Source organism: Cyprinus carpio, chromosome B2 (genome assembly GCF_018340385.1).
Source record: "Cyprinus carpio isolate SPL01 chromosome B2, ASM1834038v1, whole genome shotgun sequence".
Taxonomy (NCBI): Eukaryota; Metazoa; Chordata; class Actinopteri; order Cypriniformes; family Cyprinidae; genus Cyprinus; species Cyprinus carpio.
In genome coordinates, this window is record NC_056598.1 from 14,016,340 (window position 1) to 14,129,928 (window position 113,589).

General features: G+C 37.0%; 8 protein-coding genes across 13 annotated transcripts; 6 read left to right on the forward strand and 2 right to left on the reverse strand.

Moving 5' to 3' along the window:
- Positions 1 to 595: 595 nt before the first annotated feature.
- On the forward strand, positions 596 to 5,993 carry rpp40 (ribonuclease P/MRP 40 subunit). Its single transcript, XM_042718189.1, has 9 exons — positions 596 to 880; positions 1,553 to 1,754; positions 1,836 to 1,980; positions 2,073 to 2,141; positions 3,350 to 3,445; positions 3,571 to 3,696; positions 3,788 to 3,986; positions 4,212 to 4,346; positions 5,710 to 5,993. Exons 2-9 carry the CDS (start codon positions 1,638 to 1,640, stop codon positions 5,906 to 5,908), a joined length of 1,086 nt encoding a protein of 361 aa, XP_042574123.1. The 5' UTR covers positions 596 to 880; positions 1,553 to 1,637; the 3' UTR covers positions 5,909 to 5,993.
- Positions 5,994 to 7,000: 1,007 nt separating this feature from the next.
- On the reverse strand, positions 7,001 to 33,331 carry cdyl (chromodomain protein, Y-like). The gene is made up of 7 exons (XM_042718188.1): positions 32,898 to 33,331; positions 20,884 to 21,670; positions 19,864 to 20,126; positions 19,301 to 19,473; positions 18,963 to 19,173; positions 9,193 to 9,336; positions 7,001 to 8,385 (listed from the first exon to the last, which is right to left on the reverse strand). Exons 1-7 carry the CDS (start codon positions 32,922 to 32,924, stop codon positions 8,227 to 8,229), a joined length of 1,764 nt encoding a protein of 587 aa, XP_042574122.1. The 5' UTR covers positions 32,925 to 33,331; the 3' UTR covers positions 7,001 to 8,226.
- A 13,150-nt stretch (positions 33,332 to 46,481) lies between these two features.
- On the forward strand, positions 46,482 to 56,313 carry LOC109100921 (serine/threonine-protein kinase OSR1-like). The gene is made up of 18 exons (XM_042718190.1): positions 46,482 to 46,767; positions 48,148 to 48,260; positions 49,150 to 49,258; positions 49,370 to 49,511; positions 49,620 to 49,675; positions 49,997 to 50,106; positions 50,187 to 50,288; positions 51,439 to 51,572; positions 51,655 to 51,703; positions 52,277 to 52,342; positions 52,424 to 52,546; positions 52,640 to 52,678; positions 52,761 to 52,862; positions 52,984 to 53,051; positions 53,681 to 53,733; positions 53,866 to 53,934; positions 54,017 to 54,081; positions 54,173 to 56,313. The coding sequence occupies exons 1-18, from the start codon at positions 46,698 to 46,700 to the stop codon at positions 54,245 to 54,247; spliced, it is 1,545 nt and encodes a 514-aa protein (XP_042574124.1). The 5' UTR covers positions 46,482 to 46,697; the 3' UTR covers positions 54,248 to 56,313.
- A 4,481-nt stretch (positions 56,314 to 60,794) lies between these two features.
- slc22a13a (solute carrier family 22 member 13a) lies at positions 60,795 to 64,179 on the forward strand. Its single transcript, XM_042718194.1, is given in 11 exon segments — positions 60,795 to 61,326; positions 61,535 to 61,638; positions 61,996 to 62,150; positions 62,397 to 62,565; positions 62,653 to 62,718; positions 62,720 to 62,771; positions 62,853 to 62,947; positions 63,056 to 63,270; positions 63,346 to 63,454; positions 63,543 to 63,750; positions 63,963 to 64,179. Coding segments are annotated over 11 exon segments (1,608 nt in total). The 5' UTR covers positions 60,795 to 60,951; the 3' UTR covers positions 64,023 to 64,179.
- A 4,251-nt stretch (positions 64,180 to 68,430) lies between these two features.
- xirp1 (xin actin binding repeat containing 1) lies at positions 68,431 to 85,505 on the reverse strand. 4 transcript variants are annotated; one of them, XM_042718193.1, is made up of 9 exons: positions 85,426 to 85,505; positions 84,207 to 84,310; positions 84,067 to 84,121; positions 83,647 to 83,979; positions 81,976 to 82,063; positions 76,674 to 76,831; positions 76,366 to 76,422; positions 71,115 to 75,575; positions 70,530 to 70,669 (listed from the first exon to the last, which is right to left on the reverse strand). In XM_042718193.1, the coding sequence occupies exons 2-9, from the start codon at positions 84,308 to 84,310 to the stop codon at positions 70,667 to 70,669; spliced, it is 5,259 nt and encodes a 1,752-aa protein (XP_042574127.1). In that variant the 5' UTR covers positions 85,426 to 85,505; the 3' UTR covers positions 70,530 to 70,666. The 4 variants fall into 4 exon arrangements, with proteins under 4 accessions (XP_018926264.2, XP_042574125.1, XP_042574126.1 ...); XM_019070719.2 differs by having other exon boundaries at positions 68,431 to 75,575; XM_042718191.1 differs by lacking the exons at positions 81,976 to 82,063; positions 83,647 to 83,979; positions 84,067 to 84,121; positions 84,207 to 84,310; positions 85,426 to 85,505 and adding an exon at positions 79,687 to 80,167 and having other exon boundaries at positions 68,431 to 75,575.
- A 6,184-nt stretch (positions 85,506 to 91,689) lies between these two features.
- Positions 91,690 to 100,424, forward strand: csrnp1a (cysteine-serine-rich nuclear protein 1a). 2 transcript variants are annotated; one of them, XM_042718196.1, is made up of 6 exons: positions 91,690 to 91,771; positions 91,818 to 91,860; positions 94,911 to 95,097; positions 97,512 to 97,774; positions 97,839 to 98,135; positions 98,855 to 100,424. In XM_042718196.1, coding segments are annotated over exons 1-6 (1,608 nt in total). In that variant the 5' UTR covers positions 91,690 to 91,769; the 3' UTR covers positions 99,671 to 100,424. The 2 variants fall into 2 exon arrangements, with proteins under 2 accessions (XP_042574130.1, XP_018953500.1); XM_019097955.2 differs by lacking the exon at positions 91,690 to 91,771 and having other exon boundaries at positions 91,816 to 91,860.
- Positions 100,425 to 102,231: 1,807 nt separating this feature from the next.
- LOC109083149 (Golgi reassembly-stacking protein 1-like) lies at positions 102,232 to 107,194 on the forward strand. 2 transcript variants are annotated; one of them, XM_019097976.2, is made up of 9 exons: positions 102,232 to 102,385; positions 103,403 to 103,483; positions 103,954 to 104,157; positions 104,251 to 104,337; positions 104,442 to 104,572; positions 104,704 to 104,845; positions 105,104 to 105,191; positions 105,274 to 105,414; positions 105,506 to 107,194. In XM_019097976.2, exons 1-9 carry the CDS (start codon positions 102,323 to 102,325, stop codon positions 105,973 to 105,975), a joined length of 1,407 nt encoding a protein of 468 aa, XP_018953521.1. In that variant the 5' UTR covers positions 102,232 to 102,322; the 3' UTR covers positions 105,976 to 107,194. The 2 variants fall into 2 exon arrangements, with proteins under 2 accessions (XP_018953521.1, XP_018953522.1); XM_019097977.2 differs by having other exon boundaries at positions 102,265 to 102,404.
- Positions 107,195 to 108,584: 1,390 nt separating this feature from the next.
- On the forward strand, positions 108,585 to 112,422 carry LOC109083109 (vesicular, overexpressed in cancer, prosurvival protein 1-like). The gene is made up of 5 exons (XM_019097929.2): positions 108,585 to 109,030; positions 110,176 to 110,234; positions 111,216 to 111,293; positions 111,538 to 111,671; positions 111,748 to 112,422. Exons 1-5 carry the CDS (start codon positions 108,986 to 108,988, stop codon positions 111,924 to 111,926), a joined length of 495 nt encoding a protein of 164 aa, XP_018953474.1. The 5' UTR covers positions 108,585 to 108,985; the 3' UTR covers positions 111,927 to 112,422.
- Positions 112,423 to 113,589: the final 1,167 nt, after the last annotated feature.

The window sequence follows — 113,589 nt, forward strand, 5'->3', positions numbered from 1 at the left end:
TGGATCTGTTTACACCCTTTATGACAACAGAGTGCAGTCAGTTTAATAATTAATTATATTACATTATTATTATGTTGAAGTTGTTCCCCCCTCCAGAATTTCAGTTAGTAGAATCTTGTTTTAAAGGAATAGTTCACCCAAAAATGAAATTTCTGTCATTATTTACTCACCATGTTGTTCCAAGCCTGTATGAGTTTATTTGTTCTGTTAAAGATATTTGCTGGAAACTTTTCAGTTGGGAAAAATACTATGGAAGTCAATATCTACCATCAACTGTTTGGTTACCAACTTTCTTCACAATATCTTCTTTTTTTTTTCAACAGAAAAAAAAAGAAAAGAAAAAAAAACAGCTTTAGAACAACAAATTATTAAAATTTTTGGTTGAACTGTCACTTTAATCTTAGAGGATTCTTTTGGACTGGTTCCAAATTATGATTAAATTCCCTAACAATTACTTAAAATTAGGTAAATTAGGTTATTAGAGACATTTGACACTGGGGTTTTACGTATAGTCTATAAATAACAAAAGTCTTACAAATTGCTATCTTTGCTATCAGTGATTTTTAAAAAACGTTAACACTTTAGGGTATTTTAGCTAACCATTATGTATTATGGAGCAGGATCATTTAGGGTATATAGAAGTCATTCTAGTTATTTATTTATTTACTTATTTTTAGGTCTGATATCGTTTGTAGATTTGATAGTAGCTCAGTTATACTAATTTCCCCTCATGGAATGTTATTTATAATAAATCAGAATAACCCGAACCTCTTTTTAAAAAATAGAACAAATCCGATCCAAACGAGTCTGCCGTGAGCAGGAACTGACGTCAAATGTTTGCGACAGATGTTGGTAGCAGTTTTTTTTTACATTAAGCCACATAACCATAGACAGTAAAAGAAATGGACACAGCGACCCCATTGGAACTCAATTGAGACATGTGAAGCCCGTTTTTAGCGATTTTTAGAACTTCCGTTTCTGACGCGCAGACTCAAACTAAGCTTGATGACGTCAGCAACCTGTCTGACAGATGTAAACCTTCTAGTAGCTGTGCGTGCAAACTGCCATCGTTAATCTTGCAGAGACGGAGAGTTTGAGCGGGGAGTTCTTTGGCGTGAGTGAGCAGGAGTAAGTATTCTGATTAATTATTTTGTATAGTATTTTAAAATGTAACGCCAGTACGCCATATCTCTTGACGTCTCCCCGATTGCCTGCGAGCTTCTCCTCCTGTCTGTACGGTAATTTCTCTACTGTGCGACAGAGAGTCGAGTGGTTATGACGCAATCGTTAGCCTATTTTTACAAAAAATGTTTCTACGGGGCCATAATGTAACATAGAAGGTAATGGAGCCCTTTATACATTGTCGTGTATCTTTAGAAATAAATAATGGACAAATGGAGTCTTTAAACGCCTCAGATGTAAAGTTATTCGCTGTCAAAGTGACGCAAAAATGAATGGGAGTCAATGGGATGCTAACGCAAGTGAAGTTCTGCTACAAGATGGCGGCACGCAGCCGACTTCAACTTCCGGTCGACTTCCTTGCCCCCTGCACATAACCAGGGATTTCAATCTGGCAGCTTGTTTCTTTTTGCTCGGTTGATGTCATAAAAATGTAGACATTGCGCATAGATATCAAAATGTCACCAGAGCTGGAAAAGTGCCCGAGAAGCCTGTTGGTGTGCGAGAAATCAAACTTCTTGAATGAGAAGTCTCGGCATGACATCCACGTGTCGAAGCACAACTTTAATTACAAAGTGAGTTTAATCAAACATTTGCTCAACATATAAAATGTTCAAGTGTGTTTAGATTGTATTAGGATGCCTCTGTCTCTTCAGATCTCCGTGCTGATACCTGACTGTGAGGCTCTGCCTGCGAATATCAGCAGTGCCTTCCACAGCTTCAGCTCTTATTATCTAGTGCGGGAGCTGCCGGTTTATCAACTACTGGAAGAAACTTTCCTCGAGTCACATGTAAAGAAGGGTAGGAGGAGAAATATGCTATTGTACATCTATATCGTATTTTCTATTTTTTTGTTATTGAATCAGATATTTAGATTTTCTCTTTTTACACAGGAAACTTCTATGCGCTTTCTTACAACACCAAAATTGATGAAGAGAATACCATTGCACTTCTTTCCAGCGGTAAGCAAAATACTTCCATGGATAAACATCATTGTCTGGATGGCCGGTTGCATAAATAGCTTAGACTAGTCTTAAACGTTCGTCATTTCATTATTACTGCAGGATGTCATAATTAAAAATAAAAAATAAAAATACATAATGTAGATTAGTCTAATTTCAGTCTGAAAATTAAGGCTCATTACCATTTGGTTAACTGCTGGCTAATCAAACTAGTTCTTAAAGGGTTACTACACCGCAAAATGAAAATTTGGTCATTAATCACTTACCCCCATGTTGTTCCAAACCCGTAAAAGATTTGTTCGTTTTCGGAACACAATTTAAGATATTTTGGATGAAAACTGGAAGGCTTGAGACTGTCCCATAGACAAATAACAGTGTCAAGGTCCAGGAAAGTATGAAAAGCATCGTCAGAATAGTCCATCTGCCAACAGTGATTCAACCATAACATTATGAAGCAACGAGAATACTTTTTGTACACGAAGAAAACAAAAATAACAACTTTATTCAACAATTCCTCTCTGTGTCTCTCCAAATCAGCGTAGCACCATTTTGGCAATTCTGAGCAGTACGCAGGCGGTGTATACTCTTCTGTATCAGCCGCGCCACAAGGATACGTTTTTTACGTGTATTTACATCGGTGCAGCGCGGCTGACAAAGAAGAGCGTATGCCATCTGTGCACAGCTCAGAATTGCCAAAATGGCACTACGCTGATTGTGTTCCGAAGACGAACAAAGTTTTTACGGGTTTGGAACGACATGGGGGTAAGTGAATAATGACAAAATTTTCATTTTGGGATGGAGTATCCCTTTAAGACACAGTTATAACCTATAGTGACTGTTTACCCAACTGGTCCTTAGTGTATTTTAAAAATCCCATGGTTCTGAAACTTTTTTTCTGCTATAATTGACAGAATTGCTTGTTTTCAAACACTACTATTTTTGATATATTGAATTAATGTGGTTGGTTAATTTATTATTTTAAATTAACCATGATATTTTGTCTGGATATTTTGTCCAGAAACAAATTTCTGTACAGTTTACCTTGATTTTTTTTATTACTTAAAAATATTTATATTAACATACTTACTAGTTGATTTAATTTAAAATGCCAAGATCTGCTAAGAGTTAATTGTGACAAGCACATTAGCATATAGACATGGACTAATAGACATGAAATATTCATTTTAAACATGTTTATTTTTTTTTAGGTCAGTTAATTTTGTCTCTAGATAAAGACACATATGAACAACTTGGCTTGGAGGGACGTCCATCTCTGTACAATCACAAAAAAGCCATGCGATTTGGTAAATCTCTTTATTCTCAGTAGCTTTTTATGCATGAAATGAAGGTGTTTTATGTGAACAAACATAAAAATTTGTGAACATAAATACTAGTATTATAATAATAACGAAATGTCTTTGTTTTGCAGTCGTGACTCTGGATCTCACTGACAAAAGCTTGACCCCAGGAACCAAACGATACCAGCGGGTTCTCTCAAGTCTGAAGGACCGGCTACCACTCAGATATGACTTTCTTTTAACTAAACACAACACAGGTTTGTTTTGAGTAAACCATCACCCCCATCCCTGACCTTAACAAACACATTTTTAAATTGCCTTAGTCTTTTGTATTTCTGAATTTTCCAGGTTCAGATGAAGATCAGACTCTTATCAAGCTGTTGTCCCAGTACTCATACGAGGAGCACAAGCCTGCTTTTAGCCATCACACCCTGAAAAATATACCATGTCCCACACTTTACCCATCAGATATACAAGGAAAGACACTGTCATGTGACCCACATCACTTCTTGGAGTGGCTTGGAGCGGTTAACCTGGACATCAGCTGGTGAGTGAGCTGAGGTTATAAAGTGTTAAATTCACAAAAGCCAGTTACTGTATCATGCAGTGCTCTTGAATGATTGTCATCTGCTAAACAGGTGAATTGGCTCTGTGTATTGTACAATTAGTACTTGAAGACTTTGGCTCAAAGAGACCATATGAATTGTCTATGACTGTAAAGGTGTTCTGGGTATGTTTGACTGTATTTCTCAATTTAACTCTATGTTTTCAGTGAAAATGCTGCTGACAGTTTCCTGTCGACATATGTGTGTCCAGAGCCCCAGAGCTCTGTCAGCCAGGCCTTGCTGTGCACTGTTACTGGCTTTATCTCACCTGAGAATGTGTTTGTGCTGCTGCAAGAACTCAGGTGAGAGAACAGCATTACTGTCACCTACTGTATATGCAGAGACAACTAGAAGTACGCCATTTGTTGGATAATTTCCCCATAGACACGGTGGCATGATTACTTAAACTGTCTCGACTGTGCACTGGCAGTGTACTTCAAATACTTTAAAACTACATTTAAAATACATTTATATTAGTTAAATAAAAGGCATCTTAAGTTTACTTATTAATAAGTAAAAAAATGCACATTAAAAATGCACTTTATCATACTCCTTTTAATGTGTTGACGAACATACCAAAACAATTGTAAAGTAATTGATTCTATTTCTAAGATTATATTTAAAATCAATATATTTTAAATGCATTAAATTGCAACTTTATCATTACTAATGTGTAACTAAATTACAGGATGAACTTGAAAAACGTTCTCTTTTTATCACAAGTACATTTAAATAATCTTTTATAGAAATGCACAATCTTGTCTTTTTGAATTGAATTTTATTGTATTCATGATGTTGTTGAATGTTTAATTTGTGCCTGCCATGTAATAGCCGATGAAGCTGATATGGCAATACATTTACATTTGACATGTTTCAATAGATGTCATTACAGTATATTTTAGTTTTTTAAATTCTTGTCAGTGCATTCAGTACACTATAACCATATTTCTTAAGACAACCGAAGTAATAATGAGATTACAAAGATGTACATTTCTGTCATGACAACTCTCGGAGTGATTGGCATGGTAATGTACATGATAATGTTAATGTATTTGGTCTTGGCGGAATAGAGCTGCTGCCGCTGCGGCTGAGCAACTACAGAGACTTGGTGCTGCTAATACATCCACAACATGCTGCTGTGAGCATGAAAGAAATACTGCTGCTGCACAAATAACATATATGGAATAACCCCCATAGCATACATGATCACCCTGTAGCAGATCTATACAGGTGGAGCTGGGGAAGGTGGAGGGTTTCTGAAGTGCGCTGCAAATTGCTACCACAAGCATTAGCCAAGTATTTGAATGTTGAGTAACAAGCTCATTGGCTACAGATACAGGAGAGAACCAATCAGCTGTGACATGTGATGTCCTCATGGTCATACAGAGTTCAGTCATACAGACTGCGCCATCTAATGTTTCATGCCAGAACTTTCTATATAAAGTCCTCCTTGAGTGGGTAAAAAAAACCCTACAAAGTTCATTTAATGTTAAATTATACATTTACATTTAATTGCAACTAAGTGTCTGCAAACTGTGTATAAGTATAATATGTAAGTATATTAAGTAATCTTTCTATAAGGCATACTCTTTATTTTTTAGAAGTATGGGATAGTGTACTTTTGGAACTTACAAGCTGTTTATTTCTCTGCCCTGAATCCTTCAGGCAGTATATCGATGAACCGAAGTTTACACCCTGGATTTCCCTCACTGTGCATGGATTTATGGATAGTCCTGTGTCGTGGGGAGCCACAGAACATGGATTCCTCAAAGGTGGTGAAAACCTCTACAATTTTGTTTGCTTCAAGAATCAGGACTACTGGTTACACATGGCTACCGGTGCTCAAGACGGCTGCCCACCCTAAAACAATGGACATTTGACACTGAGGGACCTCACTTTTTTAATACATGTGACTTTATAATGTAAAATACAAACATAAATATGAAATGTACACTGTTGTTTCAAGTGTTTTTTTTTTTTTTTTTTTAAATTAAATTATAAGAGGACAACAGTAAGTTTAAAAAAAAAAAGTATAGAATATCAATTTATTTGGACCAGTCATTTTCACAGCTGTTACATGTTCAGAAACCTAAAAATAATCTTTACAGATTGTACAATTTATAACTTTTATTATATCAACTATAAGAAATACGCCTTGCCATTTTTTTTTATATATAATATATAATAAAATCTAATTTTGACCAACATTTGAAACTAAAGGCAAATCACATATGCTGAAAGTCAGAAAATGCTGATAATTGATATACTTTTGTCAGTGAAGTGACTGGAACAAAGTTATTTTCCTCAGGTGTAGAGTCAGCAATGTTTTACATCAAACTACAACACCCTGTATGCAGAATTCAAAAGAGGGTTGCGTTCAAATAATGTATCAAATTTACAAAAGAAAAAAAGTCACAAACAAATTTCAGATATTGCAAAGCTGCACTGAGAAAATTAGGATGTGTTTCTGGTTTTGTCTTTCAGGGTTATTAACAGATATTGAATGTTAATTATCACAGATCAATGAAGCAGAGTTTACATATCAAGTTAAAATGTATAAGACATTATTAATGTCACAATGCACTTCATAATCAAATATAACCTGCCACATTGTTTTGGAAAAATCTACTATTAAAATAATAACTGATCAAAAGCATTCAATAAGTATAATAGAAATAATCCAAACAATTCTATTTGCACAATCATAAATATAATTTCGTAAACAAGAATTCATTTTACAAAACCATTTGGGAAGGGGAAAAAAAAACACAATAAGGAATAGTGCATAGATATCTGTACCAGAAACATGCTATAGCATGAGATTTTGAACAGGACGCTTCGTTGCTAAAAATCAAAATACGGATTTTGAAAGGTAGGACTTTAGCACTAGGAAAAATATGTTTGCAAAGTCACATTATAGACAATTTTATGCGGTAAGTCTCGCAAACCCATTTTCTGACTCCATCCCCACCAATGTTATAAAAACTTGTAATGAAAGAAATCCATTCAATTTAATAACAGTGCATACTAGCTCGTCACTACAGATGTTTGGGGTGGATTTCAGTAGGATCTTCCCTTAGAGATGGTAGTTTAACCTCCAGGGCTCTTCTGATGATACAGCAGAAAAAAGGATGCCGATTTAAAAACGCCAGCATCCTTTATTGACTCATGAGGAAAATACCTCAATCGATTTCATAATGTCATAAGTTATTAAATTAGAAATATTGTGTCAACAACATTTACATCAAAATTATTTGGTGGTATGTTACTCCAAAGCAAACAGTTTGTACGTCAAGAACAAACATATAAATGAAACACTAAGCAGAAAACTTTTAAAATTTAGCCAGCAAAACGTACAAAAGTTAACTTTGATACAAATAACTGTTAATTCCAACTAAGCCAGAGCCTTGCAAATTCACGTACTTAAGTATCCATTTTGTTCACTTGATCATTATGTAAATCAAAAATTCAATTAGTAGCTTTCAAGTCTGTATAACAGCACTGATGCTAAATCTCTAAGCACTGGTGTCATTTTTGTTGCCGTCAGTGTCTGTTTTTCTTGATATAACTGTATCCGTTCATAAAAAGGACTTGCCGATGTAAATGCCAGCAGGAGTTGCATGAATATTCAAGATGAACAAGGCTTGAGATGACTTCTATTTGCTGAATAAAAAGTACCTACTAAAGAAAAGCCTGCTGAAGACTTGATTCTAATTACAATCTGTTAGTGTAGCGATATCCAAAACGAGCAAAATTCAACTCATTCAAGTCTCATGCATCCCTTTCTTAAATACACTGATATTATCTTTTCTCAATCAGTCTGCATAGGTGGTGCTTCGAGAAGTAGCCCAAATCCGTATTACCTCTATGACAAAGCAATTCATTACTTGATACAACAGAAAAAGAGCAGAAGGATGACAGGGATTGACATATATCAAGGCATTTTGTCCTTCTGCGCAGTGCAAGATTTATCACAAACTTTGCATTAAAGTCAGTATCAAGTGCAGTCTGAAGAAAATGAAATACGTCCTGGACGAAGATGAAGTGCGGGTTTGACCACGCCAGTCTTCCACTGTTCCATGAAAATCCTACTAAAAAAAAGTAACTACTGACAAACCTTGTTTAAATAACATCAGGCACTTGAGGATGGAGGTTTTGACACCTGTAGGACATTTAACTGCCTTAGAATTCATCGATTTTCTTCTGGAGATAATTGAGTATGGAGTCCATGCCCTGAGGAGAGCCCCAGACCCTCTTAAGTGCCTCACATTCCCTCTCGTTGGCCTGCTCCAGGGCGGCTCGGTTAATGTTCCTCACCAGTGCTTTGGACTCGCGCAGAACTTCAGTGTTTCCGGCAGCATCGGCATGACAAATACAATGAGGGGAACAAAATAAGGAAGAAAAGGGAAAGAAGGCACATGACTTATGGATGTGGATGCATTGTGAATTTGTACAGAAGTGTTGACGCAATGGCATTTGAACAAAAAAATACATGATGTACCAATGATTGAAAATCCTCAAAGGTCTAAGCAGGGTTTAAAGCAGGGGTCGGCAAGTAAGTTTGGCATCGGGTCAAAATTTTTTTTTCCACAACATAGTCAAAGGATAATTAAAGAAATTAATTGATGAAAAATGCAACTAGAATTGCCTGTGACAGACTGTTACAGTGTCTTTTGTAACTGGTAGTGAGCTGTTACTCTGTGTTAAATCCTGTAGTAGGACAGTCGTTAACAAAAAGCCATATTTGTGTGGCGGTGTCCGGGTTTTACACTTGATAAATTAATAAAGCAGAGTAGTGACACGTAATCTGGCAAGTATCTTCATTCACCAACTTGGAACACAGACCGCCGTGCTAAAACACACATATGTGGGAGATGCGGAATGGATAAAAAATAACTCAGAAAATAAAAGACGACCAGTTTTGGCCTGCGGGCCGCCTGTTGCCTACCACTGGTTTAAAGCATCATGTTTAAGGATAAAGCTTATTACCAATTTATTCTTAAAAGGCTACGAGAATCAAATGCACATGAGTTACAATGAAAGGCCATTAAAGGAAAAAAAAAAACACAATATGAAAAGTTGAGGGGATTGTGTGAATGTATGCATTTAGAAAATGTAACAAAAAAAAAAAATGAAAAGATGACTTACAACTGAATTACAAGATACTAGCTCCTTGATGCGAGCCATTACTTCCTGTGTGAAGGTCTCTGGCCACAGAACCTGGGACACGAGTCCTTTGGCACAAGCCTCCTGAGCTGTCAACTTCCTCCCACTCAGTAGCATTTCATTAGCCTACATTGACAGAAGAGAAACAAGAAATAAGAATTCTAGGGATGCACAATATTGGATTTTGCCGATAACCGATATGCCGATATTTTTCAACTCATTTTGGCTGATAGCTGATGCTGATACCAATAGATTTCCTTTTTTTTTTGGAAAACAAGTCTCATAACGGAGATTATAAACAAATTATTTTTGTGTTGCGTTTTATTTGTAGTTTTAACATTTGTAGATGTTTTAATGCAAAAGAGTTGTAAAAATTAAAAAAATCTATTAGAATTTAAGTTTTCATAATCCATTTTTAAAAATCTATATAATAACACATTAATAAATATGTGTGTGTATAAATGTAAAATATATATATATATTTAATTTACAAGTGTCACAAACAACAATAATCATTATTACAGCCTGGACAGACCTAATACAAGCAATAACAAAAAAGCCTGCCTAAAAAGATGGGTCTTAACGTGAGATTTAAAAAAAATTGAGGAGCTGCATGACTAAAGGTTTGAGACCACATAAAAGTTTTGTGAATTCGATGGTAAACAAGAGTGAGTACAGAAGATGATCTTAGAGTGCGAGTAGGAGTGTAGATATGAAGTCAGATAAGTATTATTGAGTGCCTTGTGAGTAAGAAGGATTTTAAAGTCAATACGGTATTGAACTGGGAGCCAATGCAGCTGTTGTAATATGGGAGTAATGTGTTCAGTTATAGGAGTTCTGCAAATAATATGTGCAGCTGAATTCTGTACTAACTGGAGTTTGAGAAGCTTTGAAGGCAGACCATACATAAAGAGCATTACAATGCTCAATACAGGAAGTAATATTACGTATGTGGAAATATGCAGAGCGTATGACATGGTTTATATATGCTTCACATGATAAAGCACTGTCAAAGATGACACCCAAACTTTTTCCCTCATTTTATATTTAAATAACAATCAAAAACATACATTCACATATCAACACTACATGCATACAGACATTGTGCTTTTACATTGTGTACATACAGTACTGCTTGAAAGTTTGTGAACCCTTTAGAATTGTCTATATTTCTGCATAAATATAAAGATTTTCATGCAAGTCCTGAAAGTTGTCAAAGAGAACCCAATCAAACAAATTGAAAGTTGAAGTTGAAAATATATACTTCGTCATTTATTTATTCAAGAAAATTATCCAATATTACATACCTGTGAGTGGCAGAAGTATGTGAATTTCTAGGATTAGCTGTTAATTTGAAGGCGAAATTAGAGTCCATTTGTTCAGAGGTGTTTTTAACCAGTGAGCTGACTATCAGGTGTCAGTGTGTGCCCTGTTTTATTTAAAGAACAGGGATCTATCAAAGTTTGGTCATGTTTGTGGAAGTGTATCATGGTACAAACAAATGAGATCTCCAAGGACCTCAGAAAAAGAGTTGATGTTGTTCATCAGGATAGAAAAGGTTACAAAGCCATCCCTGAAGAGTTTGGACTCCACCAATCCACAGTCAGACAGATTGTGTAAAAATGGAGAAAATTCAAGGCCACTGTTACCCTCCCCAGGAGTGCTCCACCAACAAAGATCACTCTAAAAGCAAGACGTGTAAAAGTCCACTAGGTTTCAAAGGATTGCAGGCTAACTTCTAAGCAACTAAAGCCTTTTCTCACATTGGCTAATGTTAATTTTTATGAGCCAATCATCAGGAGAACACTGAACAACCATGGTGTCCATGGCAGAGTCGCAAGAAGAAAGCCACTGCTCTCCAAAAAAAAACATTGCTGCCCATCTGCAGTTTGCTAAAGATCACGTGGACAAGCCAGAAGAATACTGGAGAAATGTTTTGTGGATGGATGAGACCAAAATAAAACATTTTGGTTTAAATGAGCAGCATTATGTTTAGAGAAAGAAAACACTGCATTCCAGCATAAGAACTTTATCGTTTTTTTTTAGACATGCTGGTGGTAGTATCATGGTTTGGGCCTGGTTTACTGCATCTGGTCCAGGATGACTTGCCATCATTGATAGAACAATGAATTCTGAATTATTCCAGCACATTCTGAAGGAAAATGTCAGAACATCTGTCCGAGAACGGAATCTCGAGACAAAGTTTGGTCATGCAGCAAAACAATGACCCCAAGCACACAAGTCATTTAAAAAGAGTGGTTAGATGAGGACAACGCTAATGTTTTGGAATGACCGAGTCAAATTCTGAACCTTAATCCAATAGAAATTTTGTGGAAGGACCTGAAGCAAGCAGTTCATAGGAGGAACCCCACCAAAATCACAGTTGAAGTGGTTCTGTAAGGTGGAATGGGCTAAAATTCCAACAAACCGTTGTGCAGGACTGATCAGCAGTTACAACAAATGTTACTCGCAGTTATTGCTGCGAAGAGGGTCACACCAGATACTGAAAGCAAAGACTACCATACTTTTGCCACTCACAAATATTTAACACCGGATCATTTTTCTCAATAAATAAATGAAAGTATACATTTTTGTCTCCTTTGTATGACTGGATTGTCTTTGTATACTTTCAGGATTTGTGTGAAAATCTAATTATGTTTTGGGTCGTATTTATGCAGAAATATAGAAAATTTTAAAGGGTTCGCAAACTTTCTAGCAGCACTGTATAAACAAAGACAAGAAAGAGAGAATAACATCAGTAAATCATAAGCGAAACCTGACAGCATCAGTTTGTCCACTTAGTTATACTTGGTTTTGGAAATAATTTATGAAAGGACGCCATATGGCAGTGAACTTAGACCTGGAACCCTTTAAATTAATTAATTATTTTTTTCCAAACTCAGGAATTATAACACATCTCTGGCCCACTGTTTAAAAGAAGAGGGAAATGACTGTTTCCAATTAATTAAAACAAGCACCTTGCCAAAAGAGAAGTAAAGGTGATGCAGTCCAATTCACTTTTTGACTGTTATTTTCACATACAATACCAAAGATGGCAGTTAAAGGATTTGCACAAACATCTTTACAAAATATTTTAGAATAAGATAAAAAAAGGTGACCAAAAAACAGACAGACTAGGACATAGCTAAAACATGTGGGCTAATGTAGCAGGGGACTGCTTACATCTTGTACAGGTGGGGTCAACAGAGGGATACATCTTTGCCAGCATGGCCTTGGAAAGATGAAGTCTATGTATCACTTTAAATTGGTGTTGTACATGTTTGGGGGGGGGGGGGGGGGGGGGGGGGGGGGGGGGGGGGGGGGGGGGGAAGGGGTTGGAAAGATGAAGTCTATGTATCACTTTAAATTATGAATTCTATATATAGCCTCATTCCATTCCACGTCTGTCAGGCGGATATTAAGGTCCAGTTGCCAGGAGTCTCTTTCTGCAGTTATAGAAGTGGATAATAATGATGCAAGTTTTGTATGTAAGTCAGAGATGGTTCCTCTTTGTACTGGGTTGTTAAGAAAAAAGTTGATCAATAGGGTTTTGTTCAGGAAGTGAAGGAAAAGAGGAAAAAATATTGCATGTGAAATCGCGCACCTGTAGATATCTGAAAAAGTGGGCTTTAGGTATTTTAAATTGAGATTCTAACTGGCCAAAAGACAAGCAGCAACCATCAGCAAAAAGATCTCTAAATGTTACGATACCTTTTTCTTGCCATAGCAAGAATGCCTGGTCTTTCAGAGGCTGGGAAAATCTATGATTTCTGACAACTGGGGCACAAATTGAACCTCTTTGGCATCCGAAATATTTGCGAATTTGGGCCCAAATCTGAATGGAGTTCCATACCATTGGGTGCCACGATTGAGAGTCTAGACCCATTGGCAAGGGTGCTGAAAGCGAGGAAGGAAGGCAGGCTGAGAATTCTATCTAGACCCAATCCGGTAAGTGATTTATGTAATGTGAACCTTGCCAATAAGTCAGAGCTCTTAAGTTACAATCCCAATAATATATTTGAGAATTAGGGAGGGCCATCCCCCCCTGTTCTTTAGGGTTTTGCAGAAATTGTAGACGTATTCTGAGGGGTTTCTTATTCTAAATATAACACAAGATCTTATTTAAATGAGCAAAAAAAGATTTCTTAATGTAAATAGGTATAGTTTGGAACAATTATAAAAATTTAGGGAGCGTATTCATTTTAATTACATTGATCCTACCAATCAAAGAAGTGGGGAGCTTAGACCATTTTTCAAGGGATATCCTAGTTTGTTCCAAGAGGGGAGTAAAGTTGAGCTTCAGAGATATTTCTCGAAACAACTACACCTAAATATATAAATTTATCAGGGGCTACTTCAAATGGGTAGAGAGAAAAATAAGTATTTTTTGCTACGCAATTTATAGGAAATAATTCACTCTTAGAAAGGTTGAGTTTGTATCCTGAGATGCGACGAGATTTCTGTCTGTTCAGATGTTATTAGATCAATCTCTGTCTGTATCTTTGGTCTTTCTTTAAAAATTTCAGGTTAGGCCTTAATTTCACATTTTAAGTCTAGTAGTTTAATTTGGTTAATAAGATCATTTAGTGTCATTGATAGATAAGACAAAATCGATTCTACTATTAATAAGGTCTACAAAGGATGAATCAGAAAGAATGAAATTATTAAAGTGCCATGTCTTCCATACTGGTGATCTGGGAAAAGCTAATTTTAGTACAACTGGGATATGATCCGAAATTACAACAGATTCATATTTACAATCAGTAACAGAAGTTAACAGTTTATCATCTATTAAGAAGTAATTAATTTGTGAATATGAATGATGTACAGGGGAGAAAAAAAGAGAACTGCTTAAGGTTTAGATATAAGAAATGCCAGGGATCTGAAAAAATTATTAATAAACATGGCGGATTTAGTTGTATTGTAAGGTGCTTTTGAAGACCAATCCAAAGTAGGGTGGAGCACACTGTTAAAGTCTCGTAGGATTTTTTTTTTATAAATGATACATCGTCCCAATTAGGGGCATAGATGTTGGCTAATACCAAGGGAACATTATATAATGAACCAGTTACTATTACAAATCTTCCCTCTCTATCCCTTTGGACATAACTCACAGAACAGGGTGTTTTTACTAATAAGAACTGCGGTCCCTCTGGATCTTGACTGAAAATCTGAGTGGTACATTTGCCCCACCCAAGATTTTTGTAGTTTATATTGATCAGCTGATATTAAGTGAGTTTCTTGGAGAAATGATATATTTTCCTCCAGTCTCTTTAAATGGGTAAGGATCTTATTGCACTTAATGACATGGTTAACCCCTTTCACGTTCCAACTCAAAGTTCATTGCTATGTCCCAGGCTTACAGCATTGTTTAATGGGTGAAAAACTGATGCCAGCCTCCTTCTGAGATGTTTCTAACAACTGTACACAATAGCACAAGTAAACATAAACAAGTTTGAATGGCAAACGAACATCTTGACCCCTACCCACCCACCAACCAACCAACCAACCAAACAGCTCCCCAAATGAGAAGCAAAAAAACATCCCACATGTAACTAACCTTCAACGTTCCCAAATGCATAGGACTTCTTCCAAACGCTAAACATGTTACATCTTAAACTTGAAATGTCTTTTAACACATAATTGTTTTTTTGTCTTATTGAAAAGAGAGATTCATAAAGCCATATTAGTCTTTAACCAGTAAAAGTCTCCACTGTCCAGAAAGAGAAAACAAAAATTAAATAAAAATTCATTGACAGAATGAATATAATGTCCAGTTTAACAAAAAAACTAACAAAATAAAGTCCAAAAAGTGAACAAGCACTGTTAACATTTATGCCCTGCATAGTACCAAACACACTGTATCAGACGTCAAGGGAGTGCATACATTTTTGGTTTGATGTGTTGCTCAAAGTAAGCATCCGCCTCCAATGGTGACTTAAAAGAAAGTCTAGTGTTATCAAAAGTGAACTGTAAATCTGCCGGATGGTGGATGCCGTAAGAAATCCCAGCCTGCTTAAGGTTGAATTTCACAGAATTAAAGGCTGCTCTTCTGCGGCTCAGTTTGGCACTCATATCAAGGAAAATATGGACCCATGCACCACGAAATGTAAGCTCACTGCACTTCCTGGGGGCTTGGAGAATCTTGGCCTTATCTGAGAAGTAGTCCAGAAGAACGATCATTGCTCTGGGCCTGTCGCCGGCACAAGGATTTGGACAAAGGCGCGATGAGCACAATCTAACACCACTGATTGAAGGTCAGGTAAATCTTCACCTAGCACCTCTGAAAAGAATCCAGACATGAATTCAGTGGGCTGGCCCTTCTTCGCGTCTTCAGTATGCCAATTATCTGCAGATTTTGGCGACGACTCGTATTCTCGAGGTCTTGTTGTTGCTCTTGCAACTTCTGTATTTGTTCTTTTAAAGTTAAAACTTTAGTTTCCATTGTCTCGAGCAAGTCGTGGTGAGTTAAGCATGGTTTCCATTTTCTCCATAGTGTCAGACATATAGGTTTGCTTAGTTTAAATGGAATGAATCTGCCCCACTATCTCCAGTTGTAGAGCATCCATTTTGATTTTGACCTCCAATCGGAAGTTTTCGACAATCAATCCAATCTCAGAACGAAAGCTCGCCATATCTTTTTTTAATGGTATCTGCCATCTGACTGCAGGAGGATATCAGTTCAGTTTTAACCAGCTGAAGAAGCATATTGGCCTCTGATTGCTCGGCGCAGCTGTTAAATGGGTTTAGTAGTGGCCTCATCACAAGCGGAAGTTGTCACTCCACAAATCTTGCCAGTGGTTTTCTCTTATCTTGGTTTTGTCATAAGCTCTGCTGCCATATTACTCCATTAATTGATACTATAAATACATTTTCTGGCTAAATAAAATCTGTACAGGCGCCCTTAAAGTTTTCATTTCCTGTTTGATCAGCCATTAATTCTAATGGCCTCTCTATGTAGCAGTTTATACAGATGCCTGACATTTTACAAGTTTCCTTCCTTTACCAGCAAGAGCTACTTTTCTCAATGAGTGGTTCTAGTAGTCAATATTGAAGGATATGGAACATTAACATTGTTGCTGTTTATTTACAATGGCAAATCCATCATGGCAGAAAAAATTTATTGAAAACACACCTCAATTTAAAATAAAAACCTAGATCAACAATTCCTTGATTAGTTCTAAAACTTGATTATTTTAATCCTTATTGGTCCAAACCACCCCTTATTTTAGTTAAAAAAGGTTTTATATTTTACAATGTAATTTATTCCTGTGAATGCAAATCTGAATTTTCCACAGTCATTACTGCAGTCTTCAGTGTCACATGATCGTTATTAATTATTATTGGTGCTCAATTATTCTTTATTCTTATAATAAATAATAAAATCTTTTGTAAGATTATAAATGTATTTACTGTCACATAGGGTTGCACTGATATTATTATACCGATATACCAATTTTTAACAAACAACCAATGGCCGATTCCGATATTGGTCAACTGCATAAAGTAGGGCTTAAAAACAAAGGGAAAAAAATTAAAAAAGTTAAATTAAATACGTAAAGTATAAATTGTTTGAACGTTTCTGGTCCTGTGTTCCTCTGTGAAACCGGTTTGAGTAGAAAACATACCGGTTAATAACGTTATTTTTTTTAACTTTTTCTTTGCCAATAATAATAATAATACTAATGATAAAGTACAGCTTTTAATTTACTCAAAAAAAAAAAAAAAAAAATCATTAAGAGAGTCTTGATTGAGCTCTCTTAGTCATAGTCAATACAGTAGGGCTGCACAATTAATCGCATGCATTTGTCATGCGTGTCTCATCAGTAAAGCCGGTTCCGTACGCAATATCGCAATATCGTGTTCATAATCGAATGCGATTAATCTCAATTATGAACAGAATATTGCGTAGCTTGTCAGTGAACTACGGCTCTGTGTATTAACTGCTGCTCCCGTTTGAAAACAGGTGACAGACATTTACCGCTAATCACGGAACCGGCTTTACTGATGAGACACGCATGACAAATGCATGCGATTAATCATGCAGCCCTACAATACAGCATCATCTTTTCTAGATTTACCAAAGACCAAATGTATTAAACAAAAGAAAATACTGCCAATGCAATAAAAACATTAAATAATTATTTTTCAAGATATTTAAAAATGTTTCAGCATGGATAAAAAAACACTACTCGTATAAGCGTTAATTTGGAGAGGAAAAAACAGCCTAAATTAGTAGGCTGTACGTTGCATTTTATTATTGCATTCAGAAATAATGTAGTCTAAAATAATGGAAAATAAAAGCAAAATTACAAACACAATTAGGCTATTTTAGTTCCCTTCTCTCCACAACAAATCCTCTAAAGTTGTATTTAGGCTAAATATAAGCGTGAAATAAAACTGAATCCCACCTCTCTCATTCTGCACGAATCCAAATGTTTCCATATTCGCAAAGTATGGATGCTAACCTATTATTTATTATGTAAACTTTAGGTTTTGTTCTTTACTCACATTATCGATGTAAAACATCATCCTTCACATATGGGCTATATCAGCAGTAAGGCGCTGAATGGCACAGACTGTACTTATGGACTATTTAAATTGAGCAGTGTAACTTTTTATGTTTCTTTAACTGTATTTTATTTTGATAATGAACAGGCTGCGATGTCAAATTAGCAAAAATTTGTTGTATGTGCGTGTGAGACACTGACACGATCACTGCATTGTTTTAACAACTGTTACTCCGTAATTTATGGACGTATTAAAGCTGGTTTGTTATACAGATAGAAGTTAAACATCATTCAAAACTGTAGAGCTTTTGTAAAATAAAGAAAACTGCTTTCTGCCATCTTGTTTTCTTCCTGTGAACTTTGGAGCGCGTTACAATTGTCCGAAACTCAGCACAATTTTTTTTTTGTTTTGTTAATCTGTTAGTGAATAAAGTGAAATATATTTTGTGTATAGGCCTATATATATATTCCTTTTTATGTAGCCTATATAGTTTTATTTAGTTTTCTCCGTTCACAGAAACGCTGCAGGTGCGTGATGTGTCCTTGTGTAAATCCGTGTTCTACACTGGTTTCAAACAAAAAGCTTTTCACTTGTTGTATGCGTCAGCATCATGTTTGCATATTGCCGTACTATGCCGTCTGACAACTATATTTTGTACAGATTTCTTTTTGTTTTAGCAAGTATTTAATTATTTTGCACAGAGAAAAACATTGGATTATGCAACAGACATGCAACTCGTTGTCTCCGTGCAGTTAATTAATAAACCATCATATCAGCCCTTTTCATGCTATTTCCGATATGCTGATGGCTTTAAATTAATCAAAAATCTGCCGATAAATTTCGCGACTGACACATCCCTACTGTCACACTTGAAATATAAATTTCTTTTTTTATATATATATATATATATATATATATATATATATATATATAAGTCTTGGCCTATTGGTTAGAAATACCATGACTGAGGTGCCCTTGAGCAAGGCACCGAACCCCCAACTGCTCCCCGGGCACCGCAGCAAAAAAATGGCTGCCCACTGCTGCGGGTGTGTGTTCACGGTGTGTGTGTGTTCACTGCTGTGTGTGTGCACTTGTGATGGGATAAATGCACAGCACTAATTCCGAGTATGGGTCACCATTCTTGGCCACATGTCACTGTCACTTGCACTTTTACACACACACACACACAAAAAAACAAAAAAGACAAGTTATTCATGCATATGCACACTTGATGTACTCACCGAGGCGACTCCCATGATGAGAGGGAATGTTACAGAGGAGCAGGCGTCTGGGGTTTGGCCAAAGATTGTGTAAGGAGTCTGGAACCAAGCCTTCTCATTGGCCCAGATGACATCACACAGGGGCAAGATAGATGCTCCAAGCCCAATAGCAGGCCCGTTCACAGCGGCAATGATGGGCTTCTTGAACTGAATAAATGTGTTGACGAAAGTTCTGAAGACAACAGAAAACACATTGGTTTATATATAGCTACTATTACAAAACAGTTCCCTGAAATATGGTGGTAAAATAGCTGTCATAATATTTATTAATTAATTATAATATTCTCATCATTTTGTACCTGATTGTCTCCGCCATTTTGATACTTTCTTTTTTCCTATCATCCGTGAGCCGCCTAATAAAATAGATGAAGTCAAGGCCAAAGCAGAAGACGTTTCCCACGGCACTCAGTAGAACAAGTTTACTGTCATCAGCTGCAGCTGTGGCCATAGCACTCTGAACCTCTTTCATGACCTGAAAACCATTTGAGTGACGTTATATCACTTCAGAGTGGGGAGAATGACCAATATCACAGTACGAGTAATATCATATATAATAGAAACCTAATTACACTGTGTGTATGTCAGAATGTGCCAAGACATGTAAAAAAAAAATGGCTTCCATTACATGTGCCTTTCTGTGACACAGTCTGGAAAGAACACTATACATGTACTGTATGGCATCAGATTTTTTTCTACCGTCATACCATCCAGCCTTAATTCAGAGATTGAGGTTTTTACTTTTTAAACAATAAAAACCAATGAGTAAAATGTCAAGATACTTAAAAATAGTCCAAACAATTTTTGTGCATTTTAAATCGAAAGTCAAATCAACATTTCTAACATGAAATATATTTGTACTCACATCAGGATTCAGTGAGTTGTTCTCAGAGGTCTTTGTAGAAAACAGAATGTGTGTAAAGCCATCTTGTTTCTTAACTACAATGTCCCTGTAGCGGTAAGCACTCTCAGTTTGACGAACACTAAAGCGCAGACGCTTGTCGAAAGTTGCACGGTCTCCAAAACGCCTTTTGACTGTCAGCCCTGAGCTGCTCATCACTCCTGTCACACCACTCTGAGTAATGGCTGTCCCATTTGCAGACGAGGCCTCCATGAGGGTAGTCACGCCTATGAAACAACATCAAACGCAAAAATGAATGAATAAAATATGATATAAATAAAATATAAAAAATATGGCTTTGCCATCAGGAATAAATTACATTTTAAAACATATTAAAATAAAAAAAATCTTATTTTAAATTTTAATAATATTTCAAAATACTACTGTTTTTAATGCATTTCCAATCAAATAAATGCAGTCTTGGTGAGCATAAGAGACTTCATTCATAAACACTGAAAAATCTTACTGAACTGAACTTTTGAAGGGTTGTGTATATTTATGGATGCAACACCATGGCCTGAAATTAATACATTTTAGTCAAAGTCATCTGCATATTATAGTATGTGTAAGAATTGTTTGTTGTTAGTTAGATTAATTTTTTTTTTAGGTGGTAATTATTATGATGTTGTTATTTTTTTCTTTTGTTATAATCAAGTTACAATCAACCAACCATTGTAACAATGTTAATTTTGATGGAAAACTAGCATTGTCATATTCAGGATAACATACGCCTTTCTGAATCTCACACAAAAAAAACTCACTTGATGTTCTGCAGCAACACATTTGCTTTCATTCATCAAGTGCTTGTTTATTAGCATTTATTGTGTTGTTCCATGACTGGAAACACACAATCCATTAAATTATATGAGTAGGGCTGAAACAAACTAATTCAGTGGTGCTTCCAGGCCTGGAACTAAAACCCTCTCTGCTAAACCTCAGAAGAATGTACTGTAATGTTCTCAGTTTAAGTCGAGAGGACTCTACCTTTCCCGTTTAATGTGCGGACAGCAGCGGGGGTAATGGGAATCTGTGGTGGCGGAAGGGCTGTTTGTGTTCTGGGCCTCGTGCCCATACGAGCCCGTTCTTCTCCTTGTACACGCACAGCTCTGGCGGGTTTCTCCAGCAAGGCCACTTCAGGCGGTACAGCATCTGGCTCTTGGCCTCCCTGCTCCAGACTGTGCGCTGCCTCACTGGGAGACTCCTCTGTGTCAGTGCGGCTGTTCATTGGGCTCTTCGGCACTAGGATTTTGATGCCAGATTTAGCCAGGTCCATACTTCGCCGCAGCACACTCACAGTGGGAGCAGCTGTCAGCGCTGCCGTTGGAGCCGTGTCAGTGACTGTGCTCGTAACAGCAGTGCCACTGCTACTCACACCAGCAGATCGCTTACTCTTCTGCTGCTGCGCATCGCTGTTGTGCAGTGAATGCTGTGCTGGCTGAAGCCGTTTTGTGGAGGATGTGTTTGGGGTAGGTGGAGAGCTCTTCGCTGTGTTAGGACTCGCTGAGGACTGCTGAGGCCTGCTGATTTGTTTGCGGGCGTTGATGCTAGTGTTGCCTCCGGCTGTGCTGGGAGAGCTGCGTGTGGAACGGAGTAAAGCTCCGTCTTTCTGCTTCTCGCTGTGTTGCCGGTTAAATTCATGGATGAACTCGACGCAGCTGGACAGGTGATTCTCCGGCTCCCAGGTGTCTCCCTCAAAGCCGTAGCCTCTCCAGCGAACCAGGTACTCAGTCTTGCCCTTTTTGTTCTTACGTTTGCCTACTATTCTCTCCACCTAAAGAGGGGCATGCAGATAAAGTGAAATTTATGTAAAATAATAACATGCTGGAGACTGAAAGACTAAAGAACAGCATTTACTCAAAAGTTATGAAGGAAACGTCAATTTATATCAATACACTTTTACTTTTATGTTTTTAAAGCAGATGTAAAAGTTCCATATTTATAGCAATTATTACATATCCTAGATAAAGGAAAACAAGGAAGTTGTAAAAACATCAAATGTGACCCTGGACCACAAAACCGTAAGGGTCAATTTTTTTGAAATTGAGATTTAGGCTATACATCTGAAGCTGAAAACAGAATAAATAAGCTTCCCATTGATGAGGAGAGTGCAAAAAATATATAAATATTGAGAAAATCGACTATAAAGTCCAAATAAAGTTCTTAGCAATGCATACTGCTAATCAAAAATTAAGTTTTTATATATTTATGGTAGGAAATTTACAAAATATCTTCATGGAACATGATCATTACACCTCCCAATACAAATACGCCCCATAGTATAGTCCTGCCCCTCACATTGTTTGACAGCTTTCTGTGTAGACATCGGAAATTCAAATGCAAAAGGAACGGCGATTCCATTTGAGTTTTGGCAGGTTACATGCACAACGAAGAGAGAGTGAAAAAGCAAATGTGGTAGCCTAATTAATATTGTTATTTAAATATGACAGGCTCATAACTCATAATACATGGGAAATACAGTTGCAAATGGACTATGCAATGTGGCAGTCACTGTGCGTTCGCAAAAGCAAAAATGCAAACGTTAATGCAAGATTTGCAATTGCATTTGGATTATGTCACAATTTATGCGCCCACATGTGGAAAACGCAACTGAAAATAAAATTTGCAATTCCTTTTGAAAAAATCCTGAATCTTCTTCCATACAGACTGCCGTTTTTGTTTCATGTAGAAATGTTTTATGTAACAATCTCACAAAGCTAAAGTCAGACACTTCTGTTTTTGCTTCAGATTTCAAAATTACACAATCTAAATTAAATCAGAAACTATATGCAGCATCTTTGTTTGAATTGTTTAAAATGCAGCAGTTGCCTCAAATTTTAAACCGCTGGTTTGGCCTGTAATAGAGAAAATGAACATCTTGTGCAAGTACTCATATTTTCATTATTTCTTGTCTCTTGCTTAAAGCATAAAATAAATACTTTTTAAAGGGGTGTCTAATGTTATTTCATGCATTCTGAGTTTACACTGTTAAAGAGTTGGATTCTCATGCCAAACATGGCCAAAATGATTGTGCCAAATACACTCCTTCTGGGTTTGTACAAGTTTTGGAAAGTTTTTTTCTATCATGGCTCTTTATGACATCATGAAGGGCAGAATTCCTTATATGGGCAGTTCTCCCAGAAGCGCATGTGCACGTCAACCAGAGCGAGAGCAAGAGCATGCCCATCCACATTCGTCATTCAGCAGCCAGCGCTGCACACGACTTCCACAAAAAAAAATATCTCTAAAGAAGTGTGTTTTTGGTTGCAAGGGAAAAATAAACTTGTTCAGCTTCAGCATTAAGTGAACAGTGGATGCAGTTTGTTTTTCCGGGGAAGCAATGTTTTGTGTTTTGGAAGTGTTTTGAAAGTGCATTTGATTGTTCCCTTCGTTTCGGTGACGAATGTTTTATTAACAAGTCCCAGTTTGACGCTGGACGCTGGATTTGCACATCGTTTGATACTGAAAGATAGAGCGTTCCCAGTAATAAAGGATCCCGGTCATGATTCGGAACTGCAGACAGTAAGTAAAACTCCATCAAATTTCTGTGTTTTTTTGCCAATCGGCACACAAGTGCTTGCAACGCTTTAGCTCCACCCATGGCGTGCCTCCAAGAGATCAGCTGTTTTCGGAGAGAATCATGAATATGGTTGGGAACCAGTTCTGTTTTTTGAAAAGAACCGGAACTGTGAGCAATTTCTAAGTTTCGGTTCCGAAAATGGTTCTGGTGCGACACGTGACCAAGCGCTGTGAACAGCCTTGCGCCGTGTTCTGATGATTCAGCGTTTCCCGTAAAGGATGTCACAAACCAAATAACAGAAACGCCGCCCTGCCTCTTTAATTACTGAGCACATTTTATAATAATGCGCACTCCACATACGTGCGTGCCGCGTCGTGTCTTTAACTGCCGAACATGTTTCCCACGACTATACGTGCACTTGCGCCTTTGATAACTGTGCACGTCGTTTTGTCTGACTGTACATGTACCGGCAGGGCGCGGCACCTGCTGCCACTAAATTACATTATATTTGTCCCATATTGTCATTAATATACATACTGAAATAGACTGCTATTGTTATGTAAGTATAAGGGTTAGATTATTTAGTGAACAGGTCATTTCAAGAGTGATAAACAAAGTGATAGAAAATATTTATTTTCATGCATTTTAAATGTTTAAAAATGTGGAAACCACACATTGCATCACACCATCTCCTGACTGCATTATTATTTGTAAAATAGGGGCTTTATGGAGTATATGTATACATGGTTATAAGTATAACAAGTGTATATTTCATTAATTTAGGGAAATGAACAAGTGTCTTAGCCCTCTTAGGCCAACCAGCTTATTCCTGCTTGAAAAGCAAAATGTTATTGATAGTGTAAAAAACATCAACTTTGAAGCACATGCTGATTGACGTACTAGCATTACTTAACATTACTACCTTCCAGAAACACTACATTCAATGAAGGTAAAATAGTCAAAAACATAATAATAGTTCATTTAAATGGAATCGGAAAATTTGTATACTGTAATATACATGTTGAATTCTGACATTGTCAACCTTTAAATTAAGTTGACAGTAAGTAATAAACAGTACTGAACATTAAGTAGTTGAGTATTGTGCATTTTTTCTTACCACTATTTTTTTTAATAGTTGTTTAATGATTTTAATGGAACCAGAATCGGAACCGGAACTGGAACCGGAAAATTTCGATTTCCAACCCTAATCATGAAGCTGTATCTTTTTTTTTTATAAATACGATAAAACTTAATAAATGTGATAAAAGATTTTTTGGAGATATGAAGGACGCAGTACTACTCCATAGGTACTCAAGATAAACATGAGAATGGGTGAAACTGTGTGTTATGCCCCCTTTAAAAAAAAAAAAAAACGTAATTCGGAATCAGCCCATTTGCTTGTAAAATATTCGGCTATGAAAAATCAATACTGGTGCATCAAAGAAATGCTTGGACAAGTGTGTGGCAAAGATCTTAGGATCAGGTTTGACTGGTGAAGCTTTTAATCATCAGGATGTTGCTGGTCGTTCCGCTCAATTGGCACTTGTGGTGCTATTTATTATTCAGTGGATACTCCTAATTTTTTGAAGTTGGGAGCACCAATGCTACCAAGTAAAAAAGTTAATTTTGAGCCCTCAAACATGTAACCTACATTCTTTTGGAAAGGAGAATTTCTATGAAATTTTCTGTACCATGTGGTTACAATGAAATGAAACTGGAGGTTTCAAATGTAACAAAATGGATGCAAAGGCTAAATTAAAGCATCATAAACGTGGTGAAAGAACTTAATAAAAATAATAAACAATGTCTTCAGAAGCCATATGATTTATTTTCGTGACAAACAGACCGAACTTTTGGCTGCTTTTACTGGTTAACTAAAAAACAGTTGCAATGAGAATGATCAGAGAGTTGAGCTTCATGAATAAATGAACCAAATTATGGAATCATGAACAAATCATCATCAGACTGGTTTTGTGAACCTGATCAACCAATTCACTGAAAGAACTAAAGCAGATTTTCAGTTAAGAATTTGAGAAAGGTAAGTAAATTATGACAGAAGTGTAATTTTACCAAGCGGATGTCTCAGTCCAAGGCTATAATTCTTCATGATGATACTATAGTGATTGGGATTATCTGCGGTAATAACAAGAAGACTATATGTGGGAATGAATAGGAGCTTCTAACTAGATGGTTTCATGACAATAATTGGACTGTGAATGTCACCATGACAAAAAGACTCTTTGTGAACTTCAGGACACCCAGAGAGTGTAACTTCTCAATCAACATCAATGGCACTACCTTGGCATGCAAATCTCTGCTGGCCTGGTTTAGTCTCACAATACTGTAGTCAATCTGAATGAGGCACAAAAACACTTGTGCTTTCTGAAGTGTGTGAAGAAATCATTATCTTCTCACTTCTCATTAACTTCTATCACAGCATCAGAGAAATTATTTGTGTAGTACTGTCAAACACAACTAAGAAGGACTTTGTAAATGTACACACAATTCAAACCAGAAATAAACCCAAACAATCATCAAAGGCCCTTTTGACTCCATTCATAAGATATTTTGCCTCTTACCTTGAAGCAGTAGCTACTGGACTATTAGCTATCCCTAAATAAAAACTGAATCATTTGATCACCTTCATGTTGTTGCAAACCTGTTTGACTTTCCTTCTTCTGTTGAATATAAAAGAAGATAATATGAAAAATCTCTCAGTGATTTGTCCATACAAAGAAAGTTACCCATTGTTGTTTTGGACCCCTTTGACTTTCATTTTATGAACAAAAACAGTTCAAACATTCTTTTATTTTTGAGTGAACTATCCCATCAAGGCTTTCCACTGCAGTACAACTACACTGCTAACCAGTACACTATACTACTGTCCATACTGCATATTTAAACACCTTATATAATCATTCAAAGGAAGGGTTGGAAACCAAGAACAAGTTTTTATTCTAAATAGGTTCCATTGAAAAAAAAAATTAAAAACACAAGTCAAATGATTTTCACAATGTTTAATGGATTTAGAAAGGGGAACCGTTACTGTGTGTACATACAACAACTAGGGATGTATGCTACATAACAGTCAAAGAATTTCACCTTATTATCTGAACTGTTCTTATTTTTCCATCAAATGCTTAAAATTTCGTTTTTGGACAGCAGAAAAAAACCCATAGATGTGTAAAGGTTAATGCCACATTTGACCACTCCAGACACATTGACACATCCGCCATCTTGGAATGGTCAATATGTCATAACTCACAACAAGGTTTCAAGATTCCACAAGACCCAATTGCCCCAATTTAAATTCATGAAAAAGCTTGTTCTAAGACACACCCTTTGATATTAATCATATAACTCAGATACATGACATTGACATAACATTACAACTTGTATCTGCACAAAAGGATGCAAATGCCAATGAACTTTAAGTTATGTTCTATAGCAAGAGAGAGCGAGAGTGAAAAAGAGAGAGCTCCCTCCGTGATGTGCATTCCTGACAGCACGCTGAAACACGAGCAAGGAAAACAGACATTATCAAGTGATTCCTGAAATCGCCTGCATACGCAGTATGAAAACAATTTTAACTGAAGAATACTGTTGAACAAATATGATGAAAAAAAGCACTGTTGCATTATTTCTAAAATAATGCACTGTTGCATTATTTTTAAAAAAGGAACATCTAAAAGTAATATGACCGTCTCAAATAACGTCAATATCGACATTGCATTTGAGCATGAAACTAAACACTGGTAATATGCAGTGTATTCAGCATGTTAATAAATGTTAATATCCCAACGCAGGTTTGGGCAATGTCTACCAAATTGGCATCGGACGATGTCTACAGTGAAACTCCGGGGGGCGGGGTTAGGGGTGTGCCCGAAGCGTGACACAAATAACGCGTTCTACGGAGCAACTAAAATGTTAGCTGCTTGCTAGCAGTAGCCTGTTGCATAACAGTACATGAAAGTTCACTTATCACATACACAGAAATGTCTGATAGGACGATAGTGAATGATTTGCAGATCCTGAGCACCAATGACAAACATCTAATCTTGTCAAGTGTGTGGTAAGTACTGCTGCTCCATAGTATAGAGTCCTTGTGATCGCGAATCTCAAGTACGTGAAGTATGTGAAAGTAAAATGAGAGCGCGCAATCGAAAGAGGTTTCAATAGCAGCTCCCTGATGCCCACAATTTATATACAGTCGCCTATACTAAACCAACAATATAATTGCGAGAAAAAAATATTGAACTATTTTTTTATCCTCTCATCTTGTAGGCTATTTATTTCCTTTAAATTAGGGTTTCCATACACTTCATTTCCTTTCCGAACACGGAAATGGGATGTGGCAAAATGAGGTGGGGGGGGGGTGGGTTTATAGAATCACGATGTCAGCTTAACACCGTGATGTCTGTCAGCCATCGTGTTATGTTAACATAGAAAAAACAACGGAAAAGCAGCACAATCGAATAAAAAAACCTGTAAAGAACTACTACTGTATGTCTGATATTTCATGTTTGCATCATGGTGACAAGCTGAAAGCTGCTGTTTTTACAGAACATTTATAGTTAATAACAGTCTACTGGTGTTATACCTTCAGTCATTTTGAATTTGAATTACCTTGACTTTTGAAATTTTTTAAAACTATTTTCCTCATTATTTCTGAACACATAAAATGTAAGACAAGTTTGTACAATATGTAGTTGTAGTGTTGTCAAAAGACCCGGTACTTTGGTACCAAGTCAGTATTAAAAAAATTAAAATGTTACAGTACCAGGTTTTTTTTTTAAAGGGGTCATATGCTGCTGCTGCTAAAAAGAACATTATTTTGTGTATTTGGTGTAATGAAATGTGTTTATGCGGTTTAAGGTAAAAAAAACTCACATTATTTTCCATATACTGTACATTATTGTTTCTCCTCTATGCCCCGCCTTCTGAAACGCGTTGATTTTTACAAAGCTCATCGGTCTGAAAAGCAAGGTGTGCTCTGATTGGCCAGCTATCCAGTGCGTTGTGATTGGCCGAATACCTCAAGCATGTGATGAATGTTTTTTTTTATGATGTGGATATGTTTGGATTTGAGACTTTAGTCTTTGCAACTTTACAGATCTTCTTTATGCACCAAGAGCTTGTAACACTCCAAAGAGAAAGGAAAAATTGAAATCACATCATATGACCCCTTTAAGTACCGGTGGTACAGAGTACCCGGTCAACCCGGTTCTTGATGCGTGCACAGATGCGCTCTCTTATCTTGATGTGTTATACATGGCGACCTCAAAAAGAGGAAACACACCAAACTAACAAAACACTTTAAAGACAGACACCCAGATCAAATGAATGAGTTCAAGCAGGTAAGTTTCATTGTGTTTCTGTTTCCCATACATTGATTTATTTGTGGCGGCTCGTTGCTATATCAAAACTGACCGCCACAAATAGATTTTCCAAAAGGCTTTGACTTCGTTGAATGAACATGAGCACTGCACGTGTCAGAGTCGAAACCCGGTGCGGGTGTTTTTATATCACTGTATAAGGAAACTGTCTGTTTTCAGAAAATTATGGATGTCATTTTCATTTCATCTTGCCTGTAATGCCTGAGCAGCGTTTGTGAGCGCAGGCTCAGCGCTTATTTGATTACAGCCGTTACCGGGGAAACCTCCATCTCTCCCGCTCTACAAACGCCTCCTGCTGGCAGAGAATGAATTTGCATATATCTGCTGCGACAAATAGAGTGCAAGGCTGTGGGCAAACACCGCTTCTGTTATGAATATTATTAAATATTTTAATTTGATTGTCGGATTGAAATGAACGCTGTTATTAGAGTAGTTAATCATTAGCATAAGCGCGGCTAACACTAATATAATGAGCATTAGAATGAAGTTTCTTTATTAACTATTTAATGCTCCTATAACTTTTATTAGGGTAAAAAAAACAGGAGGACATGGTGATATTTACTATTTTTACATCAGAGGCTTTCAAATGAATTGTGAATCTAAAATATGCGCGTTAGAGAATGTACAAATGGTTAACATTGTGTCAGAAAAGCAGGTCTGGGCTTTTTTTTTTTTTTTTTTAGCTAACTTAGTTGTTATTCTTGGCTTTAAAATTCAAAAGCCCTTTAAAATTAAATATGTACACAGTTTGTATTCAATTAAAGTATATTCAAATTTTTTAATAAGCATGTTTTTGTGTTTTGCTTTGGTACCGAAAACCGTGGATTTTCACTGGTATTGGTACCAAATACTGAAATTTTGGTACCGTGACAACACTATGTAGTTGTAGTTTATGCATCTTTTTGCTGCAAAGATATTTAACAAGTGATTTGTTTAACATTTACATCATGTTGACTATTTCATGTGTGCTGCATTTGGAATAGATTGTTTTTTTCAACTAGAGGGTTAATAAAGAAAAAAAGTTACTTGAATCATGTTGGTTACATTTTCAAGTTGACTAGTTAAAAATCTTTAAAAAAATTTAGATTCGGTCAAACATTCTGGAAGAACCGAGATTTACATTTTTTGCCAAATCGCCCAGCCCTAGTTTTCAGCCATAGCCGTATCCCTTCTGAGTTTTGTTGTCTGTACTCATAAGTACAGACAAACAATGTATTTTAAAAAGCAGAGACTTAAAGACATCTTAACACTATTGACTGAATGTCAAGAAAGATTAATTTAGGTTTTAATTAGTTCTGGATGAAATGTGTTCTTAACAACTCTCCCCATGAGAACTATTTGGTTAACAGTCTGGAAGAGACTTCAGCTCTGTTATGGATTTAAAGCGATACTGAATAACTTCCCATCAACAAGAAACATCAATCTTGTTTCTAAAGCCAAACAGTGACTCAAAGTAAATTTTTTTTTAGTTTTTTCTCAATCTCAAATAAAAGTACTAATGATGCTTACACAAAAAGTCCAAAATATAGCATGTTGGCTTACTAACTTCGGAGAAAACATGTATTTTTTACTATGCTGCATTATATTTTTGTGTTGGGGGCTTTTACTGTTTACTGGATGTAAAAATGTGACATTGCAGAGTGCTGCCACAGCTAAAAATCCTATTCCCCAAAGATTAAAGCTGCCTGAGGAATTCTGTGTAATTACAGAAACTGCTGCAGGGCTTTTACTCTCATCATCTTTTATCATGGACTCTGTCATCATTTCAAGCATTATAGATTCACATTCTACTACTGGCTTCATGGTTTATCACATCCGTTTAAAAAGGACATATAGTTTGCCACATAATTTAATTTAATTATGTAACTATTTAATAAAAAAAAAACTTGATATCGAAAACACACACCAGAAAGCTTAATGGCAAGTGCGTAATTAATGTCTCACTACAATGTTTTGAATTCAATACATTTGTTTCGTAGCATTTGGAACAACTGTTTACAGACTCATGTGGTCTGAGTTCTGATGAAGCATCTCCCATTTCTTCCCATCAATCTGTACTTCACAGATGTTAAAGTTACAAATGTACTGTGTAGCTCTTGTTCCTGTCCCTCTTGTTCCTTTTATCACATTGGACGTGCGATTTCTGTCCTAAATTTGTTAATCAGATCATTAGTTTCTCATGACGGCAAATCATCAACTCAAATTTTTAAAACACCATCTGCTATAAGTTTATTGAATAAATAATTCAACACCAAGATGCCCTTGGGATACACATATGGTTTTACTGATTAGGTTCATTTACCACAAGGGCAAAGTTCTCCAACTCATGAGGGAGACAAAATTATCCATGGTTCTGTAAGTGTTTGCCCGCTTTCATTTTCCCCAATGGGATTTCAGAAAAATTCCCAATAAAGATGGCAATCAACTCAGAAACAATGGTACATTATAAGACTATTGACTTAATGTGTTTAAATTTACATATAATTATTTCACATATCTGAATACTGCAAAATATTATTATACAATTATCTGCTCAACCCAATTATGTTATTTGCAACACTTTATGGTGGTCACTTCTCATTTCCACAGTAACAAAGACTGGTGGAATTGGTGGATCTCTCTTTTAGTTTGTGTGTAGTGTAGTTTTTTTTAAGTGCAAATTAAGCAATTCAAATTTGGAATTTGAATTGGATCACACTAACTTGCAGATACAGAAGCATAGCACTGCTAACAAGCTTGGTAAAATGGCAGGTCTGTCTATAAAGATTAATAGCTTACTGCTAACTGAGAAAATGAATGGGATGTTTCACCCAGAACCTTTGTGTTCTATAAAGTTTAATACACTTGTATTAAACCCAGAAAACAATTTTCAAGACATTCAAGACAAGCCAGCACCATCCTTTTAGTTTTAAGATTAGAGTCAACATTTGGGGTGCAAATAGTAGAAAAGAAAAAATTTGCCAAAGCCACAACCTAAAAGGCACCATTGGTTTGAAAACACATGGAAATGGATCATGACTAAGAGTTCTGGTATTGTCAACTGAATGTACAGTATCATCAAGGTGTGTAAAAATGGGGACATTATTCATTCAGGTTTTTATAAACTGGTCAAACATGTTTAAATAGATCTGTTCTTGTCATCACACCTTTGTAATGCTTTTGAGCTAATCAACAAACTTATCCCAATAAGCACATCAGTCTAATCTCATATGTAGTATCTAATTATCCTACTCATCGGACCGATTCTCAATACATCATGCAACCGTATTTGACATAATTCAGAGTACTGATGTGAATGAATACTTCAAGTATATTCAGGCAGCATAAACATGAAATATGTACTGATCACTCCAAGATTTTTCATCATAACACCAGTTTAAAAGGCTGTGAACAATCTAAACCATACTTAGCTAAATCATTAGATTGAATGTCAATCCATGAAACATACCAACAAGTGACATTGGACTTTCTTTATGTGAAATGATACGCCATGTTCATTCCATTTACTATAATTCATAACATAGCCTCAAAACTTAAGAATGATCTAACTGGAAATAAAAAACACAAGAGTGCTGGATGGCTAGTTCTGATCCAAGCACGTTGAACGCTCTGCATGAGTAGCAAGTGAAAAACACAGGAAAGTGGGTGAAACAAAGTTCCCGCAGAGCTGAATACAACATCCTGGAGCGAGCTGACTCTCAGCTGTCCTGAAGTGTCCATCACACCCCAAAGACCTCATGGTTAGCAGCTAGCTTGATGAAATATCACTCTCCAAAGTGCCCTTCCTTCCCTCCCCCGCCTCATCCACTGCCTCCACCAGCATCTCTCCACACTAAACTCCGCAAACTTACAACCACGACCACACTGGCTCCACGCTAGCCCAAGCTACTAGTTTATTTTGTTAGCATGCAACCCAACCGACGAAGTTCTAACTAGTATGAGAGCGTGAAAGTCAGTTGTTAAGACTATTCGCTAGTGCAGTCCACACGAGCCTCGGGACGCGTCGTATTATGTGCAACTACACACAAATATAATCGATTAACTGCGTCTAAACGGACACGAACGGTAAAATCGCCGACATTCACCTCGTAGAGTTCCTCCGTAGCCATCATGTCACGATAATCTTCGACGTTGTGGCAATCCGTGAGGATTGTAGACACTTTTTATCTCCAGTTGCAGTTGTCTTTTTGGCCTCTCCTCCTTTTTCAGTTGGTCGGGTGAGATGTGCTTGACCCGCACCGAGGATCTCTTTGCTGTCTAGTTCTCGCACTCAACGTCTATCCAACAACATTATAGTCAGAATAAAGCGTTTCATTCCCGATAAAGTCCGAACGAGTACTTTTGTCGGTCCAGGCGGCGATTTTAGAGAGTGTTTTACCGTAAACTAGTCTGTAGGCAGTGCTGATTGCGCGCTCGCCTGCTCTCAGTTCTGCCACACAGGAAGTCTCAATCGAACGCAGATTAGAGTCGAGATGAGTTTGCACTGCCTGCAACCCTCGTGATAGAGCTGTAGATGACGGTCATCTGTGTTTTGCAAATCTTTATCGGTGTTGATTTTGAGTGTTGGTCTAATGGAACATAACTGACGTAAATCCGCAATAGTTCAAACAGTAATTCATAGTGTTAAGCGCCAGGTGAGTGTAGCCCATGACTAAGTCTAAAACATTTCCATGAATGCCATGTTCTCCATGTGTTGTGCACGCACATGAAGGTTTTTAACTTTTACAGATGTAAATGTCTTATTTTATTATTTTTATTACATATTTAATAGTAGAGATTAATAAAATGTAATTATTTAGCAATATGGAAAGCCCAAATCAAGATGTTAATTATTTTGTAATTTATATATTGTCAAATTGGACTTTAAAAGATGTCAAAGATCCGATTTGATCATTAGGTAAGGGATGAGTACAGTACAGTCAGTTGGTTGTTATATAAATCAAACCCAGACACGATGATTGGCCTCACTATTCCTCGGCTACTATCAATAAATCAGTGAAATAATTTAAATTAGTTGAAATTGTGAGGTATTTAGCCGCTAAATGTCATCTTTGACAATCAGAATAAAATATTATAGAGAGTGTACATGTACTGTAAGTACAATGTTTCCTTTCCATTTTACACGTACTGTACATTCTCCAAAAACTTTGTGAAGTAGGCTACTGGAACTGCCTAATCAGATAAGTATAAAACTTTCCAAATTTTTTCAGAAACCTCAGAAAATAAGGGACTGCACATACACAGTTTGGCATTCATTGTGGACAGCAAAGTAAGAATTTCATTGCTCAGGGAAACTTGTTTCCTCACTGGGTATATGACAATAAACGCTTTGAATCCTTGAAACTGAAACAATCATGAGGTATGATGAATAATTTAGAAAACAAACTCAGAAAAGTTTGGGGAACACCATAAAGATAAAAACCAGTAGTATTAGCTGCAGATACACATCCTCTTGGTAAATTATAGCATAAAAGGCATTAAGTAATGTTAAAATGGAAATATGAAATTCTAATGCATTTTCCAGATTTTGGTTGTTTTTATATTAACCAAATGATCAAATTTATGTCTTAAGTACATATCTACATATTCACAAACCTGTTATTTTTCCTTGCGGACATGGGAGTTAAATGGTATTTTTAAATGGAATGGTGTTGCCAACTTAAAGGAGAATAGTTCAGCAGATGCCAAAAGAGAACAAGGAAGTAGGTGAAAGAGTAGAAATGTTACAATACACTTCTCAATGGTCCCCTTCAGTATTATTTGATCTTTACTAATGTTTGGTGGTATTACAGTGGTTCAGATGAAGCTACAGTACATGTCTTTTATGGGAAGCATTATTCCAGTCTTGGGTCTTTTATCATTTGTTTGTTTTAAATCTGCATAACTTTTATTCAGTTTAGGGATCAGTGCCATAAGGGCTCCAATCACAACCACAATGGATCCTAACTGTTCACACGTTGTAGTCTTTTGTGTTTTTCCTCAGTCCTGCCATTTCCAGCCAATGGTAAGATGTCCCACATTCAATCATCACTTTTATCTGGCAGTAGCATGCGTGGCCGTAGTTTGAGCCTCAGACAGCATGCCCATTGTTGTTTACATTAAATGACAACAGCTTTCCAAAACTGCGAGATCCAATCTTATTAATGGCTTTTATTTGGTTTTATGGAGTCAGGGTACCATTCTGCTATGATGAGCGCTTATGAGGAAGAACATGAAAGTTTATACATCACGTGAAGTCTTTAAGAGATATTCAAAATTTTGTTAGTTTACAACTACCTAATTTCTCAGTGCACTCTGTTTTTATTTGTGTATTTCTGTGTACGCTTAACTTGTACAAGATAAGCTTTAGTGTTTCTATCCTTGAGGGCCAGTCTGGTGGGATGATAAAATATTATGAATGGATGTTAATAAAACCTATTGAGTAATTTAAAGATGATTTATTTGGATCTGGAAAATGGATAATGAAAAAAAAGGATAATGCTGTACAGACGACATCTTGGAATTTTTCAGTTTTTCCATCTGTCTGTACTTGCCTCTAGCCTTTACTTTGTTTCTTTTTATCTTGTATCAACAACACAATGAATGGGGAGACAGAGGCAAGTTGTCACACTTTTTACTCCAGTTAATGTTTCTCAGAGTTGGTTAACTCATAGTTTTAGACACTTTTATCCACAGTGACTGACAAATATAAACTAAGCAATAAACCTAGGGAGTAACAAGTCAAGTCACCAAAGCAGCTTCACCGTAATAAACAGGAAAACAGTAGAATCATTTATGGAAACTCAACTATGGAGACGGGAAAGCAGCTCTAAAAGACAATAGCTTGAGTCAGTAGTGTTGGTTCAGATGGGGCTGCACAGTGTATCCTAACATAATAGTAATGTTACCATACCAAATCATAAAAACCACCAGTGTTACTGCACTGATGCTGAAGTGTAAGGGTTTTATGTGCAAAACGGCTGTTTAATTTGTCGGATGATCACAGAGGTTGTTTTTTATTTTCTCAGATGTTTTTTGAGGACTGCAGTGGATTCTGGTGTTGGAGTTTTGTTAAGCAAATTGTGAACAGAGAAACTATGATAAAAATATTTATTAATTAGCAAAATGTGAAAGGTAACAAAAATAGCAAAGCATTTTTTACCAACACGTTTTGTAATTAATAATTTTGCATAATTTATTTATATACAACAACTAAAATGACCATAAAATGCTGTTGTCCGAAAAATCTAGTTTAGTTCAAATTTACCTTCATTAGTACGTTTACCTGAATATTTGCCAGTGTGATTTTTTTGTGTGTGTGTGTTCATCCAAGAGCTATAGCAAAAATATGAACATACTAGAATTTTAGTTTGAAGGGGAAAAAAATGGTTTTGAAAACCACTTCTGGATAAAAACTTTTGTGTAATTGCAAAAAAAAACCAAAAAAAACAAAATTGCGATAGAACCAGTGTGACAACTAGCACTAGTCTCCCTATGAATAAAATTTTAAATAAAGCAATAATCCGTAAGGAGTCATGGTTTACAGCTGTGAGTGGGTTTTAGACACAATGCAGAGAGCTGTTCTAAAATCACTGTAAATCATGGTCTTTTTGCTTTTATAAAATGGTTACTACATATACCTGCCAAGAGGTTTCATAAAATAAACACAGCAAAAATAAAATGTAATACACTGATAACGAACAATAATTCTTCCACTAAGCAATGTAGTTCTTCAGCAGAATGGTTGACAAGCAACACAGAGATGTAGTGGTACAATGAGGACACAGTCATGTGTTTATAGAGTATTTTACAACAGCTTAGAAAATGACTCCGCCAATCATATTCAAAAGTACTGGAACTATACGTTTTATAAATAAACTTTGTTTCACTAAGAATTGTCCCGAGTGTTTGCAATGTTTGGACAGTGATTAGGCCCATTAGACCATCAATCCTTTCCAATCCGGTTCCAAAACCATTGGTGCAGTCCTAACATATGTTTCACCTCTGTGGTATTCCTACAAGCTGGCCATTTAGAGGGTGTGGTTGAAATATGCTTTGTGTGCAACATTGTTAATGCAACATGACTTTCGTTTCTTGACAATACAACTAAACAATGTGTGGATCTATACATTTACTTACACTGAGGAGATAAACAAAAATATTGTTTTACAGTGTTTTGTGTTAGATTGTATTTTATTTGATGTTTGTTTCCATATCAGTGTTGCTGGAAATGTATTTTTCTTTGAATTTTTCACAGTTTGTCAGTTTTAATGTAATATACACAGTTATTGAAACAGTCAAACTTAGAGTTAAAACCTACTTCCTGTTTTACATTTCCATTTAGCACAGCCTAAGGGTCAGACTCTGCAAACATTTAAAGGAAGTTTGCACCATTAGGCACTTTGCAGTTGACAATAGTGTGGGGATGCTGTTTGGTACTCTGTGTGCAATCTATTTTTTACTGTGAATTTTTATAGACATCAATTGCTTTGCTATCTTTACTAATTACAAGCATTTGTCCCACAACTGAGCTAAACAAGCTTTTTAGCAGGTGGACACATACTACATCACATTTCCTCTTTGTGTAAAGTCTTACTATACTGCCTGCAGCAATTCAAAGATTTCAGGTATTGTTGCTCCATAATTCCTGAGGTGGACCTTATCTTCTTCTTGAAGGATTCCTGGAGCTAGGATTCTCACTGTCTACTTCTTGCATATTGAATTTTGAGAATTGAGACTCTATTGCTGTTTTGAACATGTTGACTTTGAGATTTCCAGCTCAGTCTCTTTGCTTGAGAAGCGATTGGTCTTCCCCTACAGTAACTCTTTCAAAATGTGGGTGTAACAGTTTACCATTGAATGAACCTGGAAAGCCCCACATTTTGCGGCTTATTAATTTTCAACAGCTTGTTTTCCATTGTCACAACATTATTAATTGCTACTATCAAACATTTTATATTGGACATTTTTTCTCTTGAATACAAGGTGTTTTTTTTTTTTTTTTTTTTTTTAGTAATGCTTCGGGAAAGATAGCATTAACATCTTCAGAGTCAGATGTGTATTGGCAATTTTTTGGTATGTCAATAAATTATAATCAGTAAATACAACAGTGTTTATACAACAATAAATGAATGTTTCTGATTTCTTTCTAAAGTTGGCACTTTAGATAATGGTCTTTTTTTTTTTCTTTTTTTTTTTAAATTTCGTAATATTCATGTAGTTTATATCCAACCCATTTCAGGTATAAAAACACATTATTATTATACTGATGACTCTGCCACATAGGTGGCTTCACCAGCAGCTATGCCTAATTATAATTCTGCTGCCGGCTGAATGGGGCCTACATCATCACAGTATATTATATTAGGAGAAAAACAAAGTATCATGAGCTGAACTCAAAGATCTAACACTTTTTCTACGTACACAAAAGGCCTATTTCTCTCTAAATCTGTGTTAGTGAGCACTTCTCCTTTGCCGAGATAATCCATCCACCTCACAGGTGTGGCATATCAAGATGCTGATTAGACAACATGATTGCACAAGTGTGACTTAGGCTGGCCACAATAAAAGGCCACTCTAAAATGTGCAGTTTTACTGTATTGGGGGGTCCGGGGGGTCCGAAAACCAATCAACACATCTCCTTCGCATAGAGTTGATCAGGTTGTTGATTGTGGCCTGTGGAATGTTGGTCCACTCCTCTTCAATGGTTGTGCGAAGTTGTTGGATATTGGCAGGAACTGGAACACGCTGTTGTATACGCCAGAGCATCCCAAACATGCTCAATGGGTGACATGTCTGGTGAGTATGCTGGCCATGCAAGAACTGGGATGTTTTCAGCTTCCAGGAATTGTGTACAGATACTTGCAACATGGGGCCGTGCATTATCATGTTGCAACATGAAGTGATGGTCGTGGATGAATGGCACAACAATGCCTCAGGATCTCGTCACAGTATCTCTGTGCATTCAAAATGCCATCAATAAAATGCACCTGTGTCCATTGTCCATAACATACGCCTGCCCATACCATAACCCCACCGCCTCCATGGGCCACTCGATCCACAACGTTGACATTAGCAAACCACTCACCCACACCACGCCATACACGCTGTCTGCCATCTGCCCTGTACAGTGAAAACCGGGATTCATCCGTGAAGCGAACATCTCTCCAAAGTGCCAGACGCCATTGAATGTGAGCATTTGCCCACTCAAGTCGGGTGACGATGACGAACTGCAGTCAGGTTGAGACCCCGATGAGGACGACAAGCATGCAGATGAGCTTCCCTGAGACAATTTCTGAGAAATTCTTTGGTTATGAAAAAACTGATTGTTGCAGCAGCTGTCCGGGTGGCTGGTCTCAGACGATCTTGGAGGTGAAGATGCTGGATGTGGAGGTCCTGGGCTGGTGTGGTTACACGTGGTCTGCGCTTGTGAGGCCAGTTAAATGTACTGCCAAATTCTCTGAAACGCCTTTGGAGATGGAAACATTAAATTCACAAGGGGCAACAGTTCTGGTGGACATTCCTGCAGTCAGCATGCCAATTGCATGCTCCTTCAAAACTTGCAACATCTGTGGCATTGTGCTGTGTGATAAAACTGCACATTTTAGAGTGCCCTTTTATTGTGGCCAGCCTAAGCCACACCTGTGCAATAATCATGTTGTCTAATCAGCATCTTGATATGCCACACCTGTGAGGTGGATGGATTATCTCAGCAAAGGAGAAGTACTCACTAACACAGACAGATTTGTGAACAATATTTGAGAGAAATAGGCCTTTTGTGTACATAGAAAAAGTCTTAGATCTTTGTGTTCAGCTCATGAAAACTGGGGGCTAAAACAAAATTGTTGCGTTTAAAATATTGTTCAGTGTATATATATATTTATATTTATATATATATATATATATATATATATATATATATATATATATATATATATATATATATATATATATAATATATAATATACACACGCACACACTGATCAGGCATAACATTATGACCACTGACAGGTGAAGTGAATAACACTGATTATCTCTTCATCACGGCACCTGTTAGTGGGTGAGATAAATTAGGGAGCAAGTAAACATTTTGTCCTCAGAGTTAGTGTGTTAGAACCAGAAAAATGGGCAAGCGTAAAGGGATACTCCACCCCAAAATGAAATTTTTTTCATTAATCACTTACCCCCATGTCGTTCCAAACCCGTAAAAGCTTTGTTCATCTTCGGAACACAATTTAAGATATTTTGGATGAAAACTGGGAGGCCTGTGACTGTCCCATAGACTGCCAAGTAAATAACAGTGTCAAGGTCCTTTCTTGCTTATTTCTTGCCTTTTAATGGGTTTAAATTCATGTAATGCAGTCATTATGTTCACATGGACAAAATTGTATTAACAAGATTGTGATTGTATTTACATGAAGAAAATCTTAATAAAAATATTTTGGGAAAAAACAGTGTCAAGGTCCATAAAAGGTATGAAAGTTGTCGTTGTGTCTCTCCATATCACATATGCTCTTCTGTATCATCCGCGCCACAAGGATGCACTGTTTCTACGTGTATTTAGCTTTAATTTGAAAGAAAACAGCATCCTTATGGCACGGATGATACAGAAGAGCATAAGCAGCATACGGTGATATAGAGAGACACAGAGGAGACTGTTGACAAAGGAATTGTGGAATAAAGTAGTTATTTTTGTTTTCTTTGCTTACGAAAAGTGTTCCCGTCGCTTCATATAATCCAGATTGCACGTCTGATGGCAGATGGAGTATTCTGATGAGGACTTTTATACCTTTTATGGACCTTGACACTGTTATTTACTTGGCAGTCTATGGGACAGTCACAGGCCTCCCGGTTTTCATCCAAAATTGATTAATGACAAAATTTTCATGTTGGGGTGGAGGATTTGAGTGAGTTTGACAAGGGCCAAATTGTGATGTCTAGAAGATCGGGTCAGACCATCTCCAAAACTGCAGATCTTGTGGGGTGATCCTGGTCTGCAGTGCTCAGTATCTGTCAAAACTGCTCCAAGGAAGGAACACTGATGAACCGGCGACAGGGTCATGGGTGGCCAAGGCTAAGGCTTGCCCATGTGGTCTGATCCAACAGATGAGCTACTGTAACTCAAATTGCTCAAGAAGTTAATGCTGGAACTGATGGAAAGGTGTCAGAATACACAGTGCATCACAGTTTGTTGTGTATGGGACTGCATAACTGCAGACCAGTCAGTGTGCCCTGTCCACTGCCGAAAGTGCCAAGAGTGGGCACATGAGCATCAGAATTGGACCACGGAGCAATGGAAGAGGGTTGCCTGGTCTAATGTATCATGTTTTCTTTTACATCACTTGGATGGATGGCTGGGTGCGTGTGCATTGCTTACCTGGAGAACACGTGGCACCAAGATGCACTATGGGAAGAAAGCAAGCAAGCCGGCTGAGGCAGAAACAGCGCATCCTTTGTCCAATGTTCTGCTGGGAAACCTTGGGTCCTGTCATCCAGGTGGATGTTACTTTGACTCATACCACCAACCTAGCGTTGTTGCAGACCATGTACACCTTTTTATGGAAGGTGTTGACTTGGCCTCCAAATTCCCCAGATCTCAAGCAAGTCCGATCCACAGAGGCCCCACCTCACAACTTACAGGACTTAAAGGATCTACCTCTAACATCTTGGTGCCAGATACCACAGGACAGTGGAGTCCATGCCTCAATGGGTCAAATATAATTTAACTGGAAAGAAATCCAGTTGGTGGCAGTGTAGCTATACGTTTCGATTCAGCTCCCTAGTGTTTACTGTTCCTTATGTGATTTTAAGTAGTGGGAGCCTATATTTTGAGCTTTGTCACAAAAAACAGAATATACATACATACATACATACATACATAAAAAAATAATTCAGGTCACCTGTAAAGAAATAAAGAAATCAGATTTATTGATTTAATAATTACATCTAATTGCATTAGCCTACTTAATATTGTAATTTACACTTAAATTTCTGTATTAATTGATAAAAAAAAAAAATCTAGTAACTTCAAATGGTCTTGATACCTTTGGAAAACTGGGCAGTGTACTTCTCCCAGCATGCTTTGCATAGAACTGGTTAAAGAGAATGTTGAATGTTGTTTTAGCATTATAGTGTTGTTGTCATGCTCCTCATTTGGGAGTCACACTTGTGATCTTCATGGTCAAAAGTGACCGGACACCTAAAATGTAACTTTTTGCCTCAGTAAAATCAATGCAATATATTTTTGTTCAGTAATATTTTTTCTTTTGTATTTTGAGATGATTAATTATTTTGACACTAATTAATATTTATGCAATAATTATGATCAATTTCTGCCCATTGGAAATATATATATATATTTTAAATATATATTTTTATATTACTTTTCTATGAATGCAGTATTAATCCTTCTGGGTCTGATCTGATTTCAACCTCTTATTTTATTTTTCTGACTCTTTTTGGCTATATAGCTTTAGCAATTCTTTTGAGTGTGCATAACTGTGTATGTTTGTGTGTGAGTGTGTGTAAGTGCGTGTGTGTTTCTGTTTTGCACTCTTGATGTGTAACCCCTTCCTTGCTGTCCATTTTTTTTTAACTGCATTGTAGTTGAATTATTGCTTTTATTTTACATATTTGCTGTGTTACAGTCACACCAGTTTAAAGGTATGTGTGTGTGTGTACAAGTGTGTGTACGTGCGTGCGCATGTGTTTGTCTATCGACCCCCAGGACCACTAGCCAACTTTTTGGATGAATTAGATGAGCTGCTCTCAACCTTTCCTGAGGATGGTACTCCCCTAGTTATGCCTGGAGACTTCAACATCCACATAGATAAACCTCTATCTGCAAACTTCCGCACTCTGCTTGCCTCTATTGATCTCAACCGAGTGTCAGCTACTGCTACTCACAAATCAGGCAACAGGACCTTATTTACACACGACACTGCTTCACTGATCATGTACTGGTTACTCCACTGCACACCTCGGATCACTCCCTCCTAACTCTTAACCTCAACATGGTCCCTGACACATCACTTACCCCTCCACGTGTCATCTTTCAACGTAACCTGCGCCCACACTCACCCTCCCAGCTATCTGCTATGGTTTCGTCTTCGCTGCCTTCCCCTAAACTGTTCTGCATCTTTTGATACTAACAGTGCTACTGATACTTTCTGCTCTACTCTTACATCTTGTTTAGAGACTGTTTCCCCCTTGTCTTCCAGGCCAGCCCGTACCACCCCTTCTGCCCCTTGGTTATCTGATGTTCTACGCGAACATCGTTCTTAGCTTATAGCTGCTGAAAGGGTGTGGCGCAAATCCAATAACCTTAATGTGTATCAGTCGCTCCTCTCTTCCTTCTCTGCTAATGTTTCCACTGCTAAAAGGACATACTACCATAACAAACATAACACATTTTTTAAACATTTTCCTCACTACTTTGTCCTCCTCCTCCCCCTCCTGCATCAACTCTAATAGGTGACGACTTTCCCACGTTTTTCATTATTAAAATTAAAAACATCAGTGCACAATTTTCCACACCACAGTCCATCAAGCACATCTCACCAGCAAACCTACACTCATTCACATCCTTCTCTTCACTCTCTGAGGCAGAAGTCTCCAAACTTTCCTTTCTAATCATCATACTACTTGATCCTATTCCATCTCATCTCCTTCAAGCCATTTCTCCTGCAGTTGTACCTGCACTCACTCACATCATTAACATATCCCTCCACACTCGTATAACTCCACTACTTAAGAAACCCACCCTCAACCCAACTCTTTTAGAGAACTACAGACCAGTTTCCCTTCTTCCTTTCATTGCAAAAACACTTGAACGAGCTGTGTTCAACCAAGTCTCTGCCTTTCTCACACAGAACAACCTCCTTGACAGCAACCAATCTGGCTTCAGAAGTGGACATTCAACTGAGACTGCCTTGCTCTCAGTTGATGAAGCCCCAAGACTGGCAAGAGCGGATTCCAAATCTTCAATACTTATCTTGCTTGATCTGTCCGCTGCTTTTGACACTGTTAACCACCAAATCCTCCTGTCAACCCTACTGGCAAAGGGCATCTCAGGAACCGCACTCCAGTGGTTTGAGTCTTACCTATCAGATCCTTCGAAGTATCTTGGAGAGGTGAGGTGTCCAAGTCAACTGGGGTGCCTCGGGGCTCAGTTCTTGGATCACTTCTCTTCTCTGTCTACATGGCATCATTAGGTTCTGTTATTCAGATACATGGCTTTTCATACCACTGCTATGCTGATGACGCTCAACTCTACCTCTAATTCCATCCTGATGATCTGACGGTAACTGCTCGCATCTCAGCTTGTCTAACAGACATTTCTTGCTGGATGAAGGATAATCACCTTCAACACAACCTTGCCAAGACAGAACTGCTTGTGGTTCCAGCAAACCCATCCTTTCGTAACAATTTCACCATCCAGTTGGGCACATTAACCATAACTCCTTCAAAAACAGCCAGAAACCCTGGAGTTATGATTGATGATCAGCTAACTTTCTCAGACCACATTGCTAAAACTGTCCGGTCCTGCAGATTTGCTTTATTCAACATTAAGAAGATCAGGCCCTTTCTTTCGGAACATGCTGCACAACTCCTTGTTCAAGCTCTTGTTCTATCCAGGCTGGACTATTGCCCTCTAGAAGCTTGCATTCTGCAGGTGAACATCGCTTGATTGTGCCATCCCAAAGAAGCACAAAGTCACTTTTAAGGACTTTTAAATGAAATGATCCCTCCTGGTGGAATGACCTGCCCAACTCAATCCGAGCAGCTGAGTTCTTAGCCATCTTCAAGAATCGGCTTAAAACACATCTCTTCCATCTTTATTTGACCCTCTAACTTTAGCACTCACTATTCTAATTCTATTCTTAAAAAAAAAATCTAACTACCTTTCTATTCTTTTTCTATTCTATCTGTTTTCTTTTTATTTATTACATTATTTAAAAGCCCTTGCTACATGTACTGCGTTTAAGCTAACTGAGACTTGTTATAGCACTTGTATATCCTTGCTCTTTTGTTGATTTTGATTGCTTCCATTGTCTTCATTTGTAAGTCGCTTTGGATAAAAGCATCTGCTAAATGACTAAATGTAAATGTTTGTTTTTGTGTAAGTTGTTGTTTTGGTTTTGTAATATTGTTGTTTTAGAGTGTAACCCTGTCATTACTGTGTACTTTTTTTCTGCATTGTGTTAGATTTCTCAGAATTTTTGTGTTTTTTGTCGATTTCACATTAATTTCCTATGGTCCGTCATTTTTGACCAAAGACCACAAGTGTGACTTTTTTTTACGACCACTTATCCTGCTCGAATCATGCCCTCAATTTTTTTGTGTTCACATTACAAATACCATAAAATTCTCCAGGTTTCATACCATTCTGATGAAGGTGTGATTTTTAAAAATTCAAAACAGAAATTTTTTGGTCAAAAGTGACTGAAGAGCACCAGAGGGTTAAAAGAGTTTCTATTACATTGAAGTTTTTGTGGTTACCAGTGTGCTGAAGAGGAGTGCTTGTGGATAGGTTGATGGTGACAAGATAAATGCGTTCATTTTAGGCAGTGGCTGCACTTAGACTGATTTATTAGGTTATTTGTTAAACAAGATACATTTAGCATGTGCTGTGTTAGCTGTTGATTTGAACTGAAATAGATAAGATTAACTGGTTTCAAGGCCACTACTCAAATATTTGAAGCCACTTAAAATTTTATGCTACAAATTAAGTTTTCTAACTCAATGTAGTGTTAGACGAATATAATTTCATTAGTTGTCATAACTCAAAAACATTGATGCAAACATTTAATTTCTTCTAGAGCAAAAATATTTTTCATACCCAAATAAACACACACACATGTTGGGTTTCCATGTTTTATGGGGACATTCCATAAGCATAATAGTTTTTATACAAACTTCTATCACCCTACACCAACCCTACACCTAAGCCAACCCCTTACATGAAACTTTGTGCATTTTTAGGCTTTCAAAAAACTTCATTTTGTATGATTCATATGCTTGTCTCCTTGTAGAGATCAAAAAATGTCCCCACAAGGACAAGGATTTCAGATATTTCCATCTTTGTGGAGACATTTTCTCTCCATAATGTAGGGTCAACCAGGACCACACACACACACACACACACACATACACTGACAAAAAAAAAAATTCATATAAATAAAATATAATGTAGGGTCAACCAGGACCACACACATGCCTATTTCCCAATAAATCAATAAATCACACACACTCACACACACACACACACACACACACACACACACACACACACACACACACACACACACACACACACATATATAGACACACACACACATATGTATATATATATATATATATATATATATATATATATATACACACTATGTACAGTTTAATTTATTTTACTTTTTACTAATTTGTTTCTTTTACTTCTAATAGAACAGTATAGTTAAAAAGTTGAAATATTTAAAAATATTTTTGCACCACAAAGGTAAATCACATTTAACCAAGTAACTCTTTTTTTAACTGTAGCATTATTTTCTGTTTTGCAGTACAGTAAAAAGTTACAATAGTTACATACAAGGAATCATGTGAAGTATAACATTTTTAATGTGGACAGAGTGACTGAGGAGCTGTTCTCCCCGCTGACTCTGCGTCATAACCGGTAGGTGGCGTAACGTGACATAATTTAGGTCGCCTCCAAGATTTTGACACGAGGAAGAGCGTTTTTCGCCCAAGGCGGGGTCACCATCTCTGTAGGCAAAGTTTGGCTGTTGAGACTGAGAGCGGTCGGCAAGATCAGCATAAGTACATCGAGTCTAAATCCCGATCGTCCGTTTTCTATCGCTCGCGGCCGTGTGAGCGTCAGTGTAGCGTGCGGCTGACGCGATCTGACTGCAGTCATGTCCGAAGACCCGAGCTCTCAAACCTGGTCTATCGACAAGGATGACTATGAGCTACAGGAGGTGATCGGTGAGCTAAACCATCACACATCAGCATCCAGATCACATCAATGATCGCATAACGGAGATTAAGACATCCGTGTCATGATCTCTGGGGCCCAGACGCTCTGTGTTATTTCAGATCTCCATCAGTAATAGAGTCATCGCCACTGTAAGATGCTCAGGCTGTGTTAGCCATGCTAACTAGCCACCCGTCATGCCAGCAGACTCTAATGCTTTACGGACAATGGCTGATTTACTGATTGATTTCATCGTGATTTATATATGACATATGGGGAGCTTGGTGGTTAAAGAACCATTACATTTGACATCTTGCTGGCTAGTTAGGTGACAACCTGCTTCATATAGTGTTCATCCAGATATGCTGTTGTTTAGATGGAAGTTTGACGTTTTACAAGAACACTTTAACTAGCTATTTAACTTCTAAACGCATAACCAGAGCTGATTTGATTGTCCTGGGACATTTGCATTTGGTCTTTCAGCTCCCTTTTGCGAGGGAAGTTGTCATTAATCTGAAGGAAAGAGAAACATGAATATAAGGAAGTGTAATATAATCTGAAATGAATGCATAATAAAACATGACTCCATTTTTACATCAAATTCAGCCATTGAGGTACCATATAATAAACATTCCATTATATTGCTTAACCCTCATGTGTCATTTTAAAAAACGTTACACAGTGGTCCTTAGAGGACAAAAAAAAAAGCAGTGTCATAAAAATATTATATATTAAAAAATCACACTTTGAGTTTTTCCAACATCAGTCCTGATCAAAGCTACTAAAAATAAATTCATGTAACACTTTAATTGACAGATTGTTTACATAATGACATCAGTGTTTTAATGAAAAAAAGACATTCCTTGTTTTCCATATACTAAATGCTAAGTAGATTTTTATTATTATTATTATTATTATTATTGTAGTCTGTCAATGGGTGTGTCAGTTATTAACAACAACATTGGTTTTGATGTATTATTTTTTGTGCAGTTTTATTGAGTCCTGTAAAAGAAAACATATTAGTCTTTTTCCACTTTCACTGAGTTAGATTTTTATTACCAACATTCCTGATCATAACTACTTTGTGTAAAATAGATTTATAAAAGGAAATAAGGGTAAAATGTTAAAATTACAATAAAAATACACACTTTTGGCTAAATTTATGCTGTTACAACCAAAATTATAAAAAAAGGTCAAAATTAAAAATGTTCTTCCACACATATTTCATCTGTGGATTATAGATACTACGATTCTCTGCATCTCTCTTCTCTAATATATTATTAATACGTTATTTTACATGTAGAGTTTTGTTTGTATTACAAAATCAGTGATTCAAAAAATAAAAAAAACACATACACATTTTGTATCTTTTTTTTGGATCTGTTATATAGGGAGTGGAGCAACAGCTGTGGTCCAGGCAGCATATTGCAAACCCAGGAAAGAGAAGGTGGCCATTAAACGCATCAATCTGGAGAAATGCCAGACCAGCATGGATGAGCTCCTGGTAATGTCTGTTTACTGCTCATAAAATTAGACACACCACATAGAGGTATTTGATTAGGATGTCTCTGCTTTATCAGGTTGTTTATGGATGGTAGTTTAAATTTATATTGTTTTATTATAATTAAATGTGCATCGGACTAAAATGAATCTTTCCCGCATGTTTTTCTGCAATTACAGCATGTGAGATGAAATCTATATATTTCAAATTATAAATCGGTGCATTATGCAAATGTTATTTAAACCAATACAGATTAATTGAATCCTTTGGTAATTTAATAATTTAAGTTATTCTGCAAACTAAATCTACCAAAACAATTTTATTGTCTGTAGGCACAAATATTGACTGTCTGACAGTATTTCAGTTTCATTAGAAATTATGCAATATACATCTGACTCAGGGTCTGTCCCATTCACCTCAGTTAATGACCTTTTTGCCAAATGGCAGGGTCATGATGTAACTCGGGTCATGTGCAAGGCAGCCACATGTCTGTCAATCAGAGGAGGATTAAACTGGCACAGACACAAGGAAAGACTTTCTGGTTTGTGATTAAACTGTCACAGTTAGAATGGCCTATGAGACCAACTACACTTGTCTTTTTATGATGTAGAATAGGTTTAATTTAATTAATTTAGTTTGATGTACATTTGTATTTAAACATTTCTATTCACTGCAAGTCTAGGGTTATTACTCTTTCAGTTCTGTAGCATAAAACTCATGAATGGCAGCATCTAAGTATTTTGACCCAGAAGGATGTGGTTAAGCACTCATAGCGATCTGAATGGGATCTTTTGTTTGCAATTACTTACCATAATTGCCTTTTAGAAACCTCTGTTTATATTTAAAAGTTTACTGCTTCCTAACATTTTATTATTATATATTTATTTTTTAGAAAGAGATCCAGGCAATGAGCCAGTGTCATCACCCAAATATCGTGTCTTATTACACCTCCTTTGTGGTCAAGGATGAGCTTTGGCTGGTCATGAAGTTGCTCAGTGGTGGTCAGTCAGTTTAAAAGCTTGAATAAGTCTTGAATAACAATGGTTATAAATTGATCTTTTGAAAATAAAGTGCTACATAATGAAACCTCCTTTGATTCATGTCGGTTTCAGGCTCAGTTCTTGATTTTATTAAGTACATCATTTCCAAAGGGGAGCACAAATCGGGTGTCATGGATGAAGCCAGCATTGCCAGCATACTAAAAGAGGTGCTTGAAGGTCTCGATTATCTGCACAAAAATGGTCAGATTCACAGGTATATGAATGGTTTGGTGTCTTTAATTACATTTATGTGTGCTTCGTTTTCCATTCCTAACTTTGAGTGACTGAGCAATACACTGACCTGTACTTTTACTCTGTTAAGGGATGTGAAGGCTGGAAATATTCTTTTAGGAGAAGACGGCTCTGTTCAAATTGCAGGTGAAGTTTCACTGTCAATGCATTATATTTGTCTTCCGATTAAGTAATTAGCTAAGTAGTAGGGTTTAAATTTTAAATTTCCTTAGTGTTTATGTACTTTATGTGGAATGTTATACTTGGAGGGGAAAAAGTAAATTTTTTTTGTTGACGCAAACAGGAAAAAGGCAATATAATTTTGTTTGCTTTCAAAGTCTGGGAATGGCCTCTAGATGGACTAGGAAGGTTTTGATTTGATTATAGGTGGTGCTTGGCACGAAAAGCATATAATAAACAACATGGGTCAGACGATTGATAGTTTTGTCATCTGCTTTTCCCCCTGAGACTTTGGTGTTAGTGCCTTTTTAGCAACTGGTGGAGACATGACTAGAAACAAAGTGAGGAAGACGTTTGTAGGAACTCCATGCTGGATGGCGCCTGAAGTGATGGAGCAGGTTAGTGTTGTCCCACCTGTTGCTACTTTGCCTTTCATATATTTTGGAACCCGAATGCTAATGTGTTTGCTCAATCACAGGTTAGGGGTTATGATTTCAAAGCTGATATCTGGAGTTTCGGGATTACAGCTATTGAGCTGGCAACCGGGGCTGCTCCATATCACAAATATCCTCCAATGAAGGTAAGCAGCAAGTTACTGTTTGTGTTCAGTTCATGGAGAGTATGCTATGAAACCTGCCAAAGAAGTGATGAAGGAATGAATCGTAAAATCAGGAATTGAGTTGGCATTTTGCACTTTAGTTTCCGTTGGCATGAAGTCAGTGGGTTTTTTGAATGGGTTTTGGTTAAATGTTTTATTGGTGGTTAACACAAGCTTAAATTCATGTTTTATTCTGTTACATAAAATACATCAGTAATACCTCAGTCATTGTTTTCTAAGCTTTTATATGTGTTGAAAAAGGTGGTTGCTAACAAGTTGCTTAATAGGACCACAGAGGTTGGCTCATTACATCAAACAGGAAAACTTATCTACTCACTAGTCCTCTTTTACAACCTTGCTGTATTTATACTTCTGCTCATGCACTCTATTCTAACTAAACATTGCAGCTTGTAGATTTTAAATGAAGATAAAAAGATTTGTTAAAAGCTTAGTGCTGCTGACGTCGAGGTCATGCAACTTTGGTGTTGTTTGTTTATAGCCTAACTTTAACTTTTTACTTCTGCTGTTTTGTATTTAGGCTTCCAAATTCATAAAAAACTGTGTCTTGATGAACCAAATGTGTGAGAAGCACAATAATTCAGAAGCCTCTGTTAAAGGTGCTGTATGTAGGATTGACACCGAGTGGTTGAATTAGGTATTGCAGTTCAAATACCAAATATTGGAGAGGGTTTTTGTTCACCTGGCCCCTCCTCTTCAGACTTGATGCACATGCGGGTTGCCAAATGGATGACACCAACAGGAACAAGCACACTTGATGATGAATGAAATAAAATACGCTGTGTTTTCCGCCAACTGGCAACCTGGGGTGCCGAAATACAATTGGATAAATTGGCAGTGGATGGGTTTCATAAACCAAAACAGAGACTGACATTCCGGCCCGTTACACACATTTTCAAAAGAAGAATAACTGACTGTAGCATTGTTTTTCAGATAAACAAGTATGTTAACTTAGCATGTTTCTTAAATATCTGCAAAATGTTATGGTTTAGTAGAGTCAAAAACTTACATACATCACCTTTAATGTTTTTGTCTATACTTTGTCCACAGTAATGAATTGTCTTGGTCTTTCTTGATTTCTTCCTTTTTCACTTTTTTTTTTTTTTTGGTTTAGGTTCTCATGTTAACCTTGCAGAATGACCCTCCTTGTCTAGAGACTGGAGTTACAGATAAAGAGATGGTTAAAAAATACGGCAAATCTTTTCGGAAGATGATCTCCTTGTGCCTCCAGAAGGATCCAGAAAAACGGTAGCGCATGTCTGAAGTTCTCTGATTCTATCGAGACCAACCGTTGTTGGTCCGATTATAAATTGTCAATGTTTTTCAACAGTCCTACAGCTGCTGAACTCTTAAAACACAAGTTCTTCACAAAAGCCAAGGTGAGATACTGTAACCCGAATTTGTAAAGTACAGAGAATGACAAGAGTAGTGACGTTTTTTTATTCATTTACTGGTAATCTAAGTGCATAAATGTGTGGTCTATGTAATTGCTGCTTCCAGTAGGCAAAATTATTTTGTTTGGCTACAGTGGTTGTCGCCTAAACATTTCCAAGCCACTGGTCCAGCTTGGCTGGTTTACTGCAGCAAATACTCAGGATTAGAGTTTCTAAAGGCCATTTCCTGCTCATGGGACGCAGCCCATATTGTAACAAACGCAGTGCTGCCTCAGCAGACTTTCATTCCTAGTGGCTCAGTAACACTGTAGTCTGTGCGTAAACAGAGAGGCCTGTACGCCACTGCAGTGCTACATTACGACCCACAGAGGATGCTGTCTCTCTCAAATGTATTTTTAGAATAGTATAACCTGATTTCACAGTTTTAACCAAAATATTACATTTGTGGAATAATTCATAATATATAGTAATGGAATATAATGAGTATATTTAGAACTCATTTTCTTGCTTGTAGCTTACTACGAAAGTTGAATTTGATTCCTCACAATTTCTTTACAGAACAATGAATACTTGAAAGAAAAATTGCTGGACAGGGCGCCAACAATAGGAGAGAGATCAAGGAAGGTGGGTGAGAAATTTACTGACAAATATTACACAGTCATTTTAGTAGCTGTGCTTCAAGCATTTTGTTGTTTATGTAAACAGGTGCGAAGGGTTCCGGGCTCCAGCGGTCGACTGCACAAGACTGAGGATGGAGAGTGGGAATGGAGTGATGATGAGCTGGACGTGGAGAGTGAGGAAGGAAAGGCTGCAGTGGCCGCTTTACGGGTACACACTCATCTGCTGCATCGTTACCAAAGTCTGCTTTATTTTAGTCTGTGGATTTGAATAAAGCAAGTCTTTTAAATGCTCTTTTTTTAGTCACCAAGAGTAAAGGATGAGGCTGTGCAAAATGCAGAGGTGAGCGTTCAGTTCCATTTCCCACTTTTTGAGTTACCTCAAAGCCATTCTCTAGAAAATCTTGTTTCTGCCTCTTTCAAAGATCTTTCCAGCGGATCCATCAAGCTTCCTGCAGCCAGCAGCTGAAGTGCCACATGCTGCAGATGACACTGCCACGATATCAGCGTCTTCTCCAGGCTCCCAGGTGAGCTCTGCTTTGATGAGTCACATGTGTGACAACAGTATCAGCAGTGAGAATGACTAAACAAGTGGACTTGGTTCATAATGTAGGTTTGACTTCAGATCTTAAAATTGTATCCCTGCAGGCTGGTGGACCTACTACGACAGGGCAAGACTCAGCCAAAACCCCCATCAGCCTGGTTCTAAGATTAAGGTATTTTTCATTAGAATCACTTACTGCTGACCATCAATCAAAAACAGCTGTTTCCTTTTTCTTTCTTTTTTATAACCAAATAGATCTGGTAGGTTAAAGTTAACCATACTGTTGAGGACAGTTGCATTTGTTCCACAAGATTTTGGGGTGAAACTGATATAATGGCTCTTTTTCTTTTCGTTTATAACTGAAAATTAGAAAGATTTTTAGAGTGATGCACATTGGTGCAGGATTGAAAGACAGGGCTTTACAGTGTTGTTATTGTTAACTAAAACAAAAAAATATATTTTCATTAATTGAAATAGAGCTGAAATCATATGCAACTTAAATCTTATATGGAAAACTTGCACACAAATTAGAAATGTTTCCTTAGCAACTAACTGAAATCAAATTACTAAAATTAAAATCAAATCATATTAAAAAGCTTAATTAAAATGTTAAAAGTCAAATAAAAAAATAAAAGCACATAACACAATTACTAAAACTAAAAATATAAAAAGATAGCAGTATCAGTATATAAAAAAAAAAACTAAAATAACATGTTAGTTCTGCAATAAAATCAAAATGTCTTCTGATTTTGTTCAACTGTTTCACGCGACTTTTTTTTTATCGATTTATTTTAACAACAGGAATGCAAAGAAAGAGCTGAATGATATCAGATTTGAGTTCATGCCTGGGAGAGGTTTGTGAAGTTTGCTGTTCACTTGACTAAATATCTCTCCGTTTCTTGGTCATTTCTAATCACACAAGTTGACAAATTGTAATCTCGATCACAAAGCTTGTAAAATGTGTATAACTTATCTTCTATATCCAGACACAGCTGATGGAGTGTCTCAGGAGCTTGTGTCTGCAGGATTGGTGGATGGGAGAGACTTAGTCATTGGTGAGTTTGTCGAGATAAAAATAAAATTGTTGCCCCACACTAAAAAGACAAAAGTTGAAAATAACTTGCATTCATTTTTTAGTTGCAGCCAATTTGCAGAAAATCGTAGATGATCCACAAACCCACAAAAATGTCACTTTCAAGTTGGTAAGTCATTAGATTATGCGATGCAGTGGTCAGTTACTCACCGGAGGTGTTGTTTTATATTTAGCTCTATGTTTATTTTTCTTCCGTTTAGGCATCGGGAGTGGACAGCTCTGAAATTCCAGACGACGTTAAACTAATGGGATTTGCTCAGCTGAGTATAAGTTAAAATAGTATTACCAGCAACGGGGGGAAAAAAGAAAGAAAGAAAAAAAAAACAGACTTGTTTGCACAACAGTGCATTGTAAATGCTTTCATTGGCCTAAAGAAACCACTACTGCCAAAGAGACAGAAGGAACCTGACTCCACATAGGATTAACAAATGTTGAATAGGACTGCATCCGAGTTCTTCATAGGAGCGCACCTCAGATGTTTACAGTATTCATGTATGTTCTGTTTTCGGTTGCTTTAAACATTTGCACAATCTGAACCAACTCCTAATACTGGTAGATGTCAAAAGAATGCCTTACTTTGGATAGTACTACTGAATTTACCACCAAGTAAAGTAGACAGTAGCTGTGGATCTCATCTGTGAAATGAATGAGTGACTGTGTGTGCTTTCAGCTGTGTACCTCAAAGGAAGGCGGAGGGGAGGATTGTCATTCAATAGCATTTAAGGGTGCATGTTGGCACCGCTATAAAGTCAGCTGTTCTCTGCAATGTGGTGCATCATGTTGGAGCGATCAGCATTGTATGGTTTTACAGTAAACATGGGAGTCACGTCACCCACAACCCCGTCAGACATGATGTTTCACCGTTACACCCCCGTGCACTGCGCCTCACGGTTACACGTTTCAGCTGCTTTCTCACTATCGGGACACATTCCCATTGTTTTGCATGGGCTAATGCCAGACTGCACAAATGATTTTTACCTTACGATATGCTGATCATTTTGCTCTCGCTAAATTTTGGCAGCTTTCTGTGAAAACAGGAGGTGGAAGAGAGATGAAATGAGATATTGAGCTTGTTAAAAAAACGTGAATGAGAAGAATTTGAGTTCTTTTAAACCAATTGATATCCAATTTGCGAAGGATGTATATGCTGTTGTTTCAGAAAACAATTGAAATTCTCTGGAAATTGTGCGTTTCAATTTATATTGCAAAGAGGTTTATGCAATTTTGTGGATTGAGCATAATGTTACAAGTTTAATTTACATGCATATCTGTTTAGTATAGAGGCAGCTGTTTGGATAGTGTTCTAGACTTTTTTTTTTTTTGAAGGAAATTCCAGTGTTTGCAAGGCGGCAAAAAAGAATAGCATTAACATTTTGGTAAAATCAAATTACCACTGATAGTTACATTTTGAATTCTCAATATTCAACACATTTTTAAAGTTCTCAATCTATAAAAACATCTGCAAAACAAAGTTGGAAGGGAGTCTATACGTGGAACTAGAGATGTATAGAGAAATGGATAAACAATATACATTGCTTGCCTTGCTTGCACTGTTAATAAAGTTAAAAACCAGTGAAGCCTGGGACACAGTCACTGACCAGCAAGAAACAAAAGAAAAGTGACTTCGGGACTCATCCTGTGTCCAAGTAATATTGGCAATAGGATCCATTGGATTTGAATTCGTGGGCCTGTTTGTATCATTGTAAATATTTAAGTTCATTACATTTCATCTTGTTTAATATCATCTTAGTTTTAAGTTAGTATACTGATGTCTGATTCCATGTTTAGGCAGAAAATGTGTTCACATGCAACTTGTATTGTCTTTTCCCTTAAAAAAAAAACAAAAAAAAAAACATGGTCATATTGCCAGTGATTTTGGCAATAACCATTTTTTTTTTTTTTTTTTAAACCTTTTTGCTGGACTTTTAATTTTGTTAATTTCATCGTCTTCTTACTTAGGATCTACACTCCACTTTTTTAATTTTTCCAGTTATTTTCTCTCCTTGGCTTCCAACAAGCAGTACATTTTAAGATGGGTTTAAAAGCGATTAATTGTAGACGTGGTCGGTGATTCATTTGCTGCCACTTTCACACTTGTGTGTATGTGCAAATGACTGTTGATTTTTCATTTTAAAATATATTTAGTGTGAATACAACAATGAATGTGGGAGGGGCATCTTAACGAGTACTTGATCAAGAAAAAAAGTCATGTAAATAATCAAATTGGTGTTGTTTATATATAATATAAACAGTATACATACTGTTCACAGTTGGCCTTTCCATGGAGTGGACGTGGTGGTTTGTCTGATGACTTATTGTTGGCCTCTTTGTGTTTACAGTTTGGTTTGTCTGATGACTTATTGTTGGCCTCTTTGTGTTTACAGTTGAAAAGTTTATGCATTTGTGTTTTATTGTTGTTGGATTTGTTGGTGAGATGTATTGGATTGTGTTCTTTTGGTTTTTTGTGTTTTTGAATTGATGTTTTTGTTCTTTGTTTTTTGTGTGTGTATATCTCCGAAAAACAAAGCTTAAACACTTGGGAAGCTTAAACACAATGATTTGATGGCCCTGTCATGATTATCTAAAGCCTCAAATATTTCCCCTTTTCTCTTGTAAGACACTTGCTTTATTTTTAGATAGTGTTATTTGATGAAAATGTTATTCTTGTTTTGTTTTGTAGGTTTAATTAATATTGTTTTTTGTTGTTTGTAGTTTTTATTAATGATTATTGTTATTTTTATTTTTTGTGTTTTTTATGAATAATGAGATATTGTTTTTTGTTATCTCTACATGCTCATATTTCCTACATTTTAGTGTCTTAAGTTTTTTCATGTTTTTATCTAATTGAACTTCAAGGAATGAATTGTCACGACACAATATCAATGGAGGTATTACTATCACTCTCAGTATGTTGTGTTAAGGACAATGGTAGAACACTGTAGAGTATTTCACTTTTTGGGGGGATTTTCAGTGCATGTGTACCCAATTATTTTTAATAATAATCAATAAAGAATGAAATTGACATTTCCCTGCAGCCTTGTCTAATAGTGAATTGCATGATGTTGATTTTTTGTGCATGTGTACCCAATTATTTTTAATAATAATCAATAGGCCCGCAGCAAACACTAAACATCTCGCCCGTCGTAACTGCCGCCGAAAAACGGGAAAAAAAGATGTTTAATGTGCAGCTAAGAATACTCTACATAATGTGCTTAATAACAACTTTGAAGGGGACCCTGAAGAAGCCCGCAAATCTGGCAAAATATACATACAACAATGGCGCACCTATGACCCGGCGTCTCACCTGGTAGGAAACAAACCCGGAGAAGTTCGGTGGATTTGCCCGGCGTCTTTCCGATGAGGATGGTTGCGGTTTGAGGCAGAAGAAAGAGCTTTCCGAAAAACCCTAGACACAAAGCTGATCGACGATTTATAACATATACTGGTCAAGTCACAAAGTGGAATATAAACTCATGGCGATCCTAACGGAATATACATAAAAATGGCACGTTTTCTGCGCATAATCGAAACGGAAGACCTTACGGAATACCTCTTCTTAAATACACAGTGAGGATTCTCAACAAACTGCCGAATACTGACAACCCCCAACAGACAGAACACCGGAGGCTCTGGACAGAGTGGATAGAGAAAAACAGTTCCGCTTTATGCGCGAGGTCATTCAACCAGCGCTCCAACAGAACAACGAGAACGCAGCAGAAAAGGCTCCCCAGAAAGGTAAGCCGCGATGAAATTGCATATCTCTGGAATAAACAACAGGACTAAAGCTATTAGAGTCATTCTTAATAACAGTACCTTCACAGAACCTCTGCCAGCATGAATGATACAGAGCGAGTTTATAAATATTACTGCGATAAAAACCAAAGTGAACGCCTCGCCACGCCCCCTTGGCTAGATGCGCTAGAGCTAAATCCCCTACTGAAACACCGAATACCTCACTGTTTACATCTCAGGAGGTTTTAAGGGTGATTGAAAGCCTACCAAACAACAAGGCGTGTGGATCTGATGGCGTTACATATGAAACAACTTAAATCCACAAAACAATGGACATTACGGCACTAACGCGCAAATATTCTTGTTTGTATGACCAATGAGAAAATACCAGATTCGTGGAAAGGAGCTCTTATTCACAGAATTCCGAAAAAAGATAATATACCTGACAACCCCAGCAACATGGAGAGACATATCTTTACTCCCTACTATTTATAAAGTTCTTATGAAATGTATTTTGAAACCGAATCCTGGCCATGGCTCTGCGAAATGAAACTACTGTCGGAAAAGCAAAAAAGCTTATATCAATCGTCAAGGCATGAACGAGCATGTTTTCTGCCTGAAAACAGCTCGATGATTTTTAAGCATGAATCCACCAAGTTTTATGCAGTTTTTCTAGACATTGGTTCCGTGATGCATTCGGCTCATTGCGCGTTATGATTAAATCTTTAGATGAAATTAACATACCTACACTGTATATTAACATAATTAAGGATATCTACAGAAAACTCCCTTTATCCATGACTAGACCAATCCAACTAAGAACTGGCATCAAGACAGGCTGCCCATGGAGCGCAGCAGTAAACTTTTATCTAGCCCTTAACCAGTGGCTCAAATGGCTGTGCCTCTGCTCCTCCTCGCATATCAGATCGCCAAACCCTGTCCAGTCGCCTATGCAGATGATGTTCAGGTGTCATCCAGGGATGAGAAAGTGATTAAAACCATGCTCTCTCATACTGATAAATTCATGCGGTGGTCCGGACTAGAGGGTGAAAAAAACACCAAGTGTTTGTTTTACGAGAGACGCAGTGGGTTGTGTGTTTGTGTGTGTGTGTGTGTGTGTGTCTGTGTGCTTCTGTGTTACCCTTGGGCAATGAAATTAAAGTGTATGCGCGCCATGAAAACTTACTGCTATCTCGGACAACGGTTTAACATCAAGAGCAAATACACGAACTTAGCAGTGAAATACTGCACAAGACTGGACATGGTGGACTCATCCCCTCTCCCTGTTGCAATGAAGCTACAGGCCATAAGAGAGATTGCCCTTTCCAAAATACAGCATCTCTTCGCAAACATACATATTCCTAAATGCATCTTAAACGAGCTGAATAATAAGACTGTAAGCTTGGCAAGACGCTGGATAGGACTAAATACACACTCGACAAGAGACGTGCTGTTCCACAGGTCCAGAGAGGGAGGGCTGGGCGTCCCTCACATAGAGTGGGTATATACTGCTGCCGCCAGAATAAGCAACCTGTTAAGGATGTAAATAATGATGGACGCAGCTGTGCGTGAGCTTGCCCGAGCCTCACTTTTTACTAATCTAGGGAAACGCAAGGTCCCTCTTTGTATATTAGATGACGCCAGCTTCCTTGGGTTCAGAAAGAAAACCCAGTGGAAATTGGACAACACTAATACACCAGGCTTTCGGTGTGCGCTCGGACTGGCTGGACCTGCAGACCTCTGTAACCGTGCAAACATCCACTGCGCTGGAGGAACACATGCAGGACAGTCGGTGGAAGCCAATGAAGAACATCTGCACGGATCCCCAACCATCACGGCAGAGGGCAAACATTACAACTGATGACAACATTCAATGATACTCTTGATACTCAAAACATCAGAAGGACAATAATCGAACCACTTTCACTCGTATGATACAACACTGGACAGGCCTACGCCTACAAGGACAATTGGCCTGCCTGCCCTGTGCTGACCAGAACCTATCACACACAGTTTTGAAAAAACACAGCCCTACAAGACGAACATTTACAGATTTACAATTAAAGCTCGTCTTCAGGTACTACCAACAAAGTCCAATTTTAGCAATCTGGTTTCCATCTGCACATGAGCCGTTTTTGCCTGCAACATTACAGCCGGCAAAGAGAGACGATCGCGCACATCCTTAACGGCTGCTCTGCCTATAAAGGACTGTACATCGCGCGCCCACGACCGTATCGTTGCACTCTCAGCGAAGGAGCTCAGAGACAATGTCAGCCATACCACAATCCACTGTAACGAAAAGATCAAGGACAGACTGGTTCCCTCTTTCACATGAACAGTGCGTTACATTGGAAACTGCTACAAATCACTTACCAAATACACCGGATATATTTGTAATTAATGAACACACCAAAGCTGTTACAATAATAGAAATCGGTTGCTCTTTTGATGCCTACATGGACAACTGCTATGCTTCAAAACTGTTGAAATACCAACCATGGTACAATGTTTTTTAATAACTTTGGCTACTCTTGTAAAGTCATTGCCCTCATTTTTGGTAGTTTAGGCCATGTGCACAAGTTGTGTGTAAGAGGCCTGCAGATCTGTGGACTACATAAGAACAAGGCCAAAAAACTGACGAGATATTGCTCTGTATCAGCAGTAATCGGTAGCCTCTTCATATGGAGGCGCAGGTGCCACCTTTACCCTTAATGTGCAAAATGGACTGAGATATTGGCTGGTGTTGTACATCTTTTTGTCAAATTTGGATTAAGTCATGATATATGCTTATCTTTTAATCCAAATAAAGAATTTATGTGTGTTTGTGTGTGTATATATATATATATATATATATATATATATATATATATATATATATATATATGTATGTATGTATGATTATTGAAGTAAATAGATCATAGAAGTATTTTTTACAAGAAAATGTAAAAAATGTTAATTACATGTTTTTAAAATTTACACGCAAGTGAAAATTGTTTTGCTGCCACATTTTTGTAAATACATGCATAGATAGACATACAAATATACACACACACACACATAATCTCCCTGTCTGAAAAAACAAACAAACATTTGACTGTTGACCCATTCTCCGCAATAACATGTCCATTGTTCTCTGTATATATGACTTTCCGAGACATATTCACATGATTATGCAGTTAAACATTAATTTGCTTTGTTTTCTAGTAGTACTTCTCAAGCTTTCTTGGGTTGTTTCTTCTGGACCACCATGGCTGATTTTGGGGAGATTTTAGAAGCTGTAGGAGACTTTGGGCTTTTCCAAAAGCTTCTCTTGTTTGCTTTGTGCTTTCCAAATCTCATTCTGCCTTTTCAGTTATCCAGCCTTGTCTTCAACCACGCAGACACAAACCACCATTGCAACATTGACTGGATCCTTCAGGTGGGTCCCAATCTGACGAAGGAAGAGCAGCTCAATCTGACTCTGCCCAGGCTCCCGGATGGCTCGTTCAGTCCCTGTCAGATGTATGTGCCCGTGGATTGGGATCTGTCTGCTATCCAGGAATACGGCCTAAACAAAACCACCACTTGCACTGATGGATGGGTGCATAATGATACCATTTATGAGGCAACTATTGTCACCGATGTAAGTACTAACACTGGTGTGTTTCAAATAAACATGTTGAAAAGGTAACTTGGGTTTAGTTACCCATCATTTGGAAAACATTTGACTTGTGGTCACACTACAATGTAATTTAACTACCATGTGTTTTAATGACCTCACTTTGAGCTGGTTTAGGGAACAATATGCTGTTTCCTTCATAAATGCCTGACGTTTTTGTGATGTTTTGCAGTTCGATCTTGTATGTGACAATGTAAATTTGTTTCGGGGAGCACAGACAATATTCCTCGCTGGGGTACTAGTTGGAGCTGTACTTTTTGGGCCCTTTTCAGAATCGTAAGTGCTAAAAAATCGATAAATAATAAAATTTGGATTAAGGTTAGTTGTTTGCAGTTATGTATAAGTTACTGTCATCATTATAGTTAGTACATGTAATGCTTAACAAGGGCACTGTAAATTGTAGTATTGTATTGCACTTGTAAATTATATTATGATAAATATGATTATAATATAATAGACACTTACATAGAAATGTAGTCCATCTGATGTCTGACATGAAAAATGAAATCATATCATGTTTTCAGCATATAGAAAAGATTTAATTTCATGCATGATGTCATCAATAGTCCTCTATTAAATTACATATATTTTTTCTTGTCTTTCTCTCTCTCTCTCTTTTTTAAATGAACTCAAGTTTGGTCGCAAGCGAGCTACACAGATACCTATGGTGCTCATGCTAATATTCACAGTCGTGACTGGTCTTGCTCCAAACTTTTATGTGTACCTTGCATCACAGTTCATTGTTGGTATTGCTCTTGGAGGATTTCGGATCAACAGCATTATCCTTGGTATGAGACAAAATTTAGCATCATCACTGGCTATCAGCAGATTGAATATTCAATGTGAAATATCAGCTAGCTGATCAGCTTACTAAAATATGCACAGAATATTTTTAGACTTTCATTTTGCGTCATCAAAAAATCAGTTGAAAGATCTTGTGTAAGACTGCATGGGCTATATATTATGTGAGCTGTTTTTCATCATTCTAATTCCTATAATGTGTGTTTATCACAATGTTTTCATCCTCACTGTAGCCACCGAGTGGATTGGAGTCGCTCAGAGATCCTATGCAGCCTGTCTGAGTCAAGTCCTGGCCGCTTTGGGCCAGGTCATGTTTCTTGCCGTTGTTTATTATGTCAGGGACTGGAGACTGGACCAGTTTATAATGTCTGGACCACTTGCATTTGTGGTCATCTACATATGGTATGTGTGTTCTTGTTTAAAACCACTTAAGTGCAGTTCAGTAACTTTGCAAGTGAATGAAATCATTTGATATACACACCAATATAGGTTTATTCCAGAGTCTGCCAGATGGCTTCTTGTTCGCGGAAGAACTAAAGATGCTGAAGAACTCATTCAGAGCAGCGGCGATCAACAAACGTACAGTTCCAGACTCATTAGTGGAGAAGGTGGAGATATATTTCACTAATTAACACTCGGACAGGCCCATTTTTCGTAAATGACACAATATGAATAACATCTTTTGTTAGGTCCTAAATGAAAAGCCTGTTGAAAGGGGAGGTATCAAAACCCTTTTTGCTTCCCATGTGCTCAGGAAATATTTCTTAACCATTACTTTTGCGTGGTGAGTTGATTCACAAAGAAACTTTTGTTTTCAAACTTCTTTCCCTGAACTATTCAGGGTTCAGTTCATATCAAAATTTGAATGGCGCTCTATATTTTTTATATTCAGGTGTGCACTAAACCTAGCGTACTACAGCCTATCTCTGAATGTGGGGAAGTTTGGCCTTAATATTTTTCTCAATCAACTCATATTCGGCCTCTCTGAGATTCCTGTCCACTTCCTCTGCATGTGGTCTTTGGAAACGGCTGGAAGGAAGGTCTCTCTGATGGGTGCCCTCATAGTAGGAGGGTCCCTCTGTCTCCTGACACTTGCGGTTCCACAAAGTAAAACCTTTTCCTTATGTAACACACTGTAACATACAAAGAATCGGCACTTGACTATGTGATGTCCTTCTTAAGGTAATTTCATCGCCATTGCTGCTCTTGCCACTTGTGGAAGATTTCTCATGAATGGCGCAGGCAGTATTTGCAACGTTTATATTCAAGAACTCTTCCCCACCTCCATTCGGTAAGCATGACCGTGTTGTTTTCCGTAGTTATGAATAAGACTGTTGTTTTTAAGGCAGTTATGTAATAATCCACTTGTTGATTTCCAGTCAGACAGCCATGGGCCTGGGCTCCACTGCTGCACGAGTCGCAAGTATGTTGGCTCCTGTGGTGAACATGCTGGAGGTCTACCACTTCACTATTCCCACTCTGGTGTTAGGCAGCCTGGCACTAGCAAGTGGGATAATGGCCTTCCTGCTTCCTGAGACCAGACGCACTGAGCTGCCTGGTTCAACAGAGGAGGCAGAGGGCAAGAGGTACATGTACTATTACACTGAAAAAGTTTTCAAAACCGGCAAATACTTATATTTAGTGAAATTCTGCTGATGAAAGTGATTTTTGCAGTGTCGACATTCAGTGTTCAGTTGCTTGACTCTGTAATACTTAAGTTACACATTAAGCCTCTTAAGTATTATACATTTTTTACATTTTGTCAAGAGAAAATAACACTCTATCCCTCTTTCTCAAAACAACCAAAAATGGCTTACTCTGGACCTGGAGACTGTGAAGACATAGCAACCAAGTTATAACCTTGTCTTTGTGGCTAGTGTTATTATTCTGTTTAACGGTTTACATTGTAGTGATATGTAGAAATAACAATCAGATTTAATTTCTGCAGTTTAACAAAAAGATGAGTGGATTCAGTCTTCTATATGTAAAATAATATGCAATAAACCTCATTTGAATTATTGTTTTATTTTTTATGACCCAATTATTTAATTTTTTTTGGATGAACATAGTCATTACATTGGTTCATGATCAACATTAACATGATGCATTTCTTGCAGATATTTTTATGGATTATATAAAGACTACATGGATTATTGAAGTAAACTTTGCTAAATAAACCTCTTCTTCCCCTATGTCACAGAACTATTAGTCATAGCAGACAAAATTTTTTACTGATTAATACAAAGTACAAAAAAGTTAGTCTGATTTAACCGAACAACCTCTGTAGAATCACAATGAATCTGTCAAATACTAACTTTTTTTTAATCTAAAAACATTTTTAAGTAACACTACATTAGATATTGACACTTGTATTAATATTCATTGATTAATTATTCAGATCTAAAAAAGTAACACATTATATAAGAATACTTTAACTTAAATATACATTGATTAATTAATCAAATGTCAGTAATAAAATCTGTGAATTGTACTGAATAGTACCGCAAAGGCAAATCATTATACCTGCTTATTTAAATATAAGATTTGAATCTTTTTTTTGTGTGTGTAATGAACAATGGCACTGACACTACCCCAAAAAGTCAGACATCCAGTCATTTTCAGGCTTTTGCTGCAGCACAGCGCTGGTGTCAGGGTTTGTTGGATTTAGTACGGAGAGGGCATCCTGTTCTGGCTCTGGAGACATGGCAGGAACGGATGAAAATATGTCATCTGGAAATAAGTTGCTCGCTTTTGTCTCTGCAGCCTCACCGTGACTCTCTAACCCAGTGAAATCGTCAAATGGGTTTGCAGTTATTTGTGTTGTTTCTACACTGAATGTATTTGTAATAACACTTCCAAAGATGTCATTTGGGAAGGGATCAGCACTCATGTGACTGAATGGAGCTGTAGATGGATCTTTCTCAGAGCTGAAGAAATCAAAAGCTTCCATTTGAGATGACTCAATTAGCTCTTTGCCTGAAAGGTTTTGATCAGGCACATTAGAGGTTGATTGATGGCCTTTACTATCGAAAACATTATTAACCTCACTTTGAATGAGATTTTCCTGTTCAAGGTCAGAGCTTTTCTGTTCAAACACATTTGAAGTAAGTGATAGTGTTGATGGGTCACCTTCAGAACTTATAAAGTCAAAAACTCCATTTGGTGCCAGTTGACCATCTGTTATTCCCTCGAAAGGGTTTTGACTTTGAGTTTCACTGTTTGTCATAATATCAAAGAATTTATTAGTGGACGATTGATCAAAGACAGTAAGCATATTGTCGCCTCCAAAGATTTCTGTTGTTTGGACTGGTGTATTGTTCATACCAAAGGGATCATCATCAGTCATTTCTGAGAAAACAACAGCTTCATTTTTATTGACTTCAGTTAAGGTGTTTCCAAAACCATATGAGTTTGCCTCAATGTTTGACTCTGACGAACCAAAAATGTCAAGAGTCTTTTGATTCAAATTCACAGAAGTATTTGATGTCATATCTCCACTTTCTCCCTGAGGGTTTTCTCCAAATGGGTCTTCTTGAATAATGGAGCTCCCTATATCTACTGATGGAGTTTCCAAATCCATAATATCTGTCAATGTGTCACTGTGTGTATAATCAAGTGCATCTGAACCTGAAAAAGCCATGGCATCTGTGTTAGGGCCAGCAACTTGAGATGTAAATGCATCAGATATATCAAGAAAACCAGTTGTATCGTCATTCTGAGGCAAAGAGGAGTTGAGGCTCTCCTCAAGACCTGAAGGTTTTGAAGAGTCTAGAGAGGTCAGATCTACATGAATGTGTTCTTGTGAAGGAATAAGAGCCTCATTTCTATCAATCTCCCCAAAACCAACAGAAGCGGGCTTGTGTTGTTCACTTGACTCAAGGTTTATTGATGGCACAGTCTCATCAGCAGAGCTTCCATCATGCAATAGGATGGGATTTTCAAGGCCCTCAATTAGATTTGGTTCTTCTGCAGCATCACTTAGTTGGTTCTGTGTTGGTTTTATGGGCTCTTGAGGTGTGTTTTGACAGGTGGGCTCAGTCGAAGGTGGAGATACAGAAACATTTTCTTGTATCATTGTAGTGTCATCTACTGTCACTCCGGTTTTCTCTGGCTCCTTCTCACATGTAGTTTCAGGTTTGATTTCTGGTGTTTTCTTTATTTCTAAATCAATTTCAGAGGATGAAAAGAGTCTGCCCAGTACATTTCTAGGTTTGATATCAGATTTTTTGCTTTCCATTTTTGTCTCAGTTTTGTTCTCTTTCCTACTTGGACCAGATGTGAAGAGTTTGGAAAGAGGGCTTTTACCTTTAGACCAAGACCCTTTATTCCCTTTATCCATGGCCTTTTTGTCAGCAACCTTTGTGTTGCTTTTGTTATCAGATTTTGGAGGCATATCCAACGTTTCAGGGACTTTAGATTCAACCTTAATTATATCTGTGGGTTCTTGATTTTTGGAGGTCACAGCCTTGGCATTACTTTCAATCTCATCAACCTGCTCTAAATCACATGATTCACCACCTGGTTTAAATGATTCTTTACCACATGCTGGGATGTCATTTATCTGCGGTTCATCAAGATTCAGGATTGTTTCCATCTCACTCATATTTGCCTCATTTGCTTTGGTTTTTTCACTTTCCTGTTTTCCTACAGTCGGGAGGAATGCATCCTGCATTTGTCCATCTAAAGCTTTGGGATGTCCACCAGAATCATGGCTGTATGCATGGTGCATTTTGTCTATTAAACCTTCCAGAGGTGATTCCTCTATTTCTTTTCCTGATTCAAAAGTTGTCATATCTGCTGTCATTACATTACTATTGACAGCTGCAGGTTCAACAAAAGCATCAGTAGAGCTTTCAGCTTCTTCACTGCTGATCTCAGTGTTATTTTCCTTGTCTATATTTAAATCTGAAACAAACCGGACAGACTTTTTTATTTTCGTTGGGCTATCAGCTTTCCCATCTTCAGCCAAATCGTGTCCCCTCACAGAATCTGGTCTTGAGGTAACAGAATTGAAGTATTTGCTTGTCACTTTTCCACCTGTTGATACTTTGCTTTGTGTTCCAACTCTATCTGCAGTCTTCTGTAATGTTTTTGAACCTCTTGGATGAGGTGTATAAACATCCTCTGAATGCGGTGCACTTTTTATCATGAAGGGAGAGGCGTATGTGTTTGTCTTCTCATAAACCCGAGGTGACAGCTGAACTGATTTGTCCATTTCATCCAGCCCAGAATGAAACCTTTTCTTTTCAAGAGCATTTCTGGAGCTTCGTGCAGCAGAACGCTTGTGATCTGACCAGTCTGTTGTACTTCTTGAGGCTGAGGAAGTATTTTGTGAAAGAGGGCTGTGTCGGGTCCCCCTGTTTTCTGGTGGCCAGCTTATTTTAAGCTTGTTTGTGTTGTCGGGACATTTGAATTGATCATCTTTGTGTCTTTGCTGTCGAGATGATGGTCCTCTAGGATCATCTACAGTTGCATCAACACATGTAGGCTCTGTTTTACGTGCTGAGCTGGATTTGTTAGTAGGTTTAGGCTCCTCTGTTTTAAGGAGCCAGCGGTCTTTGTGTTGTCTATGGCCAAAACCCTCATCATAGTTGCCCTTTTTCTTAAATAACTGATGGTAATGTGTTGGGCAGTAGAACTCTCCATAAAGAGCAGAGTAATTGTAAATGCTGTAATGAAGTACACAAGTGAAGATTCAATGTTAAAGTATATGCTTTAAAATAGAACATTTCCCAGGGAATCAAGTGTTGTTGTATTTGATTTGTGATTAGATGAAATCAATATGCAATATGAATTTAATTATATAGATTGTATTTGATTTGATATTTTGACTAGCACATTTTCACATGTATTGTCATTACGAATCACAGATTTGATCAGATGTTCCAGGATTACACTAAAAACTATTTTAGAACTGATTTGCCTTCTAATGTGTAGGAAAATGATTTTGGAATTTCAAAATGGACAATTGGGATTTCTGTCTCTCACCTTAGCTTTTTATTACAGTGTTTGCAGCAGAAACAGTAACTATGTAGGATTAGTTTATCTGCCACCATTTTCTCCATTGGATAAACTGGCATCAGGCACGCAGAGCACATCTCTTTAGCAGGTGACAGGAACTATGACAACAATATAGACATACATGGAATATGAGTTTTATGCATGATGCTCACAGCATGAAGAACCTCCTATGGGAAAAAAAAAGTCAAAATTGTCATAGCATGGTGTTTTATAAAAATAAAAATAATTTAAAATTTATAACAAATACTGCTTTGTAAGTATTTTATTCATTTTAATATACAGCATTTGAAACAAGTATTTAAGAATTGCAACAGTACAAAAAAACTTGCTCTTAAAGCATCACCATAAAACTCTTTATTGTACACACATATAAAATGAGGACCACTAAAACTAATACATAAGTATTTTAAATAGAAATATAGAACTAACAATCAGCAAAAAAAGGCTACAAAACAAAATGGGCAGACAGGTTAATGTTTTTCTGCTTTGGGATGACTGAAAGTAACAAACACTTTTCTGTCTTTGCTTTTAGACAAAGAATTTGAGGAGAAGGTCTGGCCAGACCGTTGTAAAACAGGTGAAGCCATTTCTTCATATCTCCCTGGATTTGTAATTCTATCATATGAGGCAGATAATTCACCCTCGGACTGCCTGGTAACAAATGTAGATCTTTCAGAAGAGAAGTAAGTATTTCCAAAGCAGTCTATCTCTTCGTATTTCTCACTGACAGTTTTAGTGCCAATGATTCCACTTGCAACCTCAGGAATGCGCTGTACTTCAAGAACGCTGACTTTCCTCCTTGGACCTGGAGGGCTACAAACATGGCTGGCTGAGCTTTTCTCAGGGGAGGATTGTCTGAAGGTGCTACTTGCATTAGGTTGATCAGCTGCTTTTGGGTTATCTGAGTGAGGCTGTAGGGATGCGGGTGACTCCACAGGTTTTCTCGCAGCAGAATGAATGGAAATGAATGAAGGCGAGCAGGGGACATTTGAGCATGGTTTGCCCATTTGAACTTGATGTACATGTGCTACCTCTTTGGGCAGACACCTGTTATCAGTACTCTGCACCTGTTTAGATTGCACAGGTTTTGCTTTGCTGGACACAATGCTAATTTTCCTAATGTTTTTAGTATTTGGCGAGACACTGTCAGCATTTAAGGATTCACTAAACAGGCCTGACAACCCAGCAATGTCTGCCTCAGACTTTAAATTTGAAACAGAGTACAAAGCTTTTTTTATCACCTCCTCTATTTCCAGGAGTTTAGCTAATGTCTGTTCTTTCAAATTGATGATGTCCATGCTTGCTTTCTCTAGGTCCTCAAATGCAGACTCAACAGAGGATATGCTCTCTACATCATCTCTTAAGCCCTCTGTCTCTGTGCCAGCTCTTGGACAATGTCTGTGTTTCATGTTTTTGATTGGCTTGCTAATCCAAGCAGGCACATTCTCAAACAAAGTCTTTAGAGATTTGACATCCACCTCACAAGTCTCCCCCTCCATTTCTTGAACTTTTGACAAAATGGTCTTCAGCTCTTCTCGTCTCATAAGGTTTTCGAAGATCTCCATGGCTGCTTTTACGTTGCCCCTCATGATCTCGTCTTTGTGGACAGAGAGTCTCTGGCGGCGCTCATCTTCTGTCTCTCTCCTAGCTTTCTTTTCTCTCAAAACAACTTGGTTCTGAGAAGGAACTTCACATATTTCAGGTGTCTCTCTGCTGGTGGAGTGTAACTCAGCTTTATTTGTGTTCTCTTTGGAAGTTTTGGCCTGTTCCTGGATAGTTTCTCTTTGCACAACTTTAATTTTCTTTGGGAAAATTGAGGTTGTTTTCTTTTCTCCAAAATTCTGAAGTGCAACCTGAAAACCTTTGTTTAATTCATCATTATCCTTTGAATAACTTTGCATACACATCCTGATCTCCTCTGCAGCATTTATCCTTTGAATCACATTTTTCTCCATTCCTATTCTATTACAAGCAAAGGATCCATCATCAAGAGGATCTGTTTTACTGACTGATGGAGTGTCTGTATGTTGCATGTGGGAATTTTGAACCCATTGCTCAGTGTATTGCATCTTTTGAAAATCTGTAGGATCGGTGAAGTTTGTCCTCTGAACTGGTTCATGAATGTTGCATTTATTTTCTTTAATTTGGTTTAAAGTCTCCGCTGTTTCATTTTTATGCAAAGAAGTTTTGCTGGGAGCAACTTTGGGTGGGACTGCTGGAGTCTGTTGCTTATTAATAAGATGCTCAGGTGAGCTTGGACAAATATGTGGGGTTTCTGCAATATGATTGGAGCTGGTGGTGATGTGTAATGGCTTTGGTGGAATAACTGGCTTCTGATCTTTAACTTGATTACCAGTTTTTGGAGGCATGGGTGGCGGATGTCTGTCTTTTCCTACAAAAGCATTTGAGAGCTTTGAACAGTCTGTGTTGGAGCTAACAGATTCTGAATTCAGTGCCGAGATGATTAGATGCTCACTTCCGGTCACTGAAACCGAAGAAGACAATTTAGTGTCAGATGAAGGCAAATTAACAAAACTCTGCTTGCATTCTACAGTCCCTGAGTCATCTGTCATTCTGCTTGATGTGTATGTCTGTCCAGATTGTCTAAATAACATTGCTGCCTTGAAATCTCCTTTAGAAATATTAATGCTAGACTTCTCAAGAGACTGGAGTGTCTCTTGCATATTACCTCTAACAACTTCCTCCCTGACTAGATTTCTCTGCTCTGTTGCAGCACTTCGTAATGACTGGATTGCAGCCTTCACGTCACCTTTAACAATATCTGGCTCTAACTCTAAAACCTGAGCATTGTTATCTATCGCTCTTGAGTCATTTTCTGTACTCTCATGTATTATATTTTCTCTCTCTCCAACTTCATTCTGACAACAAACTCTTTCGGTGGATCCCTGATCCTTTTCTATGTCACTAACCTTTCGAAATGTTGTAGTAATCCGCTGGTTACTGAAGGAGGATGTTGTAGACTGCTCCACTGTTGTGGTGCTTTGGCACTGAGATGATTCATTTAGATTATATAGCTTTCCAGGAGTGACAAGTTCTCGTTCTACTCTCATGCTTTGGTTCTTTGCCCTCTCCAGGGATCTTTTGGCAGCCTTAACATCCCCTGAAATGATTTCCTCCTTAATTAATTTCCTTCCGTTTTCTTCTGAACACAGTTCTTCTGCCTCTATATTCAGATCGTAAATAGTGCCTGGTTCGATGACCTCACGCTCCACATGCATGCTTTGTTGTTTTGCCCGCTCCAAGGATTCAAGGGTCGCCTTAATGTCTCCAGAAATGATTTCCTCCTTCTGGACCATGACTGGCTGTTTGACTGCTTCATCAAGTTGCTGCTTTGCCGACAAAATATCACCTCTGACGATCTCCTCCTTTGGCAAGCAGTTTCCAACATCCAGATCTGTGCAGACCTCTGAGAAAACCTTTTTGACATTCTTCACATCTCCTGGTACAACATCCAAGACTGTTCTTTCAACTTGCTCCCTTTGTTGATTTAGGTTTCGCTTCGCTTCCTTGACATCACCTTGAATAATTTCAATTTTATCTCCACAAGAGGCTGACAGTTCCTCCTCAGAAAGTTCTTGCTGTAGACTCTTAAGGTCGCCCTTTTCAATGCAGCTTCGATACAAATCCACATTCCCCCTCTCGTTTTGTTCCAGTCTGCAAGACGGTTTGGTCTGCTGGTTGTGGGCAGTGGCAAGGAGGTTGCCAATGGTGGATTTGACATCTCCTCGTGCAATGTCTTGCGACTCAGTCACGTTGCTTTGACAGTGGAGGGAATACACTGTCATCTCTGGCTGCCCACCTTTGGATTCTTGCATCACCAAGCCTGTCTTGATTGTTTTTTGTTGGACGAGCAAGTTCTCAATTATTTTAACTGCTTCTTGGGTCTTACACTCTGCCTCAGGGTTATCTATGGATCCGAATGGGATTTCAAGCAATGTGCTGTGCATCTCGCCTTGTTCGTCCTCTTTAAGTAGAACAACTTTAGGTTTCAGGTTTGGTTTGAACAGTAACTGCAGCATTATGTTCCTGATGTTTCCTTCAACAACTTCCTCTTTTTGAACTTCAGGGCCCTCGTTTTTCACAATCTGATATTTTGCCATGTTTACATACTTATAATCATTTGCCTGGATGATGATTCCACTTGAATGAATGAATGAATAATGGCAAAGGCGGTAGAGTATGTCTGTCACACTCTCTACAGTGATTTTGTCCAGCGGAGTGGTCTCGAATAACCAGGTTGTGCTTTTGACGTCTGCCTTGGGAATTTCTTCCTTAGATGAAGCAAGTTCTTCAGTAGATTCATCTGTCTTTATTTTATCTAAGGCCTGTGATTCGAATAACCAAGTGCAGCGTTTTACATCTCCCTTTGTGTTATCCTCTCGATGTACAGTTGTCAAGATGGTGTTCTCATCTGGCTCACCTTTTAGAGTATCAATAGGTTGATTCTCAAACAGCCAGGTTGAGGTGCGTACATCACCTTGTTGAACATCTGTAACACTCACCATTCGCACACACTTCTTTTGACCCACTTGCTCAGTCTCAAAAAGTTGCTTGCTTTGTTGCACACTTTTCCCATTGCCTACATCTTCAACAACCCTCACAGAGGGCCCTTCTTGAGGTGCGAAGGAGTCAAGTGGCTGAGTCTCAAACTTCCAACGTGCTGATTTCACATCTCCCTTGCGCACATCCTCTTGTGTAACTGCACGGATGATGTAGATATCTTTGTCTGCTTGGATGGTATCCAGTGGCTTGGTTTCGAACATCCACCTTGCACCGCTAACATCTCCCCTCATCACTTCTTCTTTCTTTACAGTGGTAACTTCATGAAACTGTCCGTCCTTGTCTCTTATTGCATATAATGGCTGGGATTCAAAAAGCATAGTGCTGGACTTCACATTACCACTACCGCTTGTTGGCTTCTCAACACTCAGTGACTGGTGTTCAAGCACTTTGTCTTTATCCTGGATTTTGTCCAGAGAGAAAGTTTCGAAAATAAACTTATTGCTTCCGACATCCCCACCCTCAACATCACTGACACTGTGAGTTATTCTGTCCTCCTTTTCATTAATGTTGCTGATGGGCTGATTCTCGAACATCCAAGTGAATTTGTGGACCGAACCTGACTGAATTTCATTTTTCTGCTCCTTAGAGTCTTTGACACATTCACTTCCTATTTCATGAAGTGACTTTGATTCAAAGATATCCTTGACACGTGAGACATCTCCAGACTGGATATCTACCTGACTGACATATCTTACATTTTGGCCAGAATCTGTTTGCTTTGTTATTCTGTCCAAAGTTTCTGTTTCAAACAGGTGCTTCACCATCTTCACATTCATATCACTTTTTATGTCTTCCTCCACACTACTGCATAATTTCAAACTGAAGTCCTTCTTGTCTTTATTGTTATCCAGTGGCTGTTTTTCAAAAAACCAAGTGTGTGACTTCACATCAGCTTTTGGCACTGGTTCTACATCCTGGTTCCTTTCTGATTTCTCATACAAAATGTCCATTGGTTGTGTCTCAAACAGCCATTTGCACGTCTTCACGTTACCCTTTTGAAATTCTTCCTGCGTTACTGTTGAATCTGCTTCGTTCTTACTCTTCACATTGATGCAATCCAAAGGTTGTGTTTCAAACATCCATTTAGCTGTCCTCACATCACCTGCCAGGTCCTCTTGCCTTGTAATGCCCTTGATGAGCTCTACTTTCCCACTGCCTTCTTCAAATTGGTCTAAGGGTTTCGTCTCAAACATCCATTTGTAATTCTGTACATTCCCTTTGATGCATTCTTCTCTACTGACAGTCGTAACCTTGTGGAAATTTCCAGCACAGTCTTTAATTGCATACAGCGGCGTGGTTTCAAACAGTGAACGGTTGCCTTTGACATCCCCAGCTGTAATTTCGTCTATAAGACTTTGTGCTTTCTCAGAGATGTTACTAAGAGGTAATGTTTCAAAAAGGTTCTTAAAAGTCTTCACATCTCCTTTCTCAACATCTTGAACTTTGTTTCCACTGTCACTTGTTGTTTTGCCAATACTGCATTTCTCAAACTGCAGCCTTTTATCTTTAACTTCGCCTTTTTCATCACTTGACACCACAACTTTCTTAAGCTGTCCCACCTCATAGCTGTCTTTCAGAGTGTCCATGGGCTGAGTTTCAAAAAGCCATAGTGTGGATCCTACATTTCCTCCAACAACTGCCTCCTTTTCTGAAATTTCACCCACAGACTCTCCTTTAAGAGATGACAGGGGTTGGTTTTCAAATAGCTTTAGTTTGTTATGAACATCTGCTTCCCCAGTGATGTCTTCCACTGTTCCTTTGAACTTTTGTTCTTCCACAGCACCTTCATGAATTGCATCAAGTGGCTGGGTCTCAAACATCCATTTTTTCTCATCTACACCACCTTTCTGGGCTTCCTCAAGTGAGATCCCTCTAATGATTTGCACACCAGCTCCTTTATTAATGTGGTCCAAGGGTTGAGTTTCAAAAAGCCAACGTGCTGTTTTAAATTCACTGCTTTGGATTTCCTCTCTACAGATTGATTTGATTTCATGGATATTGCCACTGCTATCCCTAATTGCGCAACAGGGATCTGCCTGAAAGAGTCTGACTGTTTTCTTCACATCTCCTTTATTCTCCTGGAGTTCTGATTTGAGTGTTAAAAAGTGCTGGTCTTCAACAGAGCAGCAGCGGCCTAAAGCTTCCAATGGTTGGGATTCAAACAGGAGACGTGTACCTCTCACATCTCCCTTCTGAACAGCTTCCTTCAGTACAACCTCCACGATTTCCTCATTCTCCATGTTTGTCTTACTGATTGAATCTAGGGGCTGTGTCTCAAACAACCAGGTGGCCGTGCGAACATCTCCTTTGACTACACCTGGCCTCTCTCCTGCTGTTGTGTGTTGACTATCAAACACTGAATGCTCAAACAAAGAGGATTTGCCCCTCACATCCCCACCTTGAAGATTTTCCTCATTGAGAAGTTTTTTAGTTTCATGTGGGTCTCCAATATTGTCAAGAGTCCAGTTCTCAAATATCCAGCGCATGGACTGGACTTCTCCCTGATATGCTGTGTCTGCTGCTTGGGGATTTATTGCATCTATTAGTTCTTCATCTACATCATCAAGATTCATCTTTAACTCAGGATGAATGTGTTTAAAAAGACGCTTCAGTTCACTTTTCTGTCGTTGCTGGTAGAATTCTGAGAAGGTTTCTTTTGGAGGTGGTATGGGGAGGACGTTCTGGCTTTGATCCTTTTGAAGTGATTCCAGAATCTGAGGTCTTGGTAGAGGAGGTGGAGGAGGAGGAAAATCATCATCTCCACTGGAGGCATCTGTCACTTTTATCTGTTTGGCTTTTTCTGCCATCTTTGATGCAAAGAAGAAGTATGAAGTCTCAAGTTACTCTCCACAATACAATAAATTAAATTGTCATAATGGTAAACTCTTAATTAAAACACTTCGAATAAAAATGTTAGTATTATTAAGCTAAAAAGCCATACTTTACCTTTTTTCTGAGTTTAGCTGGAACAGCTGATTTAGTTCACTGCACACATATTCATGTGAGGTTCGACTTCATTTATGGTGGTTTTCAGCCTTGTTAGTCGAAAATTCACGCTCCACAACAAATACAGTTTCATTTCCAAACATTAAAAAAAAAAAGCTTGAAAGAATAGGAACAAGAATATTTTCTGGAATATGATTCACTGAGACCACAACAAAACGGCAGCTATAATGCCAACTAAATGAAGGAATATCATAAAATGTATTAGGCTACAAAGACTACAAACTCAAAAGATTTTCATGCTGTGCCTTTTAGACATGTGTGCCTATTAAGAAGTCTACTTTCAATGTATCACAAATCCTGTCATTAACAAGGCTACATTTTTACAACATCACTGTTACCATGGCTTTGATTTTGATTTAATTATAATGGTAACATATCCTGCCTGTGTGGAAATATTGTAATGAAGCATTGCTAAATGAGTTCTTGTTGCTTTTTTTAAATATACTAAGACAGTCACAAGAAAGTCTGTGTAATTTCCATTATATTTGTTTCTAAATTATTAACACAGCACCTATTAGCATTAGTCATTAGTCACACAGCAGGCTTTTACATAATGATCCAGACTTAGAAAGTCAGCTTAGAAAGTCATACCTTGCTTTGTTTCTTCTTCTTTCCGCTTGTGATCAAGTGCTCCTGGAACACACTGCCCTGAGAAAGAAGCATGCTTAATTATTCCTGCTCATTTTTCATAAAAGACACTCAAGACTTAATTTGCATAAAGCAAACAACACATCACTTTAGTGACTGAGGAAAATACTGGCCAACAAGAGACATGTGCTGTAAAATGAGCATGTACCAGACTTCACAGCATTGCATGCATGTGTGTGTTCAGTCTGAGCACTTGACCTCATAGATGCCTGTGTGTTGTGAGTGATATGACAGATGCAGTGAGCACTCACTTGCTGTTCGATATATCCTGAGGAGTCTGCAGCTGCTACCTTTGAGAGGTAAAGGGCAGATCTGTCTTTCACGCTCGGGATAGGAGAGGATGTGTACTTTTGTTTGTGGTCTTGATAGGAGGCAGATTCTCTGTCTTTCTTGAAATGTTTCTTATCATCTAATTTACATAAAAAAACAAATATTGTTACAAAACTACAATCAGAAATGATTTATAAACTAAAAATAATGACTCATATATTCCATATGCAACGTCATTAATTATTATGACATGTTTTTCATTGTTTTATTTGACTTTTGTTTTTGGAATACGAATTTATGGCTTTCGATAGTAGATGATGTTTGTTTTGGTATTACCTGGTGATTATTTGAACACAATTTAATTATTCATTAAATTGCATTATCTATTAAAGATTATTTTTACATTTTATATGTGCATTTAAAAAAAAGAAAAGCCCCTACATACAGCTGTTTATGAAGGCTTTATGCAATACAAATGTGACAAACTATCTGTGGCATGCTATCTAAGCAGATTTTGTCATCATTTTGTGTTCATAAAAATAAATTAAAATCAAACATTTTTGTGTTAGATTCAGAAGTAGGCTAGAAATAAGACAAGTGTGACCTGACCCAGTTCCTTGGCCATTTAGTGGCTCTGATAGTGGTGTATATATAGACTGAGGCTGGTGTTGGTATGCTTTTATCTGTGTGCTATTATTATATTTCAAGGACCTATGGAAACTATTTAACTCCACACATACTATATGAATGTGTAATTGCAAAATATTTGGAATAGATGATTTTTTTAAGTTACATTTGCTACAGTCAGTTGTCTGTTTACCTCTCAGGTGTGCTATTACCATTTGATTTTATTTCGTTGCATGACCTCTAACTAAAAAAAAAAAGTGTTCTACATGCCGTTGTAAAATGTCAAAAAGAAACAACAGTCATGTCAGCCCAATCCTGACCCTGGAAATTGTTCATTTTTGCTAGCATCACTGAAGCATTTTCATATATATATATATATATATATATATATATATATATATATATATATATATATTGGATCGGGCATCCAAAAACAATACTGTATAGTAGTAAAATAGCTATTTATAATGATAAAAATTGGTTATTTAGCTGACACAAGAAGTTTGTTACCAAACAATCAAAAAAGTTTTTTTTTTCTTTGTATCTTCTGTATTAGTGTGCTTGATGTGACCTGAAGTTTCTGAATGCTGAATTACAGTAGATCGTTTATAATTCTTGATGATATGTCAAGTAATGATGGTTTGGAGCAGCAGAAGAGCACATCAAATTATTGTAAAGCTGCCGTAAGCTTGATCAAAACAAAAGCTTTCCCTATGAGGCCAGGAGCACTAGAGGCAGCACAGGTCTGTCAGCTGTAACTAATGATTAAATTCACGCATACCTCTGTTTTTCACACTGTAAGCTCTCATGGGACAAAAGGACAGGGCCCATCACTGGCGCCACTCACGAGTCTGGGCTTAAAACGTTTGCATAGCTGGATGAGCACACAGAATAACAGGGCCATACAACACTGGGGTCTCATAGACGTTACTGTTTCGCAGAGAGAGATATCATCAAGCTGTGTACAAGCCTGAATATTGTGCTCTCTGATTTGTTAAAAATGCATTTAGCTAAATTATTAAAACAACAGATGTTACATTTTAAGGAGCAGCACCAGCAAAACATTTAGCTAAGGATTTAAATGAAAACACTGTGTGTAAAGTTTATGTAAAATTTCATTTGATATTTGTGATAAAAATGCATTTCCATTAAGCCTAATCTGACATAAAGGGTGTAATCAAGGAATTATAATGTATGGTTACGGACAAGATCAAAGGCCTCTGTTGAGTTAAACTGACCATCTCTCCCTGCTTGCTTTTTTTTCATTTAAAATAATTTAATTTAGAAGTGAGCCGAATGATCTACACATTTATCTGTGATACAGTTTATTAGATGATGAAGTCAGCTCTCATTCACAGCTATTCAGAAGCAGGAATGGAGGGCAAAGCTATTAGTGTCCAAGAATGTGAGTGCTTTTGTGCTGCTGACAGCTGTCCAAATTATTGTGATATGTGCTTGGTATTTATTCTCCTCAGCTGCCTTCCTTAGTTTCCTGTGAGCACTCAAAGGTCTTGTTAAAACCACAACAACTTAAAACCATGACTTAAAATAGGGCAGTATTGACAAAGGCATGTTTAACTTTATGATATTAACCACAATATTCAAAAAAAAGGTTTCAGGTGGTATTTACACTTCTGTTCAAAAGTTTGGGGTTGGTAGGATTAAAAAAAAAAGAAAATAAATTAATACTTTTATTCAACAAGTTTGCGTTACATTAAACAAAAGTAAAGAGTTATATTGTTACGAAATAAATGCTGTTCTTACAGATTTCCTGTTCATCAAATAATCCTGAAAAAAAATTTATGGTTTCCACAAAAATATAAACTGTTTTCAACATTGATGTTTCTTGAGCAAATCAGCATATTAGAATAATTTCTGAAGGATCATGTGACACTGAAGACTGGAGTAATGACTGTTCAGCTTTGTCATCACAGGAATAAATTACATTTGAAAATATATTGAGATAGAAAGAGATGGTAATAATATATAACAATATTACTATTTTTACAGTATTTTTTGTCAAATAAATTGAACCTTGGTAAGTAAAAGAGACTTAAAAGACCTGTTGTTAGAGCTCAGGTTAAATAAGTAACTGCCCTTATTTTACTTGGGGTTAATTATTATACATTTTAGATAATTATCATTACATCATAAAACATAAAGCTTGACATCAATGGATCATTTGAAATTTGCATTTAAAACGACAACATGACCATCATGTTCTGGTATAATTAAGGAACAGTTCTCAAATCAAAATTTAAATGACAATATTTTAATTTATGTCAGATTTAGTTCATATAATCTATAAAATGCATTTTAATTTATACTATTCACAGGCTTCCTGTCCACACTGATTACTGTACTCACAGAGTGAATTGCAGGTCTTACTGCCTTTAAAGCCTCAATCTTGTATATTTCCGCAGGTGATGACTTGTGTCTCTGTGAGTGTTCGTCTGACTCTGATGCTGTCTGTAGCAGTAGTCCTGTCTCTCTCTGTCCCTCTCTAATGGGTGACAGCTGATTTTTATCACTGCTCACCGCGGAGCAGGGATGAGGCCAGCCTGCTATTTTGGAAGCAGCATGGGCGGTACTCCACACGCATGAGTCAATCAGGGTTTTTGGAAGTGACTGGGGTACAGGGAACCCCCTTCAGCATAATTCCCACAATTGACACATTAGTCTAGATTTTCTTCCTAATGCCATCAGATGTTTGAAAGGTACTGAAAAACACATTTCTGTGGCTTTTTGGCTGACTGTTCAGAAAGTCTCATGTAACATCTCTATTTTTAACTGTTTATGAATTAAAATCCTAAAACTGAACACTACTAATAGGAACATCATGCCCAGTGATTTTTGATGGTGTCAAAATAGCTTGCTAATACATCTCAAAATAATAATAAGGCACTGACTAAAGCCATAAATGTACTTGTGAGTATTAATACTTACGAATTGTTGAAACATGTGGTAATCTGAGACGATAATGACACTGTTCTATAGAAGTTACATATTTAAGCTTTAATATAATCTCTGTGTTGTGGGGAGTATTGTGGATAAGACTATACACAGAACTTGCGGTGTATTTTGACAAAAAATATTGTATAAAATGGTCCTGAAATTTGTTTGGACACTAAACTCAAACTTCATTTGTAAAAGAGTGACTGTATTAAGTCAGTTTGCACAGTTCATCACATTAACATTAATATGTTCTACATATATAAATATACTTTTTAATAAAACCTTTTCTATTCTTTCAAAGTACCTGTTGCTAATGTTATTTTTCCTTAAATAAATGTGTATTAATTATAATTAAATTATATTATTTATTTAAAAAAAATGCTTAAATAACTAAAAATCTATATTTATATTACTATTTTTGTATTAATAATATATTGTTCTGAGTATCTAAATCTAAAGACACATCTCTTCCATCCACACTCTATTCTATTTCTATTCTGTCTACTTGTTTTCTTTTTATTTATTAAAAAAACTTGACCCTCTAACACTAGTGTTCTCTACTCTCTTCATTCTATCTACTTTTCTTTTTAAAAAATAATAACTTGACCTTCAAACACTACCTCAATCTATTCTATCTCTTTTCTACCTACGTTTTATTCTTTTTATTTATTATTAAAAACTTGTATGACTTACAAGGACTTGTCATAACACTTATATATTTTTGACTCTTTTGTTGTTTTGATTGCTTCTATTACCATCATTTTGAAGTTGCTTTGGATTAAAGCGTCTGCTAAATTATTAAATGTAAATGTAATAAAATTACATTCTTACATTGTTCAAGGGACAGTTCCCCCAAAAATTAAAATTCTGTCATCACTCACCCTCAAATTGTTCTAAACCTGTATGACTTTCTGTCTTCTGTTGCACACAAAAGAAGATATTTTGAAGAATGTTCATAACCAAACAGTTAATGGTAGCCATTGACTTTCTACAGTTTTTTTTTCAAGTCAGTGGCTACCATTTGGTTACCAACATTCCTCAAAATATCTTCCTTTGTGTTCAGCAGAAGAAAGAAACTCATACAGGCTTGGAAAAACTTTACATTTTTGGGTGAACTATCCAAATAAAAGTGGTTTAACTATATCTAAAATACTTTTATGACCACTGTATGACAATAAAATACCATTGTAGACACAGCAGGTTTTTTTTTTCTTGAAGTAAAGACTTTGAAGGGTCTCTCAATCCAAAGACACTGAATCAGCCCAGTCCAAAGTGTTACTCAAGCATTATGAATGTAAGGTCTGTGGCATAACTGTCACTGTATACAGTATTTTATGTCTCCTGAATGCACTGTGCACATACTTACATGTCCTCACATTCAGTCCTGCTCTCGGCCCTTATTGAAAACCTGTGAAATACGACTCACTATTTGCAGACAGGATTTTGTGTATGTGACGTTAAGTCGAAACTATTCTGTTAGGATTATTTGAGGAATATTTTTACCACAGACACAGCTGGCAACGCATCCTTGCAAAGGTTTTGTCTCACATAAGGCAAAAGTTCACATGACCTTTGACCTCACAGTTACTGACTAACATCAAAGCTGAGTTAATAAGTAATAAATAACTGGCATATATGCTCCCTCATTTACACTAGTTGTACAAATAATTAGGTGTATTTATAATGTGTTAATCAACTTACCATTCAGTCCAGTGGAGGAGCGGGTGACATATCCAGGAACCCCACTGATTGTCCTTCTTCTCATTGTCTCATTGAAGGTTTTTTCTTTCTATCAAGGTAATCAAAAATATGTTTTATTATATATTATAATATTATATTAAAATTATAAAAATATTAATAATAATATTAAGTTATATTAATATTTACTATAATAATAGTAGTAGAATTATTTATTGTTTTATCCTATTTTAGACAGGTTAGGATAGGTTAACAATAGATTTTTAAAATAAAATATACATAGTATTATTATTATAAAGGCATTGTTGATTTATTGGTTTTATCTTTTTTTTTTTTTTTATTAAAAAAATGTGTGAATTCATATTGAAATGACTCCAACCCGTTTGACTTAATTTTCATATCATATTTGTTTTATTTATATATAACTGAACATTTTCTTGCTCATCTCTGGTTCTTAGGACAGAATATAAATAATAATAGGGATTTATGATTATAATAATAATATTACTAAAAATGTAAGTAATATTATTAGAATATTAGCATATTTTTATATCCTTTGTAACTCTATTTTAAAGTGTGTCAGCTCCTATTGAATAGACTCTGAAAGTGTTATTTTAGTATTGTTTATATACTATTTGAATTAGCTTTTATTTTTATATTTTCATTTTAATTTGGTAAAACTTTTTATTTATGTTTAATATGCTTTTATAATTTTTAGTATTTTAGTTCAGTTCTAATTTTTATTTCCAGTTAATTTTAGTGCTTCAAGCTTTAGTGTTTCAACTTAAAGGGATACTCCACCCCAAAATGAAAATTTTGTCTTTAATCACTTACCCCCATGTCATTCCAAACCCATAAATGTTTCATTCGTCTTCGGAACACAATTTAAGATATTTTTTATGAAAACCGGGAGGTCTGTGACTGTCCCATTGACTGCCAAATAAATAACAGTGTCAAGGTCCATAAAAGTATGAAAGACATTGTCAGAATAATCCATCTGCCATCAGTGGTTCAACCGTAACATTATGCAGCGTTGAGAATACTTTTTGTAAGCGAAAATAACGACTTTATTCAACAATTCCTTTGTCAACAGTCTCCTCTGTGTCTCTCCATATCACCGTATGCTTTGTATGCTCTTCTGTATCAACCACACCACAAGGATGTGCTGTTCATCGCTTCATGGCGTTACGGTTGAACCACTGATGGCATATGGACTACTCTGACGATGTCTTTCATACTTTCCTGGACCTTGACACTGTTATTTACTTGGCAGTCTATGGGACAGTCACAGGCCTCCCAGTTTTCATCCAAAATATCTTAAATTGTGTTCCGAAGATGAACGAAGCTTTTATGGGTTTTGAACAACATGGGGGTAAGTGATTAATGACAAAATTTTCATTTTGGGGTTGAGTATCCCTTTAAACATTTGTCTTATTTTTTCATAGTTTAAATTTACATCAAATATATATATATATTTTCAGATTTATGTCAATTAACAAAAATGTACTGAATAGATTTAGTTTTAGTTTTAGTTATAGTTAACAATAATAACCCTGGGCTGAACACATAATTTATTGATTAAATTAGGAGAAAAGCATATATGCTCCTTTCCTGATCCATGACCGTCCATGTTACACAAACAGAAATAAAACATGACGTGACTGTTACACACACCTGATGAGCCTTGTCCTTTTTGGCGCTGGTGACAGTAGTAGCACCAGAATAGACTTTCTCCCACCCTGTCGGTGCCTCCCTCCACTGTGAGGCACTTGGACTCACTGGGCTGCTTTTGGTTTTTGGTGTGACGTTGAGCCGAGGGCTGCTGGCATACTTCTTTGACTCAAACAGGACCCTCTGAGCGTTAGGGCCCACCAGGTCTGGCTGGGGCAGCATGTCCATTGAAATACTTCTGGACAAAGTGTTATTTGTCCCACTGAGGGACTCATATCTCCTCCAGAGATTTTCAACTTTATTCTCTTCATGGTTTGATCTTCTCAGGCCAGATGACTGCGGGATACAGAGATCTATGTATGCCGCAATTGACTGAGAGTATTGCTATTCCACTTATTATACAATCAATCAAAGTGATTTTACCTTAGAACATGCCTCTTCTCTGTCAATATCTGTGAGATCCACACAGCTTTCATACCTAACAAAAACAGCCAGGTTCAGGCAATAAACTTCAAGGAACAGGTGGAATATGGTACATAGAATATGGTAGTCTGTATATTTACCTTTCAACAAGCTGAGAAACAGGTGTCCTTCTGTCCCAAATCCATGAACTATGACCTCCAGAGAGGCTCTTAAGAGACTGACTTCTTCTCAAGGTAAAGCTCATCTTAGTGGAGAAAATAAATCAGTAAGTAAATCAAACACAAAATAGTTATTTTAACTTTTAATTAATAACTTTTATACTACGGGGCCGTTGAATGCGTCAGTCTGATTAGTTTAACAAATGTGTGTGTAGTTATTTTCAGGGAAACCAATGGCTAAAGTAGTTCCATCCCATATATATTCATACACACACACACACACACACACACACACACACACACACACACACACACACACACACACACACAAACAATTATGTTTTTCTTTGTATTTTCTTTTTATATTTGTTTTTGTTTTATAGTTAAATTTATCTATCGCATATGTTTGAATTAAATAATCAAATAACTGAATAAAGAATGAAATAATGAAGTTTGATATTTAACTTCACTTTGTGTTGTGGCTGCATTACCACCTCAGGTGTACTTTTTCTTTCAAATAATTCAAATATTTCAAAATATTCAGAATAATTTTCCATAAAAGTATATCATGTTTTTGTTAAATGGCTCTATATTTGATCAATTTTTAAACACCATAGGTTAAAGGATGAAGTCAAATAAAAAGATCATACATTATTTTAACATTTATTTCCTAATTTAATTCAAACGGTTGTGGTAGATAAATAAATAAAATAAAACCATAAAATAAGGAAAATATTTTAAAATGTATAAAGAAATCTTGAAAATAATTGTTAATCCAGTCTAACACAGCACCAGTAAAACAGTGTGTAAATGACTTTGGTCACATGATCCACCTGCTTGTCAGCCCTTCTCTCATCTGACTCAGTTAATGTTTATCATTCATATGCTTTGTTACATTACACATTGAAAGCTTTGCTGTATTGTGCAATTTTAACAAAATATGCACAAATAGCAAAAAAGTTGAGATCTTTTAAATAATCATGCACACAGGAATAAAATGAAAGTGAATAGATGAAATATCAGAAAACATCAATCAGAATCAATACACTACACAGTTACTGCAGTTCATTTAGTATGACTAAATGTTTATTAGACTAAATTTGTGTAATTTGCCTATTTATGAGCCTAAATATGACTTTAAGTACCCAAAAAAATGAACTGACAAAATATCACATCAATACATCTTTAGCTAGAGAGTTACCTTAAGCGATCAGTCTTGCGCTCCTCATTTCCTTCTGTTACGTTGTGCAGTGTGAACTGGAGCATCACTCACAAGACACTCCTGTCACACAGGACAAAGTCCCTCATTTACAGCCTGACCTCAGGTTTCCTGAAAACTGTGTGATCACTTATTTATCACCAAATCTGACATGAGGGTTAAATAAAGGGTAAAACGGGTCTTTTATACATTGCATTTACAGTACTGATAATTGTGTTTACTGATAAGTAGAGCATTAAAGAAAATGGTTATAATATGATGACAGCTTCCTTGCATGTTAGCATACAGATATTCAAATTTAAACTCATTTACTCATCAACAAGAGGGTTTCAAGTTATGGCTGTCTGCTAGATGTTAGTCCAGACAAAACACTTGGGGAATGTAAAGGTTAGTATGCACTTACTGAGGTCATGTGTGCTCTGGACATCATCTTGCTATTCATAGACACTGAATGAATGTATGAATGAATGCCTAACATTGTTCCGCACCTTCCTGGTCATGCACTGAAGAGTGATCTGGATGCTGATCTGGGGACTTTGAGATCCTAAACTCCAGAAACAGAATAGTACAACAGAATTTGACTACAGGCTTCCTCTTTAGTGCAAAAATAGAAATTCAATCTAATGCACGTTTTCACATTTAGATATAATAGGCATACTCATGCCGTTCAAATAAAAGTACAGAACAGCCAACAGTCAAGACCTAACAAGCGTTCTCCCTTCAAGGTCTCTCTGAATTCTTCATAACGTCTTTGTTGCTCTCTGCATATGCTAGTGAACAGGGAACCCAACAGCCAATGTCGTTTATTTACCACTAGATGGCGATCTCGTTCCCATAAATGTGTCATTATTTTAGATTACTGAATCATAGGTAGGCTACATAACGTCATTATATATATATATATATATATATATATATATATATATATATATATATATATATATATATATATATATATATATATATATAGAAACTACAAGGCTGACCATGGCTATTAAGCTCTAAAAAAAAGTTTGGATAAATATACAATATGTATTTATGACTGTTAAACATGATGTGGAAAAAAAAAACAAGTTACACGGAGGAGAATAAATCTATTGTGCTTCTAGCTAGTGCTTTGAGCAAAAACTGAGGGCTTTTTTTTTACTTTCTAATGCTGAACTTTCATAATGTTATTTCACTGTGTTTTTTTTTTTTTTTTTACAAGAACTCTAATCCTCATTTTTCGCTTTGTCATTCTATTATTTACACATCAAATGAACATCCTCAGTCATCATTTCTGCTCTATTTGGACACATCCTTTCGCTTCAGACAGTCGCTGTTCCCATAGTGACGTCAAAGCAACGTCAGAGGATGAATGTGTTAATATGTCACATTTATATAGTGAATGATGTGGGGGAAGATAACAATGAAATAGCTAATGGCCGTTATTGGTCATCTCTCTTTCTGGTGCTTTATGACTCACTATTGCAACACAATAATTATTAATAACTAAAGACAGGGAAAAGCAGTTCTGTTTTATAAAGAAATGAAGGGAATTTGAATTACAAAGGAATAGATTTTTTTATGTATGACTGTCATTACATTCTCTAGCATTTGAAAATGGCAAACTTTTTATTTTTATTTTTGCTGTTGGTCTTGGATTAGACATTGTCTACTCTTTCTTTGTCTACAACTCTACAAAGACTTCTGGGACTTGATCTCAGTGAATGAAGTGAGAAAGGTGTACTGTACTTCCAAACCAATGTGTAGCACTACGGCAATCTTTTTATAGATAGCTATACTTAGAAACAGGTTAAACCCAGGAGAATCCTCTGCAGCACAATGCAAATTACTGGAGCAGAAGTGTGTGTCTCTCTGTGTGTGAGGAGGGATTCAGCTTTTAATTTTCCACAATAGTTAATGCAAATGACCACTGATACAAGAAAGGGATATGTTTCAAGACTATACTCAAGACTTAAAAACATAAGAATGTTAAAAGCTGCTTTCCATACCCTTTTCTTACCATGTAGTGCTACAGATTGAGTAGGACACACCTGGTGCACTGAATTGTCATGGCAACACAAGCAAAAGCCTGTCTATTCAGATGGATAGACAAACACCACTAGAACATAAGCATAGCTGTTGCTGCTGAAATGCCCAAACACAAAGGCTCTGCCATTAGATTTGCATTTCACATTAAAATCTGTATCTGGATCCCACCTGTATTTATCAGTCATTTGATTAGAGGTCTTTAACTCTCCATTGCCTCAAGTCATAAACAAATAAAAGCTATGGAAATGTGCAACTCAGTATTGCATGCTGAATTAGTGTTGTGAAGTCCAGAAGCTCTCTATACTGCACTTTTCATAGACTCCCACCATGACAGCAGAGATCAGCAGAGCGGATGCGACTGAATTCAGTGAAGGGTGAGAAATTACTGTAGGAGCTTTTTGTGCCGACAGCTTTGTAAAGTTTGTCAGAATCTCCTTGTATGTAGGCCAGTTCTTGACAGAAAGTGGGCCACAAGTGCTAGTGGCAGCAACCTGAGAGCGAGGGGGAAATGTAGGTTAACTATTACACAACAGCCGATTGCCTCAGTGAAGGGGGATAGATTGAGACTCACTTGTGTGCTGAAAAACAATCAGCATATGTTGACAGTTTAAACACAGTGTAGAAAAAATTAATTTGTGACAGATGGTTATGAAATATATGAAGGAGTATATAACAGGAAAATGACTGCGGTGATGATAACATTAATGATAAGAGTTTTTAGAAGAGAAAATCAAAAACGTTTGTGAATCTCATTTATGGTTGAACGTTGGCTAGTTGTTGCTCAATAATATGATATTATTTAATGTTTTTTACAGTCAATGTACAGTCAACTGACTATTTTCGCAAAAGTAAACAGAGTGTTATCGAATCTAAATATTTGCGTATTATCACAGGATAAATCGCAAAATCAATCACACAAAAATTGCAATTTATTTTGTGAGATAATGTACAGTCAATTAAAAAAATAAAAATAAATAATTTATTATAGAGCAGAATTTATTTTGCTGTAAAAGTCGGTTGGCTGTACATAATCTAGCGTATTACACTGCTACTAATCCAATAAATAAATAAATATGTGGATATGAAATATTACATTTTCAATTAATTTAAAATCTTAACAGTACATTATCTTAAAGCTTCCACTAAGAAGAAATTGTTCAGTGTACAAAGGAATCAGCCTGGCGACAAGATAAACACTGCAATAATATTACAGTTAAATTAATATTAATAAGTTGCAGTTACTTATTGCCATGGATGATGGTAAATATTAAGGCTGGAGTGCAGTGCACTACACGACTTTTAAAAACTGAACAGATCTTAAAAATCTGGGCATCATGTAATAATCACAGATGACAAAACTGAAGATCTCACACTACCAGACTTTATAGTTATTCTGATCACATCAAACCCACACAGAAATATGTGCCTTGTTATAGGAGACGCATGACAACAGCAAACAATGTGTTCTAAAATCGGCTGAAAATATCAAACATGTTTGATTTCCTCTGACTGGATCGAATCATAGTCAGAAGCTAAAAAATCAGGGTCTGCGACCATCATACTCTATAAGATTTTCTATGAAAGTGATGTGTCATACAGCCAAGTATGGTGACCCATACTCAGAATTCGTGCTCTGCATTTAACCCATCCAAAGTGCACACACACAGCAGTGAACACACACACACACACCGTGAACAGCCATTTATGCTGCGGCAGCCGGGGACCAGTGGGGGGTTCGGTGCCTTGCTCAAGGGCACCTCAATCGTGGTATTGCCAGCCCGAGACTCGAACCCACAACCTTAGGGTTAGGAGTCAAACTCTCTAACCACTAGGCCACGACTTCCCAGCCTGTCAACTCAAATCTGCAGACAAGCACTGACTTTCGTCAACTGGCGTCAACTTATCCAAACTGTAATTTGGTTGAAAATCGGTGGAAAATCATGTAATGTCTTTAGAAAATATCAGACCACGGGATGATGTGATTGGCCAATCAGAATCAAATATTCCAGAGAGCTATTACACAAATATTTGAATATAAATATTAAATACCATTTGCTCGAGATGGATGAAGAAATCATCAAATTCTGTTTTTGTCAAGTGTATTATTCTCAGATGTACATTGTGTGTGATAATAACCTACAGTATTACCTTCTCTCCATTAGCACTTTTACTCTGCATACAGAGTTTATGGTCCATGCTTTGAATTGATTTGCTTATGTTGTGCAGTGTCTGTGGTTTGCACTAAAAATAAGTTGTGCAGAAACAACTCAGCCTACATCACATTTTCCACTTGTGGTCCACTATTCTTAGAATAGTTAATAATAATCACAATATCTTTCATACAAAACATTGAACCTTTCAGCAGATGGATGTGTTATGTTTGAAAGCTCATTCTCCAGTGTATTGTTGACATGTTTTAACCTGCTTTTTAAGCGTCTGTGGTTCTTTTGTATGTCTGTCTTACCACCAGCTCAGAAGGAGGGGCTGACGGGTGATATGTGCCCTGTGGTTTCACTACCAAACAGATGGGAAATCATTGAGGTGATACAGTCAGTGTTATGTGTGTGCGAGAAGGAGAGAGAAAGAAAGAGTGAGAGAAAGGCACAAAGATGTTACCATCTGCCTCTGAAACCATGATGCCCAAGAAGTCTCCTGTGATGGATGTTTCACAGTGTCATTGCCATGGAAAGGCTCTTTGGTATCCAGGGAGTGTTTCTCTAGTGATTGGCTGAGTGGCTGGAGCAGCAGTCTTATGTTTTTCACCTCTGCCTTTTGTCTGATCTCTTATCACTGCCTGTCTTTTCTTTGTCAGCATAAGCTGGAACTGACTTCATTAGAGAAAAAAAATGGAAAAGATCCATTAATGCATTTGCAGAAATCATCAGGCTAAATAAATATCAGCGAGACTGGGGCTAGCTGTCACAAAAGATTTATCTCAGTAACTGTAGGTTTTCTAAAGACTAAGTCCAATTTACGCAAATATGTGTGTGTGTCTGTTTTAGTATTTATATACAAGGGAATTTCTCATAAACGTCAAATCGGGCATGTTGTCATATTTTAAACGCGATAATTTATTGCAGAATTAATTACACAACCTGTAAATTACAATATTTGTTAATTGGTGGTTTGATGTGTTGTTATATTGTGCTTTTTTTCTGTTTCATGAGTTTCATGATGTCTTCTGTACTGTTTAAATTCTTTTGAAAAAAGCTAGTAACGACCGTTTTGTTTGTGACAACATGCCCCACTACAGGGCAATGTTTATTCGACAAACTGTATTTTTTCCAGAGCAATAACATTGGAAATGCTCAATACTTGTAGTCAAGACATTAAGATTTTTTGAAAGAATGTACTTTTTCAGTTTTTTTTTTAGTCTTCAAATTTTTGTGTTTTTATGTTTTTTGTTGTTTTTTTTTGTTTTTTGTGTTTTTGTGATTTTTATAGATTTTTGTGTGTGAAACCTGTTGTAAATTCTACACCAGTTTTCAGTGCAGATAGAAACTGATTTCAACAATAATCCTATCAATGCAATCCTGGTCTCAACCCTGGACATATTTTATATGTCTGAGGAGATGTTATAGTTTTCGGGAACCATTAAACAGTAGTAATGACATATGAACTGTCATATGCTTTTCACAAATGGTTGATTGCCAAAATAAGCCCAATTGCTCACACAGTATTTTATCAGAAATACATTTTATCAGACCATGACACAGAACACTGACTTCCTCAATTTGAAAGGGTTCACTGAGAGAAAACAAAACCAGACTTTGGCTGAATGATCGTATGGTCTAAGAACCCTTTCTAAAACACGTAGATACTGCTGAATAAGGAGCCCTTTGTTTGTGATATGGGTGTATCACGCAAACCAAACGAAGGACATCCAGTACATCCTCGTGTGGTGGGCAGCTGAATGATTTGGCGTCATGTTGGTTGGTCAGGGCAGGTTTTCCTGATAGACAAGTTTGTTTTGCCAGTTCCGTCGTGACTGACTGTTCTTTACCCAGCGGTGTTTGTTTTTGTGGTTGGGTGGTGACTGACTGTGCTTTACCCAGCGTGTGAAGTACTTGAGCGTCAGGGTCTAGGGACTGCATGGAAAGAAGTCGCTCTGTTTTTGTCATCATATTACTGTTTACGTCAGGCAGTGTGGGGGGAGGTTTTTCTGACGAACACATGATGAACAACACGAATAAACTCAACAACAGCTTGCAAATCTCACTGTACTGTACGTGCAGTCGAGAGCTAAGAAACAGGAAACGTTGGTGCTATCTTGATAACTTTTCAAGCATCGTATGTTTGTTAAGGCCTTTTCCCGTCGTCTAACTTTTCAAGCATCGTATGGTCGTCTCTTCCACACATGATACACGGATACACAACCACTGGGTGAGTGTTTGTTTTTTGTTTAAGGTGCTTGTAGATTTCTCGCAGCACATTATTTTACATAAAACGCTCCCAAAAGGCGAACTCAGTAGTACAGGTAATAAGCTAAGCGGTTCAGTCACCAATTGTTACCGTGGAACCTATAGTTTGTTGCAATGTGGTCATTTACGTCCCTGAATAAATAAAGCCTGACCGCGAGAAAGTCCGCTACGGAAGTTCAGCAGCTGCAGAATTTTAAAGCGCTGGTGCGTGAAAAAGTAGCTTTTGCTATTTACACAGGCGCTCTGCTTAGACTGCTTAGTAAGTTTTTATTAACTTGATACACGAATCATCCTTAAAATAAAACGGAGCTGGTTTGTACTTTTATTAGAATTTTAAATAAAATGTTTTAATATTTGTGATGTTTGAAAAACAGCCCACAATTTAGGGTTATATGAAAGATAATGATTGGCTTGACAGAAAGTATATGCACCTGCAATGTCATGAAATTAGATCCTCATGAACGATTTAAGAGAAAGATGCTTACATTAGGCCAATGCAAGTTATAGTGGGTTTGACTACTTTTTTTTTTTTTTTTTTTTTTTTGCTTAATAAGCTATCATTATCTATATTCCCACAATAATAAAAAGGAATTAGTCTATCTTGTATTGAACGACACTGTAGCCAATAGCACCAGTAAAAAAAATTAAATTAAAGAAAGACCAGACACTGTCCACTTTACTTATATTTACACTATTTTACAAATACATGTGATGCTTTAAGTCTTCACTTTGCTGCATAGAAAAGGTGAGAAAAAGTCTAGTTGGTTTTGTCTGCTGTAGACCAGAGTGATAACCTATTTTTCCACCTGACATCTGTCTGCTTTCCCCTTTCACAGTCTGCAAACTCCACCTCCTCCTTCTGTTTACATTCTAACATTCGCATGTTCATTTGCATAGTTGTAGTCTGGCCAGTTGTCACTGCCAAGTGTTTGGCTTTCAGTGTTTTTTGTTCAGTTGTTGTTGTATGTTAGGCCTATGTTCTTGTAATCAGCTGCCCTCCTGTCTTACACATTCACTAAACTACATAAACACTCCCACATCACATACTGTACACAAAGGATGCATGAATAATTGAATGAACTTGAAGTCTGGTGTCTGCACACTTTTAAGAGATCACTATCACTTTGTCACAGCTAGAGGAAGCCATAAATCACGTGTCACCGCACCAGTCAATTCTGCATTTCTGTCAAAAGCATGATTTACATACAAACACTTTTACTGTTATGTGCAACACAAAGTGTCATTTATCTCATGAAGCAATAACCTTTTACACAGTTGACTTTGTGGCATCTGGGATTACAGTGCAGGTGTTTACACAACACTGTCCAAAGAAAGCCAGACCTGTGTGAAAAGAGGTGAGAGAGAGTGTTAAGGTTGTCCAGGATACAGGCAGTGTGCACATATAGTGTTCTTGGCATATGAACCACTTGTGTGGGTTGGGCTTTACTGGATGCACTTGGAACAAGAACCAGGTGATCTGTGATGCAGATTGCTCCGTCCTGTGGTGTGAGGTAGTGTTGTTCTGGCATCCGAGGTACACAGAGTTCTCTGTGTGTATGTGCTAGTGTGTGATTTCTTTCCAGTGCAAACCCACTCAAGCAAAAAAAACTTCAGTAGAACGTGCGATATGTGCTACGGTTTCCTATTTTGTTTCTTTATGCACTCAGCATGTACTTGTAAGTGCTTTTATAAGCTTTGAAATGGAGCTTGGCATTTGCTGTCGTATTTTTGGGGGATTCTGCAATAAAAACAAGTATTGAGTTACAAATTTGGTCATGCAGTTTAACCCGTTTGGGACATTAAGCAGAGCTGATTCTGAATGTCTTAACATTTTGTTCTTGAAGAACTCCAAACATCTGAGGAATGTTAATGACTCCGGAGGGAGATAGAAGGAACCACTGATTCCCTCCAGACTTATCATTGCTTGTATAATGCACACTTTTGTGTTTGCATTCACTTTACATAATATGATTAATAACAATGATCCTTTCCCTGAGAAAGCTGCATGGGCTTGTGTTGTTGTAGTAGTTCAAGTCTTACTGGGAAACCTGCTAAACAGGCTTTTGCCCAGGGTGAAGATGTGAATCTTTGGTACCAGCCTGAACAAGAGAGAGGTGTCCAGTTCCTGCTGGTTAGGATTTATATGCTAATGGTTACTGAACCTCCACAAATACTATTTTCAGACTTGGTACACAGCCAAAAATGTGATCTCATTTTATAACCCAGTAATTCATTCAAAAATGCATTCAAAAATACATTAAAATGCTATTTATATATAAAGTACTTACATCTTGTAGTGGAGGGGATGGTTTTTAACTTCTGAATTTGATTTAATTTTGATAGTAACAAAAATGTCAGGGTTATAAAACCGTCCTAATATCTTAATTGAAAAAAGACTTAATTACAAGAGCTGTATTTTTATCTTTATGTAGTTTGGTATAATCTTTTATTATTAATTTTTTTTTTTTTTTTTTTTTTTTTTTTTTACAAACAAAACGGGTTCACTGCTTATAAAAATTATAAAAACCACCTGTCTGCCAAATCATGTAGTGCAATCATAAATTCTATTTATTTATTAATTCTATTTATTAATTAATATTTTTTGTAAAAATTACCCTAAAATATATATTAAAATATATATTTTAATAACTGTTATATATTTCAAAAAAGGTTTAGAAAAAAATTATTAAAAATAATAAATGCCCCCTTTTAAAATATATATATATATATATATATATATATAAAAAATAATAAAGATTTGTAAACTGAATTTGTTCAAAGATTTGTATACTCAAAATGTATTTAAAGTGTAACATGTTACAGCTCGTTGTTATTAAATATATTGCTATTTTTTAGAATCATTAAATATAAATTTTTACAGAAACGAACATGAATACACAGAATTCATTTCTAAAAACTCGGCACATAAACTAGATCAAAAAAAAAAAAATTATCATCACAAACATTTTCCATTGACGCATTTGCTTAAATTTTTCCTTTATAATTTGACAGATCACCATGGCTACATCACAGCGTGGGGGTTTAAAGAGGAAATATGGTTTCCCAGACGAGGATGCCATTTACTCCTCCTCATCCCCCTCATCACACTCTGAATGGGACTCTGATGAAGACAGCCCCCAAAGTGATAGCATGGACTTTGTGACTGTTGGCTCTCTCTCTTCAAGCCATCACATGCCAAGTAAGTCATGCATAGTACCATAGTAGCACAGTGCATTTTTCAAATCATGCAAAGCAACACTTCCAGTGTTTTTAAACACACATAAGGAGGGGTCTTGTTATCTAACCTCAGTGTTATTGTGCAGAGCACTAGATATGAAGAGAAACAGACAGTTGTAACATTGTTTATCAGGAGATGTTGTGCACAGTCAGCAGAGTCATTTTAAACCCACAAACCTCAATGTAAGCACAAAAATTATTAAGCTATAATCACTTACACCGTCCTGACTGGGACAGAGCTTGTCTATTGTGTAAGTGTTTACCTTTGCAGGTAGTACTGTGAGATTATATTTTCTGTCTATGTGCCTGGACATGCCTGTGTGTTTTTCATTTTTGATCTGCATGATTCATAGCATGTGAAGTGCTGCAAATAAAGCTGATTTACTAAGGGCTACTACTGTTCAAACACATCTGAAATCTGACCTCAGTCCATTATCCTCATTTATAGAGAAAGAAACTGCTATTGCAAAAAAGCAAACACATAAATTAAATAAGTAATAGCACTGAATGTTTCTAAACTTTGCACTCTTGAAGAAAGTTTTTTCCTTTTAGTACTGCATATGAAAAATGGCAAGACCACTGTTGTAATGTCTCATTAGGCCTCTCTAGTGTTGAGTTCATGTTACTTCTTAACAAATCTGACTCAGTTGCCCTCTAGTGTAAACTACAGCAGTGACAATCACCATAAAATAAACCCATTTATATTTATGTTTTTATCCAGAGCAACTTACAAAGAGGAACAAATGCGATTTGTCACAAAGACAATATTCATAATATACAGTGTCAGGTTTATTAGACAACTAGATTAGAAAATGCAGATAAAAAATAATTATTATTACCGGTAATTTTTTGTGCACGTGAATTGGTTTAAAGGTGTGGGGTTAATAAGTGCTTGCAGCAGAGGTATTCAGTTGCTTCTTGAAAGTTGCAACTGTCTCTTCAGTTCAGGTGGAGGTTGTCAGCTCATTCCACACCAGATATGAACAGAGACGGTGAAGGTTTTGGAAAGTGACTTTCCTCTTTCCTGTGTTCTGCCAGACTTATGCAGTGACTTGCATTCCAATTATGTCTGTATTTTTAATATTTATGTTTGTAATTATTTCCTTTTCTGAAACTCCAATATCACAATAAAAAATAAAATAAGCTGGCATTTAAAAATCCATATGCACAGCTGTCATGTTCTAGAGTTGAAAAATAACCAAAAAATGCATTCGCAGAGAAGGTTTTTTTTTCCCCCTCTGATAATGACTGCAAAGGAACGAGAGTGGATTTGAAAAGGGAACTCCATATAAAGGTTAAAGCATAAAATAAAACATAAAATTCTGTCATTAATTACTCACCCTCATGCTGTTGCAAACCTGTGAGACCTTTGTTCATCTTCAGAACACAAATTAAGTTGTTTTTTGTGAAATCCGTGAGCTTTCTGACCCTACATAGAGCAATGCAACTGAAATGTTCCCAGGCCAAGAAACATATTAAGAACATCGTTAAAATAGTCCATGTGATGTCAGTGGTTCAACCATAATTTTACGAAGCTTATCCAGAGTACCATAACGAATGTGCATGCATTCCTCTGCTCATAAACAAGGAGTAGCATATGTGTTGTGGTTCTCTTGATAATGGTGTAGGACGGGACCCAGACGAGAAGAATTGTTGGATATATTGGGTGATGCGGAGGAGTTTGCACACAAAAAGTATTCTCGTAGCTTCGTAAAATTAAGGTTGAACCACTGATATCACATGGACTATTTTAACGATGTCCTTACTAAAAAGGTCTTATTGGTTTAGAATGACATGAGGTATTCTATGACATGAGTAATTAATGACAGAATTTAAATTTTTGGGTGAACTAACCCTTTAAATACAGGTAAACCAGCCAGGGCTTCTAGACACATACAAGATAAAAAAAAAAAATAACATACTTCCTGCTCAGAGCTGCCACACACTAGTTGAAAAGTATTTCAGTATAAAATTTGACTTTACCTGCTAGTATGTTATTTAGTTTATTATATTTAGTGACTGAATAGGTCCCATAGGGAACATGGGCAAATTGAGTATCAATCAAAGTGATGGTCTCAATTAAGGAAGCTTATTGACGGTTTAAAGTATGTTATCATTCAACATCACAGCGTAAAAACTTTCCACTAATGTAAATCAATATTTACATAGTCTTATATAAGTAAATTTATCTCTGTCACGCACGTGTCCCACATTGTCATGCAAAATCACATCTGCTGTCCTGCATTAACCAGAAGGTCCTTCTATGCAGTGGCAGTCCTGAAAGCCAGTGTCAAAGCCTTACATTTTGATTCAAGAAGCCACTGGAAGTCAGTGGAGTGAGATGATAATTAATGCATTTGATATCTTTGCTCTTAGTTTCATCCATCCTGAAGAAGACGAAAGATACTCAATCCAAAGGCAGTGTTCGGTTTGGCCTGGTCACAGTGTTCCTTTTCCAGCGCTGTCAAGGTTTCAGCAGTGTGCCCAGTCATGGCGGCTGCACACTGGGCATGGTTAGACGGCACACTGCCAGCCAGCAGTTCACCCTGGCGGAGCACGCAGAGGAGCAGCAGCGCTTGCGAATGGAGAGGCTACGTGAGCAACACCAAGAGGAGAAGCTGGAGGCATTAAGACAGAAGGTGAGTTGGTTATTTTCCACTTTTATTTTTGGCTTGTCTTCTTACAATATCTTCTTTTTTATAGCTGATCATTAGTGGGACTCTCACAGCATCAGAAGCAGCCAGGTTGACAGTGAACGACGTCCCAGATGAGGATGCTGATCTCAGTAGCGCAAAGCTGAAAGATATGGGATCTCTCCATCCCTGTTCTTCGAAGCGGAGACGTGCATTATTGAGAGCAGCAGGAGTGGTGCGCATCGACCGAGAGGAGAAGAGGCAGCTGCAGGAGCTGCGGCGGTGGAGGGAAGACTGTGGATGCCACTGCCAGGGCTTCTGTGAGCCGGAGACCTGTACCTGCAGCCAGGCTGGCATCAAGTGCCAAGTAATAAGCAATAAATGAACTACTGTTTTTTCTATGTATATATATTTCTATTCATGGTGGTGCAGTTGTCCTATTGATCTTTGACATTTTATTGCTCAAAAGATTCTGCACTGCCTGGCAGACTTTCAGTGGAATTTGAAGCTCAGAAAGGTTACATTTCTTAATCAGTAATAAAGTTAAAAGTCATATTGTGAAATATTATTACAGTTTAAAATAACTGTTTTTATTTTAATATATAACACATGATTCTTTAGAAATCATTGTAATATGCTGATAAGGTGCACCAAAAAAATGATAAAAACAGTTGTCCTTTTCATGGAAACCATGATACTTTTTTTCAGGATTCTTTGATGAATCCTTTAATGAAAAAAACAGCATTTATTTGAAATATAATTTTATAATATTATAAATGTCTCTACTATCTCTTTTGATCAATTTAATGCATCCTAGCTGAATAAAAGTATTAATTTCTTTTAAAAATTCTTGCTTACCCTGAACCTTTGAATGGTAGTGCATTTGAGAAATATTTGAGTCGATGTCAAAAATCTTGTCATCGCTTATGAGATTACTGGGGTCATATTCTCAAGAGAAAAAAAACTTAAACTGAAGTCTCAATTACTTCTAATTTCATTGAGATATTGAATAGATCTCATGATTTTTCTTTCCTGTGGCCAGCCACAGTTTTATTATAAGACCTTTTTTCACTGATCTGTCAACAGATGGATCGCTCCAACTTTCCCTGTGGATGTTCAAAGGAATGCTGTGGGAATCCCGCAGGCCGAATCGAATTCAACTCCAGTCGGGTACGGAGCCACTACATCCACACACACATGAAGCTGGAGCTGGAAAAGAGGCTGCACGATGACAACAGACTAATCTCCACTAAACAACAATCAGCGGCGAGGAACAGAGCCATTACATTTCCTGTAAAAAACGACTCTCCCTCATTCCTCCTGAGCTCCGAGCTCTGCAGGCAGGGGGACAACAGCTGGAGCAGTGACATGACTGACACCTCCTGCTCTTCTTCTCTGAGTCTGGACTCTGAGACGGATGGAAGGCCTTCCTCAGACCGACCCACACTGGACATGGATAGCAGAGGACTCACTCACATACTCAGTTTTTCTGATTCTGATGGAGAAGGATGTCCATACATTAAAGATTATAATCTGTCCACAGAAGCCACTGGCGGCACATCCACGAAGGAAAGCAACACCAGTAAATCTAAATTGGAGTATCTGGATGAAAATGCTAATCAGGCCAGCATGGAATGTGTCGACGATCCATTTGATATCCCTAATACTCCTTCTGCATCTCCGGATCACACTATGAACTGTTACATGGACCTCAGTCTGTCCTCAGACTCTGATCTGGTCTTTTTTGACACTTTCAATGAGTATGGTTCAAGCCGCAATCATTTTAAAGTGTATAGTCATCTGGACTACATGTCACAGCTCCAGTTCCCCCGCTGTCCCAGTCCTGCTCTGTTTGAGGACTCAGGAGTCAGTCTTCTGGAGTCTCTTGTAGGAATTTCTTAATAGGGAGCAGAGTAGCTCAGTATTTTTTTACTGATGTTTCAAAGACAAATGAGAGTTGTTCAATTGCAATTGTACAGTATGAATAAATCAAATTTACTATAAGGAAAAATGGTGAATAATATTGGAATTTAAGGATATTCCTTAAAATTATATTTAAGGATATACATATATAGTCTGTAACTATTCATGATCACAGTGTAAATACAGTTAAAAACCACTCAGTGTGAAGTATCACGATGAGTAATATGTCAATTTCAACTTTGTTGCCAAAAGTCTTGGAGAGTTTGTAGGTAAGATTTTATATATATGCTTCATTACCATTTATCAAGGTATCAAACTAATGCTATTTCAGTAAATAAAGTTTTACTGTTAAATGTTTACTTATAAAAGTCCATTCATATTTATTTCTCAGTTTTGTTTTGCTTTAAATGATCATGTATGTGAATCAAAGATTTATTTTTGTGTAGCACAGTAAATGAATTTGTTACAGTGTTTCAAATGACTAAGCTGTTATAAATGTCAATATTCTATTATCATATTTCATGTTCGTCTTTTCAAGGGGCAGCAAGTTTTTTTTTTTTAAGAATGACTTGTAATATATAAAAATCCATGCTACATTCGCTTCAGTGGTATGTCTGCTTTGTATTTACTTCAGTGAATGTTTTTGGACATTTCAAAATGTGTCCAGCTTTTTTTTTTTTTGTTGTTGTTCTTCTGTGGAATAACTCATCTCAATAAAACTGATTTCACAAAACCAGTGAGAAATACTGATTTACATAGAAGAAACGGAGACTCAGCGAATTACAGTATTGGTTTTTATGTAGCTAGGTACTGTTTATTCTTCCAAAAATTGACTTAAATTCGAGGTTTGAAGAGGTTTAATTTTCACATTGATACTTTGAAAATGACTGGAGTTTAGGCTTTATACTGTTGTTCTCTACCTGGAAGCCCCACAAGAGGGCCTCAGTAAACATCAGAAGTAGCTTCAAGAAGTCTAAAAATACTTGAAAGACAAAATGATCAATAAGATATATATATATACACACACACACACACACACACACACATATATATATATATATATATATATATATACATATACATATACATATACAGGTGCTGGTCATATAATTAGAATATAATCAAAAAGTTGATTTATTTCACTAATTCCATTCAAAAAGTGAAACTTGTATATTATATTCATTCATTACACACAGGCTGATATATTTCAAATGTTTATTTCTTTTAATTTTGATGATTATAACTGACAACTAAGGAAAATCCCAAATTCAGTATCTCAGAAAATTAGAATATTGTGAAAAGGATTAATATTGAAGACACCTGGTGCCACACTCTAATCAGCTAATTAACTCAAAACACCTGCAAAGCCTTTAAATGGTCTCTCAGTCTAGTTCTGTAGGCAACACAATCATGGGGAAGACTGCTGATTTTACAGTTGTCCAAAAGACGACCACTGACACCTTGCACAAGGAGGGCAAGACAAAAAAGGTCATTGCAAAAGAGGCTGACCAACTTTATGGAGATGCAGATTTCATTTTCCAACAGGACTTGGCACCTGCACACAGTGCCAGAGCTACCAGTACCTGGTTTAAGGACCATGGTATCCCTGTTCTTAATTGGCCAGCAAACTCACCTGACCTGAACCACATGGAAAATCTATGGGGTATTGTGAAGAGGAAGATGCGATATGCCAGACCCAACAATGCAGAAGAGCTGAAGGCCACTATCAGAGCAACCTGGGCTCTCATAACACCTCATAACACACAGACTGATCGACTCCATGCCCCGCCGCATTGCTGCAGTAATTCAGGCAAAAGGAGCCCCAACTAAGTATTGGGTGCTGTACATGCTCATACTTTTCATGCTCATACTTTTCAGTTGGCCAAGATTTCTAAAAATCCTTTCTTTGTATTGGTCTTAAGTAATATTCTAATTTTCTGTGATACTGAATTGGGGATTTTCCTTAGTTGTCAGTTATAATCATCAAAATTAAAATAAATAAATATTTGAAATATATCAGTCTGTGTGTAATGAATGAATATAATATACAAGTTTCACTTTTTGAATGGAATTAGTGAAATAAATCAACTTTTTGATGATATTCTAATTATATGACCAGCACCTGTATGTATGTATGTGTGTGTATGTATGTGTGTGTGTATGTATATATATATATATATATATATATGAACATAGAGGTTGAAGTTAAACTTGAATTGAAGGCAACTACGTGTGAGTATACATAACTTAATTAGCTTTTGTGGTTAAGTTATTGTTGCTTTGTCAAAGTCATTAGAAATAATAAAAATGATAAAATTATGAATTATTTAAGATGTGTGAATAAGAAAATATAAATACAACGTATTTAATTATATTACAGATTTTGTATAATTATTATGCAATTTAGCCACACACAATTTTTTTTATTCTTATTTTTTTGCTAAATTGAGGATGCTTTAGCCGACAAATATTAAAAAAAAAACGTACCGAGATAGAAAAATCCTTTGATCGTTGGCATCATGTTCAATTGCTCTCCCCTGCCTAGATGGACAACATGGCCACGATGTGTCTGGGTCGTTAATTTCACAACGCTAAACAAAACACTGAAAAACATCGAAACCCTTAAGAGCAATGGGTTTAACACAGAGCAGTGGTGGACCTGAGGGGGGAACAGAAGGATATCATGTCCATGGAGTAAATTACCTTTATTTTGGTGACTTTATTTTTGACACCGAGAAGCTTTGCATGCTAGCTATGTTTTCATGAGGTTCTCATGTCCGCATTGCTTTAGGCTTTGACAGATATGCACTGAGAGAAAACTGAGTCTGTGCGTTCATGTTTACTTTTTTCGTGCTGAAATGTTCTGGTAAATAAACAACTGTGTCAGATTTAGTATATTTGTCTGCGGTATTAACATCTGTGGAAGCCTTTTCAGTGTTTAAAAATTATGCTTGCAAAGTGGCAACGGCAACTGTCAGGAAATTGTCACACAGGTTATTTTGTACTGTAAATCTGAAAGCTCCGAAAACGCCTTCTTATTTATTTTAACATTTTCGATTTCTTACATTATGGTCTTAAGTGTGTAAAAGTGTTTGCTCAGTTTTGGAACAATGTGGTGGTCAGTAAAGTTAATCCAACAGCTCCTGGATTTAGGAGTATATAAGCGTAGCCGCCACGTCACAGAATAAACTCCGGTGCGTCCCAAATCGCGTACTTATGCACTATTCTGTGACGTTTTATAGTATAAACAGTGCGAGTAGTGTTTTCACACTGAAAATTCCAAAAAGAAAAAGTGCACTTTAAAAACCCGGATAATGCATTTATATAACCAAAAAAACTAAGTGTGGAATGTTGAACGCTTAATGCACTCAACTGCCGCAGCTTTAATTACGTAGTGAAGGGGGAGGTGCTATCAGACTCCGTTTATGAATGACAAAATAACCTCATATAAATCATACACTACATGGTTGAGTACATAGTGCATAAGTACATAGAGTTTAAGTGCGCCATTTGGGACACAGCTTCATTCTCAGATATTCATTACTTGAGATTACTACCATTCGATGGATGTTATTAAACTTCCCCTAATACACAACGTGTACAGCATAAATATTAATTTAAATGCGTTTGAAATACAACCCCCGCAAAACTGAAATTCCAAATCTGAATGGAATTTGTGCTCTGCAGTGATTAACTTCTATTCCTTCACAGATTCAAGAGGACTCACCAGCAGAGAAAGCTGGTTTGGAGCCCTTTTTCGATTTCATCATATCCATTGGCAATAATCGTCTTGTAAGTTTGTATTTGTAAAACCTTATTGATTTTTCTTGTAATCTTGAACATTTAATACATAGATTTGTCTAAGACACACAAGTAATAACCATGTATGATTTAACAGCGCAATCTGGTAGTGTTTGTGTAGTAGCTAAAAAAATTCTACAACTATTTAAACAAACTGTTTTAACTAGTTGTAAGTGGTCAGTGACATTCAAATAATCCATGCATGAATTACGTAAACACATTAAAACCAGTTGTCATAACCTGAAACAATTATTCCACTTTCAAGAAATCTGTGCAAGACAGCATAATAGGTCATTTAAACATTTTATTCAGAATATATACTTTATCTCCCATATTTTCCAAAGAGATAATGAAAGTTCATGTCTTAGTTGGATTAAAGGCTGTACCAAAACATGGTTTTTATGTGCATGTAAATGTGGTCACAGTTTCTTTGATTCTGGGTCACATGCTATCTGAAACAGAACCAGGAGAATGATATGCTCAAGGACCTCCTCAAGGCTAATGTGGAGAAACCGGTGAAGATGGAAGTGTATAGTACAAAGACCATGAGGATCCGAGAATTGGAAGTGGTTCCCAGCAACATGTGGGGTGGTCAAGGGCTTCTGGGAGCCAGTGTGCGCTTCTGCAGCTTTCAAGGAGCCAATGAAAATGTTTGGCATGTTCTCGTAAGTGATCCTTGCATTTTTTAAGGTACTTCGGTTTCTTGGACTGTTCTCGTTATTCTCTTTGTGTAATTATTTCGCTTGCTTTGGTTTTAGGATGTGGAGCCAAATTCACCAGCAGCACTGGCCGGACTCCAGGAATATTTGGATTTCATTGTTGGAGCTGACCAGGTTATCCAAGATGTAAGATGTGAATTATTTAATGAATGCTTGATTGTTATTCAGGAGAAAACAAATCTGTGCTTGCAAGTTATTTACAATCAAGCAATGTTTTGATTTCCCGACAGTCAGAGGATTTCTTCTCCCTAATTGAAGCCCATGAGGGGAAACCACTGAAGCTGCTGGTCTACAGTACAGAGACCGATAAATGCAGGGAGGTGGTTGTCACACCAAATGGTGCTTGGGGGGGAGAAGGCAGGTAATAACCGTTACAGAAGATATAATAGTGTAATGAAGACCTGAATCAGCCATTATTATGAGGAAACGACTCACACTACTCCCTCCTTCAGGGCTTGTGTGCATTTCATGATAATGGTTTTGCCTTTTTAGCCTTGGCTGTGGCATTGGATATGGCTACCTGCACCGAATCCCAGCACGACCTGACAGCCCAAAATCTGAAAGAGTCAGTCCAAAAGTTTCTCCTGTGGCAGGAATGCCAGAGCAAGAACTTCCTACAAATGGATTCACAGAGGTAATTTTTCACAAGACTGTAGTGTGATATCATATTACTTAAAGGGGTCATATGATGCTGCTAAAAAGAACATTATTTTGTGTATATGGTGTAATGGAATGTTTATGCGGTTTAAGGTTCAAAAAACACATTATTTTCCACATAATGTACATTATTGTTTCTCTTCTATGCCCCGCCTTCTGAAATGCATCATTTTTTACAAAGATTTGAATTTTTGGTAGATACATACAACAACATAACTGAAATGTATATCTTCAGGTGTCCTTTATGGCGTCTAGTCAGTCAATGAGTGGCTTGGATCTTGATACCCCACTGCCACCTCCCATTCAGAGAGTCATGGATCCTGGTAAGGCATCAAAATACGTGCTTCATCTAGAACAAAATTCATGAAAAGACATTGTAATATATCAAGGCAATGGTTCCTCCAGGTTTCTTGGATCAGTCAGAAGTGGCCATGATGAATTCGGAGGTGTCAGACATGGCAGACCGACTGGACCTATCCATTTCTTCCATTGACATGACAAACACATCCCTCGCTGTCCGAGAGGACATTGACATATCAGGTGTCGGTGAGGCCACTTTGCTAAATTTAGATGAACAGAATTCAATCTGTGAGTCCAAGTCTAGGTGATAAAATGTGTAAAATGTCTCTTTTTGCAGAGAAGCTTCAAGACAGTGAGGTTCCTAGTCGTAATCCTGAGGAGCAAAATACAGAGGAGTATCCTGCTGTGGATTTAAGTTCTATTGCACCGCTTTCAGATGTTCCTCCTCCCCTTTCTCTCCCACACCCTCTTCTCCCAAATCTGCCTCTTGATCCTAGCATGTCCACAGACATGGCATCTTTGATGAATTCTTCAGTCCCATCTCTCGACTCTTCTGTGCCTCCTATAGACATCTCTTCCCTGATCATTGACCCTGCCGCCCTTCATCTGGAGTCATCTGCCCCACCTGGAGAATATCCCGTGCAGTCGAACGAGTCCTCACCTTTCCCCTCAGAAACTGATGGTGTCAATCAGGGCTTTTCTGATGTGCCACAGTCTCTGACGAGCAGTTTGTCTGAGGGCAGAGCAGACCTGATGTCTTTTGATTCCCATAATGCACAAGTCAAAGATGAAGCTGCTCCTCAGTAGTGTCACTACCAAGTACTACCTTGTGTCCTGTTTACGCAGTTGCTCAACAATCATCAGGGTGTTATTAATTGCTTTGTTACTGTTAGGATCAGGTGTTGGCGAATTGGTATTGATTGTGTTTTTTAAATGGTTTTAAATGGTTGCGTGCAATTTACGTTTTATTTTGCATCTAGTAGTCATGGTGATTGTAGGTTGTTGGAATGTGTGTAGGGTTACTATGTTAATGTTTTATGTTACTACATTGAAACCTTTTATATAGCTTGATTAATTAAAACTGCTTAGATTCCTCTACCAGTTTTAAATCCCCAAAAAAGGTTAAAGTAGCACCTAAAACCTTTATTTAATTGACTGATTGTTTTAAATATTTGTAGTATTTATTTAGCTATGATGACACAAACACTCATGGATTACTGTGTTAAACTGAACACAGTGTAGAATATATACATAGAGCTAATGACAAAATATACACAAAGGTTCTTTAGAACACTGTGACAAAATAAATAATTTTGTCTAGAAAAAGCATTACATTTTCCTGGCTAATTTGATTTTTGGAATTATTTTAATGTGATTTTAGAATTTTTCAACCAAAATGTTTAAATGAAATCTTTGCTACTTAGTCTTAATATTTATTTTTCGAGTTTCGTTGAAGAAAGTTAACACTAGAGGAATGTTGCCACAGTAAAATGTGCTTTTCATGTAATTTATTAATCTATGCAAATACAGGTATTGTATAAATGCCAATAGAATTTCTGTGGTATTAATACTGATCTCTGAAATCATCACTGCCACATTTAAGAATAGTGTCATACACAGGACTTTATTTTTCCTGTTTTGGTGATGGGAGAGCTAAATAATGCAATACCTCTTTGAGCTTAAGTTCTTTGTCATTATTTTAAAAAGAGTTTCAGCTATGAACAAAGACTTTATATTTACAAGCAAACTGATTTGCATTGACATGATCATGGTACATCACAAGGGTGAGGAGACAATGTTGTTTTAAATTAGAATTTTTAGGAAAAAATGTACAGAATACCTGTTCTTCCAAGTGTGAACACAAATGTATATTTTTGTGTAGTAATGCTACTGATGCACAAGATTATATTAAGTGAACAGAAAATGGTCTACTGTATACGCAAACTGTATTCTTTGGGTTTCTGGGAAAATGTCAGATTGAAAAACACTGGAACCATCTACGGCAATAAAAGATGTAAAATATAAATTATTAGTGCTGATTATGTTTTGTGTTGTAGCCTATACTTTGATCTAGGTTATCGAAAGTAAATATCAAAGGGATATATATCAAAGTTCACCACAAAATGATTTTTTTGTCATCATTATAAACTCACCCTCCAATTTCCTTCCAATCGTGTATGATTATTTCTTCTGTGGAACATGAAGATATTTTGAAGAATGTTGGTATCCAAATGAGCAAAGTTTTGGCGACCATTGCCTTCGCTGTATGCAAACCTTTTTCAAATGATCTTCTTTTTTGTTCCACAGAAGAAATAAGGTTTCAAATCACTCAAAGGCTGAGTAAATGATAGTAGAATATGATTTGTGGGTCACCCGTCACTTTAATGATGATTTCAAGAGTGTTGTTAAGCTAATAATCATACATTATATTTGTTTCTGGCCAACTTCATGAGGTAAGCTGTAGGCTAGAAGTGGCTTTTTTATAGGGCTGGGAGTCGATTCCAAAAAGAATCGATTCCTTGATGGGAATCGTCTCATTTAGAGATTTTTTCAGTTCAACAAAGCGCATCTATGGGAGTCTCTCTAACGGAAGGCTGCACACACGTTTAAATTCACGAACATAAACTGAAAGAAAACGAGTCGGTAGCTTACTGATCATCTGAATTTTAGGATGCAGCCTACCGTTTGAGAAGCACCATTCACCTCCCTCGTGCTCGCTAAAAGTTATTAGATGTCAGATTAGTTTCCTCATTCGGAAAGGTAGTTTTAATGAACCAGTAAAAAAAAAAAAAAAAAAGATTCAGAGGTTACTTGCTTGACCACAATTTTGAGCGCTGCACGACAGAATAGATCATGACTTGATCGAGGGTCTTGATCTTATTTCCATCTAAAATACCATTTTTTAAAACATTTATATCAGCCAATAATAATTATATAAGAAAACGTCAGTGGCCGAGAGCGCATCTGATTGACAGGTAAACCACGAGCTCTATCGGTTATAATGTTCTGATTTTTTTGTTTCAAACTTCATCTTTCAGCTGAACTGTGCACATTTATTTTAGACACGTCATGTCTTGTTTAATTCATGATGCGATAAACGCATGTCCCTGAGCTGTTGACTCAAAATTTACAATTAAGGCTAAGTATCGTCATTTTTTTTTTTTTTACTTTCAAATTATGAAAAGGATACATTCCACGACCTATCCTGCAGTCCTCATGGTGAGATTAAGTTACTTTAATCTAAAAAAAAAAAAATAAGAAAAAATAATCGTAAACAACAGTGAGGAATCGATTCCCATCGATTCCAGAATCAGGAATCGGACTCGATTCCAAAAATTTCGGAATAGAAAAGCCCTACTTTTTTGGTTTTCACTCAACAATGGTAGTGTGAAAGGAAGAGATCTAAAGAAAACGCACAACAGCAGGTTTTGGATGAATGACTGGCTGTTTACAAGTGTGATCAGTCAGAGGTAGGTTAATAGAGAAAACAGTCCAACAGCGATTAAATCAGTAAAACAGAGCCGCACAAACGTGTCTTTGTGATGTGCGGTCATGTGACGTCATCCTCCTCGCTGTATAATGGGGTGTTTAGAGGATGTCGTAGAGTCCGATGCCACAGCACGAGCGCTGCATGAGACTTTAATAATATGTTCCAGTCCAGGACATGTGGACCAACAACTCACCGTTTAAAAAACGAGCATCAGCGCTGTCGAGCAGCTTCAGTGACCTCTGCCTGTGTCCGGGCGGCGCACTCGCACGGGTCTCGAGGTAAACCAGTTACAGCAGCTGATCTCGCGCTGTGACGCCTGAAAACATAATGCCACAGTTGTGCGGCCTCCTCATCACACTTCTATTTGTGGAGGTGAGTAACATAGCATTTTACTACTTTTTAAACATTTTTTATTTAATTGTATTTTTATTTTATTTTAATTTAGTTTACAAAAACATGTTAGTTTTGTACTAAACTTTGATGTATTTTTAATTATAATTCACATTTTGTTGTCACGCATCTGCTCCCACACACTGTCCATCTAGCACACAACATTGTTTATTGTTCTTGTTCAGGACTCAGACAAGAAGCTCTTTGTAGTTTATTTTCCATGATATCAGATGTAGTCTTCAACTGTCACAAAAAAAAAAAAAAAAAAAAAAAAAAAATTGAAAAAAATTGAAAAACACCATTATGTTATAATATGTGACCCTGGACCACAAAACTAGTCATAATGATATATATATATTTTTTTAATTGAAAAAATAAGCTTTCCATTGATGTACGGTTTGTAAAGGACAGGACAATATTTGGCCGAGATACAACTATTTGAAAATCTAGAATCTGAGGGTACAAAAAAATCGAAATATTGAGAAAATCGCCTTTAAAGTTGTCCAAATGAAGGCTTAGCAATGCATATTACTAATCAAAAATTAAGTTTTGATATATTAACGGTAGGAAATTTACAAAATATCTTAATTAAACATGATCTTTACTTAATATTCTAATGATTTTTGGCATAAAAGTAAAATCTATAATTTTGACCCATACAATGTATTGTTGGCTATTGCTACAAATATACCCCAGCGACTAAAGAATGGTTTTGTGGTCAAAGGTCACATGGTTTTCATTTAAAAGGACACAAAAAGAAAAAGGTTTGCTATTGTCATAGCCATTTATTTTTATTTTCTATTCGTGCAGTGGTTAATCGTGAACGGGTCAGCATAAACAGGGTGATGTGAGGTAAAATAGATCAATATTTTCAGTAGTTTCTGTTTTTAATTACTGGAAACTAAAAAGTAGTCTCGAAAGTACTCGACATGCATCAACTGGCTAGACAAGAAAAACATGATAGAAGAGAAGCAACACAAGTGCAGTCTCAACTTATCTGACATCAACCAATGTTGCTGTTTCTTCCTCTTTTCAGAATAAATTAGTTAGTTTCAGCTTTCATGTTTATAACTTTGTTCTTTCATGCATATGAGACTTTATTTATAAAACGCTCTCTTCATTTGCAGACAGTTGCTGAAAAAAAGTACTGTTGGTACTTTGAAGAAGATTATCCTGTGTACTTTGTGTAAGTATAGTAGATAAATAGAATTAAATAGGGCCGTTGTGTATTTAAAGAATGAAAACAAGAAGCTAGAAAACTAGGACCCAGACTAGCTACACTAATCTTTACTAAGCTCACACCTTTTCACATTGTTCTTAATGGTTTTAACAGAACAGTGGTTAAAGGATTGATTCAGATGCACAGAGGGAAAAAAGAGAATTCTTTAGCTCAGAAACTTTTAATGGTTTCAATAAGAGTCATTTATCACAAGCACTTTCGTACAGCCAGCCTCTGACATACGCCACAGGAGGTGAGGTACAAACAATTTAGTCTTCACACCAAAAGCACAGATGAATTCTCCTGCAGCCGCAGCAGACAGTACGTCACGCTTCTTAATCACATTTCATTCAAAAGGACACATTCATCAAGTTTGTTTTTACTCACAAGTCATTTATGCAGCAACAAATACTAGGCTTTATCTTAAAATATTATCTGAATGAAAATTGTAAACTATCTATAAATCTGTAGATCATGGTCACCTTGCCTTATTGTGATATAAGACTTATTTTTTTTAATGTAGCTAAATTCATTTTTTTTTTTATCTTAGATTTTTGAAGTCTCTTATGCTCACTAAGGGTGCATTTATTTGATTAAAAATACAGTAATATTGTGAAAAGGTTTTACAATTTAAAAATAACTTCTTTATTTGAATATATTTGAAAGCATTCATTTATTCCTGTGATGACAAAGCTGCATTTTCAGCAGCTATTAATCCAGACATTAGTGTTATATGCAGATTTGGTGCTCAAGAATTTTTTTTTTTATTATTATCAATGTTGAAAACAGTTGAGCTGATGCATTTTATTTTCCATGATACTTTGATGAATAGAAAGTTCAAAAGAATAGAATTTATTTGAAATAGAAATCTTTTGTAAGATTTTTGATCAATTTACTGCATCCTTGCTGACCCCGAAATTTTCTGAAGGACGATTATGTCTTTCATAGATGCAAGACATATGAAGACTGCTGTGGCACACAATGCTGTGTTCGAGCTCTTTCTGGTCAGAGAATATGGTATTTCTGGTGAGTATTTATTTATTTTTTCATTTTGAAGTTTTTTAAAATACAAGATTTTTTTGGAAATAGCATTCAAGTTGTACTTGGCTCAAAGGGTGGACCGGAACATCCGTTTATTTCCCAAACTGTTTGTCCTATGCAAGTTTACAGAGAACTGGGGATATTCTCACTGTGAGACAACACTGAGCCACTGTGCCGACCTGGATTGGAATTAGAGTGATTTTAAGGGCTGTTTTTGATTGGTCTCTAGGCTGCTGCTGATAATTGGCATTTTGTGCTGCTGCAGTACTGGGTACTTCATTCGCAGACGTGTCCACCCTTACCCTCCACCTGAGGGACCTGATTTTAACGTGGCCTTCACCAGACAGCCCATCATATCACCAGGTAATCTCGCCCTATGCCTTCGTCTTGAATACATGCAGAGTTCACGTGGTCTCATCTGCTGTGTGTGTGTTGGTAGGATTGCGTCAGGCTGGCTTTCACAATTATGGCGACTCAGAGACCGCAGTCATTTCCACCGTCTACCAAGTGCAGACCCACCCGGGACACGTGACTGCAGTGTATTCAGCCCTGCCGTCCCACTACAGACAGCCCCCTCCTTCCTATGATCAGGTCATGCAGGACTCGCAGAAAAAATAAACAGACCTTCAGCACAGTGATTTTTCTTACTCTATCTGTGAGGTGAAAGAAACAGAAAAAGCTCAACAACTCAGGCATGACTGCAAGAATTCAAATGAACAAAACAAACTGTGCAAGTACAAAAACAAGATGTTTTTCTCAGTATACAAGACTGCTGGAGGTTTTGAGGTTCCTCATCTGTGGATGCAGTAAAAGTGCACTTAGTTTTCAATGTCAGGACTTAAGAATATGTTTATAAGCATAACAGGTTACACAATAGCTTTCACATTAAAGGCAGATCAGATCAGTTTAACAAACTACTTTTATATTGTTCACTTCTAAAGAGATTTTATTTTGATACATAGAAACAGAGTGTTCTGACATTATTAAATATTTGTTCTACATAAAGGGCATTAAACACTTCCTGAATGCTTATAAAATGTAATTGATTGAATTGATTTTTTTTTACATCCCACGCATCACCCATAACCCTAATAAAGTTTTATTTTTATCTTTGCCTGTTTTACATATTTTATGTATTAACGTTATACATTTTTATATTACTTAATATATAAATAAAGAAATGAATAAATAATACACACATACATTTTTAGGTAGGCCTACTAGTACTGGGTCGACCCAGTGCCTTAATTCCTCATGACATAGATTCAAAAAGGTGCTGGACGCATTCCAGACAGATTGTTGTCCATATTAACATGACAGCATGATGCTGAATATCCATAATGTGAATCTTCCCTTCCATCACATCCCAAAGGTGCTCTATTGGATTGAGATCTGGTTAATGCAGAGGTCATTTGAGTACATTAACTTATTGTCATGTTCAAGAAAGCAGTTTGATTTGAGCTTTGTGACATGGCGTGTCATTCTGCTGGAAGTATCCATTACAAGATAGGTACACTGTGGTCATAAAAGGTAAGGACATGGTCAGCAACAGCACTCAGGTAGCTGTGGCATTTAAACCATTCTCAGTTGGTACCAAGGCCAAAAGTGACCCAAGAAAATATCCTCCACACCATTACTTCACCACCACCACCACCAGCAGCAGCAGGAACCACTGATACAAGACAGGATGAATCCATGCTTTGTTTAAACCAAATTCTGACCAATCCTCTATTGTCCAATTTTGGCTGTATGTGAAAATCACAGATCAGCAGTTTCAGACCGGCCAGAGGTGCGTTTCCCAGAAGCAACTATGCCCGCAAATTCCATCATTACCAATAGAGTTCAATGGAACTTGGCGACCATAGTTAGCTAACAATGCTTTTGCGAAGCATACCACAGTCTAGCACTAACAACCATGCCACATTCAAAGTCACTAAAAATGTCTAAAAATAACCTTTCTTCCCCATTCTGATGCTTGTTTTGAACTTCAGCAGATTTTCTTGACCATACATGCCTAAAAGCATCGATTTGCTGCAATGTGATTGGCTAATTAGCTGCGTAATGAGCTGAATAGGTGCACCTCATTAAGTGGCCGGTGAATGTATCACGTCACAAAAGGTGACCAGATACAATCCTTTTTTATTAAACAAACCTAAAACTTACAATGAGGATGGTTAATACATTTGTTGTTGATGTTGTTACTTTATTAATTGGTTTAGCAGATGTTTTGTGGCTGCTTGGTGGGGTTAAAAAATACATATTTGGAACAAGATATGGAACA

Coding starts and splice junctions, on each gene's coding strand:
- rpp40 (XM_042718189.1), top strand. CDS start 1,638: ATGTCACCAGAGCTGGAAAAGTGCCCGAGAAGCCTGTTGGTGTGCGAG. Junction 2,142..3,349: donor CATTGCACTTCTTTCCAGCG/GTAAGCAAAATA, acceptor ATTTTTTTTTAG/GTCAGTTAATTTTGTCTCTA. Junction 3,697..3,787: donor TTTAACTAAACACAACACAG/GTTTGTTTTGAG, acceptor TGAATTTTCCAG/GTTCAGATGAAGATCAGACT.
- cdyl (XM_042718188.1), bottom strand. CDS start 32,924: ATGATGGCTACGGAGGAACTCTACGAG. Junction 19,474..19,863: donor ACAACTCACTGAATCCTGAT/GTGAGTACAAAT, acceptor AATGGTTTTCAG/GTCATGAAAGAGGTTCAGAG. Junction 9,337..18,962: donor TCATCATGGGAGTCGCCTCG/GTGAGTACATCA, acceptor CTGTCAATGTAG/GCTAATGAAATGCTACTGAG.
- LOC109100921 (XM_042718190.1), top strand. CDS start 46,698: ATGTCCGAAGACCCGAGCTCTCAAACCTGGTCTATCGACAAGGATGAC. Junction 49,676..49,996: donor CGGCTCTGTTCAAATTGCAG/GTGAAGTTTCAC, acceptor TTTCCCCCTGAG/ACTTTGGTGTTAGTGCCTTT. Junction 52,679..52,760: donor AGGCTGTGCAAAATGCAGAG/GTGAGCGTTCAG, acceptor CCTCTTTCAAAG/ATCTTTCCAGCGGATCCATC.
- xirp1 (XM_019070719.2), bottom strand. CDS start 84,310: ATGAGCTTTACCTTGAGAAGAAGTCAGTCTCTTAAGAGCCTCTCTGGA. Junction 84,122..84,206: donor GTTTCTCAGCTTGTTGAAAG/GTAAATATACAG, acceptor TGTTTTTGTTAG/GTATGAAAGCTGTGTGGATC. Junction 76,832..81,975: donor CTCCTCCACTGGACTGAATG/GTAAGTTGATTA, acceptor TATGTAAATTAG/ATGATAAGAAACATTTCAAG.
- csrnp1a (XM_042718196.1), top strand. Junction 95,098..97,511: donor TTCAAGCCATCACATGCCAA/GTAAGTCATGCA, acceptor CTTTGCTCTTAG/TTTCATCCATCCTGAAGAAG. Junction 97,775..97,838: donor TGGAGGCATTAAGACAGAAG/GTGAGTTGGTTA, acceptor TCTTTTTTATAG/CTGATCATTAGTGGGACTCT.
- LOC109083149 (XM_019097976.2), top strand. CDS start 102,323: ATGGGTTTAACACAGAGCAGTGGTGGACCTGAGGGGGGAACAGAAGGA. Junction 102,386..103,402: donor AAGGATATCATGTCCATGGA/GTAAATTACCTT, acceptor ATTCCTTCACAG/ATTCAAGAGGACTCACCAGC. Junction 104,573..104,703: donor GCTTGGGGGGGAGAAGGCAG/GTAATAACCGTT, acceptor TTGCCTTTTTAG/CCTTGGCTGTGGCATTGGAT.
- LOC109083109 (XM_019097929.2), top strand. CDS start 108,986: ATGCCACAGTTGTGCGGCCTCCTCATCACACTTCTATTTGTGGAG. Junction 111,294..111,537: donor CAGAGAATATGGTATTTCTG/GTGAGTATTTAT, acceptor ATTGGTCTCTAG/GCTGCTGCTGATAATTGGCA. Junction 111,672..111,747: donor ACAGCCCATCATATCACCAG/GTAATCTCGCCC, acceptor GTGTGTTGGTAG/GATTGCGTCAGGCTGGCTTT.